Below are 142183 nucleotides of genomic sequence, written 5' to 3'. Positions count from 1 at the left end.
ACTGTTGAGACATCTTTGATTCTGGACAGGAAAAGAGCATTGAACTGTAGAATCTCATAAAACTAAAGCACACTGCACTTCACTGGTCACACATCCCAGACCGGCAAAATCTGACAAGCGTTTACTGAGCATTTCCTCTTTGCCTGACTCTATGGATGTGGCAGAATTGTCATGGAAGTACTCCGGGGTTGTTCATTTAAATTCATCCCTGAACAGCTTTGATAATACGAAAAGTCACGCTATTTTAGGCAGCCTGTATGAGATGCGGCAAACGTTTTATACTTCACACATTGTCAGGTTGCAGTCATGTCCTCGGTGAAAAACACTGACTGTGAAGAAGCACAAAAGACACTGTGAGGTCTGTGTTGGCCGTGTTGAGCATGACTGTGTTCCCTGCCTGCTCTGAGTCTCTAAGCTGCTGAAAGGATAAACACAATGAGAAAAAGGCCTGATTCATGATGTATGCCACTTTCCGGATCCCTTTTGCTACCGTGAACAAAGCCTCTTCTAACAGTGGAATTCATACTGATTGACATCTGACTGAAAAAGTGGAGAGAAGGAAGGAAACCCACCCCTGATGATGAGACTTTTATTTTTAATCTCTGAATTGTCAGCCATATTGTCCCAAGTGTGTTAGCTCACACCATTTGCTCTATTAAGATTGATATGCATTACCACCACGCTTATGCTCATTAAAATGTCACAAGTGTATGTGGTGCCAATCACCGCAAGCGGACCATATGGCCACCTCCATCCTCAAAGTATACTGGCTGACCGCTTTACCTCACGCTGATGTCTCTGACCCCGACACTGGTCACAGATGGAAACTGTCTTCATCAGCAGAGCTCCTGCTGACTGTTGGCCGTCCTGCCATCACACATCTCCCAGTGTTGACCTCAGTATTACCTTTAAGTTTTTGATTCACTCTGAAGCACATGCCAGCAGCCTTCTTCTATGAGTCAGTGGCTTCCAACCTTTCTTTAAGATGTGCCCCCGCGCCCCTATCAGATCAACACATTCTCACTCCAACCTTGTCACATAAAGACATTTGGTCGTGGACTTTCCACGTCCAGATACACAAAAGGTACCCAGGGTGTGCTGGTTGTTGACGTTCTGGGACAAAGTGTCAAATTATGCCTGTTAAATGAATTGTCTTCTTTCAAAACACACTTCTGTTTTCACAAGGAAATTTACAGTTTACATACAGTCTCTTTCAAAATAAATGCACTATGTCAGTACAACACCACAAATTGGCATTTCCCTTCATCAACACCACTGTTCATTTGAATTTTATGAATTTGCTGTAAACTTGATATTATTTAACACTTAGTCTCGCCACCAGACAATCAGAGATCTCTGCCTTCTGATAGTCTGGGGACACTCCTTTGTAAAGTGTGTTTAACACACCCGAGAAAACGGCCGGCAACAAAGCAACGCCTCTTGCATTTTTGAAAAGGACACGCCCTCCCGGAAATGTGCACTCCCCCTTTTCTCGTCTGCAAGGACACAAACACACAGAGAGCTTGAAAATGGATGCCGAGAGATTTAGCTCCGTTTTATCAAACATGTGCTCAGTCCACAAGATTGTGGAAATGAAGGACTAACAGTGACTTGAGCCATTTTGTACCGCTACACGTGTTTCTAGTCGGACTATGTTTATGAGCACAAGAGTTCAGCGAGCCACCGAAGGACCGCCCTGCGGATTTACTATTGGTTCTGCAACGTAGGGAGTTTTTTTTAAACTCTGAAATTGTATCCGCCCATCTAAACACAAAATCAGGGAGAAAGTCATCAGTCTTTAGTTAAGCAAAGCATCTAAAGACTGACTTGTGAGTCTGTTTAACACTATTCCCAGTGCTTTTGCCTAAAAAAATTCCATAATATTTTACTATATTTTTAAAACATTTTTGCATACAATTAAATTCTAAATGCTTAGGTTAGTTTGATCACGTTTGCATTTACTACTAGTGAGAGAAGTTGTATGTTAAGCTATTTCAATCATTTAGCCACTACTGTTAGCTAACTATTAAGAATTATTTCCTCGCTTGCAAAAAACTTCTCACCCACATTCGTGTTCAAATTACAGCTGACTTAATGTATGTATATACATATATACATATATATGTATATATATATATGTATACACACACACACACACACACACACACACACATATATATATATATATATATATATATATGTAGGTCTTGTTTACGAGTGAGGGTAGAATGGAGCGTGAGATGGATCTGCGGTTTGGTGCGGCTTCTGCAGTGATGCGTGCACTGCACCGGTTCGTCGTGGTGAAGAGGGAGCTGAGCTGGAATGTGAAGCTTTCAATTTACTGGTCCATCTACATCCCAACCCTCACCTGTGGTCATGAGCTCTGGGTTGTAACCGAAAGAATGAGATCACAGATGCAAGCGTCGGAAATGAGTTTCCTCCGTAGGGTGGCTAGGCTCAGCCTTAGAGATAAGGTAAGGAGCTCAGACATCCAGAGGGAGCTCGGAGTAGAGCCGCTGCTCCTTCGCATCGAAAGGGGTCAGTTGAGATGGTTCAGGCATCTGATCAGGATGCCTCCTGGGCGCCTCCTGCTGGAGGTGTTCCGGGCACATCCCACTGGTAGGAGGCCTCAGGGCAGAACCAGAACACCTTGGAGGGATTACATATCTCATCTGGCCTGGGCACACCTTGGGGTCCCCCAGGAAGAGCTGTAAAGGGTTGCTGGGGTGCTCTGCTCAGAACCGCTGCCCCAGCGACCCTGCCCCGGATAAGCGGATGAAAGTGGATTAATATATATAAATGTCTACTATGCATGAATTGTCAGTTATTGTTGGTGAACAAAAAAACACACACATTCAAACTTGGCCCCTCCTTCCTACACTGCTTGCACGTACACTGCAAGCTACTGTTGAGGGAATGTTACATTTGTTGTAATGGAAAAGCTGATACTTCAGCAAGCTAACTAGGTTCATCCTGTTTTTCAGTGCTCATCAGCAAAAGTGAAAGTGAAAGCCAACCACAGATTCACGACGCTGTGTCCACAGTTCCCATAGCTTCCTCTTTTTATTTTATTTTACCTTTATTTTACTAGGTTAGTCCCATTGAGATCAATGATCTCATTTTCAAGGGAGACCTGATTGGATGTGTGATGCTGTTTCGGGTTGAAGGCTACATGCTCTTAAATGACCCGAACACAGTGGAATGAGATTAAAAAAAAAGAGCAAAGAGCAGAGTCTGCAGATAAATACACTGCAACTCACCTCTAGCGGGATTAAATTGATTATTGAGAGGGTTTACTGATGCATTAGTCAATACATTGTTTTTTTTAAATCTTGCATAGTATAGGTCTACCTTTAATTATTTTTATTTAAATTTTTATCATTTATTTTCAAATTACAGGAGCTACACATCCATGTAACATTACCCTCTGGTAACTGGAGAAGTATCCTCAAGGGTAGCCCTACAAGTACGCTGTTTGGGAATCATTGATATAAGTTACAGTGAGTGAGCACAGTACACCATCTGGGATGCCTTCACATCCAGTCTCCACAGTCATTCCTGCACGGATGTGAAAACAGAGACCTTGCCAGGTCAGAGAGCTCATGCAGCTGCCTGCTGTTAACCTTTACACCCCAGGGAGAGAGCACAAGATGCCACTGCTGTACTGTATGTTCGCAATGCTTGGCTGCTTGAGTGTCATTGTGTCTTTCTCAGAAAGCGACAGGGTGGATTATTGTGTCACTGGGATTGTGCCCCTGAATGATGAAAGTCAGAAGCAGGAAATATTCTTCTGAGAAATGCTGATCAATAGATCTAAGCCAGTCATAAGGTTTCCAGTGTTGTTGTTATAGATTTCTCATTAGTTTGGAGGATAGGGCTGGCCTCAGGCTCAGAGTGGAGGTCTTTGAAGTCTGAGGCACATGAATATATTTAGAATGACCTGGATATCTATTTGTAGTTCAAATTTATGCTTCTCTTAGGTGTTTTGAATGAAATGAAGCGCAAATGAGGAAAACAGTGGGATTCATACTATGTGCCTCCACTGTTTACTCCGTCCCTTTTCACTCAGGGGATTGTATGTATGATCTTTGCCACTCTCAATAGCTTTATCTGTGTTATTTTTTCTGTCAGCTGTGGCAGTTCACTGCCTCACCTCTTATCAGAACAATGGGCCACCGAGCAAGGTCCATTAGCATTTGAAAGGGCGTGGGAGAAAGGCGTGTGTGCCATAATATAGAAAATGAGAATGAGTCCACATCACCTCTGCACTACCTGACTTCCTTGGGACGGTCCCACAGAAGGCTACAGCAGTGTTTGTTTATTACTGCGTGGAAAATGAAGCAGCTGCACCCACTGAAGGAATTAAACTGAGTATGTAGCATATATTTTACAGAAACAAAAACGACACATCTGAACGGAACAAAAAGAAAAAGGTGAGAAAACCGCACAGCTATATTCAGCAACTGCATTGTTGCTCAATACTGACAGCACAGTGAGGGGAGAGAACGAGGGAGCACCCGCCTGCGCAGGAGCTGCAACTGTGCGCGCTTTCATCCAGTAAAATAGCTGCTTGCTTTGTTAAAACCTGCATTTTTAAAATTAAAACGGGCACTGATGAAGCTGAAGCGCCGTCTTGGATGAACTGGAGCGCATGTGGAGGATGCTGCTCTCACCAGGAGCAGGTGCATTCAGCCAAGTGGAGGCGCAGGGCACAGAGCAGGAGCGACGCACAACGGGCACCGGACCACAACACCTGCTCCGGAGGAAAACCCTTCATGCTTAGATATGCTGTTGGTTCACGCGCTTCTCATCTCCAAAATAACTGGATTTTTGCTTGCAACTTATGTGTGGTAACCAGGAGAAGGTGGGCAGCAGGGCACTGATGGACGCACAGCCCATTTGGAAAATACTGTAGTGGGAAAAAAAAAAAACAAGGACTGCTCTGTTGGCTTCTCATAAGACTGCTTCACAGAAATCAATCTTGCTCTTATCAAGGACGGAATCATCTGCAAGGATGCCCGGAGCACTTTTATCAGCGCAGTCGCTCTACATAGGAATGGAGGTGGTGATTGCAGTCGCGTCTGTGATCGGGAATGTGATGGTGGTTTGGGCGGTGAAAATTAATAAATCGTTGCGAGATACCACGTTTTGTTTCATTGTCTCCCTGGCTCTGGCGGATATTGCAGTGGGAGCCCTCGTCATCCCTCTTGCCATTACTATAAGCATCGGACTCCAAACTCACTTTTACAGCTGCCTGCTCGTGGCGTGCACAGTGCTGGTGCTGACGCAAAGTTCAATCCTGGCCCTGCTGGCTATTGCAATTGACCGCTATCTCAGGGTCAAGATCCCGACCAGGTAATGAGGTTTTCACAACCCACACATGACAATGAAGAGGGGCACATTATTCTGTGCCACATGGAGAGGTTTATGGTGATGGCATTGTTTTGGCAGAAGTCAATACAGCTCCAGTGCTGTGCTCCTGGGCATTGATTGGGTCTTGTTTCACTTCACAGGATGGCTCCATTCTGCCAGTCCCTTTATGTGCATATAGATCTGACTCACCAGTATACTGACATGACAGCTAACTAGGGCATGGCTGATCAGCCAACAGCTTTAATTACTCCCTCTGTCCTCAAGATGCTTATATGTGTGGAAGAGTACAGTGGCAGAATTATTACATTTAGGGGTGGTGTGTACAGGAGACACGTGTTTTGTATGTTTCTGGAGGGCACAAGAAAGGTCAAGTTTGCTGTCGAAGATGTTCCCTCTTTGTATTTTACACCACCAGTGGTTTATCATGCCAGGCTGGAACAAAAGATTGAGCAATGGTGCTGAAAGACTGAAAAGATAAGGCTAGTAAAAGAAGGGAACGTATTGTCTGAGAATATTGTCTGTGATAGCCTCGAACTTTAATCTCCTGTCTAAGACTCCACTAAGTCTTCCAGGCACAGGCATAGATTGCAGGGGACACGCAGGGGACACGCCTCCCCTCAGTACAACATGTGCATTCGCCCCAGTAAAATATGACAGTAGCAGAGGACTTTTATTTTGGACGAAATTTTAAGACATTTTCACCATAATAAATGCACAACAATTCCCGGAATGCAAGTCACAATGTCCTTTGGGTGGGACCTTGATCCCCTGATTTCATGTTTAATGTTCAGTGTTGCTTCCAGGGTTACAATTGCAGTTTTCCAGAAAATTTAGATTTGACTAATTATTCTTGTAAAACCATCCAAGCTTAATGATGAATGCCACAACAGCTGTCACATCAGTGAGTCCTTGTCCCAATTAGAGCTGTTCCAACACTGATACCAGTTTTGGAAAAGCCTCTGATACTGCCTAAAATGCTGAATCGTGTATTGGCGAGTGTTTGCACCCATCCAATACCATGCAATTTGAATTTAAATTTAAATTTAAAATCACAGTTTTCAGTTCTTCATCATTGTGGCTCTGAAACAGTGGCCTACACAGCAAGTTGTGCTGTATAGGCCACTGGCAACTGCTGTTTTAGAGCCGCAAAGAAGAAGTGGTTTCTAGTTAATGGCATAAAATTTCAGCAATTTGGCAATATTATACACTGGAAAGTCCTACCAGTAAAAAGGCAATGAGTATGCGAGGCTTTAGTTTTGAGGAGTGGCACCAGGGTTGCTTCCTACTAAATTTTGGCTGCACTTCTTTTTAAGGAATTGTTATTCATTCCTATGACTGACAGCTGAGTTTAAAAGAAAGTTCTCTGCTTTTATTCTCTGTATGTGTTCGTTCATGTTTTATAAAGGGTTTAACCTGAGCCATTCCATACAACAATGATAACAACCATTTCACATCCATACAAGATTAGTGGTTCACAGCTGTTATTTATATTATTTATATATTTTTTTATGCAGTGGTATGGAATTGGTACTTGGTATCAGCTGACTCACAAGTCCAGGTATTAGAATCAGTATCAAGAGGGAAAATATGGAAGTGGGACATGTCTAGTGCCAGTGTTTTTTAAATTCAGAAACTCTCTCACTTGGGAGTTGCTCCTGCTGCTCCCTCCCACAACTTCTATTTGTTATCAAGAGGGAGAATCTTCTCTGTTTTTCCCCCACATTTCCTGCTGTTAGATTAGTCTCTGATCTCCTCTGAGCAGACCGGCTTCCAGGCTCTGTGTGTGAATAATGATCTGCATGCTGTACTTCACACGCAGACTCAACTTAACACATACATCCCTGATCGATACTAATCCGAAACATGGCAGTGGGCTAAATTGCAGGGTTTTGCTTCAAGCTCCACTTAAGCAAAGGTCATGTTATTGTAATGCTAATATCTCCCCTACAATTACCACAACCAACATTGTAAATGTCAACTATTACTAATCAGAAAGGGAGAAATCGTTGCTTAGCTGGATCAGATAAGTGATTTCCTGCCTCTAGGCTTGTATCAGGCTGAGATGTCATTTCTTGATCACAGGACAGCAGTGATAAGATTTTACAGTCTTTGCACCTTTTATGTTCCTCTGTCTTCTGCTTATCCATTAACACTATAAACAGTGAAAAAGCCAGACCTGTAAATCCTGTTGTAGCATGCCAAGTCCTGCAGCTTGTGTCCACTGCACTGCTGAAATAAATTAGCAGATAATATTGAGCCAATTGTAAGAACCATAATTCAGTTTTGCCCTAAACAAAAGAGGCATGGAAAGCAGCAGTGCTGCAAAGAGCAAGGTTTACTGATAAGGGTTCACAGACACTGTCTTGTTCACGTGGAAATATGTGCTGTGTAGAAATGTGTGTTGCGTGTCCTGGGGCTTGTGGGTCTCTTTCTTTTGAATCGCACGTTTTGTCAGCCCAAGGGCACTGACAAAATGAAAAATTAAGTAAATAGGAAAGCCTGCAGGTCCGGATGCTGTGAGAGAACGTGCTGACACAATGCTGTTTTGTTTGCAGGTACAAGCGGGTGGTGACCCCTCGGCGAGCGGGGCTGGCAGTGGTTATATGCTGGACAGTGGCCTTCATCGTGGGGCTCACCCCCATGTTAGGCTGGAACAACCTGAAGCGCCTCCAGCAGAACGGCTCCATCAGCTCTGACCTCATCATCACCTGCCAGTTTGAGAACGTCATCAGCATGGACTACATGGTCTATTTCAACTTTTTCGGCTGGGTGCTGCCGCCGCTGCTGCTCATGTTGGTCATTTATGCAGAGATCTTCTACATGATCCACAAGCAGCTTAGCAGTAAGAAGTTCACCACCAGTCACGCAGACCCCAACAAATACTACGACAAGGAGCTGAATCTTGCTAAATCGCTGGCTCTGGTTCTTTTTCTCTTCGCCATCAGCTGGCTCCCCCTCCACATCATTAACTGCATCACCCTCTTCTGCCCTGAGTGCAACAAGCCTATCGTCCTCCTCTACATCGCCATCCTGCTCACCCACGGTAACTCCGCTGTCAACCCGATTGTCTACGCTTTCCGTATTAAAAAGTTCCGATCGGCCTTCAGGAAAATCTGGCAGCAATACTTCTGCTGCAAGGACACACCAGCTCTGGAGATACAGCCCAGCGACAGGAAAGAGATGCCCAACCCAGAGCAACAACAGGCGACACCACCACAGCCTCATCAGAAGGACATCCAAAACTCTGATCCACCACCTGAGCAGCCGCCTCCACCACCTGAGCAGCAGCAGGACCAGAGGACCGAGCCACCCCAACAACCTAAAGAACATCCGCCTTTACTGGAGCAGAACGCAGTCTAAGCTGAGAAACAGAGCTTATTTGTTGGCTGGGAAAGTAGCGATCAGTGCACAAGCATTGGTTCTCCCCTCATTTGAATGTAGTCTCATGAGGAGCATGAAGTGCTACGGTGATGTAGTGGCTGAGGCGACTTGGATCAACAATCTAAAACACTGGAAGATCATTTAACTTTACTCAGGAGGAGTGGATTACTGATAGTGTGGTCAAAGCAAAAAAAAAGGCAAAAAGGGTATTATAAACTTGCAATAATTGAAATCTTTTTGATAGTGGCTGTCTATCTTAGTAACAGATGGAAGACATTAAGCTTTAACTGTTATGTCATTATGGTCAAACAGTCTGTGTGAACATTAGTTATTGTGGTCGGTCAGTATCAGATTATGTTTTAACTTGCTATACAATGAATGTTTATACATTCATAAGAGCAGGTTCATCTTACTACTGTAATACTGTGTGCATCATTAAACTGACAGTGGCTAAAGAACATGAATGTAATAATAATGTAAATAAGAGGCTACAGCAGCACAGCTTTGAACGCTCATCTCTTCTTCAGGGTCTTAATCGCACAACAGTGGTGGAGCAAGTGGCACTATGGGAGAGATTTTTTTGCAGCATGGAGGTGTGTGTGTGTGCTGATAGAAGGGGTTTTGTAATCCCTTACAATCCCTTAACTCTTCTCCATTGGAGTCCCTCAGCGGATCCAGCAGCCCTGTTCCATTACTGAGGAGATGGACAGGGATAAGGAACAAGCAGCTGGAGGGAATGGGAGGTTTTAACCTTTTAGAAGCTGCGTGCAGGAGACTCACGGCTGCAGGACGACAGCTACTCATGGGGGAGAGAGACAAGATGCACTTAAAGCTCATGCTTATCCAGCCTCCATGCCAGCTGGTGGTAGGAGCTGGGTTTTCCTTTTTTTCCCCCCGCTATGAGGGGCGATGATAACTGTTTCACAACCTACCACTAGGAACAGTGGCTTATGGCCTTATTCAGTATTTTAATTAGTACAGGCTGGACTGGAAAAGACAACCTGACGATTGTGAGTATCTTAATACACTGTAAGCTCAACATTTTGCATAATGCCAAACTGGGTCATCTGTAGACTAGTAATTCAGAAATGTTCAATGCCACTGACATAAAAACACTGTATGAGAATGTAAAGTTATTCTGTTTTGTCTCTTGTAAAGACTCAGAACTCCGGCCAAGACAGCTCATTGATGTTCTCCTAAGTGGGTGACAATCTCTTATGTAAGGTTAAAGGTCCATTGTGTAGGATTTAGAAGGATATATTGGCAGAAATGGAATATAGTGTATTGGCTTTAGCTTATGATCACCTAAAAATAGGAATCATTGTGTGTCTGTTACCTTAGAACGAGCCGTTTATATCAACACAGGGAGTGGGTCCTGGCCCACGGAATCCGCCATGTTCCTACAGTAGCCCAGAACTGACAAACCAAACACTGGCTGTAGGTGGGTCCACTCCTGTTTTCCAGATTTTGCATTGACCACTGTAGTTAGCAGCCCCTCCAAAACAAGCTGAACAGCACTAGAAAACACTGATTTTTCTTTTTTACATGAAGCTGCTTTATTCAGTGCTTTTACCAGTTGTAATCATTGGGTCCATTTGTTTTGGTGGAAAAGACCTCTGTGGATATTTCAGCATCCGCTCAAAACCTCTTGAACAATAAACACTGAAGGAATCCTAACCGGGAGTTCACGCTCGGCACATGGGAGAAGTTTCATCTGGTTGCAATCTGCAATCCACACCACTAAATGCCACTAAATCCTACACACTGTACCTTTAAGACATTTTCTATCACGGTCTTGACAAGCACGTCTTGGGAACAAGCAGGCAGTGAACATTATGATGCTTCGATGGCCGTGAAGACGGTGTCAAAAGAAACCTTAATGCAATCCACAGCACCTGTATCTTGATATGTCTACAAAGTGTATAGGCCAGGTGGACTGTACATAACACACACTTGAGGAAAAAAAAAGATGAATAAATGTATAACATAATGTTCGTCTTACAGGTAATGCTATTTACAACCGAAGTTTACAGTTATGATTCCAATAGAATAGTGAAATACACATATTTGTGATATTATTATTTTATGTTATCTCATGGCTTGAATGAATGACTTCTGATGCAAATGTGACTACTGAGCACTGAGCAAATGTTGCAGCATGCAACAGTAAATACATTTTGAAGGAGACATAATGCCACCCGGATTATGTTTTTCTATTAACATAATGAGAAAATGTAAATTTGCAAAAAATGTTTATATCAGAACAATGTTCACTGGCAACATATTTCATTTGTTTCTGCAAAAATATCCAGTGTGGCAGTGCAATATCTGTGACTGCTGCATTATTTAAGTTTTTATGGTAATGTTTAGGCAACACTTGGGTTAATGTCAGGGAGAGACCGTAATCTTTGTTTAACACAGGAAAATTCAGCAGTCATTTAAGGCACCAGACACAAATGATTATCAGCATTTAACTGAAACCACAGTCTTCCTCTTACTTTAACCAAAGTGCCTTTTTTGCCTAAACCACAGACAGGAGTCTGGATGACAACCCCAGACTATGGTGTCAAAGTTGTTAGGTTTATATGCCCAACACCAGAGGCGGAGATGTGGGGGGGTGGCATCTGGGGTCCAGCCCTGAATGTTTTTTAAAAGGCTAGAATCTATGCCTAAAAAATCTAATCTCATTGAGTAAATGTTCTTCTGTTGGCCTAATATTCAAGTCAGAGTATTGAAGACCACATTTACTTGGCTTGGATTCAAATGAAGCAGATTTATCAGATAAACCATCATTTGGTAAACTCCACTCAAGCATAGTATGACAAAAATAGCTTTCAAGATTAGTAATGTTGTTTACACCAAATTTCTACCCTTAGGGTGACCAGATGTACCAAAAAAATTTGGGACAGTCCTGAATTATGTGCAGCTGTCCCAAATCCCGAATCCTGTCTTGTTTGTCGTGAAAATTAACTGTAGTAGTAATAGATAATCTGAACAAGCTAAAATAAGAGCTGTCTGTGTGCTGTGGGACTCGATTTGACTTGAGCCTTGAAGGCACAGATCCTGAGGAGACCTGACTTAGTGACACAGTTATATTTAAAAATGCTGCACTAACTGTATTGTGTATTTTTGAGCGCTGCCAAATTGTCAGAATTAATTAATAACATAACAGAGATACGCACAACAAGCTGCTGTCACCAGAATAAAGAAGAGAGAGAGAAAGAACCCTTTCATTAAATTATCAATTAGTGAACATAAATTAGTGGATAGCCATTTTTTCCGTGAAAATGTAATCAAATTACTTATGTAGGCTATAATTTGCTTTGAGTTATTTAAAAATGTCCCGTTCATTGACGTCTTTCACTTGTGTATTGCACTGATTAGGCAGTCATAAATAATGGATTGTGGATGTCATTTGACCTCTTTTAAACCAGATGTCAGAGTCAGAGATTGCAGAGAGTTGTAATTTGTGCTAAAAATATCTGGAAGAAAAGATGACCGTGACATACTAGCCGTCAACTGTGCAGAACGGCTCATGCACCCTGTGATCAAACCCCTCCACCCCCCATCCCAAATTTCACCTGTTCTCATCTGGTCGCCCTACCTACCCTACCTATGTTATGTCACTTAAAATTCTGGGCTCTTTTTAGGTGGCCTGAGTGAGCATTAGTCATTGTCAACGTGCTTTGCTGTAGTTTCACAATGATGAAGACAGTTAGTTGGAACACAATTACAGTAAATACAAAATAGGGTGAAGGCTCTACAGGATGTTTTTTCCCCTGCATCCATTAATGTTTTTCCAAAATTATGTGCAGATTTTTAAGCATTATATCATTTCAAATGGCTTAAGAAATAGCGCATATAGCTGCGGTAAATAGAAAAATAAATCCCTGGAGGAACATGTCCCCAGACCCCACATAGGTTGGACTGTGCTCTCAACATCTGCCTCTGCCCACCATCCACCCCAAACATATCCTTGCAACTTTGGTGCGGTGGTTAAATGTAGAAACTTAATCAAAAAGTCATTGCCTCCAAACTTAATCCAGGTAGTGATTACATTTGTTACAACAAGTTCAGTGGGAAACCAATTTAGTGATCTATAGATGTAATTTCTAGGAGACAGGATTGCAAAGTCAAGAGCAAAAAGCAGTACTGCACTCATCCGGTCATTTAAAAATGGCTACAATCATCACTTTTAAACTAACGATGAATCGCATGACAACTTGTATGTGGAAGGGGTTGTGAGAAGTAACAAACCCACCTGAATCTATAGTTCCCCTCAGCTCTATGGACATTAATGGTGTCTTTCAGCTCCTTGATTTGATGTTCCAGCCTGCAACTTCAGGGCTTTTCAGTGGCAGTTCTCTAAACTTTGTTTCCAGCAGAAGCAGGCCACTATTTCAGACAAAGTTTAAGCATTTAGTAGCAAAGGAGCCATACTTTTTAGGAGTTAGCCAGACCAAAGCTAAAAGAAGAGGGAATATTGGATTTACACCTTATCGGGTGGACATAAACAAAACTCCAAGTGAATGCTAATGTTGCTATGTATGCTGGTTGTGTAAATAAGCTGCTGTTTGCTAACAGTTTTGCCATATTAACTTGTGCAGTGTTTACAGCTTCATTCCACTCCCCTGAAGTGACCCCGAAAGAAAAAAAGTCAGTTAATGCAGGCACTAACAGCCATTATCAATCTGATTCTTACTCACATAAAGTCAACACTTCCTGTTTGCTAAATGGAGCGACGCCTGTGAGGTAGTTCAGGCAGTCAGCTCGAGCTGCACTGATTAAAACACACGTCATATGTCACTCTCCATATGTCATCTATAAAACACACCCTCCCAATTTAGTGGTCTATTTAAGCTGCAAAATCTTCCCAGTTCTCGCCTTGCCTTGTCAATGCCGCTGCTGCCCTGCATCAGTACTGCTGCTGGCTCTTTCAGCCCCACCTCCAACCCAGCTCCCACCTGCAGGCTCTGGCCAAGGGAGGGAAATATTTAATCATCACTCCTCAGTATCTCACGTAAATATTTCTGCAGGGAACGATGAGGCTGGACTCGAGACACCAAACTCTCATCATGCTCGGCTCTGCTGTGAAATTAACATTTAAAACATGATTTGTCTGACTGAACTGAGGATAAACTCAAGTACAGCCACCCACAGTGAATCTATTCATAATTTTCTTTTTAAAAAGATGATGATATATGTTATTTTTTTGTGTATTCAGTCCTCATGTTGAGTCACCACTTCCTCAGTTGTGATTATTCCCCAGCAATCAACACTTTAAGCCCTGAATATCTCAACTTTCTATTGGTACCTTGCTTCTGCTTGGCAGCGCTGTCAGAATTTTCATTACTGCTGCAATAATGCAGCGAGTGGCTCTTAGATAACAGTTGAGAGTTGTCACAGCTCTGACAACCCCATTTCTCCTCTCAGTGTATGAGTTCCTATGGTATTTGGCGACGTGTAAAGTTCCTGAAAGACCACGTAATCCTAGTGAGGACTGCTCACTCTTGCTGTGCCCGCGAGGTCTCAATCTCTCAAGCTGCCAACAGATTCACTTCAGTCTCCTCTTTCAGATTTGTCCAGAGCCCATGCAGCAGAGAATACACTGGACATGCACACTTTTATGTGATATAGGGCTTAGCCGAAAGCACGTATAAATCGATAGTCTGATTCAATAGCAGGAATGTTTTACATAGAGCCTAACGCTTCAGTCTTGGAGGCTATTCTTATCACGTTGGCTTGGTTTCCTGGGCAAAGATGCTGAGTTTCAGGAAAGGATTGAATATCAAGTGGAATGAGACTTCAGATAAGAACTACAAATAAGAGGAAAGGAAATACTGGAGCTTTGTGCAGCAGAGGTGACCTTTGCCTGCAGCAACCTACTGTCCTTGGGGCTAATGGGCGCTAACCGCAGATACTGAGTAAAGGAGAGGGGCCTCTCCTTCCACCACCTCATGTTCACATTCGGCAGTAAAACCAGGTTCAAAGTGTAGCAAAGTTGTGTTTGACGTTGTGAGACATTTGCTATTACATTTACATTAGATTCAGCACATGGCGTGGTGCACATGGAAATGATCAAGAAATGATGATAGATTTGGGAATAAATGCAAACTAATATCAAGGTACTGTTCTAACAAGAGAGCAAGTGACCTCCACACCTCTGCACCTGCTCTTGTCCCCTCTGGTAAAATGCACCTTTTTTGAATCAATATTTATTCAAGATGGTTTCTTTCAACCATGTTTCAGGTCAATATTGAGCTGCGTGCATTAGCTGAAGATCTAACACTGACCTTCCAATCCCCTGAAGACTCCCTGTACTTCCACCAGGGCAGGCTGTGGGGGAAATGCATGGCATGATATTTATGTCCCAGTAAAGAGCTTTTTTCATTAAAAATGGAGGAGCGGTTTGATCTACCTGGGCTCTGATCAGGCGTCATGAATAAGCAAGTGTGTTGAGCCCCCGGAGCTGCTGCACAACAGGAAACAAGGCTCCTTGTCAGAACACTTTAAATACCATCACAACATCTGTCTTAGGGAACAGCTGTAACACAGGTCTAACGCTTCCTTTGAAGGAAGAAGGAAGGTTAACATGCACATGAAAGAAGGACAGTGTGATAGTGTTATACAGTAAAAGTCAGAGCAACATCCATCATCACATACAGTTGATTGTTGGCATTGTTCTGCACGTGTGATTTCACAGGAAAGCAGTGAGTCATAAAAACAAGGCCAACAATTCTGCCTTTGCTGAAAGAGCATCTGTGTCAGACTTATCTGTGTCATGGTGCATAAGTGTGGGAACATCAATTCCTAGTTGGCATTGCAGCTAATGAGAGGCTGCATCCACACTGATGAGCATAAAAATGAGAGGATCCAAAAAAAAGGAGTGGATGCAAATTTGCAGCAGATGGAATAATTTGCATGCAACAGCAACTGAACACAGCCTGTCGAGATGTAATGATATGCATTATTTTAGATAATCAGTTGTGATATAGCAAAGTGTTCACACCGAGCAGATATACTGCGATCATCTTTAGCTGTGAATTTTACCTAAAGGTGCTATAGCGCAGAAAACAGTGTGATCGATTGTGTTTTACACTCCTTCAGAAACGGTTTCATCCCACTCACTGGACCTCTGAGAAAAAAGCAATAAGGGCTCACAGAAAGTGTGAGAACACTTCAATAAAACAACATTAGGGTTCTGCAAATACAACAATCTCCTCTAATAATCAATTATTCACCAAACAGCCTTACAGAATTAGAACCACATCAATATTTTATCTCCCTTTTTATCAAATCTCTGCCTCAGGAGGTATTGTGAAAAACATTGTTGAAGCAAGGTTGTAGCATGAAAGGCTCCTGTGTGAACTCAAAGATGCAATAAATGGTTCAGAGTGCGTCATTTGAAAAATAATTTGTTTTCACCTTGTTTTCAAGGGGCAGATGGAGCAGAGATGTTTTTATCCGTTGCTTAGTAGCATACTTTACTTCCCTTGGTAAAGAGAGGTTCCCCTCATACAGTACTGGCTGGTAAAGCTTGATGCAGCATTTTCTTCCTGACACTAATTCCCTGTACCAGAGCTCTATTTCTAACTCTCTTGGCATCATTGACTGTCCTTGTGACGGACTGCCACCTGCTGGTAGAGAATATGTTGTGTGTGTGTGTGATTAAAACTGAGCAGCAGGAACGCTCACTGTTGAGCTGGCTCTGTGGTGGAGGGTACCAAGGTCACATCTGGTTCCTTCATTAAGCTTCTCCCACAGGTCCTGGTAGCTCCTTCAGCATCCATAGTCTTTTATTTAAAATCCTCTGATGGCAGTTCTAAAGACCACTTGGCTGATTAATATCCTCAAGACACCACAATTAGCTCAGGGAGCCAAAACAAAAACCCTACTGCCTGCATTTGCACATTGGATTGAGTTTGGCCACATGGTGTTCAGAAACAACATGAAGCAACAAGATCATGAATTTCAATTATTTTCCCCCAAATCAAATATATGCAGTTTTAAGCACCACATTATAATCATTGTTGTTTGGAATTAAAGGGACAGTTCACTCCAAAAAAACAAATATACACATTTTTCCTCTTACCTGTGGTGCTATTTATCAGTCTAGATTGTTTTGGTGTGAGTTGCAGAGTGTTGGAGATATCAGCTGTAGAGATGTCTGCCTTCTTTCTGATATAATGGAACTAAATGTCACTCAGCTTGTGGTGCTTAAAGTGGCAAAAAAATACAGATGAAAAAGTCAATGGCAATGCCTCTTTTCAGAAATAATGACCCAGTTACTCAAGATAATCCACAGACCTTGTTGTGAGCAGTTTTATGTAGGAACTATTTTCTTTCTATCAAACTACACCCAACAACTGTAGCACTGCGTCTACTCATGGACAAGAGGCTCGTGCTCATGACAGTCTGAGATGTAAACATTAATGGCATCCTCCTTGGCTGAGCTGTAATGTTAGCTAACTCAGTGATGCTAGGTTAGCTAGCAGTAGATGCATGCTTTCTTTTCTCCTGATACGGTTGGCAGGTGTAGTTTGGCAGAAAGAAAATAGTTCCTACATGAAACTGCTCACAGCAAAGTCTGTGGATTATCTAACAGTGAACAATGATTTCTGGAAAGAGACTTTGCTGGGGGGGTTTGGCGCTTTGAGTATCATCTAGTTCCATTATATTCAAGAGAAGGACATCTCTACAGCCAATACCTCCAACATTCGGCAACTCACACCAAAACAATCTAAACTGATAAATAGCATTATAGTAAAAAGAGAAAAATATGTGACATATATCTAAAACATTTTTGATTTTTGGGTGACCTGTTCCTTTAAGGGAAAATGTGCTTGATTAAACTGGGCTTAAACTGTTTTATACATCTCTGTAAAGTAAAAACTTTACACGCACAGTTGAATTTCCAAGATAGCTTATCATCTATTTTTATCATAAGCAACATTTTTCTTTTTATTTCTAGATTTCTGAGCATGAAACTGTTGTTTGAAGTTGTCAATTATCTCAAAGAGATTCTAAAGGTATGATCCAGAAATTGTTCCCACATCCACATAAGATCACCCACATACTGTCACTGTGCCAAAATCATGCTCTGCTCTGGCTGTACTTCCAGGATACACAGACTGTGAATGCAGTTTTTCAGTTGTCCATTCTTCAAGCATTTTAAACAGATTTCTTAAAGGAATCTTTTACACACAAAATGATCATTTGTATATGAATTACTCAACCCATGTTACATCTAATTTGTGAAGAAAACTTAACGGGGAGAGGATATGACAACACTCTGTGGACACATCAACAGTTAGAAATCTAACGTACATGTCAAAATGTGTGGAGCACCAAAGCCACCATGAGGAAGGACACCTTCCTCACCAAACCACAGGTCTGAAACTTCACACCACCTCTTCATTAGACACTGATAGGTACAAAATGACCATAAAAGGTAGTCATTAGAGAATATGTGTGGATGTGCAGTTAAAGAAGAATCTCACCCCCTGATGATCTTTTCACGTACTTACCCTGTGTTATGTTGAATTTGTGAGGAGAACTTTTTTTTGCATGCCTCCAGTGAACAAAAAAAATCCTTAAACAGAGAAAATTCTTGATGAATTGGAGTAAAAGGGGGTCTGCGTTAAACAACAGCAAAACTCAAAAACTCACATAACTCATGCAGTATAATCCAAATCCCGTTTATGTGGTTGTATGCTCAGTACATTTAAAACATGCATTTTAGCAAAACCCTTACTATTTTAAAACTTTTCTGCATCAACAGTCTCACGCACAAATGAACAGCCATATGGGAAACTCTATATAATGCACAAGCAGAGTTCAAATGCATGCATTGCCTGGATACTACTCGTATCCGGAAGTGTTTAAATAGTAAGGTATAGTTAAAATGCAAGTGTTTGGGATGTACTGAGCATACAACTGGATAAATTAGAATTATATTATACAGCACGAGTTGTGTTAACATTTGTAAATGGATGTTATGATATAGTTTTGCTATGATGAAATGTGACACCTATTTACTGCAATACATCAAGAATTTTTAGCGTTTTTTTGGATTCTTCATTCACTGTGGATGCATGCAAGAAAAACTGTTTTCTTCATAAAGTGAGTGTAACACGGGGTGAGTAACTGATATACAAGTCATTATTTTGTGGTTGAAGTATTCCTTTAAGGGAAAAAGTCTGTGCTCGACATAATTTTATGCTAGATCTATATCTGTCCACTTAAGTGACACAGGCAGAGTCATCAGCAAATGTAAAACCACCGACAGTAATGTCAGGGTTCAAGTTGTTTTGCTGCATTACAGGAATATGACACAGTGTGTGCACAACAATCTGGGTTTTTGTCCTGGAGGGAAATGTTGCATTTATCTTGGGCCACGCGAGTTCAAACTCTGGCAACCCCGCATACAGTAACAGAGAGCTCTAACCCCAGCAAACACACATCAAAAGGAGGGATAACTGCCTGCCTCAACAAGTCTGAGCCAAAGTGTGCAGAGCCAGCTGAAGTGCTGAGCCTGACTCACTTCCCGGCTGGTATCAGCTGCTTGTCCTTTATCAGGAAGGGGAAATTCCCATCCCTTTTCCCATTTTCTGAAACAGTGGTTTTAAAAACCTGTTGAATGGACTTCACCGTACATGGCTCTTTCTTATCATAACACAAAATCCCTAACTGTAACGAAGCACTTTTTTTTTTGTTTTGGTTTACAGGCCGTTGGTTCGTTGTGGCAGATTTTGAAAACAACTCTTTAAAAAAGTTATGGAGGCGTTGCTCCATACGCAGTTAAACAAGCAATAATAATATTTGGTGCAATCAGAGCTCCCATCGTGGCCCATGCTGTCACTCCCTGCGGCTGTGCTGTGGATGGCGGAGGATGGAACGCCCATAAATGCAGCTGCTTATGACTGGCAGTAATTAGCTTTTAACAGTGGTGGTGAAACATGGCTGTCCATAAAGTCAACACAACTCCGCCTGCCTGGACTTGCTCTACAGTGGCAGCCCACGCCTCAGCATACGCAGTCTACCCTCATGCATGGCCCTCGGCCAAACCCGCCTGCTGCTTCTTTGTGATATTATATAATTACAAATTGTCTACACTATCACTTGAAATTATATCTCCCTAGGGTGGCCTGGTGGCCTTTAGGGGGTTACGGCGCCGACCATGAACCACGACGTCCTTGGATTGTTTCCGGCTGGGAACCTCTGTGGGATAACATTAACCATATCACACTTGTCTCACTTCCTGTCATCTATCTACTGTCACTATCTGATGAAGGCAGAGAATGTAAAATGTATCTGCGTATGTGTTTACATCCCTAAATAACATCTATCATGATACTTTCTCACACAGGTGGGCCGCGTACCACCGGTGGGACCAGGCCATTGTTTTGCAAGTCAAAAGTAGGTCTCAAGTCTTTGCACTCAAGTCCCAAGTCCTAGAATTTGAGTTTTGACTCTAAACAAGTTATAATGTGCTTTTCACCAAATGTAATGCCATTTTTATGAAGGGTGCAACGTTAGCCAAACATTAGCTCATTATCTACATTAACATTAGCCTTGACTTACTGTTCTCTGTACAACTTCAAATGTCAAACGAAGTTGGAAGTTGTTCTGTCTGCAGCTGTTACTTTTGACCCCACGTTTTGCATACTGCTAATCATTTTTTGTTAAGCACCACTTTTGTACACGGATGAAATCATCTTTAATATATTTTTTTCCAACTGAAGCTCAGTAATGTGAAGTTAGTTCTTAATGTTTCTCTCCTGCAACTTGACTGGACGCTCTCGGATTGGTTCAAAGTGGATCTGAAAAATGAACTGTTGACGGAATGAAAAGTGTAAACATAAGCTGATTCGAAAAATGAAGGGAAATGAATTGATCTGGCTCAAGCTCAAGTCAAAAGGCTCAAGTCCAAGTGAAATCAGGAGTCACTGGGGTAAAGTCCAAACTGAGTTGCAAGTCTTTTTTATTTTGTCATGTGGAGTCTGAAGTCATTATGTGACTACACCTCTGCCATGTGCACACAGAGGATTGCATGTTTGGTTCTCATAAGGCGACAAGTTACTCAACAAAGCACAGACAATGTTATAACTGTATGTATCCATACAAAGTCATTGCCAAACATCAGTACCAATGCTTCCAGGACTTTCTGTCATATCCTGTTTGACACATTGCTTTACCAAAGTGTCCCAATCCTGTAGAGTACCTGCGTGGAAGCAGAGGAAATGTGCATTTTTGGTCTGCAGTTGCCACCAAAGACTTGGTTCCAGAGCAATGGGAAAGAAAACAGTGATAAGCAGAAATGGTTTATATGACATGCATGTTTTTTACAGCTTTGATCAGCTTGACATGGCAGTGTGCTTTGATCCCTAGCAGCGTGGTGGAACCTCATTTCCCCCATATCAAGATGGAGAAAAGTTGTTGTCTGCTAATGTGAGCCAGATGAAGTCTGATACAAGGTTTCAGGAGAATAAGATTAACACAACTATTATCTATATTTAGTTTTGTTCGTTTATTTGGTTTTGTGACAGTATCGGCAAGTCATCTTGGAGTGACCTACTTTAACGTAACCCAGTGTTTTGTATTGTTCATCGTGGGCTGCATGTGCCAACAATGACGCATCACTATGAGGATCTTTATTATCAGTATTAATTTCAGCATCTGAAAGTACTTTAATGCATCAAAAATGTTGAAATATATGTTATTTGTATAACTCTGAATAGGAAACCATTGTTTTTATTTCACAACCTCCCATGTCATCAGTCAGCTGATTATTTGATTGTTACACTGAAATATTGTATGGACAAGTATTGGCACACTAAGCAGTAATATTCCCAGAGGTGAGTAATAGTCTCCATCTTGATAAAGTGTTTGGTGAAGCAGAAGTAATGCTCCAGGGAGACATGAGTCAAAGCTGTGGCCTTTTGTGCTCCTACGATCCCGCTCCTGTACACAACTTTATGTCAGCCGTTTAAAGTTTGTTCATGGAATTATTTCTGTCTAACTTATCACGTTGACTTATGACTCATTACAGACAAGATGTTATATAAGTGACACTTGAGGGCTCGGAGGGCACAACTTGGTTTCCGCCCCTGGGCAATTGCTTGTTTTGATCAGGTTTTGTTTTTGTTGTGTCATAAGTTTTGTTTGTTGCGCTCTGAGGATCTTTGTTTGCCAGTTTCACCCACAAGCATGCATAGTGTCTTGACAAAAGGGTTACAAATATTCAGAGACGATACATTAGACAAGCTGTTCATTACTGTTTCAGTTTCATTGTCAGTGTAATAATGAAGTGAGCAACACAGAATGACTGAAAATAAAACAGAGGAAACACAGAGGCAAACTTCTTGGAAAGCCAAAATAAACCTAAAGTTTAGTGGGGTATAAAAACAAAACTATTCCCAGAATAACTGCAAGGCACAGCAAACTCAGCAGGGCTGGGTAAAGTACCTGGACGTGGTGATGGGGTAACGCTCCCTCCACATCAAACACACTGTTGCACAGTCTCTGTGTCCCACCACAAAGTCAACAAACCAGTCGTCATAAAACACAACGCAGCTGAGCGAGGAAGCTGGCCAAAGAACCACATCAACTGTGGCAGACAGGAAGTGATTTTTGCGTTTATAACTGCCTGCTAGAAACATACCATAAGACATAAACAGTTTGCTTTAACAAGGCAGGGTAGAAACTAAACAGGGCATGTCACAATTAAGGACAGGGTTGCAAAACTTGCAATACACTGCTGAACTGTAAACACTGAAGAATCTAGACCAACTAAATAAAATCAGCACATAAAACATGAGTTTTGGTTTTCACCTTGAGTTCTTCCTGACCTTAATTTGCCAACATTTACACCACGTCTACAACATGCAGTAGGAAGGATTTTGTTGTACTCTGCCTCTTTGTGTTTTCGCAGCTCAAGAAAAAATAGAGAGAGGTCACAAATGTTGACTTTTTGATATTCCATGACTCTGTTATTGCGTGGTTAACTTAAACATAAAGATCCCGCCCACGTGAGCTGTGAGGGTTTTGCCGCTCTGCTATGATATTATCCAGTTCTCTGATGACGCAGTTGGCCAGCTCATCCAGTCGTGGTGGTATGTGCCAACAGGCTGAGCTGTGATTGAGGGCAATTTTGGGAATTATGCCACACAAAAAAATGTGTATTTTTCGAGGTTCTGTGCCAGACGTCTTTTTGGAAGCAAAGTGGTGAAACCAAATGAAATGTGGCATTTGTTAAGATGCATGGAGCCGTTTTCATTAAGCCTTTGACGCCATGTAAAATCAGTGGCAGATGTTTTCAAAGGAGGCCTGGGGATCTACTGAGGAGCCACATATAAACAGAAATAACCTTATGATTGTGTCTGAATGACCGTAAAAAACTGCATCAAATGAAAGACGGTCTGCGCATTTGAAGCAGGATAGAGATGCTTCTGTCTGAATGAAATGTAATCCACGTCCTCAAAATATTCATGTAGCCCTACAATATAAATGTGAGTCATGTAACACGTCTGTTATAAATGTCAATACCCAGGACATTTTCCAGTTCATGCAGACTTACATTTACTGTTTTCCATGAACAGTGTGTTTGGTTTGGTATAAAGAATATCATGTTAAAAATGTGGATATAAAATAAGAGTCAGCAAAGGGCAGCAGGCATAATAAAGTTAACTGACATTCTTGAATACCTCTTTAAACAAATGTGTGCTGAACCATCAGTATCACTGTAAAATCTGGAGCATTGTGTGTACTATCAAGAGTGGCGTTAGACATTATGACTTAACTATACAAAAGAGATTGCTGTTCATGAGAAAATAAAACAGTAGACACAACATTGAAACAAAGAGGAAGTACTTAATGGGGAGAGGATATGACAACATCTTGTGGATATGTCAACAGTTGTGGGATGGATGATGTATGTGTCAAAATGCGTGAAGCACCAACTCCTTCATGAAGCCATTGCTTCAGATTTGAGGAAGAACACCTTCCTCACCAAACCACAGGTCTGAATCTTCAGACCACCTCTTCATGAGGACACTGATAGATACAAATTGACGATATAAGGCACGTCATTAGAGAATCTAATTACTCACCCTGTTATGTTGATTTTGTGAAGAAAAGATTTTTCTCGCATGCCTCCGTTGAACAAAGAATCCAAAAACTGAGAAAATTCTTGATGAATTGAAGACATGGGGGCTGCATTTAGCAACAGCAAAGCATCAGTTTACAAACTCCCACACAACTCGTGCAGTATAGTCTTGTTTATCCAGCCCTTTCCAGTGAAACGTATGTATGCTCTCATCAAAGCCAGATTCCATTGACAAAAACAGTAATTTTACCACACTGAACATCTAAGTCGCTGGTCTACCACTGCTTTGATCACTTAGTTTTGTTTGTGTTTAAGTGTGATTTTGCTGAATCTGAATCAATCCATTAAAAACACCAAAGTCATACAATAACATAAACAAACTTACTGATCAAGGAAACGGTAATCCAGCAGCTCCCGTGTTCTGCGAGGTAAAATTGCTGTTTTTGTTAATGGAGTCTGGCTTTGAAGAGAGCAAAAAGTTTCACTTCCGTTCAATTCCCCATCACAAAGGGCTGTCTGCTTGGGAAGTGCTGAGCATACAACTGGATTATAGACTTGGATTATAGTTGGGTAAAAGTTTGTTCACTGATGTTTTGACATAGTTTGGCTGTTGTTAAACACGGGCCCCTATGACTTCAATTCATCAAGAATTTTCTCCATTTTTGGATTCTTTGTTTACCAGAGATGTAAGAACAGTTTTCTTCATGAATTCAGTGTAAAACGTGGCAACTAACTGATTTACAAATTGTCACCTGGGGAGTTAACTATTCCTTTAATTCTTTCTAACTCTCCAAATTAATAAAGTCTGCATTAGTTGCAGCTTTTGTAGCCATCTTTTTTCAACATGGCTTGGATGGTGACCAAAAGTATTTTGACTTGGCTCATCAGAAGAGTTGTTTGTTTTTGAGCAACCGAGGAAACATGTTCGCACAGAAAGAAAGGATGTCAGCAGCGTACTCCCTAAAAAAAAAAAAAAAAAGTCCCTCATCTGCAGCTTTGACCATTCATGTGGGAACAGAAGTGAGTCATGATATGCTGGCTGAGACACACTGTTGCCCACAACACCTTGATACTCGCATACCCCAGAATATCAACATGTACCAGCATATACACACCACTGTAGGTCTATACTCAAGCTTACAGATTAGCCAAGTTAAAAGTAATATTATGTAATGAGATGTGCATGAGAAATAGAGCAGATCCAATTTGTTGGAACATGAGGGGAACTAGTCATTGCCAAATGAGACATAAAAGTCATTGCTAATAAACTGGGTCATCTCCGAGATGAAGCCAATGACGATGTTGCATCAACAACAGCGTACAGTGATGATGAAGCAAGTAGTTCCCCAGAATCACAATGACAGAGGGATTTATTAATTACCTCAGTCATTTGTCATGAAATTTTTAATTGAATTAAATCCCAGAAAAAGAATAACAAGTGGGAATTTTCCATAAGAATCTACTTCAGGCTTGGCCTAGTTTGACATTTATTCAGCACCCAACTATAGATAAAGAGGAAATAAATCTCTATTTATAATAAAAAGTGGAACAAACTTTTTTTTTATCATTACTTTGAGCCTTTAAATAACAGAAGTGTCTGGCTGGGTCCCATGATTAGTGTGTTGCATTCAGGTAAAAATACATTAACATGTCAAGAATAGCTTTTTGCATCAATTAAAAGGAAGATAACGACAATGTGCACTGCGCATCTAAATACTGAGTGTATGCTCTCTTTAGGTTATTTCCTTAAAGCTTTTTTGTAACCATTTTTTTAAAGACGTAACAGCACCTTAAAGTAAATAATTGGTTACTTGGTTGATCATTTGTGTGGGTTTTCAGGCAGCATGCTTTACTTTATAACATATTATGAATGCAACCATAATAATTTGCCATAATTGGTCTTATCCACCACTGCCATTGTTCACCTCCTCCAACTCAACATATGTCCAAAAAAGAGCAATTAGCTAACCACTCACAAGTTGTTAGGTAAATCTAAATGTGGATATTTTGGAAATTCCCCTTGCCCATTCAGTGCAGTCCGTCAAGATGTAAGTGGGAGGGTTGAGGTTAGTAGTAGGCGGGGGCGAGGTTAGGTGACTAAGACGTCACATTGCATAAAAACAAGGTCCACAACCAAGGGCACACAGCAGAGGCAACAAGAGCCACCAGTCATAACAAAGAAGGAAGCAGCAGTGAAGGAGAAACACTGCTGATCGTCAGCGGAGAAGCTTTTTAATCCTTTTTGTCTCACTGAGCACTCATTCACTGCGAGGCTCGTATTGTCTATAATTCTATTTTTGTTACATTTTGCAGAAATCTACAGCAGATCTCATCATGAGGTGCTGTGCGTTAGCTGTGTGTTTAATTTTGGGGATAAGTGTTCAGAACGGATGGAGTGTTCCTCTCAAGACCCGCTTTGTCACCTTCCCAGGAGACATCCTCAAAAACATATCTGATAATGAACTGTCAGAGGTGAGTCATTTTGTCCTGATAGATTGAATTTCCCAAAACAGTGTGCAATCAGCCTGTCCGGGGAAGTAATTATCTGAACAGAGATGTCAATCATAATGTTAATGAAAAGAAAAATATTTAACAGTTTAATAGTGAGAGGATAGAATTTAATGTGTTTTTCAAACTAAGATTTTTTTTTACAAGGACCCACTCTACTCTGCTCATCACATGATACAATCATCCACTTGGACTCATTAATGTGGTTTCTCATGTTCTCCTGCCAGAATTATCTCACGAAGTTCGGCTACATGCAAAAGCTGCACCGCAGTGGCTTCCAGTCTATGGTGTCCACTGAAAAGGCTTTGAAGAGGATGCAGAGGCAGATGGGGCTGGAGGAGACTGGAAAGCTGGATAAGTCCACCCTGGAAGTAATGAAGCAGCCTCGCTGTGGAGTTCCTGATGTGGCCAACTACCAAACATTTGCTGGAGACCTCAAATGGGACCATAACGATGTCACTTATAGGTGAGTAGAGACTTGATGACATTATAACACTTGTGCTTTGCAGTGCAAGGCACCATATACAGAGAACATCTCACATGCAGACATATCACCAAGTATCTTTACATTGTCAGTTACAAGTCTGATAACAGAGTGTCACTGTGCTCTCCTCCACAGGATCATTAACTACACTCCAGACCTGGAGAGCTCCCTGGTTGATGACGCCTTTGCCAGAGCCTTCAAGGTGTGGAGTGATGTGACCCCTCTGACTTTTACCCGCCTTTTTGATGGAACGGCTGACATCATGATTTCATTTGGAAAAGCTGGTATGTGTTTGTGCAGTGGTCATCTGTCTTCTCCATATTGCTGTCACATTGTTGAGTTATAATTTTGTATTAAACACAAGTCTAAAATCAAAAACTGATGTGCACTTTAATTTTCTATTCAGACCACGGAGACCCATACCCATTTGATGGTAGGGACGGTCTTCTGGCCCACGCTTATCCCCCTGGTGAGGGTATGCAGGGTGACGCCCACTTTGATGATGATGAATTTTGGACTCTGGGAAAAGGAGCAGGTAATCACACATACCAAAACAAAAAAATTCAACCACCAATCCAACTGTTATGAGGCTGTCTCCCCCCAGTGTTCACTGTATACATTGCATTGAATGTGGTTTTTTTTCTGTCATCCAAGTTGTGAAGACTCGCTATGGGAATGCTGATGGTGCTCTGTGCCACTTCCCCTTCACCTTCGAGGGCAAATCCTACACCACCTGTACCACTGATGGGCGTTCAGACAACCTGCCATGGTGCGCCACCACAGCTGACTACGGCCGAGACAAGAAATTCGGCTTCTGTCCAAGTGAACGTAAGCTTGACAATTTATTCTGCAAGGGGAATCACAGGCCAGAGGGCGGCTAGATGAGGTTTGCTTTAGCGGTATGCTGATTCACTTCACCTGCTCATCCTTGCCCCTTCATTCTCATCCTGACAGTTCTGTTCACCTTTGGAGGAAACGCAGACGGAGCAGAGTGTGTCTTCCCCTTCGTCTTTCAGGGGGAGGAATATGACAGCTGTACCACAGAAGGCCGCAGTGATGGCTACCGCTGGTGTGCCACCACAAGCAACTTTGACAAGGACAAGAAATATGGATTCTGTCCCACTCGTGGTGAGTGACAGGAACCACAATGCATAAATGCAACAGAGTGCCACCACAATGGGTTGTTTTCTTACTGTTGTTTTTGTTATGTCTTTGTTTGGCCAGACACCACTACAAGCGGTGGAAATTCTGATGGAGCACCGTGCCACTTCCCCTTTGTGTTCCTGGGTAAAGAGTATGACTCATGCACAAGCGAGGGACGAAGGGATGGCAAGTTGTGGTGCGCTACCACTGACAACTATGATGAGGACAACAAATGGGGTTTCTGTCCTGACCAGGGTAAGTTATATGAATATAACCTGGAGGAAGCAGAGTAGACAAAATGCTTTATGTCTTTACCTTTGCCATTTAACAATATTCCTTACTCTATGTGTTCCAGGTTACAGTCTGTTCCTGGTGGCAGCCCATGAGTTTGGACATGCCCTTGGCCTGGACCACTCCAACATAAGAGAGGCTCTCATGTACCCCATGTACAGCTACGTGGAAGACTTCTCCCTGCATGAAGACGACATTGAAGGCATTCAGTATCTCTATGGTGAGGTCACGACAAACTGTGTCATCATGCAAGATCACATCAAAATGTTTAAATTTCCAACTTCTCAACACTTTCTCTCAACTGACACTATCTTTTTTTTTCAGGACGCAAAACAGGCCCTGACCCCACGCCCCCTCAGCCCGACTTCACCACCACTACCCCCGTCCCAGACCCTGATGAGACTGACCCCACAGATGAGCCAGACACCACCACTACCACCACTCGACCTGTGGACCCGTCCATAGATGCCTGCAAAGTGACCAAATTCGACACCATCACTGTGATTGAGGGAGAACTACATTTCTTCAAGGACGGGTAAGCAAATCAGTCTCTTCTTTGTAAAAAAACCCCAGAAACATAAAGCAGCAGCACTGATGTGTTAATAGCATGATTCGATCAACAGACATTACTGGAAGATGTCAAGCCGGAGCAATGGAGGGCTCAAGGGACCATTTTCTATTTCTCAGAGGTGGCCCGCTCTGCCAGCAGTCATTGACTCTGCCTTTGAGAACATGCTGACCAGGAAATTGTACTTCTTCTCAGGTAATAAAGCTTCCTGCAGTGCATAAAGGGCCATTGGCACTTACGCCAAAAGTGCAAGACCATTTTTTCTAATGACTGTTTTCCTTCTACAGGGACCCGATTCTGGGTGTACACAGGAAAGAGTGTCCTGGGTCCCCGCAGCATAGAGAAGCTCGGCCTCCCCAACACTGTTCAGAAGGTGGAGGGAGCACTGCTGAGGGGGAAGGGCAAAGTGCTGCTCTTCAGTGGGGAGAACTACTGGAGGTGAGTTAAATTTATGCTTGAAATCAGGATGGGATGCTGGAAGCTTTTCAGCTCAAATTCAACCCTGTCTGCTCTTTGAGCCAGCCTGTTAAACCCCACCTCCACTGTGGTTTTCCATTCAACTGTAAAGCTTTTTTACAACATAACCAAAGTCTACAGTTTAAGACAGCTGATGGTTTTTGACATTTTTAATGACATTTGCTACTATAATTAACACAGGCTTGATGAGAAGGCCCAGAAAATCGACAAAGGCTACCCCAGATACACAGATGCTGTCTTTGGCGGCGTCCCCAATGATGCTCATGATGTGTTCCAGTACAAAGGTAATTTCAAATATTTATCTACTGAGCTAAATAAACAACATATAACAGTAGATTGTTACATGTGAGAATTCTCATGTTGCATTCTAGTGATTAATGTCAATATTTCTGCTTTAGGTCACATCTACTTCTGCCGGGACCGCTTCTACTGGCGTATGAACTCCCGCAGGCAGGTGGATCGTGTCGGCTATGTGAAGTATGACCTCCTCAAGTGCTCAGATGGTTCAGCCACTCGGTATTGAGGACATGAACACAAAGGGATGAGCTGGAAATCGTCTGTAATGTGGTAGCACCTATTTCTCTCTCCTGTGCAGGTGTCAGGGAACATGTGATGCATTTTTTGTGTATAGCGCCTGTTATATGATGTGTGTGCTTTCTGGGATGTGAATATTTGGCCACCATAGATGTTGGCTAATTGTATAGCATACAGTAATGGCCTGAAAATAACTTAAAAGCCCAAAGGAAAGCAAAACCAACTGTTATCTCTGGTGCTGCCCTGCCCTCAGTCTGATCATCTGTGAACTGGTTGGTTAAAGTGGTCGAAAATTTGACACTCGTAACCACAATTAAAATATTCTTAAAAAGGTATCTGGATTCTGGATTTTCTAAATAATTTCTTTATGTCTGACAGGTTCAGACTCCTAACAGTATTAGATTATTTTGGTATTTATGGCATTATCTAATATTATTTTTGTGTCCTAGAGCTTGTTTGTTTTGTATAATTGTATGTGTGTATCTCTGAAAATGGCTTCAAAGCCAATTATTGCACTGGAAGACAATGCATGTCTCCTTCACTGAAATTATTTATAAGACTGATATGTTTTGTATTAAAGTTCTAACTTTCAATGCAATAAACATTCTGTGAGAAATACATACCACTGTCTGCTGTCTCATTAGTCCACTAACATTAACTGACGCGCACAACACTGCCATGCCAACACATTAATATTATTCGACAGTTTTAATCTACGTCCACGCAACAGCAAAACATACAAGTTTAACCCATGACTTTGGCTATATAAATGTAATTTTATTATTCCTGCTATATCGATTATTAACTTCTCCCTGAAACAACAGCCCAAAGCGTATGCATATTACTCCGCATCCAATTGCGTAATACGCCTTCCTCTCAAAACAATAGTCCACTTAGTGTTTATAAACAACACATATACCGTATATCTGAAACAACATACAACGACCAATCGATCAGTAGGCACAAACTGGTAAAACTGGCAAACATTTCACTGTTTGGTTGAACACCGAAGCGTTTTCAACAAAGATAATAAATAAGATCCGGTTGCGCGGACAGGAAGCAAGGAGAGTCTCATGGCGCCCGACTAGAATGGAGCAACAATTATCGGTTACTAATTTCTGTTCTATTTAGCGCATCTACACTAAAGGATACCTCTCTGCTCGAAAATACACGGTAAGAAAAAAGCGTGGAGATTCTAATGCCGGAGAGGGAAAATATTTTCATTTTCTTCAGGGAGAGAATTTGGGCGGTCTGCCGCAGCTCAGGCCCTCGAGGTCCCCAGTAGAGCTTTCAGAATGCCTGAGTGTAAAACGGGGCTGCCCTGTGTAAAATGGCGACGCGGAGCAGGCAGGACGAAGGGCAGCTGGGCCCGTATAAAACGGCTAACACACGTTATGTTGGACGCTGTTACACCCGATATGTTGTCATGGCTAGATCGGTGACACGTTCTTCATTCAGCCGCGTTACCCACTCAACCACTGAAACTGTCATTAGGAACAATTATATTTATTTTGCAGCTTTACAGAAGACACGGAGCTGACGATAATGCTCGTGAGCTAGCTTAAAGCTAACGGTAGCTACTCTGGCTCACCGTAAGCTAACGTCAGCTCCCGTAGCATCAAGTTTTTTAAATAACTTTCCTGCTTTGCATTACCGATGTCATTTTACAAGTATAGCCACACTTGACCAGCCACAATGTGAACTGCTCATCCCCAGTAGAGAGATCTTTAATTCACACAAACATTTACGTCCTTGAGTGAAAACACTTTATGCAGCTAACTGATGCAGACAGATGCTAACGTAGGCAAATGCCAACATGACTTGTGCAGAGAAACAGCCGGAGAGAACCAGCTCTGTGTTTAGTACACTTATCTCTAATCAAGAGTTAATAAATAACGAACTCACGAACACTCACTGAAATTAAAGTTGGAAAAAGACCATACATAAAATGCTCAGGGGCGAAGCACTAACATTGAAGTACAGATATACTGTTTTACTAAACTGTGCATTGTATCCCAAACTCCCACTCAGCCATTATCAGTGTAGTGAAGTTGAAGTATAAAGTTTCAGAAAATAACATGTCTGAGTACGTCAAAACTCTGTGTCAGAGTACATCTCAGTAAATGTACTTTTGTTATTTCCACCCCTGAGTATAAATATTGCCCAGCTTGCTATTTTAAACTTTGTTTCCATGTGTGCTCCATTAGGTACGTTCCGACAAATCCATCTTTGGTATCATATTTTATATATAACCTTATAGGGACACACAAAACATTTTAGCTGTATACACATACAATAAGCTTAAGAAAGAGAATATTATGTTTTCTGGAAAATTGATCACTTGACCCTTTCCCACAGTATACGTCCTTACTTCATCACAGTTCAGATAGTTTGACAAACTTTATTTTCTTTGCTTTCCTATCCAGGATGTCTGCAGGTCTCGAAGCCCATACTATTGTTTAAAAGTCATTCCACACTTTGCTGTTGATCTTGTGACAAGTAGCTGAGACTACAAAATATTTTAAGCTGTACAAATACTCCCAACACTCAAACAGAGCTGTCCTGTGGCAAGGAACTAAAGAACTAGCCATGAGTTGTGTGCATCTTAACACAATGAACTTGCTGCACTTCAAATCTGATATTAAGTTTGTTTCATTTTTGTGGATAGCCATGGATTCAGAGGAGAATGAGGTGGAGAGCAGCAGTGATGCAGGGCCCTCCGGGATGGAGGAGCCGTCTGAAAGTGGCATGGGTATGGAGTCATCGGAGGCCATGTCTGCAGACAGCAGTGATGCTGCTGCCTCTCATGCTCAGGCCCCAGAGTCTGACTGCCATGTGGGACAGAGCTCAGAGGGACTTGTGGTAAGCTTTTTTTTTATGAATAGAAAAATAAATCAAATTTTTTTTTTTGCGTGTTTTGGAGAAAACAGTCATACACTAAATTCAACAAAACCAGATTCAGAAGTTTGGCTTTTGTCATAAAAGTTTGTTTATCACCATCATGTTCTGGCCCCTCCCTGTCAAGGTGTTCATCCCAGAAACCAGCTCCAGTACAGACGTCAGAGTTTCGTCAGTCCACCTCCCAGACTCCTCCTCAGTGGCCCAGTCCACCAGTGTGTCCAGCGTCTCCACGGTGACTCAGTCAGTGCTGGTGTCTGAGTCAGCCCAAGTGCTGGTCCACTCCAGTGCTACGTCTGAAGGAGCCATGATGGTTTCTGACTCAACTGCTTCTACCTCGTCAGACCTCGGGTCTGCCATTGACAAGATCATAGAGTCCACCATCGGCCCTGACATCATGAATGGTATTTCTACTGACACTTCACTTTCCGTCATATCATTGCCTGGGCAGCTCTAAGGTTGTGTCATTTTGATTAGTTTAACATAAAGTAGCAGCTTTATGATCCTGTGTGCTGTTCTTTCGTTAGGTTGCATAGCTGTGACCAGTGCAGAAGATGGAGGTGCAGAAACCACCCAATATTTGATATTACAGGGACCAGATGATGGTAAGTGCATTTTTAAAGTTAATGAGAAAATCATGACCATGTTTATATATAATTAAAACAATATGCTTTGGTAGGTGGGATGTGACTCATTGAGCATTGATTCATAGAGTGGATAAATTATTAAACCTTTCCATGTCAACTTGTTATGACACAACTTTAGTTTAGCCTTCTAGCAAGTTTTGAAGTAATTTAAAATCCACTGAAGTTGATAACATGGGAATCATTTTTAATAAATTATACATGATCCATCTATATGTATGTGTCCACTGTAGGAGCTCCTATGGTAGCCCACATGTCATCTTCAGCCCTCTCTGATCGTATAGCCATAGAAGCTCTTGTTGAAGGCCCCACGTCCACCTGTCGGGACCAGGGAGACCTGCAGGGCAACCTCGAGCCTGACCAGCCCGATGATCAGCCAGGTCACTCAGGTTACCCAGAGGACAGCAGCAGTCACCCTGACCAGCCCCAGCACTCCCACCCCTCCCAGTACATGGACTGCAGTGCAGATGGTCCAGACCAGACAGGGGAGTCTTCATCTTCATACGCAGAGTGTTCAGGCGAGGAACCTGACCAGACACGCTCCCAGTCAGGGTTCGCTGACTACAGTGGGGATAACAGTGACCAGGACCTGCCTGGATATGTGGAATGCAGTGGGGCCGACTCAAACCCCACCAGCCGAGGCCACTATGTGGTAGAATGCAGTGCTGGATACCTGGAGTGTGCGGTAGATGATGGAGAGCAACCACATCATTCACGGAGTTACATTGACAGTAGTGCAGACCACAGGACACAGACAAGTCGTCAGTATGGGGCAGCGTATGGAGGGGAGTGTGTTGCAGCTGCAGACTCTGAACAACCAGGTTGTTCTCGGTATCAAGTGAGGGACGATGATGACGATGACGAGCAGAACCAGGATCCAGACCAGCCGCAGCACTCCCAACAGCAGCCCCAGCACTCCTGTTACATGGAAAGCAGCAATGGCCCAGAGGCCTCTCTGTATGCCGATGACAGCTCCTCATCAGACCACCCTCTGGCTGACACTGCAGGTTCAGGTGGGCTTCCTGAGGCATTGGAGTGCAGCGAGAGCCAGCCTGGGCCCTACATCAGCAGCAGTGGGACATACACTTCTAATCCAGAGCCTGAGCTGGCTCAACAGTGCTCACCCAGCCAGGAGGAGCCTCAAGGCTCCCAGGGGCCACAGGATGAAGCTGGGCTGGTCAGGGAGATGGAGACATCGACGGTGGCAGAAGGCTCCGGAGACAGACCACCAAACCTGGCTGAGTTGGAGGAGATGATGGAAGTGGTGATTGTACAGCAGTTCAAGTGTAAGATGTGTCCATACAAAAGTGCCTCCAAAGACACACTTATTAACCACATGAGAGACAAACACTTCAAACCTGCAGGTAAGGCGGCGTGATTATAGGTCACTGAGCTTTTTTGTTCTTAGATTCTTAAAAAATTTTAAATAATTTTTTTTGTGGTGTGACGTCTGGTTTTTAGGGGAGATGTCAAAGAAGCGTAAACGTGGTCGGCCTCCTAAAAGTGAAACATTTGCCCGTCGCCAGGCAGAGAGGGAGGAAGCTGAAGAGAGGAAGGCAGCAAAGGCGAAGGCTGCTCAAGCTGCCCGACAAGCAGAAGAAGAGGAGGATGATATTGTGGATGCTGGTGCTATTGATGACCCTGGAGGTCAGTTAGGAAGATTTTTATTTAGCCCTCAAGCAGATTAACATTCATACTTTTCTCAATTAGTGAGTCATTCAGAGAATAAGGATTATAGTCAAATACCCCTCCCTATGCTCCTTTCTTTATTCTCAGAGGATAGTGACTACAACCCTGCAGAGGAGGACTGCAAAGGTAGACCACCTGCCATTATGAAGAAGCCCACTCCTCCTATATCCTCCTCCTCTCACGGGCGTCCTCGTCGTAAGGTTGGCCGTCCGAGGAAGTACAGCCTCATAGAAGAAAGCTACAACAGTAAAGGTCAGTTTTCAGCTTTGACAGAACAAAAACAGCCAATTGCTGCACAGAGAGGCGAGAGACACCATAAATTGTACAACTTTAGGTTGCTTTATTTTCATTCTCCTTTCTCATTGATTTGTTATAGAAGCAGAGAGTGTTGCCAAGAAGCCCAGGGTTAGTGTGGATGCCAGTGCACCTGAAGAGGCAAGCTCTTCTGGACTAAACAATGGTCCTGCTGTAGTGACCAATGGAGACACAGCTGAGGCTGCAATAAGCCAATCAGACTCTGAGAACAAGGACCCTTCATCCAACACACAGCCAGAGGAGGAGTTCTTCCAGAGGAAACGTGGCCGACCCTCGAAGCGTTTCCTTCGCAAGAAGTATAAGAAGTATATAAACAGAAAGTAAGTATCAAATTATTTAAGGGTAACTATGCTTATTTTCTAAATTCATACATGTTATTTCTGGGGTCTAAGACAGCCCAAATTTGTCATGAGCAGCTCCAGAACTTAAATCCTATGACATGACACATTTGAGACTTACTTCTCTGGTTTCTGGCTTTGAGAGAGAGAAACTCATGTTGACAAATATTCTTTAACTTTTCTAGGCCATGGAAATAACATATTGGAATTATTAATTTAGGTTGTGTACCCCTTTAAATAAAGCTGTGTTACAAATAGTATCATATATTATTACAACAAGCAAATCACTTATTTCGCTTCCTTATCTTTCAGTCGGTACTATAAATCCCTCAAACCGCTCTTGAGACCTCACAACTGCTGGATCTGTGGCTCACGCTTCCTCACTCAAGAAGATTTGCGCTTCCACGTGGACTCTCATGAAGGCAATGATCCAGAGCTCTTCAAGTGCCTCCAGTGCAACTATCGCTGCAAGCGCTGGTCCTCACTCAAGGTCGGTTGCAGTAAAACAGGTCACAACATTCAGGTTACATGCACAGTTTCCTAAAAGTCTTGTGGGCTGTTTTTCAGGAACACATGTTTAATCATGAGGGTACTAAGCCTTTCAAGTGTGAGGAGTGTGATTACACAAGTGTGTACAGGAAAGATGTCATCCGCCACTCAGCAGTCCACAACAAAGATAAGTGAGTAACTCAGACAAGATAAAACACATCATACACAATACATGATTCCTGATACAGGACACATACAGGATACAGGTTTGTGAATATTGTTACTGATTTTTATTTTTTTTTCCCTCCTGCAGGAAAAGAAAGACAGAGTTGGTAAGACATTTCAGATATTATGTATTCTTAATGTTTTAGCAGAATTGCTGCAGCCTGTTTCTTTTTATGTGTGGTTGTAGATGGCGTTTGTGTCACTTAACTTTTAAACTGTGTTTTTTGTGCTCATTCTTGCAGGTACCAAAGGTCTCAGAGTTCCTCTGCCCTGTTTGTCACAGAGTTTATCCCATGCAGAAGAGACTGACTCAGCACATGAAGACCCACAGTTCAGAGAAACCACACATGTGTGATAAGGTCAGATATCAATGAATTAATATTTGGACATCAGTAACCCACTGAGGATTTCTAATAAAGATATTCTTGAAAAGGTCAATAGTTAAAATGAGTTTAGGGCGATAATGTTACTTGTGTAAGATGCTTGTTTTATCACCCTTCTTTCTTTGAATGCACAATTTACTTACCCAGTAGTACAGTTTTATTGTGCAACAATGCTTTACGTATATGTAACTGTGTCCTTATAGGAAAGTGAGGGCACACAATTTTTATGGACTTTTTTTTGTACCTACTCTGAAGTTACTCAAAACTCTTGCTGAAGATGCCTCTCTGTCTTTGCAGTGTGGCAAATCCTTCAAGAAACGGTACACATTCAAAATGCACCTGCTGACTCACATCCAGAGTCTTGGAGACAGCAAGTCAGTACTGGAAACTTTTATTCCACCTCTTAATATTGTCATGTGTCAGTCTGTATTTCAAAAACATGCGTGTAACAGAATTGTCTGATCAGCACTTTGGATTAGAATATGCCTTAATGAATCAACATTAGTCATTTGTTGTTTGATGTTAGTAATGATGAGATCGTCATCATAGTGAGTAACTCTTGGATGTGTCTGTGCCAGGTTCAAGTGTGAGTTCTGTGATTACACTTGTGACAACAAGAAACTGCTCCTCAACCATCAGCTGTCCCACACCAACGACCGGCCCTTCAAGTGTGACTACTGCAAGTACTCCACTTCTAAAGAGGAGTTCCTGGTCTCCCATTTGGCCATCAAGCACACAGGTCAGTGTGGCAGAAAGGCTTCATTAGGTTTATTTAAACTAAGCATGATTTTTTTGTTCACCAGATGAAGGTAATACTGTACAACACCTTTACAATTCACGTCCTCTACAGGGGAGAAGCCTTTCTCCTGTGATATGTGTCACTTCACGACCAAGCATAGGAAGAACTTGCGTCTACATGTGCAATGTCGCCACCCTGAGACGTTTGAAGAGTGGTCTGTGGCCCACCCTGAGGAGCCAGTCAGGAGGAGACGCAGACCCTTCTTCACCCTGCAGCAGATAGAGGAGCTCAAACAACAACATGACGAGACACAGGATTTGCAGAACACAATTGTGAGTCTGTTAGAGGTTTTTTGTTGTTTAACTCAGGCCTGTTTTGGATTTAATTTTAGCATGTGTTAAATTTTGTGACACTGGGAGATGATAACTGTTTTTTACCATCCTGCATTAGGTTGCAGTGGATTCTGCGACACTACAAGCCATGCAGGGTATGGAAAATGCCTCCGTGTCCCAGGATGCCTTGGGAAACACCACCATCATCTATGAACAAGGTCAGTCCTCTTGTCATCAAGAGACATTTTTAGTATTTCTGGCGATTAATGCCACCTTAAGGACAAAAGTTGACTTTTTTTTACTGTGTGCTCCTCAGCTGAATCCAGTGATCAGTCCGCCCAGAATGCACTTGACCTGCTGCTGAATATGAGCAATGCCCGGGAATTGGTTGGAAACGCCTTACAGGTTGGTGCTACGGCTCATCAAAATAATTCACTTTACATAAGCAGGCAACAATTATGTAAAGAGTACTCTTGCATTTGGAAATGAGTGTGAAACAGTGTAGAATTTGACTGATTGTGCAACTCAGGTGGCGGTGCTGAAGTCAGATGTCAAAGCTTTGGAAAAGGGCACGTGGAGTACGGTGACCACAGCACCAGGCCAGGCACAAAAGGTCGTGACTTTCCATGTGTCTGAGAACGGTGAGACGGTGCTACAAGAGGCCTACGAGGCAGCCACCTCTGAAACAGGAGAGCTCACTCAGATTGCCATCGAAGCCTACGAGGGCGGAGGAGACTTCAGTGTGGTGGAACAGGCGGCTGAAGAGATCCACAGCCCTGGATACAGGTAAGTGTTATTTTCTGTGATTAAGTGGAACATAGGGATGCACCAAAATGAAAATTTGTGGCCGAAGCCAAAGCCGAATAATGTTAAACCCTTGGCCGAATACCGAGTACCGAATACTGAATATCGTTGTTTAGTTTTTCATTAGTATTTGCAGATGAACCCCCTCCAGATTAGTGTTGTCACGGTACCAAAATTGGATCCCACTGTACGATACCAATGAAAATATCGTGGTTATTTATTTATTTATTTTATTCATATGCACAATGGTAAAACAAGGATTATATTTAATAATACAAGGGCAAATAACTGTGCAGGAGAGCAAAAGAAGCCCAAAGGGCTTATATAAAATCCTCCCCTCCAATACAAAATCACTAAAACAGATCAACCAATAAAAAAGGAAAAGCAGCAGAAAAGGGAAAGTTACAAGGATAAAAACACAACAAAGAAACAAAGAAGAAGAAGAAAGGAAAAAATAAGACAACAAAGACAAAGATAGATAAAATTACAAATTCATTTCAATTATACTAGACATGAGTATTCTTTTGCGTGGACAGAAGATACCTCACCAAACTAGTCCTAAACATTTTGTAGGAGGATAAAAACTTAAGAGATCTGTCTAAGGAGTTTCAGAGTTGGGGACCATGGAATTTGATGAAAAATTTATGACTGGAGGTACGATAAAGAGGTAAATGAAAGTTCTTCTGACCTCTTACTGAATAGGAGTGAATATCTGATGATAACAGAAAGAATTTTTGAAAAGTGCCTGAAATGTCTTGTTTATAATGAATGAATTTAAACATAAATGGACATGTTTGAAGCATATTAATAGAAAAAATTGACAAAAGTTTAAATTTGCTAAATAAAGGTGCAGATGGTGCTTGATTGGTAGAGTTTGAAATCATTCTCAAGAATCTTTTCTGAATTAAGAGTATCTGATTAAGGTATGAGGAATATGAAGCACCCCAAACAATGTTGCAGTATGTCAAATATGGATAAATTAAACTGTAATATAATGTCATGAGACAGGACTGATTAACTAAGGAAGAGACTCTTCTGATAATACCATAAGACTTCATAATTTTTTTGCAAACATACTCAATATGGTTTCCCCAGGACAATCTTTCATCAACTAATATAACAAGAAATTTTGTACAAGATACTTGTTTGATTTCAGTGTTATTAATTAGCAGCTTTGAGTCCTGCTTAGGAAAAGCTTTATTTTTGTTTCTAAAAAGTATAAAATTTGACTTGTTTACATTCAAAGAAAGCTTGTTCATCTGAAACCATCTTGAGGCGTATTCTAGAGTGGTATTGGCATTTCTGATTAGACATCCAAAGTCAGAGTGAGACATGGCAATATTTGTATCATCCGCAAATAAAATGGGCAGAGAAGACTCAGACACGACAGCAAAATCATTAATAAAAATTAGAAACAAAAGGGGCCCAAGAATCAACCCTTGAGGCACACCATAGTATAGTTTTGCTTTCTTAGATACATGACCATTAATACAAACATATTGTTCTCTGTTACTAAGGTAATCACTAAACCATCTGATCACAACATCTTGAAGACCTTATCGGTGGAGTTTTGACAGAAGAATATCATGGTCAACTGTGTGAAACGCTTTTGAGAGATCCAAGAAAATACCAATAGCAAACATATTTTTATCCAGGGCAGTAGAAATTTTATCTATAAGTTGCAAAAGAGCCATATACAGTGCCCTCCAAAAGTATTGGAACAGTGAGTCCAATTCGTTTACTTTTGTTGTAGACTGAAAACATTTGGGTTTGACATCAAAAGATGAATATGAGACAAGAGATCAACATTTCAGCTTTTATTTCCAGGTATTTACATCTGGATCTGATACACAACTTAGAAGATAGCATTATTTGTAATGGAACACAAAATTTTTAGGTGAGCAAAAGTATTGGAGCATATAAACTTAAAATAGATTAAAGTGAATAAGACTTACTATTTAGTTGCAAATCCTTTGCTTTCAATAACTGCATCAAGCCTGTGACCCACTGACATCACCAAACTTTTGCATTCTTCTTTTGTGATGCTTTTCCAGGCTTTCACCGCAGCCTCTTTCAGTTGTTGTTTGTTTTGGGGGGTTACTCCCTTCAGTCTCCTCTTCAGCAGGTAAAATGCATGCTCTATTGGGTTTAAGTCTGGAGACTGACTTGGCCAGTCTAAAACCTTCCACTTCTTGCCCCTGATGAACTCCTTTGTTGTTTTGGCAGTGTGTTTTGGGTCGTTATCTTGCTGCATGATGAAGGATCTCCCAATCAGTTTGGTTGCATCTTTCTTTAAATTAGCAGACAAAATGTTTCTGTAGACTTCTGAGTTCATTTTGCTGCTGCCATCATGTGTTACATCATCAATGAAGATGAAAGAGCCCATCCCAGAAGAAGCCATGCAAGCCCAAGCCATGACATTACCTCCACCGTGTTTCACAGATGAGCTTGTATGTTTGGGATCATGAGCAGATCCTTTCTTTCTCCAAACTTTCGCCTTTCCGTCACTTTGGAAAAAGTTAATCTTTGTCTCATCAGTCCATAAAACTTTTTCCCAGAATTTTTGAGGCTCATCTCTGTACCTTTTGGCAAATTCCAGCCTGGCCTTCCTATTCTTCTTGCTAATGAGTGGTTTGCATCTTCTGGTGTAGCCTCTGTACTTTTGTTCATGAAGTCTGCGAACAGTAGATTGTGATACCTTCACTCCTGCCCTCTGGAGGTTGTTGCTGATGTCACTAACAGTTGTTTTAGGGTCTTTCTTTACAGCTCTCACAATGTTTCTGTCATCAACTGCTGATGTTTTCCTTGGTCTACCTGTTCGACGTCTGTTGCTTAGTACACCAGTGGTTTCTTTCTTCTTCAGGACATTCCAAATGGTTGTACTGGCTATGGCCAATGTTTGTGCAATGGCTCTGATTGATTGTCCATCTTCTCTCAGATTCACAATTGCTTCTTTTTCACCCATAGACAGCTCTCTGGTTTTCATGTTGGTTCCACCTCTAAATGCAGTCTGCACAGGCAAAATCTATCGTACCCAATCTGAAACTGAGCTCAGACATTCAGTGCTATTTATTGTTTGAATAATCAATGTAATTGGGAGACACCTGGGCAACAAAACACACCTGTCAGTGACATGTTCCAATACTTTTGCTCTCATGAAAAATGGGTGGGTTCAAACAAAAGGTGCTATCTTCTAAGTTGTGTATCAGATCCAGATGTAAATACCTGGAAATAAAAGCTGAAATGTTGATCTCTTGTCCCATATTCATCTCTTGATGTCAAACCCAAATATTTTCAGTCTACAACAAAAATAAAGGAATTGGCCTCACTGTTCCATTACTTTTGGAGGGCACTATATGTTAAGTGCTTTTTGCAAAAACCATATTGGTGTTTGTACAGAATGTTATTATCATTAAGGTGTTTAATAACTCTTGTATATACTAACTTTTCCAGAACTTTGGAGAAACATGGTAAGATAGAAATTGGTCTATAATTGTTAAAAACACTGGGTCCGCGTTCTTTAAAGAGAGGTAAGACCTTTGCCACTTTAAGATCACTAGGGTCAGTCTTTAGTGACACAGCAAAGACATGTGTTAAAGGTTTGCTAATGAAGGGAACTACTTCCTTTAGCAGCTTAGCCTTGATTTCATCGTGACCCGCTGCTGAATTATTAAGATTTACAATAATGTCAATCACTTCGTTAACTGTGGGAGGTTCGAAGTTTTGTAGGGCAGGGAAGAGACCAATAATATCTGTAGGGCAGTTATTAGATGGAGAGATTTTCTTGGCAAAAGTGCTACCAACATTTACAAAGAAATTATTAAATTCATTTCCTATGTCAGAGAGATTGGAGAATGTGGACTTGCCATCAGTAAATTGGGATTTGAATTTTGCAGGCGCCTTTTTCTTGTTTAATAGTTCACTAATAATATTCCATGTATTTTTTTATGTTGTTAGTAGATTCTTTGAATTTATCAGAATAGTATTTCTTCTTTGCCATACGAAGTAAATAAATAAACTTGTTTCTATATTTTTTATATGTCTTAGAGTTCTGTGGAGTTGGATTGGAAATAAACTTTTTATATAATCTGTTTTTCTTAATTGAGGATTTTAAGAATCCAGTAGTGAACCAGGGTTTATTAAAACCATGTCATTTATTGATTTTGAGGCTCACAAGTGGAAAGCACTCATTAAATACTGTCTTGAACAGATGAATAAAGGATTGATAGGTTTTGCTGGCATCCTGTTGATCATAAACATCATCCCAATTTACTTTTTCAACCATTCCTCGAAAGCGTTTGATATTATCTTCATTAAACTTGCGGAAACTTGTTCTGACATTTGTAACCTTATGTTTGAAACTATTACTTGAAGTGATATGGAATACAGGAAAGTGGTCAGAAATGTCAGAGTATAATATTCCTGAGTTTACTGGATAATAAAATGTGTTAGTTATAATGTTATTAGTTAAATTTCTGATTGCATGTCTTTACAGTGATCAGTCTGTTTAGTGTTACCCATTTTGATGTCATCAACCTCTTTCTGTGTAAAATGAATGCTGGCTTTAATTTCTTGAACTTCCTTTGAAATATCATCCAGTCGTGTGTTCGTTGAGTCCAAAATTATTTTAACAAAGCCTTTAAAATTCTCTTGCTATTGTTGCAAGAGTGCTAAAAACATCTCTCTCTGTTGTTGCATTAGTTCATTCACCTGTGCGAGCGTAATACACTCCTCCTCAGACTTCGCTTCTGGCTTCTGCTTAGGTGGCATGTTGTTACTGAGAGAGGCCTGGGTCTGGTCTGGTGGATGGATGGATGGATGGATGGATGGATAGACAGATGGGCTGCTGAGGCCTGGTGGATGGGCTGTTCCTTGGGCCAGGTAGCTTCTGCAGGCCTGGTGGTAGCTGCTGCTGCTTGATGGTGCCTGTGCAGCTGAGGCCAGGTAGCTTCCACTGCTGGGACCTGGTGGTGGCTGCTGCTAGAACCAGGTGGAAGCTGTTGTTGCTTGATGGTATCTGATCAGCTGAGGCCAGGTAGCTAGGCTGCTGCTTTTTTTTTTTAAGATATTTTTTGGGCATTTTTAGCCTTTATTTGATAGGACAGACAAGCATGAAAGGGGGAGAGAGAGAGAGTGACATGCAGCAAAGGGCCACAGGCTGGATTCGAACCTGGGCCGCTGCGGCAACAGCCTTGTACATGGGGCGCCTGCTCTACCACTAAGCCACCGATGCCCCGCTAGGCTGCTGCTTGATGCAGCCAGACAGGCCCAAATCTGGATCCACCAGATATCTCCCTTTAAAACTGTCAATCCATTTCTATAAGTTGATCACAAGCATTCCACAGTCACCGTCGATAGAATCAAATGAGAATTTGGTAGAAATTTGATCCAAAAATGCTGCAAAATGTTTAAAACCTGCTCTCAGTGCTGCTGCTGCTCTCAGTGCATCATCTCTCTGTTGTATACCTTTTTGCTATAGATGGTTCTGAGTAGTATCACGATACCACAGCGAAAATGAGGCAGATGTGCCTTTTGTCATTTATAAAAAGATAAATCACTTTTTTATAATACATCAGTGATATTTCAACGGAATAAATTACTTATTGACTTATTCATACTTCAAAAACAACATCAATGATGAACATAGGGGGATCAAAATAAAATAAATAAATAAAATAAGAATCAACCAGCCACCCTCCTCCCCTTCATAAGTAAAGAACAGTCCCTAAAGTGTGGTGAGGTTTGTGGGTCGTGAACGGCTCGTTTCTCCTCTGACACGTCACATACCTGTGTTCGACTGGCTCGGCTGTTCAGGTACTTCTGGGCAGTCCACACGCCAAGAAGAGGATATTATTGGAGCCGACTTCTCCGTCGCCGGTAAGCCGATGGCCGCTGTATTTGACAGGAATACATTACTGTCTGTGACCCCAGTTCAACCCACAATCTTTGGGATTCGCCTTTCGTTTCTGCTGCTGGTTGAAATCTGTAGGCTGCTCGCACAGCGTGCTGAATGATTTAAGCCTGTTTTGCTCGCTCAAAACTATTTTTAGTCGCAAATGCCAGTGCGGTGACGGACGGATCGCCACACTGCCGACATTTTACTCCGCCTGTCAAGGCACGCTGTTTGATTGCGTTATCAAAACACACTGCTATTATTCGGCCTTGCTTTTAACTTATTCCACCGAATACCAAATGTGTGGGTTTTTTGCAATATTCGGCCGAATATATTCGGTTACCGAATATTCGGTGCATCCCTAGTGGAACAGATGATATTAGCCTGGAAAATACAGTCACATGATAGGACTTATTAATGACCTTCCTAATGTCTCAACATTCTGTAATGTCATGAAACTGTTGTCTTTGCAGTAATGATGAGAGCAGTCCTTCTCAAGCTGCAGAAGTCTCCGGGTCAGAGAGCCTGAAAGGTGACAAGTACTACCTTACATCAGCACTACCTGATGGGGTTCTGCAACAGGTGGAGGTAACTGTGAAAGATCAGTTGTGTTGATGTGTAAAAATCTGTGTACACTGAGTATCCTTCCTTTCTGACTGTGTCGTTTGTTTTCTGCCAGCTGAGCAGTGAAGCTCCAGCCTCTCCCTCTGCTGTGAGCTCTCCTGGCATGGGCACAAAGAGGTTTTCCTGCAGAATATGCATGGAGTCTTTCCATGGACGCTCCGACATGGAAAACCACAAGAGGGCACACTTGGATCCCAACACCTTCAAGTGTCCTGATTGTGATTTCACCTCCACTTCCTGGCCTGAGGTCAAGGTGAGTACTCAACTCTGTAATTTTTTTGAAATCTTAACAAAAAGATATTTGTTTTAATTGAGAAGGCACAGACAATAATCACAAATTAAAGTAATGAGCTGCCATAAACTGATCCAAGATTCTCCACAGGGTGCAGTAATGACACTCTTATGAATATTCAACATGTCATCAAATTAAGTTTTAACAGGGTGACAGAAAATGTAGCAGCATTTCTGCCCTCATGTGTAAAATTTGTATGTGTTTTAAGGCGTTTCTGTCATTTCATCCTATTTATTTTAGGCTCACATGGGGCTGCACTCCTACCTACGCCCTCACAAGTGTCCAAACTGTAGCTTTGCCTCCAAGAACAAGAAGGACCTGCGCCGACACATGATGACACACACCAATGAGAAACCATTTTCTTGCAAACTTTGTGGACAAAGGTGAGAGTGTAACTAATTTAACTCTTCACAAAAAAAGGAACTCGTATGCAACATAGCTGCACACATTAGTTAACAAAATGGTAATGAACAGCTACCAATACTGATGTGTTTTTCGCACAATATCTCAGGTTTAACCGTAATGGCCATCTGAAGTTTCACATGGAGCGTCTCCACAATCAGGATCATCCCGCTCGCAAGAGTCGCACCGCCACATCTCAGCAGACCATCATAGTGAACAGTGATGAGGAGGCGCTGGCCACACTACAGTGTATGGAACACAAATGAAATGAAAATTATTGAATGATTTCAAGTGTTAGAGTTATGGGTTTATAGGTAATAAACAAAGGCCACATTTAGTGTAAAACAAAATGTGTATTTGTTTGTGTTTCTCAGCCCTGCAGGCACATCAGACAGTGATCACTCCAGAGCGGTTGCAGGCTCTGGGACAGGAGCACATCATTGTAGCACAAGAACAGGCTCTGTCAGACCAGGTACCTCAACAGTCCACACTATACTGGACATACGTGTAACTTAAAGGAGCTGTATGCAACATTCAGTGCTTATCTTTGATCCAGAGTCTGAGCTGGTATTGTCTAAACACAGCTCTAAATATGGAGGTGCCTGAGCCAGTGGCTAGCAGCTAACAGTGCTTAACAATGCTGACAGAACTAACAGTATTGACGTGGTCAGGACTGGAAGACAAAGCTGTCCCACCACTGTGGGTTGGGATGGCATTACCAGCAGTAACTGTCGTATGAGCGTGGCACAGAGCATCAGGATCTCATATGCAATAGCATGCATGTTCAGCTGGAGTGTTTGCTTCTGTATAAATGCTGTGAATGTTGGATACAGCTCCTTTTAACAATATTTTTTGAAATAGGTCATTCTTGCATACAGTATGTACCCACTCTGTTTTAAACTAAATGCACTGATGTGTACATTAATCAGGAGGAGGGCACATACATCCAGCAGATAACCACCATAGATGGACAGACAGTTCAGCATCTGATGTCAGGAGAGAACCAGGTGACTGAGGTAAGAGACAGTTTGTAGATTATACTATGACAATACTGGAGTATCAGAAGTATATTTATAACAGAGCCCATATTATAATCTTAAGCTTTCATGTCACCTCATTTGTCCTGTTCCAGGTTCAGTACATCATCTCACAGGATGGAGTGCAGCACTTGATCCCTCAGGAGTATGTAGTAGTAGCTGATGGCAACCACATACAGGTAATATCTCATAAGAAGTCACCATGACTGAGGGATACATGCAGTGTTTCAGGGTGATAATGTCTTGTTCTAACTGCTCTTCTGTTCCTCAGATGCCAGATGGACAGATCATCCAGTATGAGCACGACGGGGCCTTTCTGCAGGAGCAACAGGTGAGGCAGATATCGATCACTTGACAGTACAGAGATTGAAAATGACAAAGTGAGGCAGATAACCTAAAATGCTGAAAAGTGAGAGTTTTTTGTTATGACAGAAGTTCATTGCGTCACGTCCTTTATGTGTTCAGATTGCTGTAAGTCATGACGGTCAGATCCAGTATCTACCCGTGAGCTCGGAGCAACAGATGGTGAATCCTGAGGATCTGGAGGCTGCTGCCCACTCTGCTGTCACAGGTTGGCTCTCTTAGGGAACAGATTGCATTTCACATGTTTTATATTCAGTCCAACACTACACTGTTCATTTGTTTTTATGTACCAAAGTCATTAAAGATCATGCCCAAGATTCTGCATGGAGCATTTTCCAAAGTCTCTAGGTTCAGGCATTTTTCAGGTGTTGACTTATTCTGAGATAAAAATAAGCTTGTGGGGATTTTATTTTTATGTAGGTAATCTATTCAGTTGATTTAGTTTTTTTATCAAATGTGCATTATTATAGCCTGCTAATGTAGTTGAGAGTATTTTGGAAATGCTCGAGGATACTCTCATGCATACTTGAGTCAGACGTAAGTGTTGTGATTAGGGTTGGGTACCGTTCATAATTGAAACGATACAGTACCGGTACCAGTATCTGGAATTCGGTACCGGTACCAAACGGTACCTTATTTCTGTATTTTTTAAAGCCTAAACTTCTCAGTTTCAACATTTTATTGAGAACATTTAGGAACAGTGCTGCACGTTAACTTTTGTCTGTACATTTTTTTTTGTCGCCATTGTTGCTGAGTCTGAGGTGCGTGTCATGCGCTCTCGCTCCACCTCCACCTCAGGTACTGAAATTTGGCACCGTTTCATTTAAAGTAAATCGGTACTCCGAGGTACCGACGTGAATCGGTACCAAGTACAAAAAGTACCAAGTTTCGGTACCCAACCCTAGTTGTGATCATACATCATTCGTAAATGATGAAATAAAACCACTTTCTCATCATCTTACCCATTGAGAATAATTATAAGTTTGAAAATGACACGAGTCATTATGATGAAGAGCAATAGTAACTATTTCATATCAAACTAAAAGGACCATCTTTGTTCTTATAGCTGTAGCGGACGCAGCCATGGCGCAGACACAGACAGTCTACACCGAAGCTACACCTGAACAGCTGGAGCAGCTGCAGCAGCAAGGCATCCACTATGATGTCATTACCTTCACAGATGAATAGATGGCTGTTTAAACCTACCGGGATACAACCCACTACAAACCACTATGAGCTGACAAGTACAGTGACCTCAACTTATTTATGCATTCAGCTGGCTGTGAACTAAAGCGTTATCTCCTCTACAGTATCATCTGCTCGGGGGCGGTTGCACTGTTTAATAAGATCAACAACTTTTTTATAAATTCAAATTATTGCACCCATTGCTTCTAACTTAATCAAAGGGGCTGTGCATTTAAGAGTCAGTTAAGCAAGATTGGTCTGTTCTGTAATTATTAAAGATGATTTGTGTTTACGTGCCTCAACTGCTTCCATTTGCAAGACAATGTTATCAAAGAAAAAGAAATGGCTTCTATCATGTTTTAGGAATAATATACCGAGCGTCCAAATGAACATTTTAGTTTTTGAAAGGAGTGAAATGAAAAGGGAGTGTTTATTTTTGATCTTTAATGATAATGTAAGAGTACATGGATAATTGTTAGAATGACACAACATTATGTTAACTAAATATTGTTATGTACATACCTTTTGCATTTGATGGGGGTAAAGTTTTGATTTGGTGGATATGAAGTGTTTAATAAGCTGAAAGCTGACACCAAATAAATCACTTTGTGTATACTTGTGTATTCTCTCTGTGTCCATGAATATCTAGATTTTACTCCGATAACTTTTGTTCTTTAAGGTACACTATGCAGGATTTTCTTTAAAGAACAGTGTATATGCTGCCTTCAAATGGAACTGGTAAAGGTGTGCATAAGACTTGGGAAGCTGTGTACATGATATGCTTGGCGTTACAGTGGTTAACTTGTGAGAGCACCACTGCTAGGCAATGGCAACATGGACGTTACTGTCGGCATCTAGAAATCACTGAGGCTAAGAGGAAGAAGATGAGGTTCAATATCTTCCTCAGATGAGTAAAATTACAAAGAAAAACTCCATTAATGACTACAATTACAATGTATTATCTTGCTATCCACCTCAAAATGAACTTCCATGAGGCCACCATTTTCTGAAAATGTCTGCAAACACACCACAGCTTATGAAGTAGCAGCTTTCAGAAAATGCCACTTCTAAGGTTGTGACCACCACAAGAGAGGGTCATTCATATAGATTCTTATCATGAGCACAGTACACTCGACTTCATTTGAAGGCAGTAATAGACTCATACAATAGTAATCCCTCTTAGTCATCACTTCTGATTTACTAAAAGTGCGTGGTGGTGTATTTATCTGCAGAGACTCTGCCCTCTGCCTGTATTTTATTTTCTTCTTACCTTGCTGTGTTCGGGACATTACTGGGTTTAGCAGGAAGGTGAGGTCAGGACTTTATAATAATTGGAAGTGACCAGGTGGCAGACCATAAGCAGCAAACATTTGAGGGGAAGCTATGAAAATTGCAGACACAGCGCAGAAAAAATATAGTGAGGTGAAAAGCCAAAGCTTTTTGACTTCCACTTTGGCTAGCAAGACTTTACAAAGCTGACAGTTCCTGCAGAGTATACCTTTAAAACATGTTCCTCAGGAACCCATGGGATAAAGTGTGTGGTCCCCCAGGGGTCAGTTTTAGGTCCAACTCTTTTTAATCTCTACATGCTTCCCGTGGGGGACGTCATCAGGAGGCACAGCATCAGCTTTCATAGTTATGCTGATGATATGCAAGTGTACATCGCTGTGTCTCCTGATGACGCAGGGCCAATTGATGCCCTTTTTAACTGCATTTTAGACATAAAGTCATGGATGGCAGCCTGCCGGAGAACATCAGAGCTGCAGAGACTGTTGATGTTTTTAAAAAGAGGCTCAAGACTAATCTTTTTAATCAGGCTTTTAACTGATCTCTTTATTTATCTATTTTAAATTCCTTTTATCAGGCTTTTAACCGATTCATCTATTTCTTTTTTGTTTTTGTTGACTTACCCTTCCTCTTTTTACGTTCTTATCTCATTTAACCTTTATCTTTTGTTATTTTAGTTATAGGTTTTAGTTTTGATGCATTTTATGTCTCTGTTTTAGATCATTCTTACCTAGTTATTAACGTAATTTTATGAGCTAAATAGCTTTTTGTTTATTTGGTTCATTTTATACCTTTAATCCTATCCTACTGTTTTAGTCTGTTTTTAGCTCCAGTGTTTCCTCATGGGGGCCTACCACACTGAGAGTTGTTCCTGGTCTACCGATGGGGGTGCCGTCCTGTGGACAGCTCTGACCCGGGTGGCTGAAGGGCACTGCATTTCGGTGTGGAGCCTCCTGCCTGCCCGGGTCGGGGTGTCTCTATGGCGGCGCTCCCTGTGGCCGTGGTCCGTGGGCCCTCTCAGTGTGGATGGCCCCCCAGAGGTGGCTTTTTCCTTGCCTCGGGTCTTGGTGCTCGGCCACGTCTCTTTAGTGATAGCTAGTGTGTGTGTGTGTGTGTGTATACTTATGTATTTCTATGTGGGGTGGGAGGGTTGGGTTTTCTCTTTTCTTTTTTGTTTTCTATTTTGGTTCTTTGTTGTTTTTATCCTCTGTGAGGCACTTTGTGTTACTGTCGTATGAAAAGTGCCTTATGAATAAAGTTGATTTGATTTGATTTGATTTGAAAATTACCAATCTGCTTCAAAATATAACACAGTGGACACAATAAAAGCAAAGCCATTATACAAGAATCACACTGCAAGCCTCAGCCACAATGAGTTGATGCAACTTTAGAGACATTGTGAGACTGTCTCATTGCATTATAATGTGCTAATGGCAATTCCAGCAACAACATTTTAGCAACAGGGAACAAGGAAGCAGTGACAGGAAAACATGAACAATGTAATGTAATCCAATACCAGCACACCACAAACTACGACTTCTGATGGTGTGGACATCAGCAGGGTTGTTGTTATTAGGATGTAACACACTATTCTGTACAGTGCCTGTGTCAACACTCTGTACCTCAGCATTATGGAAACAGCTATAAAGAAGCTAAATATAAAATATATCAGAAGCGTGCCACAACATTCCTCATAGAGGACGTCTGTCTGTGTCCTCCAGCTGATGAACTGACAACTTCCTCCTTTCCTCAGCGAGGAGGGGCCTCAAATCCTCTAAAAAGAGTGGAAAACTGTCAAAAAGTGCTGAGGCTCACTGAGCATTACACTGAAGATGAAGTTTTCCTTTGTCTTGGTTCTTTTATTAGGTATGGTTTAAAAAAATAACACTTTTCAGCTCTCCAGTGCCTGTAATGACACATTACTAAGGTATGTTTGTTTTTCAGATATCCCTCATCTAAACGGGCAGCAGAAGATCAAGGAGTTTGAACATGTTCTGCTGAGACTGGCCTTCCCTTCATTTTACAATAGTTACAACAAGTCCTGCTGTAAACTCTATCCAGGAGGATGCTACAAGCTGCTGGACAGTGCAGGGTTCACCTGTGATTTACTGAGAGGACGAGTTACGAAAACTGAAAAAGATGGCTGGATTGAATTTAAGATATCGAACGTGCGGTTCGTGGACGGAGGCTATTACAGATGTATTGTTCTGGGAACTGAAAACCGCATCTACAGTGATTACTTCGTCGAGGTGTATGGTAAGCAGTCTAAAAATCTTCATTGATGTGATGTTATAAATGTGAATCATGCAATAGCCTCTAGTGTGCACAATAACGTTTGGCCAGAAACTGCTTTATCACATCTTAATATTTACTGGCAAAATGATATTTTAGCGTAAAGTAGGGAAACAATTGCAAAGGTTTATTCTTGCCATAAACTCTGGAGGCTTATTTGCCATTCTTGCATTTTGCAGAGGTTTCAGGTCACCACACTCAGTCTCACCCATCACTGACAACAACCATCAATGCCCCCAACACCTCCACAACACTCCCAGAATCCACCGAGCCTGCTCTGGCACAGGACCGCAGTGACAGTCTCAGGTATTCACTCTGCAGATCACTCATTTTCAGTGTACAGTGTAGTCTGACTGAAGATAAGAGATGTATTTTTCTTCCTCTTCAGAGTCCCCTGGAGTTTTGGCCTGCCTCTAGCTGTCATTGTGTCTATTACAGTGATGATTCTGATCACTTCAGTTATCGGTGTTGTTTGCTGCAGAGTCAAGACGAAGCGTAAACAGCTGGGTAAGCAGTTTTCTTAAATTTATGATCGCAAAGATCTGAGAGTCTGAAAAAAACACTGTGCTTCTTTTTCTGGGAACGGGTAAACGTGATCATGTTTTTCTTTGTAGGCAAATATGGAGAAACTCAGTGTGAGTCACAGAAACAAGAGGCCCCGGTGAGTGCTAAACAGGGAACATGTCGCCTCTGTGATTCATTGTCACTTGTTTTTGGAAAGCACATTGCATGTTTATGTTTCAGACTTCCTCCACAACACTGTCTCCTGACAAAATGTGTCTCCCACAGGAAATGAGCAGCATAGTCTACACAACAGTGGACTTCAGCGTTCACCAGAAATCAACAGAGTTGTACGCAAACCTGAGGATGTACAATACACAAGTGGGAGCACCTGATTCAACCTGGAGCACGGAGCATGATGGGATGGTGGAGTACTCCACACTCGCAATCCACCTGTGAAAGTTTCGATAGTTTGTGTTTAATGGGACTGATTTTATTTGTTCCACCACAGAAATCCATTCATTTAAATCATAAATGTCAGTTTACCTGTCATGGTTAGTGCTGCTCAGCCTGTGCAGTGTTTGAAAGACATTCACCAGACAGGGAGAATACAACAAAGACAAGCATTTGGCTGCATTAAAGGAAAAGTTCACCCCAAAATAAAAAATAGAGATTTTCACTCTTGCCTGTAATGTTATTTATCAGTCTTGATTGTTTTGGTGTGAGTTGTCGAGTATTTGAGATATTGGCCGTAGAGATGTCTGCCTTCTCTCTAATATAATGGAACTAGGTGGCACTCGGCTTCTGGTGCTCAAAGTGCCAAAAAATTACATTTGAAAAACTCAGCAGTATAGTTTCTTTCCAGAAATGATGACCTTGTTACTCAAGATAATCCACAGACCTTGTTGTGAGAAGTTTCATGTAGGAACTATTTTCTTTATCCCTGTGTCAGTGTGTGTTTTCTCCAGATACTCCAGCTTCCTCCCACAGTCCAAAAAAACACGCAGGTTAAGTTCACTGGAAACTCTGAATGGTTGTCTGTCTCTATGTGTTTGCCTTGCAATATTCTGGCGACCTGTCCAGGGTGTACCCCGCCTGTCACCTAATGTCAGCTGCGATAGGCTCCAGCCTTCCATGACCCATAACAGAATAAGCAGTTACACCTGCAAACCATATCCCTATGCAGAAAGAAGCACGTGTCTACCCATGGATGAGAGGCTCATGCTCATTGGGGGGCATGATAATATAATATGTAAATATTAATGGCATCCTCCTCAGCTGAGCTGTAATGTTAGCTAGCTCAGAGGTGCTAGGTGAGTTAGCACTAGATGCACGCATCCTTCTGATACAGTTGGCAGGTGTAGTTCGGTAGAAGGAAAATAGTTCCTACATGAAGCAGCTCACAACAAGATCTGTGGATTATTTTGAGTTACCAGGTCATGATTTCTGGAAGGAGTCGCTGCCTTTGAGTTTTTTTAGTGTATTTTTTGATCCTCTGAACACCTCAAGCTGAAGTGCCATCTAGTTCCATTATATCAGAGAGAAGGCAGACATCTCTATGGCCGATATCTCCAACCCTTGGCAACTCACGCCAAAACAATCTAGCTTAATAAAAAGCACTACAGGTAAAAGGAACAATGTGTATTTTTGATTTTGGGTTAAACTGTCCCTTTGAGAGAAATGACGGGTCCAGCATTTTTGGATCTTGACCCATACTAGGGACTAAAAATCACTATTCTTTTGTCTGCTGTTAGTTCCCCAATTTGTATAAAAGTGCAATAGTTAATCACTGAACAACTCTTTAATTGTATATAGTTTTGTGTCGTTTGTGAAAATGATAAATGACATCAAAATGAAACCATAGTGGATTAAAGAAATGAACATAGTCTGGTAAAATTATGACAAAACATTTGTTTTTGATTTTATGTCATTTTCTCTTCTGACACTGTGTTCACACCTTGTGGAACTAGCAGCAGAGTTGTCAGATTATGTCATCAGGTTATCTTTTGTTATATCAGTGTTTGTACTTATCAGTTTCCTCTCGATTACAACCTGGCCCCGTGGCTATTCAGAGAGCCGCTCGATATTCTATTTTTGGCGTCTTCTCCCCTTACACAAAAAAGCTGGTGGCAATCCTTTTTGTTACATCTGTAAAAGGTCAAGTTTCTGTTCAGAGCGAATGAATGAGCAGACGGAAGAGCTTCTTATTCCTGTGACATTTCAGCGCAGTGCTGTATCACAAAACTACAGATGTTTCTGTCTGATGTTTTTGCTGTACTGATGTGTAATCTTCGCAGTGGCACCCTCATTTTTTTTTATATTTTATGGTGGCCAGATGGTGCCACTGAAAATCTTGGGATGGCACACCAAAACCAAAAGCCATAACTGAATTTGACAATAAAAGCCAGAACAAACAGATTAAAAAACAGCACGAATCCCAGGGCTGTTGTGATAATAAACAAACACTGAAGGGTATGCCCCATTTAAAATAACCTGTGCAATATTTCACTGTGTGCAATAAACATTTTTTAGCTGGGGACAACTGTAATTTTAAACCGTGCAATATGTAACTGTAACTGGCTGCTAAATGCACATTTCTTATACATAACAGAGATTTCTCTGTTTCTTTTTTTTTTTTTAATTTTATACAAGCACTCCCGTTTCTGCACACATGTATATATTCATTTATCATTGGTCTGTTTTCACCATTCTATTCATTAGTAATTCCCTTTTAACCTTGTACAAAGGTTTTGCACCAAACAGGAATGCATACAATTTTGTTGTACTTGTACAATGACAATAAAGATTCTGATTCTGATTGAAATAACTAGCACACTGCACTTTGCTCTGTTTTATGTACTTACATTTTACACTTTATAGGCTACTTATCCACAGTTTTTTGTAATGTGTGTGTGTGTGTGTGTGTGTGTGTGTGTGTGTGTGTGTGTGTGTGTGTGTGTGTGTGTGTGCGTGCGTGTGTGCGTGCATGCGTAAAAGAATACAGTTCTCCTTAAGGAGAGACAACAGATTTCATTGTATGCGTCACGCAATGACAATAACAGCACTCTAATTCTAATTCTAATATGCAAAAGGCCCCATCACCTTTTCAGTATTATAGCAAGACAAACAGGCTTTGTGGTTTTGCCTCTTTTTGTTGTAGTTTTGCATTTTTTTGTGGTTTTGTGTCTCTTTATAGTTATTTTGTGTCTCTTTGCTGTTCCTTTGCATCTTTTCATGGTCATTTTGAGCTCCTTCCTGGTTGGTACAGAGTGACATTTTGCAAATGAAGGCCAGGGAGGCCCCCTGACAATCTGGGCCCCTAGGCCTGTGTCTAGTAGCCATGTTCAGTAATCCATCCTTGTAGGAATGGATGCTTTACATTGTCTAGTTTCACAAGATACCACTACCTTTGTCTGGCTTAAAAAATGAGCATGCCACAGCCTCTTTAAAACAGTAATGTCGGCCTCCAGTTATTTTCACTGAGGGGCTGGGGGGTGCTGCTGGATCATTGTCTCAGTCACGACAGTCAGACACAAAAAAGTACACAGAATTGCTTTGGTTGCTATAATCTATTTAATGCAAAGGCTGCTACAAAATGTTCACATGTATTTCAGTCTCCATTTGCACATTTGTTTTGCTTTTCATCAGACAAGCCCCCACATGGAAACACACCTGTATAGTTTATCCATCAGGAGTCTCATCTGACTACACAGATTGGGCCAGACCGACGTACATGGCCTGGGTGTCAAAGATGACATAGTACTCCCTGATGAAGACATCTCCCAGGATCCAGAGCTGGTCTGAGCCACCCTGGCCAAAGCCAGTGTTGCAACCATAGTAGTTCTGCGGAGAGACAAGAGAAAATACATTTACTCTCCCCAAATGTTCATTACAGTGTTGAAAAGTGTTCTGTTGTAGTGGGTGGCAGGGGTTTCACTGACCTGAGAGACGTAGGCAGATGCAGGGATGGTGAAGTCGTGTCCATTGAGAGTGAAAGTGACCTCAGGCATGCTCCCGACGTTCTGGCAGTTCACCGTAGACTGTGAGAAGAGTATTACACACAGAATTGAAGACCACGTAGCAGCAGAAGTTGTATTTATTAGTATTTTACAGGTTTCCAGCGAAATCAAGTCACTAAGTCCTGCTTAATTATTTTTATTTGAGAGGTTTGACGTCAGAGCACGAACTGTCTGTTTACTCTGGGTTCAGAAAGTGGTACAGTGTGATTGTATGACTCACCTCTCCGTACTGGTTGGTTGAGGCTCCAACCCAGGCATTTATGTTGTTGATGTCATTGGTCGGTCCAACGATCAGGGAGGTACCGGTGTCAATGATGGCCTGGCAGCCACCAGCACAAGCCACAGTCTGTCCATTGATTTTAACACTGTAAGAAAGATTACAGTAAAGCGAGGAAGCTTTGTGCAGTGTGTTTGTGGTTAGTATTTAGTTTGTGTTTTCCTTTTACCCGTCCATTTTGATCTGCCAGTAGGTGGCAGAGGTCAGAGGGACCCAGGTGACTTGTCCAGTGTAGTGGCTGTTGTCAATACCACCAAAGATGACCTCACTGCCCTGCTCGCCGTGGCTAAGAGACAGAAAAAAACAAATTCCCATGAATTAAATGGGAAATGACACACTCCCAACCCACATATTTCCATCCTGCTTCAGTACCTGCTCAGGTAGACGGAGAACGTGGGCTGAGACACCAGTCCTTGCTTGACCATGTTGTCAAAGACAGGCACAACATTGTCAGCAGCAATGGTCTGGAAAGCCAATCCCAGGATGCCATCAGCAACCATGTGAGCCATGAAGGGAGCCTCTGTGCGGCTAATGCCAAACACCTGGTTTTGCACGGTGATGCCGCCCACCTGGACACACACAAGACAGCTGTCAGTCACAGTTCAACAGACCACGGAGATATGCCTGTTTGAAGTGTAAATATGCATTTTGTTCCAGGGGCTTTGGTTACCTCAACATTGTCAATGGCCAGACGTCCAGTCATGCTGCCAGTGCCGTACTGGATGGACAGAGGCTGGTCGCCCCATTTGAAGGTGGAGGACTGCTGAGGGTTGAATGTCCTGTGGTTCTCTGCAGGGGTGCAAATGTGTATAATAGGAATAATAATCATATAAACAGCACAGAGTGCCGTACTTCTGCCTATACTTAGTATTAGATGTTCAACAATTAGATCTTCTGCTAGTAAAATATATTAAACTAAAAAAATATGCACTACAAGTTAAATTCCTGAAATCAAAGTTTTACCAAAGTAGAAGCACAGATATACATGAAATTAAAAGTACTTAAGTTCAAAGATAAAGTGTTTCAGAAGGGCTTCTGTCAGTGTAATGTAATTATACTGCTGGCATATTATTTCTGATGCATTACTGTGTATGCAGCAGCTGCTAAAAATGAAACTGCTACTACTTTCATTAACACATGGTTAGGTAATCTTTAACAATCTATGCATTAATTTTGAATTGTATTTCATAAAATAATTTCATGTTTAGGATTTAAAATAGTAAGAGTAGCTGTCAAATAAAAGTAGTGGAGTTAAATGATGAACAATGGTGATTAAAGTACTTGTGTAAATATAGTTAGTTACATTCCACCACTGTGTAAAACACTATCCAAATATTTGAAGCATATCAAGCAACTTTTAACAGCCTGAGCTGCAGTGGTAGTCACGGTCATAGCCATAGATTTCAGAGGGAATGCAGGACACACCTCCTCCCTTAATATTTGTTTTTATTAGGCCACCAAGTGTTTGACGATCAAAACTTTCCTGGGGGAGGACCCCAAACCCCTTGTTCCATATGTGTCCACCCCAATACTGAAACGAAACCTTCGCCCTTGATCTAAGCAACACTTACGGCAGGCCTGGCTATTGCAGTACACTGAAGGGACCCACAGGTTGGAGGAGCCTGTGTCAAAGATGACACTGAAGGACTGAGGTGGGGTGCCGATGGAGATCACACCATAGTAGGACAACTAGAGGGACAGAAGACGACAAGTTGACAGATGCAGATTAACATGGGCTTGACTCAAATGTAGCATAAAATATTTTTCTCTCAACTTAACATAAGATAGAGACACAGCTACTGGTCTGGGCTTACATCAGCATCGTTGGTCATGGACTCAGTGCCACTCTGCTGGAACTTGGCCATGGGGTTGTATGGGTACTTCTTTCTGTACTCCTCCCATAGTCCTTTCTCCTGCAGGTCCTGCCTGGCAGTCTTTCCCTTGATCAGGGGAATCCTGCACATAGAAAAGGTGGATAGAGAATCAGCAAAATGCTCACAATTTAATAAGCTGGAGAAATCAGAGAGCAAGTTCTACTTTGAGCTTTGTGCAAGTTTGAAAGGTGCGATAGCTCAAAACAAGATGGCCTTTAGATTTTCCCTCAGGAATAGTAGATGGAGAGATTGCCTTTCAGCCTACTGAAGCGGAAAATGTCAAAGAAATAAAGGAACAGGTTGCTTTTCAACCAGCCTGATCAAACTTACTTATGGAAGCATTCGGAGAAAGCCACGAGGGCTGAGAGAACCACAAGCCACTTCATCGCGTCCCTTTGCTGCTGGACTCAGACAAGTGAAGTTCTCGTGGCAGAGTCCAGCCCTTAAATACAACAAATCAAGGTTGTGCCTCCAAAATGCCCTTCCGCATGAGTTGATATCATGTATCAGCTGGAGATAAGAAATATGTGATACAGCGCCTGTTATCTGGGAGCAAATATCCCATTAAACGAATGGACACTGAAAACTTGTGCTGGAATTCATAGAATATTTTGAAGCAACTATTTACTGTAAATTCAAATATGTTTCATAAAGTGCAGCTGATATTTTGTATTTATGTTGTTTGTATATTGTCAAAATGATCACACTTAATAGAAATTATGTTAAATGTACAACAGCAACTTATTATTACCAACAGTGACAACATTAAGACCGCTGGTTTTGTTTTCTCCTTAAGTCTGTGTGTGTGTGTGTGTGTGTGTGCGCGCGCGCGCCTGTGTGTATGTGTCATCACGGCAAAATGTGGCCCTGGTGACATTTATTGTGACGGAAACTACTACTGAAGCCAATTTCAGTATTTTGTCACGTGTTTATATGTCCGTCTGTCTGTCTGTGGACAGATTTTGTCAACGTGATGACATCACACCCATGCAAGATGCAGTCACGAAACCTTACATTTTTTGGATCAAAATGAAGGCCAAGTTCGAAGATTGGTGTGATCTGAGCGAAGGTGCCAGAAGTAGGAGTGTAGGAAGTAGGAAGTCACAGATTGCTGTATTGAGGCTGGAGTGACCTCATCACAAGATGAGTCTCTGCTGAAAGCTTTGTGTTTTATTGTTTGTACTGTGAGGCGGCATGGTAGTGCAGTGGTTAGCATTGTTGCCACACAGCAAGAGGATTCCTCATTCAAACCCTGTGGTTCCCCAAGGTGGGCAGTTCAAATCCTGGGCTGGGGGAGCCCCTCTGTGCAGAGTTTGCATGTTCTCCCTGTGTCAGGGTTGGTTTTCTCCAGGTCCTCCCACAGTCCAAAGACATGCAGGTTAATTGGTACCTGTAAGTGTGAATGTGAGTGTGAATGATTGTCTGTCTCTATGTGTCAGTCCTGTGATAGTCTGGCGACCTGTCCAGAGTGTACCAATGTCAACTGGGATAGGCTCCAGCCCCCGCAACCCCTAACAGGATAAGTGATTATGGAAACTGAATGAATGAATGTTTCTGCTGTTGTAGAAAGAAATGTAACTGTTCTATTTTTTATCTCAGGTATTGTTTAACTCAAGAAGTCCTGAAAACAGTTCAGCAAGAATAATTATGTGAAGGAAACATGTCGGAGGGTTCATTGACTTTTATTATCCAACAGATCGAGGTAAGGTCCTTAACAAATAACTTAATGTGTTGACATGTAGATCAGGAGATTTGGTGTCTGGAGTTCCTGTTTAACGTTGATACGGAAATGTTCCATGGGTTTCCAAAGGTGTGAGCTGAGGTTACTTAATGGGCAGGGTTATCTGATAATGGTAGAACGCAAAACAAAGGCACGGTGACATGGTGTGATGTATGAGCAAAGAACAACAACAAAACACAGTTAACACAGCACATATATTGTACTTTGCCTCTGATTAGAAGGTTAATTGCACATTATATTGACATAGTTGATATTACATTTATTTCCATTTGTTATTGGTGCATTTCTTTTGGTTAATTGTTAACAAGGACCAAAATAACTGATTACTACTACTACTACTAAGTAATCTAATTTTTAAATCATGATTAAAAATCCATTGTGCATAACTGCTTCTATAACCTTGGGTTGCATCTGATTTCAGAAAATATGTTTTGCACTGAGTTTATTCCATGGCTTTAAGTAACCTTTAACAAAGCACAGTAGTATTAAGATTCTTTATTTAAGTAAAAGTAGCAGTACTACACTGTAAAAATAATCCATTATAGCCTAAGTAAACAATAACAATGTGACTTGAGTGATAGTAGATATGTATAAGCATTAAAATGTACTTATAATATAAATAAAAGCAAAAAAATACTTATGCAGAAAACCATCATTATTAGTTGAGCATTAATGTGTAAGCAGTTTTTTATGTTGCAGCTGATTTAGCCATCTTTGTAAGGAGGATTAATCTACAGCAAAGTGTTGTATTTTATCAGCTTGTCATAGGTTTTCTGTGTAATAACCTAATCAGCAAAGTAACTACAGCTGTTAATATACTGAGGTTAAAAACACAGTATTTTCCCTCTGTAATATAAGGAAATATGCAAGTAAAAGCACCTAATTGCATTAAGTAAATATACTCAGTTACATTACACCACTGTCGATAAAGTGTAATGAATCCCACAGCTCACAATATCTCTGGTGATTTATTGTTTTGTAATTAAATCCATTGAATTCATTTGACCCTTTTTGTTGTCTTTTATAAAATAGTTTGGCGTAATAATACCTCAACTATTAATATTAGTGATACTATTCTTATCATTATACATAATTTATATACATATATAAAACAGAGGGTGAAGAATTCAATGTCTTACACAAAGATACTAAAGCAGGACAAGAGGCAGTCTGTCTCTCATGACAGCTGCTTTGTTTCTACTTTATATAAAAAAGACCATATGTTAGAAATGACATCATCTGAAATGACAGAAAATGTATTTTAAGAGCATGTTAAGCTCCTAATGTGAATGAAAAACTGTCAAAAATGTCTATTTAGAAACAAACAAAGCCTAAATCTTCAGTTGGAAATGTTCGGGTTTTAATTCACATCTGCAGTAGTCAAATGTTTGGACATCAGTGTAGTTACATATGAAGGTCATCATGACTTTGCCCAGGACTTCATGAACATGACCTTCATCATAATCAGACCGTGATTAAAACCACTTGACATCCCATAACACACATTATGTTGAATCAAGCAACATAAACTGAACACAAGGGGAAAAACCCTCCATGGAGCATGTGCTCGACATCAATGTTGTTATTATACTTTTATTGACAATAATATTAATACATTTCTATTGATAAATTAACATAAAGTGAGCATGAAAACAAAACAGCAAATGTTTAAACTGTTCACAAATATCTTCTTTGTTTTTATTGAGTAAAAAGTGTCTGATATCTGCTGTGGCTCTTTAAAGGTTACACTCTCTTGACATTTCTGTCCTTGACGTGTGATTGATTGAATCCAGACTACGAATTATAGTGCATAGAGTACACAAATAAAGAATACAGCCAGTGAAGATTAAATATGTTTCTGATCCACGGCCTGGTCAAGTCTTCACTCTGAGTGCTGTTTCTGATCTTCTTCGTCTGAATGTTTGGGCATCATTTAAAAGTCCAGGTCTTTGAAGTTTTCAGTACATCTATACTTGCTTTCACCGTACCTGGTGCACACCAAGTCGGGGAGACAGGGGCAGGTGTGATGTTGCCTTTTCCCTTGATATGGCACCTGTAAGTGGGAGAGAGGAGTGGAGAGGGATAATCTGACAGTTTAAATCCTTCATCAGCTGACAAGTGCAGGTCTTAAAAAAAGTCTGAATTCACTGACAGATGTGATGTTAGCAGAACTAATTGTTGCCATCTCCAGATGATCACTGTGATGTATGGCTCTGATTGGCCGGTTCGCTCTGGAGAAGATCGATAGCGTCTGCAGTTATCAGCAGCTTTTCTAAAGCTTCAGCCAAACCTGCCAACAGCTTGATATAATCTGAATTTCCACTTGCGCAGAAAACAAGTGTGGGCAAGAGAATCTATGTGTATATGTGTGTGTGTGTGTGTGTGTGTGTGTGTGTGAGTGATGCAGGAAGATTAGTGACCTCACATTTCTCCCTACCTTATGGCTAAAGGGGTGGCATTCATCCCCTTCCACACCTCTTGGGACGCACATCCTCAGGCCCCGCAGCCATAGACTGACAGCACAGCAAAGACCAAACCCACACTGCATGTCTCTCTCACAGGCCTGCAGGACAGACAGGGACAGAGAGAGAGAGAGACAGAGAAGAGGCGGTGGAAGACAGACAGAAAAGAATAAAAGAGGCAGACGAGGAGAGTCCTTTTGATGCCAGTTTGGTCATGCTAATAGAGATACCCTTTAATGTTTGAATCTATTTCTATTTTTACTAATTGTAACAGAGATGCCCTCTCATGCTCGTACAGTGAAAGCCATTTTATCCATTGCCTGTCATCTCCCTAATCCATTTACAAATGAATATCAATTGGAGGACTGAGATAATTTCCTCTTGTTATTCCAGTGGACTTGAAGCGGAGGAGGATGTGGTCTCCTGTCAGTCATGTGTAATCAAATTTTACAAAATTATCCAGAAAAGTGAACTGTGCTGTTTACAGTTATATAGTTTTTTGCATATTTATAGGTTAAATGTGACAAAACCAAACCAGAACTCTATGTGTTGGAGTGCAATTACAGCACGCCTGCCAATGCAGAATTAATGCTGAAACAATTTGATTTGTTGATTATGCCATCAAAAGAAAATAAATTGCCAATTTTGGTTTTAAGTTAATTGTTTAGGTAGTTAACTAACCAGAAATGCCAAACATTTGCTGGCTCCTGCCTCTCAGATGTGAGGATTTGCTTCTTTTCTCTTTTTTGCATTGTTGCAAATGTAATATTTTTGGGTTGTTGACTGTTGATCAGCCAAAAACAAGCAACTTGAAGAAGTTACCTCAGGCTCAGGAAATTGTGATGGCCATTTGTCACTACTGTACAAGTTACGCACCAAATGATTGATTGAGTAATGAAGAAAATAACTGACAGATTGAGCAGTAGTGAAAATAATTGTTAGTTGCAGCCCTAGTAAGTAAGTAAAACCACAGTTTCTCAAATCACTTTTAAAAAGAATGAAGGCAATAACAAAAAGAGATAATAAAAATGTAAAATGCTGTCTGTAATTAGACATTACTTGGAAGAGTAAATTGGGTAATTAAGAGTAATTAGACGCTCCTCTAAAAACAACATGAATCTACTAAACTGATGTAACACCAGAACAGTGTGCAGCAGAAACCTCTCACTCACCCCTGTGATGACGGCTCCTCTGGTCCAGCTCAGAGACACCAGCAGGAAGGACAGCAGCACCGCCCTGAAGCCCATGACAGCAACAGGAGAACTGGACTCTCTGAACACCCTCAACACTGGACGACAGCTGTTAACGGTCTGTCCTGCACCTCGCACTGGATCCCCGGCTCGCCAGTCAGTCATGAAGATTCCCAGAACTCCTCAGAGGGGGGAGCCACAGTCTCTCCCTCTCTTTATCCCCCTCAGACCCCCCCACCCAACCTGCCCTCCCTCTCTCCCGCCGCATGTCTCCCCACGCCCTCTCTGCATGTCTCCTCAGAAGCTTCGTCATCTTACTCATCTGGGTGACGGCTGATGGAGGCTCACAGTGGTCCCCTCTACTTGTCCATCTTTGACCGTCACACAGGGTCTGACCATACATCTGCTCAAGGCAGAGGCTGACAGAGTTTCCATGACTCAAACGCTTCAAGCCAACACAAAAAAATATTGGAAACTATTCAACAAGTGATGACATGCGTATGAACTGAAGTGAGTCTGACATCTCTTTGTGAGAGAAAGGGCACAGGTGCCATGAGATCCTGATTTATTTATCAGCCAGGACAAGACAAATCAACATCAAAGCCATATAACGAGTTTACTGAAATTACCACCGGCTGACTCATGAACTGGGCTTCATGTGAGGATGGAAAGTGATATTCCTTATTTTATTATGGGATATATGTGCCAGGATGCCATGTGCTGTGACTGCTGTAATTAGGGCGGCAAAATATGCAACAAAAAAATCATAATGCAGTTATTTTGACGACTGTGATGTGAGTCACGATTTTGGTGGGAATGGTGATTTTTGCATTTTATTTTCACTGAAAAAAAATTATGCTGATGTGATATTTGCTAGGGTTTTTATTACATCAGCGCTTCAGTGTATTCAGTGTGATGTATACGATCTTATTTGTTTGGTGTATATTTCAAAATATAAATTTTGACAGTAAAATATGTTATTTCTGTTCAGAGTTTCAAGAGAAGGAATAACACCTTTCAGTTTGTTTCCAGGTCTAAAATGACGCCTCTTTTATTATGTTTTTATTTGCACTTACTTCATTTGAAAACAAAACAAATGCTAAAAGTGCTTGTGGCAGTGCTTATGAACTATAGTGTCACTTGATGGATATTACATATAATAAAAAAGTCTTTTGTGCTTAATTACATAAATAATAGTAACAATTCTGAATTATATTAGCCGTTATACAGTACAGGGTGGTGATACACTGACTCACAGTCAGATCTCTATTCTTGGATCATTTGGAGATTTACTGAACTTGTAAAACGGCCATATGTCACAAATAATGGGATCTAGTGTTGATGCCAACTTCCCTTCATACAAGATTAAAGATTCCTTGTGCGTGTGTGATGCACAATTGTGTGTGTGTGTGTGACAAGGGAAGATATCGTGTGTGTGTGTGTGTGTGTGTGGACCTTGTGAATTATTCTGCATGCATAAACTTGGACGTGTGTTTGCCTACGTGCATGCTCAGACAGTGATGAGCAGCAGGTTGTCAGAGGAAGCGTCCCGGCTCTGATTTAAGCTGTGAGAGGAGAAATGTGAGAGATGGAAGAGCAGAGAAGATAGAAGAATTAGTGGAGAGGAGGGAGAGCATACCCCATGGGTAGTCAGCAGCACATTACCCTGCTGCTGCGCAGGTGATGGATTCCTCCAATGTAGCGGCCACATAATTACATTCACCCATTTCTGCCCTGTCAGCAGGAGCACTGAAGCCTTGCCGTCTTGGGACAGGCTGCAGAAATCATGCAGGGAGGTGAGCCCAGGCGGTGGCCTCCAGCTAACTTTGGAAGAAAACACAAAATCCATCAACAAAAGACTGCAAGAAACAAGGTCCCTGCCTTAGACTCATAATATTAATACTATATTTTATGTTCAATAGGTATTGGTAAAGTTCACATTATGTTGCTTTAAAGTTTATCATGCTGAGTAATGTTTGCACCAGCCCATGAAGGTGAAGCTGGTGCTAACTGGGAAGGTACAGATGATTTAGTTTCTAAAGATGATTTCAGTTCTCACAGATTTAATCTGAGTGTCGAGCAAGAACTTCATGTTTCCCTCAAAATAACTTTCATGACTGCAGAACATGTGACACTGGAGCCGGTCTGGGCGCCCTCAGCTTATTGTGAGAGTCATCTGATTGTGACTGCCTGTGCACTGCATGAGAGCAAAGTGGGAACTGGATTATAAATAAAGATTATATATTCAGGAGGGAAAAAAACCCTCAGCTAATCTAATTTTAAATTTATGCAACTATGAATATCCAAATCAATTTCTCAGTGTGGCTGGTAGATGGTATAATGACACATGAGTGATGAAATATCAAGAGGAAGGGTTTCATTTCACAACTAATCCAGTTTAGAAAATGACTTAAGTGAATGAGGAGAAATAATATTTACATAAACAATAGTCTATATTAAGCTTATATATCAGGTGCTGATAGTAGATTATGGAATATCCCAAGGACATATAAATAGATAGGACATAAATCTTCAAATGTAGTAGATTTCAGGGGGTTGGGTGGGGGTTCAGGGGAATGCTGCACCTCAATATTTGGAACATGTGCATTTATCTCTAAAAAAAAAAAACCCAAAACAAAACATGAAAAAGGCAGAGGACAAAATTAAACATGAAGTTGATGCAGAAAAATCCCAAATTTGTCACATGAAATTGCCCATATTGCCTAAATGCTTAGATTTTTCATCAGAGGGCCCCCAAACCCCCCATTTCCTGTGTGTCCCCCAGTGTTGAAACAAAATCTACATCCTTGCCTGCCAGCCAAATGTAGGTCTATCTATCTATCTATCTATCTATCTATCTATCTATCTATCTATCTATCTATCTATCTATTTTGTACATATATATTACATACATGCACATCATGTACATTATAATACACCACATGTTCACGTCTATAAGTATTATACACTATTTTTACCGTCACGTTCCCAGATTCACCGCGCTTCGTGTAGTTTGCCCCTCACAGTGTTCCTTAGTGCACGTGACGGTCAGCTGACTCCAGCCGGAAGCTTGGAGGAAGTAGACAGCCAAAACAACATATCTTCATATACAAAACTCGATTTTTGCGGTTATTTAGGGTTAGTAAAAATGGAGTCGACCCTTGAACAGCATCTCGACGATACGTAAGTTAATACCAGACAATTTTTTAAGCTCTATTTCACCTGTTTGGATGTTAAAGACAACTGAAAGCTGTTTGTCTCTGTTGGCAGCATGAAGAATCCAGCAGTTGTCGGTGTGCTCTGCACGGACCAGCAAGGACACAACCTCGGCTGTAAGAAAACACTGAGATACTTGCTCTGTCTGAGGTTCATGTGAAAATGTTGCTCACATATAATCACACCAAACTGGGCTTTAATGGAGGAAAGAGTGAAAGTATCAGTCAGTAAGTAGCTCAAACGGAGCTGCAGATGAACTCCCAAATAATCACTCCCAACCCAAATATGAATGCTTAAGAGAGAAAAAAATGCTTGTTTCTACATGAGAATAACACAAACAACTGACTGATTATACTGTCATTGTTGTTTTAACATCCGTGACTTATCGTTAGTCCAGTTTTAAATAACCTTTCTGAGAGAGCTAGTACAATTCTCAAAACATTAAAGGACAACTACGCCCATTTTCAAAATTCATACATGTTATCCGTATCATCTAAGATAGTCCAAAAATATAACTTAAACTACTTTCTCCCAAATCCAAAACTGAGAGTGCTTAAACTCAAATTTGTAATGTCATCATGTATAAAGTCTGGAACTGCTCCGTAGACAGTGAATTAGGAAAGATGTTCTAGATGACACTGAGAGCACCCAGGGGAATGTTCTGATTATATCAGTACATTTTCTGTTTTAAAACTGAGAACGCTACAATAGGATAAAGCTCATTTTTCGTAACAACGAAAAAATGTGTGGATCCACAAAATCCGTCTTCGATTTATTGTCTGTGGAGCAGCTCCAGACTTTATACTTGATGACATCACAATTTGAGTCTTACTTCTCTGGTTTCTAGCTTTGAGAGAGTAGCTCATGTCCATAAATATTGACTGAACTTTCCTGTGGGAATAACATGTTGGAATTCTTATTTTAGGTGGTGTTCCTATTGAAGTTCAGTCACCACATCATTTTATACTGAGTAGCAAAACACCCCATTTGTCCAGCAAACTACAGCTGACGTCGATTAATCAACAAGGAGATAAGCCAGAAAATTGTTTGGCAGCTGTTTTGATAATCAAATTAATTGTTAAAGTGATTTTTTTTCAAGCGTAAGTGGCAAGAAACCTCACCGAATCCGGCTTGTTAAATATGAATATTGTTAGTTATTCTTGGCTCTCTGTGATATTAAACTGAATATCTTTGGGTGTTGGGCTGTTAATAAACAAAAAAAAAGACATTTTAAGGCGTCACCATGGGCTCTGGAAACTTCTGATGAGATTTTTTTGCAATTTGTCAACAGTCTATTGCCCAAACAGTTAATTTAGAAAATAATAGGAAGATTATTCAATCTTAAAAATGATCATTTTTTAGTCCACCTCACAACATTTAACTTCTGAATCAAGGATTTCACAAAAAATCATCAACCAGTTCATCACAGCTGCCAAAATGAAATGTCCCTATATCCTTGATTAAGCCAAGACAGATGTTTAAATAATAGTATCAGTATATGACTACATAAAGATGAAGTTTGAGAAACTTCTTCTGTAGGCTGCTCAGGGAATCACAAGTACTTGTGAATGTGGATTGTTAAATGGAGTCATCGTAGTTCTACAACTGGCTATTTTTTATCACTATTGAACTTTACTACCATCTACTGGATTTTAACACGTATGGCATTTATTCTGCCAAGGCCGAATGTCTGATCTCACAATGTTAGCAAAGGTAAAAAATAGTTAGTGTATCTGCCCCATGATTCAATATTGCTCCAAAACTTGGTTTCTTCCTTGGCCCATGTCACACCCTTCCACCAAGTTTCATGATAATCTGGCCAGTTGTTTTCCAGTAATCCTGCTGCCAAACAAACCAAACTGAAAAAATACTGTATCCTCCATGGTGGAGGTAATGATTGCTTCTTACTGGGAATTATTCATAGAGAAATACGTACTAAATGACAGTATAGCAAAATGCTCAGTAACCTTGCTGCTAAAAAATAACAAAGTGAAGTTATTTGTGAGCATCAGCGACAAAAAGTTACAAAGTCAGGTATAGCATATGACATTTTCTGTGCAGCACCAAATACCGCAAAATTAGATGATTTCACCTACTCTGTATCATTTTAGTACTCTTTCCACTTGTGATTTTCTGTCTTGACTTATGTGATCACATTTAAGATGAAAAGAACACATAACACTAAAACTGTAAATGCACCCATTATGCAGCAAAGATCGATCCACTCAATCTGCCTCCTGTTGTCAGAGAGGCATTTTCTCACATAAATATCGAAGTATGTTTGATTGATAGATTTTCTTTTTGTTCGTGTCATGCACACAGAGTACTCACTCCTCAGAGGTTAACAAGGCATCAAAAGTACAGTTACAGTGGTCGAACATTTGTTTACGTTTTATTTCATTACAAAATTACTCATTATTTTACAGCTCAGTCTTCAACAGAATATTTTGCCTTCTCTCTAAAGCTTTGCAAAAAAAATTCTACAAAAACGATTCTCTTCCTGAAGCACAGCTTAAGTTTTTTATAGTCATCCAGTCAAAATAAATCAACATAAATGGATGTCATTTTACTAAAAGCACATCCCTTATGTCCCTATAAAAAGGACAGTAACATAAAAAATTAATCTCATCCACAAGTCTGCCCTCCTCTTGAGTGGCATTAAACCTAAATCAGTAATATTCTGTCCAACTGCAGCAGCTACATACATGGAGATACAACTTTGAACATTCGTCCTCTTAAACAAGAATCAGCAGGCAGCTGTAACAAGAATATAAAGATACAGCTAACAGCAGGTTAGCTTAGCTGGAAACAGGGAGACACAGCCAGCCTTGGACTGGTACAAAAACCAAAGTGTGAAAACAAGTTGTGGTTTTCCGAGGATTTATATTCCAGACTGTTTCTTGGCCGGACGTGGTGTCCTCTTGGAGTCTCGTCCAGGAAATTAAGGCACCCAGCCCAATATGTTGAACTATTACTTTAAGGGGAGCTGTTAGGGTTACTGGACAGTCTCCTTTATCAAAGCAATCATTCAAGATCCTCCTTGATGCGAATCCTGAAGGCTTTGAGGGGAGGGCCAAAACTATTTGTTACAAACACTCCTGGGGGCTTCAGTTAAATGTGTCATAATTAGATGGTTGAAACAATGCAATTTAACTTAAGAGAGACACCTAGAAGTTGCAAGGATGCACTGAAGTTACATCAGGAGAAAGTTTCTACAGCTCTGTGAAGTAACATTCTCTTATATCTCACAATCACCAGGCCGCGGCTCCCTGTCTGATGAACATGGCGGTGTTGTGTCAGTTCTGTCCAAACAAGCTGCAGCTCTCACCAAAGACCCAACAGACAGCCCGACTGTGTGCCTGGAGTCTGAGTCAGGGTGAGCGCTGACACAACCTTCTGTCTTTTGTGCCTGACTGACTTACATCTCCTCCTTTTTCTTCTCCTCCTCAGTGAATTTAGAGGGGTCTGTCTGCAGTGGTTTTGATTAACACTTTGAGAGATCAATAAATCTCTGAAAAACTGTTGAAAGGATCCACAATCAAAGATTGAGCTTCTGTTTGTCCCGCAGATGGTGCTCCAAGTCTTGGCAAAGGAGTTTAATTTTCATTTGCGTGGTTATGCTGCCACCTTCTGGACTTAACAGAACATCCTCTAACTGACACAAATACTATTATGATTAGACATTATCTGCTGACAAGGTGTAAATCAGTGATACTTAACTTGCTTTGCCGGGGGTCACTTTTGCAAAATGACAAGAGGCGAGGGGCCAGTTAAAAAATAAACAATAATAATATTTTTCAGATAAAATAAATAAACATTATATATAAAAGCTAAATTAAAGTCAAATTAATTGTACATTTTTCATGAAATTGCCTGTTTTCACCCTTTGAATGTTTGTTATCCTCACTCATCTTTGCCAAGAGGCAAATCCAGACAAGCAGCCCTGCTCAGGTCAGGGGCATTTCTAGGATCTGAGGAAATTCGGGGCTTAGCCTGGACTTCTGCCGGGGGTTCAGAAGATTTTTTTTTTTCTTTCATAAACAAGCCCTATTTAGATGCTATTTTATGCACTCTGGCACCTTATTTGCATTCAAAGTGCAGGAAGAAAAAAATCCAGTGTGAATCACTTTATTTCCACTGGGAATTAGAAAACTGTATGTCGGTTGGCCACCTGACACCCTATCGTGGGCCAGATTTGGCCAATGAGCCGTACATTGAATATCACTGGTGTAAATCTATGACTTGATGACTGGGACAGATAAATGTCAGGCAAACACAAACAAAATTTGACAGGCTGTTAATCCTCATGTTATATCACTGTGGGTTGAAAGTGGAGTTTAAAGGCAGACATTCAATATTTTCAGATATATATGTTATTTCTAAATAAGACATTTATGCCAGGGCTGCACTGAGTCTCAGTTTTAGTGGGTTACGGTGATTTTTGCATTTCATTTTCACCGACAAAAAAATGAAAATGATGATAATGATGTGTTTTTTGCAGGGGCTAGTGTTACCTTCTGTCTGGAAATAGATTTGTAGGCTGGGATATCTCTGTGGCACCACAATGCTTCATTTATAATGATATGTTGTAACACATTTTACCTTCATCGAAAAATTGCAGCACCTGCGATCTGGATATTGCACTTAACCATTTTGGGATTTTGATAATAATATGATAAATTGTACAGCCCTAATTTATGCAACAAAAACAACTTTATTATTAATAGGTTGGGACTATTACTGATGTCCAAGATGATGAAGTAATTGTTATAACATCACCAATAATAATAATGGATGCTGAGGGAATTTAGGTTAAAGACTGTAGTAATGATTAGTATGCATAATATTGGAGGTTAACGGCAGACAGGTTGATAGGATTTATCAAAGGTCAGTATGTGCCATTCACAGATATCTTTAAAATAATCTGTTTGTCAGTCGTTGCCAGTTTGACTGATCGGACTGATGTTTGTCAGTTGAATACTTGTCTCAGTGAATTGTTTCTGTCGGACTATTTTGCAGAAACATTCTGGTGAGGAGTCACGGGACCATCACAGTAGCCGTTCACAAGATCGCATCATGAAGACGACACGGAGGAGTCTTACTGTAAAGAAATGTACATGTAACCAGACACAGAGTGTAATCACACACTGTAAATGAACTTTGAGAAACATCTTCAGTTTGCGAGAGCAATCTGGAGTTTGTGTGTTTGCTGTATGAATCAGTTATTTAAACCAGAGCCGGCTTTCTCATTTTCTAAAACCTGGGGCGAGATTGTTTTCTTTTAAATAGACATAAATATACACCAATCTGTCAGGAATGCTATTTTATTGATGTCATGGACGAATTAGGCACTGTATCATGTTAGTGTCAATCATGTCAAAGCTTTGTGTGTCTTTTTGTTAACAGTCTTTAATCCAAGGCAGTCATGCACAGAAAAACAACCCTTAATAAACTTTAACTTGACTTTGTGTCACCCGCGTCTGTGTTAAGTATTCATTGTTTTCTCCTTTGCTCAGTGTGTCATCAACCAGTTACTTTTCTTTGGCACCTGTGTGATATTTATGCAAGAAAAAATTTACAAAAGAGGTTTCAGAGTTGGCAATCATTATTTAAATCTGTTATGAAGCCACCCAAGTTGCATGTGGTGGCAAGGGTGTAGGTTTCATTACAAACACTTAATTAGGATCCGGGCAGCTAAGCTGCCAGGACACTATTGTAATCCTAGGTATTCTTCTTCTTCTTTCTTCTTTCTTCTTCTGAGGAAATCATACTTCCCATGGGTGAAAACTCACCAAACTTTGCACAAAGGTCCAGTCTCATGCCAGATATCCTCAGCTGTAAACTCAAGCCAATAGTCCTGATGGTGGCGCTACAGCAAGCGTCTAAAGTTCAAAACTTTGAAAATTCATAACAAATCAACCATATGTGCTACAACTTCACAACTTTCATCAAACTGTAGCCCCAATGCTGAAGAAACTTTTGTACATTTAAACCTTCTTAAAAGTTCTTAAACCTATCTTCTCCCACAATTTTTGCTCAATTGACACCAAACTTGCTACAGAGCATCTTCAGACTGTCCTACAAAAACTACGTTTCTCAGATTTTTTATTTATCAAAAATTGAGCCTACAGTGCATCAGAATGTTTGACTGTAAACTAAATAAATCTTCAATGTTCATGAAAAAAATGACAAAATTCTAGAGTCATGGTAGATGATTTGTGGCAAATTTCAGAATTTTATCTCAAAAACTGAATACTAGACTATAATTTTATTTTTTAATTCTGTTGAATTTTTGTGCCTTTTCTGATGGATGAATTACTGAGTGGGCCAACCAAGCACAATCCCAGGGGCCCAAAGTGTTGGTCTTCACCTGCAAAATGTCACTCAATTTAACACGATGTTACCGCCCATGAAGAGACTCAACATGACGACAAAAAGACACAAAGTAATTACTGAAACGGTGGAAAAAGAGACACAAAACAACAACAAAAGAAGCAAAACCAGCACAAAGTCTGTGTGTCCTTCTCCTGTGGAGTAGAGGCGGGGGCCTTTTGTTTATCTGTGCCCAGGGGCCCATTGTCTCACGATCCGCCTGTGCTTTTCTGCAAGGTATGGTGTAGATATCTTTAATTCTGTCAAGATAAAGCTCCTCTGCTCCTTTCATATTTGTAGTGGAGGGTGGGGAAAGACAAATGCACATATTGTAAATGCTTTAAACCTATGCCTGGCGGAAGAATCTCGCGCAAATATGGATGACAGGAGCATGTAGTAACAGGTAACTGTGGAGCGTCAGGTGTTTGCAGGTTTTCATACACACTTGACTCATATCTGGGTGAATGCATGTCAGTGGGAGAAATTCCTGCAGGAATCTTTAGTCGAAAGAAAAAAAACAGTCCCTCGCACATGGTCTCGTATCTGCGGTGCAGACTGACAGTGCAGTGCGTCTTGGTGGCGCACTGCCTGTAAGCAGGACCTGAGTAAAGTGCGGTGGCTGTGATGTTTTGACCGCAGAGCCTTTTCCCCCCTCTCCCTCTCAGATGAGGTTCACTGCTACGTCTCAGTCACGTGGCTCTCCTCAGTGAAGGCTTTGCTTTCTGCGGCTCCTCACCAGAGCCAGCGATGTTGAGGCTGAGACGTGAGATGCAACTCAGAGGGACTCGCTCCTAGAGGCAAAGTTATGGCCCGGCCATCCCCGGAGAAAAAGGTCCCGCAGCAATTTCTCTTTGCCAAAAAGTCCCTCACCGGTGACGCGCACGCCTTTCTGGGACTCACGACCCCGGAGCGAGAAAACCCCAAATTACGCGTCAAATTAAACTAATTAAAAATTGGGGTAGAAGCGGTCGAGGATTGCAGGAGATTACAGGTATGGACTTATTCTTTTTTTATATTTAATTCAACACATTAATCATTTTAAAATACAACTTTACTGAACAAAAAACATTTTTATTGGATTGTAGCTAATTAAATGTATAAATTTGGAAACTTCTCCCCAGTGGGAAATCAAACACAAGGCACCCTGCACACTGTTATCCTCTGTCACCCACGAAACTTGGTCATGTTTTGAAAACTTTTCGCCCACAATGCTTATCATATGACACCCAGATGACGTCCTCTTGAAAGTCACCCTAAAGTGTCAGTGTGCCTGAATTCTCTTTCTTGCCTCCCCAGCAGCGTTGAGTCGAGTGAGGGTCACAATGCAACAGGCCTGTGAAGTGAAGATAACAACTAACCCACAGCCACACATGGTAAGACCTCCCTGTTTTCCCCACACAATAATACGGTTTTGTGTGTGCCTCCGTGGACTAAGCCAAAGGCTCTCAGCTAAACACCCTGCATTTACTACATAATCTCACAATTCCTCAGGACTGATGTCTGCCTTTCCTCACAACTCAGAGCAGGAGCGAGGTTGTGGTCATAGCTGGAGGGCTCCAGGTTGTGAGGTTGGGTGATGAAACAGTCAAGCAAACAGGAAGTTACTTGTAAAAATTTCAGTGATTCCAGTAGCTTCACTCTTAGAGTTTCTCCTTATTTTATCTGCATTGTGGAGCCATGAAGAAATGCAAATTCCTGCAAAAGAGAAGTTGAGCTGAGGAAGCAATTTATAGGGAAAAATAGCTCAGCTGTCAATGCAGAATCTGCACAAAAGCAGGTCATTGGCAGGGTTGGAGCGTGCCCCAAATCCTGATACTATTACCTTGTAATACTGTTGTCAAAATGCTGGATTTTCCAACCTCAACATAATACCTTGAAATATATCAATACCACAGGGAATTACTGACATTAAGGGCATGACATTTAAGTTTTTATTTAAAGATAAAGGCGCAGAGGACAGCAGAATGACTGTAATGAACATTAGCAATAAGAGAGGGCAAGAAAGCCCAGCTGGTACGGGTGGATTGATACTGCAGAAAATCAGGATTGAAACCATTTTGAATATTCAGAATCAATACGTATCGATAAACAGATATTTTTGACAGCACTACTTTGTAAGTAAATGAACATGCTTTTGGCTTCTTCACTTCTGATCACCCGCAGAGTCTGAACAGGATTTTTCACCTACAGTCACAACTTTATGAGCAAACTTAACTTCCTGCAGGGCTACATTTTAGGACAACAATGCTGCAGGAGGAGATGTATCATTTTACCAAGTATTGCTCTGTGGTCTTGGTGTGTGTACTGTGTATATAATGGATCTACTATTACAGTGACATCAGCAGATGTGATGTATTCTCAAACTACTCCTTTTTTCTCTTTTACACAATGCAGAGCTGAGTGTTTTCTGCATTGTTAGAGAGAAATGTGTAGCTGTTATGAAAGGAGGATCTTTGTTTGACCCACCGTTTGAACAATTTCCCTGCTCTACCAAGACCTGAGGACATGACTGGGCAGATATTTAAAGTGTCAGCACTTGTCTTAAAACTGATGAAAAGATTATTAGATGAAAAGAAAAATATTTAGCGAGTTGTCCATCAGTGTCTGTGCTCATACAGCGACCCTAGGCTCCCCTTGCAGCAGTCTGAATAGGTGTTTACCATGCTGTCCAATAAACTAAAACAGAGTACGCCCTAGCTGGACAAATCTTTGACCTGTTAAACCTGTAAAAGCCGTCAAGTATGTTTCCTAGAGCACAGCTGTGGAAAAGGTGGTGGTGGGGGGGGGGGTTCTCCAGCTTTCTGCAGGTGTGGACACTTTTGTCTTCAGCAAAGGTGTAGCAAGAGCTCAGGGGTCAGCAGCAGAGGGACATCTGGCTAACTTGATTGGCACTTTTAATTTTTTACTTTCATGCTAGTGAGTACACATCTACACAGCTGAGACTTGGTGGGTGATGTGGGTGGGGGGAGGGGGGCATGTATTCTTGTGTGAAAGTAGAATAAGTAAAGGTTTGAGTGGTTCATTTTGCCTAACAATAATGAAGTTTGAGATTCTTCTGTTAATGAAGCTTTGGGGCATGTGTGTGTGTGTGTGTGTGTGTGTGTGTGTGTGTGTGTGTGTGTGTGTGTGTGAGGGGGCACCCTGAGCCTGGAGAGAAATATTTGGAGTAGCTGTTACAATTTGGATCTTAATTGTGCAAAACCTTCTTTCCTGCATTGATCCAGCTTAAAACACAGCAGAGAGCCAAAAGAGCCTGATTACTGTGTTAACAAAATTTTTACCACCTTTTGCGACGCCAATATGCAGTAATGCACACTACAGTCTTCTTCTGCTTCTTCTTATTATTATTAGTTTGCATGTTCTCCCAGCGTCAGCGTGGGTTTCCTTGGGGGACATGGACATGTTAATTGGTGAATTTGAATTGCCCATTGGTGTGAATATGAGCGTGAATGGTTGTCTGTCTCCATGTGTCAGCCCTGTGATAGCGGAGACCTGTCCGTGGTCACCCAGTGTCAGCTTGGATAGGCTCCAGCTCCCCCGTGACTCTGAATAGGATAAGCAGGTTACAGATATTGAATGAATGAATGAATTATAAACATGAATGTATAATGAGCTTTAACTTGAAAAGGTGCAGCCTGTCACGATAACTACTTTTGTTGGACGACACAGTGTCCCAGAAAGATTTACAATAAACAATATTATGGTCATATCAAGTGTAAGTGTGTGTGTGTGTGGAGGAGCTGCTTGATCCCCTGCCCATAGTTAAACTCCGACACAGGAAGCAGATGAGAGGACAGAAGCAGCGTGGCGAGAAATGGCAGCAAAGCATGTCTCAGCATAATTTTTCCCCCCCTGTGCTTTGGCCTCATGTGTTGTGTCCAAGTCTCATAATGGCTGGGCAGACCCTGCTGTTTGTTGGCTAAAATGTTGATGACATTCTTATGTCAACACAGGGGCAGTATCGTAAGATAACCTCAGATGACCTCCGTTGTTTTTGCTGACCTCAATAAATCAATAATGTAATTATCATGACAGGCCTAAAAAGGTGTCACTTCAGATACTTCACCTATCTGTGTCATGCTGTATCTCGTTGCATACAGTGCCAAACAGCATGCTAAAATAACTAATTACCTACCTGATGCTCAATTCAGCTTTGTGACCGACTTTTCTTTATCACCATACATCTTATTAGATTGCTTGCCATTAGTTTTTATTGAAAAGGGAAACAGAAAAAGGGAGGAGGCAGAGTGCAAGATTCTTCTTACTGCTGAACATCTGTACTGCAGACTAAAGCACTATTGCTGCATCCCAGTTCATGGACCACATTCCTACAAGTCTGCATTTGTGGACCCAGTGTGTTAACAGCTCGTGCAGTCAGTCACTTTTAAATACTTTACATAATAGGAGGAAAAGCACAGGGGGGAAAAATCGGAAGTCACATAAAATTTGAATATGTTGATAATTGCAGATGTTACATATGATGTGTCTCTGCTCTGCCTGACCTGCTTGTGTTTTCCCCTCCTCTCGCAGGTAGTCGGCTGGCAGTGCAGGTTTTTAGTGAGCTGGCTCACCTGGGATGATGAGCTCAAAAGCCTGCAGTGCTGGCTGGTTCAGTGTGTCTCAGTCTGTCGCAGCTCTCTCAGCTCCCACAGTCCCCTTTTCTCATTTAGCAGTTTGTGCATCCTCAGTTACTTTCCTCGCCTCCTCTTCTCACATCTTAGCCCCGCCCACCTGAGATGGGAGCAGAGGAAGCGAGGAAGAGACACGGGGATAGAGGAGGAAGCCTTTAGAAAATGAGCTGCTTTGGAGCTGTCATTTTTAAGTGACGTCAGTTAAATATGAAGAGTGGCACAGACGGTGAAGGGCAGAAAGTTTCATCATGCCCCTACAATGGTTTGTATATTCCAGCTGTGTGTCATGCCTCTGTTATCAACACGGTGCCGAAAACACTTTTGCAAAGGATACACCTGTGCATCTCCATTCATAGGGTGCTTTTCATTATGTGTCTCCGTACATGTGAGAGAAACTGGTGAGGAAGAGACGCAAGGACGGAGGAGCTGAGGCTGCGGAACGAGAGATCCTTAGTTCCATAGCACAGAAGCCTCTTCTCTCCCCGCTCCCCAGGGTGCATTTAAGGTATTGGAAGATCCTTTATATAGTGGCGGAGGAGGAACAACTTTTGGGTCATGGGAGGAGAGAGGACTTGAGGAAACATATGTCAGCATAATGAAAACACCCATGCCCCTTTTACAAGGCTCCTCTCTCCTCGAGGAACTGAGACATCTTTCAAGATGGCGAGCTGAGACTGATTTCCAGGTCACAGGCAGGAGGACAGAGCATGCGACATCTTCATACCCTATTTTCCACTCATCCTAGCACTCGCATTCACCTCTGATGTTAGTGATTGTTCACATCTCATTCATTTGTTTGAAGGAATAACACATTTGTGTAAACTTGTGTTGATTGAACTTCTTCTTCTGGTAACTGAATTTGGATGCCAAAGCCTGGTGCAGCTCATGCTCTTGTGTGTGTATGTGGGGATGAACTTTGGTAATGTAGTTCTGTCCTCTAAGTGTCAGTCAGCAAGTTTGTCCTGACATTTCAGTGGTAAGCTTTGGTACGTTTGGGGAGAGGAACCTTGTGTTGCTACTTTGGTGAAGTGTCTTCAATTCCACTTAGGTTAGCATTTTGATAGCTGGAATTTGGAGGCATCAGTCAATCCATTTTCAACCGCCTATCTGAGCGGGGCAGCAGGGGCAGCAGGGGCAGCAGGCCCAGCGAAGCATTTCAGATGTCCCTCTTCTCAGCAACGCTTTCTAGGATCTGCGGCAGGACCCTGAGGTGTTCCCAGGACAGATGAGCTATGTAATCCATCCAGCGTGTTCTTGGTCTGTCTCGGGGCCTCCTACCAGTTGGACGTGCCCGGAACACCTCCAACAAGTGGCGTCCAGGAGGCATCTTGATCAGATGCCCATACCACTTCAACTGACCCCTTTTGACATGCAGGAGCAGCAGCTCTACTCTGAGCTCCCTCCGGATGTCAGGGCTTCTTACCCTGTCTGTAAGGCTGAGCCCAGCCAGCCCTCTGAGGAAGCTCATTTCGGCTGCTTGTATCCACGACCTCATTCTTTCGGTCATTTTATAAGGCAAAGCATTTTTAGTGTGGATGCTTTGTCTCGCCGCAGACAGTTTATCAATTAATCATACAAGGTACAACTTCAGTGAAATGCAATCCTGTCAGCTCCTTTAACCTGTACAAGTTTAATTAAGTCTTTAAGGTCACAGAGTGAGTGTTTGGTGCACATTCTGACCCAAAACATCTCACTGTCCCCATGTTACCTGCAGAATCCTCAAATATTTAAGATGGGTGTTATCTTACCAATCAGCCCTCAAACTGTTAGCGGCAAAGAAACGTTTGCTGATGCTCTCACAGGCTTTTTTGGGTTTTTTTGCTTTTCCTTCTGTTAAACCTGCTTTTCTTGTTTCAATCTGCCTTAAAATGCTCCTATGCTCCTATGGTCCTATGGTGCAAACTTGGAAATGTTTTTAGTGTAGCGACATGACTCTAGGAATGGCAGCATTCTTGAGCTGGTGGGCTGGTCCAGTTTTTTGTTCTGAAATATCCCAATAACGATATATTGAATTTTTACATTCATTTGTGGTTTAGAGTGAGTTTTGAAATCTACAGGATGGACTGGCACCGAATTTGAGCAACAGTGGTTGTTGTTCAGCTGTTGCTGCCTGTGTCTCTACTTTCAGGTTTCAGAGATCTGAGTGTACTCCTGCATCAATTTTCATCCTTTCATCTCATGCTCTTGTTCTTGCACTTCACTTACCATTGTCCACTTCTTGTTGCAGGTGTAAAGCTGATCTACATGCAGCCATAGTTACAAGTGCCCTTCAACCAACCTGAGAATGACACTCAGAGAATAGGACTCCTGAGTTTATTCTGCGCCTCCAGAGCCTTCAGGCAAACTACCAAATCAGCATTAACAGGTAACTCAACATGCTAGGCAGTTTAACCAAAACAGCTCTTCTAGTTACTGCTGACAGCACACACAACAAAGGGTGCCTGTCATTCCTTTCCTGTATATTTATTGTGGTGTATAACTACACATTTTTATTTGCCATCAACATTTTTTTTTTACTTAATATCCTGCTGAAGAAAATTGCACTGTGCTAAATCTAAGACTTACTCACTAAAGAAGCTTTAGTATTTTGGTAATCCTTTGTAAATTTGTGCAACTTTAAAGAATTGTGTGCCTAAAAATATCTTTGTGTGAGATGCTTGAGATCATTCAGACAGGCCTCACGCTGATAGTGAATTGTGTTGCATAATGGGTTCGGAGAGATTTTTATTGCAACCTGGTTTTTATCTGCAACAACACAAACCAAGGCCCTCTTTTCCCCAACTCATCAAATACGTACCGATCAAGCATCAAATACAAGGACGCTTGGTCAGTGGCCTTTAGCACCGAGGCATGCGTTACTGTCTGTATAAGATTAACCGGGCTGCATCATTATTAGACGCTCAAGCAACTGACTAAAGAGAGCAAAAGTCTGCGTAGGTTAGAAGGGAAGGGGCTTGGATGGGTCAAACAAACACAGGACTCTCACCCAGGAGACCGCTGTTTGTGTCTCATGTGAAACCAAAAGTCATAGTTGTGTTATTTTAACTACTGACGTCATATGTCACACCTGACATACATCACTTCACATTATGTCACGTTAATAGCAAACAAAATTATTTTAACCAAAACCATGATTTTTTTTCTTAACTTAGCCAAGTACTGTTGTTGCTAAAACCTAAAACCGAAGTAAACCTAAGTTGGCTTGAGTTTATTTTTTATTTTATTTTACCTACTACAGTGTCATAGTTTGGGGTGTAGGGCCATTCAACAGGTGTCAGTATTTGATGAGTTGAAAGGAAGAATGTGTTGCATATTGCTTTTATTTAAATTATGTTTTGCTTTTGTTGATAAAAATGGCCATTACTTTTAAGATGTCCTGTTTTAACATTATCATCCGGCATTCAAGCTACAGAGGCAACAAATGCAAATGCTGCTTTTGTTAAAATATTCTTTAAATTTCACATAGGAGTAAAAACTGATAATAAGAGAAGAGCCCATAACACACTGATCCTGATCTCTAAAGTTTGGTGCTGTTGGGAGTCGCAGGAAATGGCAACCACAGAGACCAAACGAGACGCATTGAGCTTTGATTATAGTCGTTACAGTCTGACACGGATTCTGGAGAATAGCACACAAAGAGATCAGTTTGATTCCAGTGTGAAAGATGGGGGACGTAATCCAAAATGCAACCCAAAGCTCAGCTGAAGCATGAGTTAGTCATATTGAGTGGTTATCTTCCAGAGTTACTGTCTTGTTAGTGTGAAATTTCATCTCTGTTTTCCTGCGACATTGTTTCTTTGTTGAGTTGCAGTGGAGAGATAGTAGGCTGAAACTTTAGGAAGATCACCACTTGAGTTTTCTGACTGCGGAAGCCTCATACTAAATTCAACTGAACTTTATTGCACTTTGTCCGAAGTCTCTTACGTCGTCAGGGAGTTTTTTCCAGCCAGTATGGACAGGAGGAACAATTACAGCGTCTGTAAACTATCCATGTACATATGGGCGTGTGAGACTTCAAACAAAATGTGATCCTGCAGTCTCCTATAAGGCCTGTCAGCCCATCTGCCTTAAAGCCTAACTTGCGTCTTTGTATGAGACAGTATGCATAGTTTATGGAGGTTCAAGTTGGTTAATATTAAAATGACAGTAATTTATCATGTTGAAAATTTCATAGACAAATAGATAAGCATACTCCTACGTAACTGCGCCATAATTTTAACACAATTTATCATACATGACATTGCAAACTGGTCTTTTAAATTTGAATTTGATTTAAAATGAAAATGACATTGAAATTACATTTTGCATTTGTTATTTTCACAAGGACAGGGTGCAAACTTGTCTGCTCCCTGACTTACTTGCTTTCCTGTGTCCCTCTTTCTTTCCTCTCCACCTCTCTGTTTTTGGTGCAGCTCTGATACAGTCCTGTTCAGGATCCTGCTTCTTTAAAAGTGATCTTGCTCAATCCTGGCCTGAATCTGCCTGAGCAGGTGTGCAAAGCTGGTATTTCTTTATTTGCCAAAGTTTTTTTTAAATTTTAACCTCGAAGGCACAATCTGTGATCGTAGTGTAACTGAAAGCACGGCTCCATCACTGACATTCAAAGCAACCACTGTCAGACTAACTCAACAACTACATTTAAACTGTTTTCTGGCGCTGTTAAAGGTTTGTTAACATCAGTAGTGTTTGTGATCAAACACATAAATCAGGCCTGTAATTTTAATGTTAATTCATAATCTAACTCCCCTTTTTACATGTGCACAAATTACAAAGGGTCCACAGCACTTTTTAAAGGGTGTGCAGGAGCGAAACACACACCCCGCTGCAGTTTCAAGCAGTGATCCAACAAACACAACTGGTGGTTTTTGCAGGTGAGAAGCCTGTGAGGGATCATGTCCTTGTCATTGCACAGGCAACTCCTGCTGGTGGTCGAGGCAGGGAGGGAGGGGGTCATTCTCCCTATATAACAGTCAGAATTCTTCTGTAGTGAGATTTAAATTGAGATTTGTGACACTTGAATGATTCCATCACTTACAGGTGTCGTGTCACACAACTGTAACTTTTTACATCCATAAAATGCAGCATAATGTACCGTGGGATTATTACCGGAAAGTTGTGTACGTGCCATGGATACCTCCTTTATGTTTCATTGTTTTACACTCAGAATTCAAATACTCAGAATGGAGCAAAGTAAATGTAGCGCACCATACAGTAAATGTGGACTGATTTCTATGGGGCCATTATGGTAGCTGAAATAGTTGCAAATGCGTATCTCAGTCTGTGTGTGCGTAATCAGATTTGTACATGTGTAAAATAATTTGTAAAAGCGTAATAAAGTTTGTGAATGCGTACAAAAACCTGCAAATGTGTATTTAAAATCTGTGTGCGTAATCAGATATGTAAATGTGTAAAAAAAAATTTAAAAAAAATCTACAAATCTATATTCAGATGTGCAAGTGTATTGCGATCTGTAAATTTGTACACAGATCTGTAAATGTGTACAGAGATCTGTAAATATGTAGACAGATTTGTCAATACCTTTGTCTTCAGCTTTAACTCAGTCGGGCCTCTCAATTGGCTCTCTTTGTACACATGATTTTTTGCTACTCTTCTGGCGGCCTGAGAGAGGAGCCTGCACCAGAAGCGGCCTCACGCTGGAGGTCTGCAGCCAGACTCTCTTGGAAGGTCGCGGCAGCTTGAGCCTGTCAGCCTGTGCTGACTCACTTTGAGTTACAGACACAAATCTTCTCACACATTTGCAGATCTCACACGGCAGAAGAGTAGCAAAAATCACGTGTACAAAGAGAGCCAATTGAGAGGCCCGACTGAGTTAAAGCTGAAGACATAGGTATTTACAAATCTGTCTACATATTTACGGATCTCTGTTCGCATTTGCAGATCTATGTACAGATTTACAGATCTCTGTACGAATTTGCAGATCTGTCTACAGATTTACAGATTGTAATACACTTGCAAATCTGAATACAGATTTGTAGATTTTTTTTTACACATTTACATATCTGATTACGCTCACACAGATTCTAAATACACATTTGCAGATTTTTGTACGCATTCACAAACTTTATTACACTTTTACAAATTATTTTACACATGTACAAATCTAATTACAGACACACAGATTGAGATACGAATTTGCAACTATTTCAGCTACCATAATGGCCCCATAGATTTCTGACGGTCTGGTCAGAGGCATTATATTTTGGAGTTGTCCATCCGTCAGCCTGTCAGACCATCCATACAGCCCGTCCTCATGAACACAATATTGCAAGAAAGCCTTGAGGGAATTTCTTCAAATTTGGCACAAACGTCCACTTGGATTCAACAATTATCTAATTGGATTTTGGTGGTCAAAGGTCACTGTAACCTCACAAAACATGTTTCTGGACATTACTTAAGAATTCACACCCTGACTATGACAAAATTTCTCACAAATGATGAAATGATGACATTTTATATCCAAAAGGTCAAAGGTCAGCTTCACTGTGACATCATAATGTTCTGCAAAAACACTTTTTTAGCCATTTCTCAACGTCATATCTCAGGAACAGAAGGGGAGACATTTGGTTAGATACTGTATTGGTGACTCTAATCTTGAAACTGTACAGATTGTATAGATCTTCTGTGCTGCCGGGAGGAAGATGTATGTGAAGCATCCATGTTTTCATGGACCTGGATGTAAACTATAACTGCAACTTGGCTGCTTTGTGGAGACACACAAACACATGGTGGCAATTCTAGTATTTTTCTGTTAGACTGCAGCAAAACTTCTGGCTCTGACTTATTCAAATCAGGTGCATCCATTCTCCAAATAGATAGGACAGTATCTATTCAATATTGATGAGAAACACCCAAAATCACCACAGGAACACCATATCTGTCTTACCCTTACCTGCACATATATCCTGTAACAAATGGTCATGGGTTGTTTTTCGCATGTTCACCTTTACTTTAAGGGGAGAGGGTGATGGTGTAACATACAACACCTGCATAACATGCAGGCCCCTGACCCAAAACAAACTGAGGATGTTACTGCCATTTGTAAAATACCACAACCACTCAGCCATCAGGACATTCAAAATCTGCTGTGCGAGAACAGATATGCGAGTGGTATTGATCTTCTTATCTGACTCGCTGCCAGAAAGTGAATAGGCGTATTTCCCAAAACTGTTAATTTTTTTGTTAAAGGTTCCTCGTTTAGTTTTTGACCTCTAGTAGAGAGACAAAGCTGTGTGATGCATATGCACCTGGGTAATGAAGTCCATATTCCTGCCAGTAATTTCCCATTAGTCTACTGATCAGCAGTTGGTGGTAACACACCAAAATATGTAGCTGTGCGCCAACATGGATGTAAACAATCCAGGATTTAAAGTTTTTTAAAAAATCAGCATTGCAAGTGTTTTATGAGGAAAGAAATGCTGGAGAACTGGAGGATACATGTGTTTTGGTGAGTAACACTGAATGTAAACATCACTTTTGTTTATGAGAAAACTCCACAGGCCCCTTTAGGACTTCTGTTTCCAGTTTGCTCGGTCTGGACTTGATGTGCAGTGTTATTTGTCGTAAATCAGTCTTTCAGATTGTGGAGATACAAACATCTGTTAATAGTGTCTCATTGGGGTTTGGGAAATCCTTTTTTGATTTACAGATTTATAAATGGTGTCATACAAGGACAGATCCTGGAGAACATTATTCAGCAAATAAATATCAGATTAGAAGCACAGTGTTAAAACTGGAGAGAGAACCTCGTGGTGGAAGTGTGCAGTAACATGGTGTTAGCACCACACTACAAAGCTCTGATCTCCAATCCCCCATCGCTCAAACCCTCAGACCCCCGGCACATTCACAAACATGCACTCAAGCACACTCTGAGGACAACGTGTGTACAGCACATGGGGGGGAAATACTTTCCTCACAGTACACTGGCCCAATTCATTCCCCTTTTAATCCGCTCTGTGCTCTCTGCCTAATGTGGTCTCTGCTTCTTATACATGTCTCAGTTTGAATGAGTTACTGATGCAGACAACAAAAGGCGCAGGTTTACTAGACCCTCTCCTTCTACTTTGTTCATGGTCTCTTTGCTCTCCAGCAGCTGAGGCTGAGTGAGACATGTCACACCGTAATTTTGTCAGGTTTCATTAAAGCTACAGTTGGTGACTGTTAGGGAAATAACTTTGCTGAAACTTTCTGAAACTATAACTACTTTTTTAAAGACATACATGAGACAGATGGTCTTTGAAAAACATGTTGTCTCTCCTCCTCTTCTTAGAATCTACGACACATCAAAGTCAGCCAATCAGAGCCAAGGAGTCTCTAACCAAGCTGTCAGTCATGTCAGTCACTGCTCATGAACTGCAAACTCAACAGCACTGATCAAATATGAATCAAGATTTTGGTTCTGCAGTGCCAGTTTTCTCTAAAGTTTTAGTTGTGTTACTATTTAGCTGTAAAATGAGAAAGTTTGTGACCTGGCAGTCGTGTTGTAAATGATCAACCAAAGTACCAAGCACCACATGCACTGGTCCACCAGCCAATTTTCTCGTTTTACAGCCAAAAAGTTCTGTTTTTGAAAACATTTCAGGTGAAAAATAGACAATGCATCGACCAGAACTTGATTTTTTATTAATTTGCTTGTTTATTTAAAAAAAGACAAAAGCGTAAGACATTGCTTCACATGTAAAATACAAAGTAGATGCAGTGCATACAGGTTTCTAGCCATGGCTAGTTTGCAGCCACTGTACCTGGTAAGGCGTTAAGAATTAAAACAATAAGTGTAAGATTACTGAGCATGGAGTAATTTTATACAAAAATACGACATAACATATACAACAAAATACGGGCAAAGACTAAGTCAAAGAGGAGACGTCAGTTTTTTTTAGAGGAGGCAGAGGAATTTCATTTTTTAATATATTACCTGTCTCATTTTGTACTGTGTAACTATGCTATCTTTGCACACACTGTCTGTTCACTTGACTTGGCCTCTCTGTGCTGCATGTGTATCTTCAGCTCCAGGCTACACCAGACAGTCTGTGACAAAAGCCTGGCATCAGACCAAAAATTTTTACATTCTGTGGTTTAGTCTAAAGATCGTGAAGCCGAACAGACTTGACACATCTCTGTGTTGTCAGCCATGGTGCATCACCACTCACTTGCAGCGCTCATCCTTCAGTGACCTTGGGATTCAGTGCAGATGCCTCACTAGGACACACAGCATTATGTATTTATACAGTAAATAGCTGAGTTTGCTCATCGCCATCTTGCCTACACCACCCTTGCATCCAGCTGTGGGCTCTGCAGAGGTTTGATTGATTTAGAATTGATTTTGATTCTAGTTAAAATCTTAATATTGACTGGTAGTTGTCTGGAAATTGTGTTTTATCAGATACTATTCTTGAGTATTTGTTCTGTTTGCCCATGTTTGACTCTACTGTAGCTCATGCATTTATAAAGTCCTTTATGATTCTTTCTAACACAGCTCATTAAGAACCTGCAGACACAAGTCAAAGTCTCAGGATGAGGATTCTTTTGGAAACATGTTCCAAGAAAGTCTCAAAGTAACTCAAGGTCACACTGCAGTAAAGCTGGCTCTCAACACAGGCATGAACAGGTCGCTCCTCAATCATCTCACCGCAGGAGCTCAGGTTCATTTCGCAAAGCTGCAGTCTTTACGGCTTAACTTCACAAGTTACACATATACCACATAAACACACACGTGGACACACCAGAACATTATGCACGGCATACATGACATTTTGTTAACAAAACATTTAATTATCAATTCACTCAGTAATCCATTATCACCCTTTTTGACCCCCTCTGCCACGTGCCACTCTGAACTGCATTATCTTCATCATCAGTGTGTGTACTTGCTCTAAAATGATTCCGATCTCTGCTGTAACTTCATGAATGAGAGGGGAAGTGCTGCTGTGATAGCATGGGATGAGAGGGAAAGTCAGTGCTATAGTCTTAAAGGGTGATTTCATGCATTCTGCCAATTTTTATGCAAAAAAATGTGCATTTTCTGCATGAATATTTGGTTTAAATGTCTTTAATTATATCAAAATAAAATTCCTCTGGTACTTTTACGTATGGTATTATTGCACATTTTCTAAATATTGTGGAAGACATGTCCCCGAAATCGATGCCCATGAGTCCTTGTATCCAAATCCCAAATCTCACCTTAACAGCTAAGTGTGTGGTTGTTTAAAAGTCAATTTCAAGAGAAAGGTGAGAGGGTTTCTTGCTTTTACTTTGAACACTTACCCAGGTAACTCTGCATAACCGCCTCCTCCTGGAACAGTCCTAGATACACGATGGAATATTTACACTAAATGTAAACACTGCTGAGACATTGAGTCCAGTGCAGTCGCTGTAATAAGAGCAAAAGAGGTGGAAAAGTAACCGTGTTTAGCTGTACTGTAACCGACCTGTTTCACAGCTCAGTGACTTAACAAGTTAATACAACGTTACTGTCTACTGTCCTTTATGCTTTGTACATGCAGGTGTGTGAATGTCATCATGATTAGTCATTGGTTATGGTTGTTATTTTCAGAGGCTTCACAGTCTGTCACACTTGACGTAAAATATGTGAGGAAACTCTGGAGGTTGAGATAAGATGAACTCGTAGCTGCCCCCCATGATAGCCAGATTATGACGTGGGAAACACTGTCAAAGGCTGAATGAACGTAATGTTTTTAAAGGTTTTGGTTTATCTCTGTTCTTGTGCGTGCTATATAAGGAGCTTTTCTGGCCATTTTGTGTTGTTTTGAACTTAAATATTGGAGGACAACTGATGCTCGGCAGGTTTGTGCTTTTATTTCTCAAAATGAAGGGTGAAGTTTTTCCACATCAGGCTAACAGGATCATTCTGTTCCTGTAAAATAATGATAACAGATTTATGTTGAGCATCATTTGTCTTTTTGAATGGTTCAAAATTGATTTGACTGACTTTGAGGTTTACAATTTTTTGTAAATTAGTTTTTTTAATACATAATTTTTTTTTCCCCTCTCACAACTCTCATGCTGTTATGCTAGAATATGTATCCCCTGTGATCAATGTGATGTGTTCAGTGCTTCTGATCAGGCTTCCTATGAGACTTGGAAGTTATTGATGTTTTGTTTTTTTTCTCTTAGTGAAACCAAGGCAGCCATGAACCTGTTCAGGAAAGATGCCATGTCCTCAAAGAAGGAGAAGGAGAAAGAGATCCAGTATGAGGACCCTCCAGATGGAGGTTGGGGCTGGATGGTGGTACTGCACTGCTTCCTGGTATGTCCATCTTAGTTGTTTATGATCCCTCATCTCTCAGACTTGTGAACAATTAGCCCAGCCGTGTCGATCAGCCTTGTGTTTTCCCAAACGCTGTGATCAATTACAGATATTGAAATGATGTGGCTTTTGGTCTTTTCCAAGAAGCTCCCTAATAGGATGGTGGCAGCAAAATGACAACATTTTAATCTGCTGCTTCTCATGTTTCCTTTTTCCAAATCTCCATATGTGTGTTTCGCAGAGTGTAACAAGAACACGAATTAGATCTGGGCAAAAAATGATTGGTCTTGTCTCAGACAGGCTTCTCCTCCTAAGAGGAGTCAGGATTTTATTTCAACATTGGTTAAGTGCACAGCTGCAGGGATATCACTGAATAGCCTGTGCAAAAAATGAGTTTTGTTTGTTTGTTCATAGAAAACAAAGGAAAGGACCCCAAGCATAAAATTCACCTCTGTGTTGCCTTTTGATTATTTTATCAAGACATTTCTCATGGTACAATTATACATACACACATAAATACAGTACTGGATAAAAAAAAACATTGAATGAAGAGGAATCTTCAGTTGATTTTTGTGGGTGTTTTCATGGGAATGTGTATCTTTCAGATCAAATTTAGGTCCAGTAGTTTACATATTCCACATTATATCATAAGCGTATCATTAAGTATGGGACTCTTGCTGGTCTGGTCTTGAGCTTGATTGGTCTGTTAACCTCTTTAGCCCGGTGTACACTGTGTGGCTTTGGGCTGTCTCAGATTAAAGATGACCAGCCTGAAAGACACATAGTAATATCTTTGGTCACGACTCTAAAACGGTGGTCCTACATCACACTGTGAGAGAGGTTCAAGGCTGGCCAGAGACCATCGCACAGTGTGACTGCTGCTACCACTTACATCTACTAACCAACCAATAGAAGTGCAGCATGTAATGGCGCTAACACTAAATGGTAGTAATGCTAAATGCCAGTAGGTGCTAATAAATACTTACATTGAGCTCTTGTTGCAGAAATTGGCATGGCCTCCTCCTCCTCTTCTAAGGACTTTATTCAACACACATAAATGCCACTATAGCAAGGGCTCGATTTCATGTTTGTTTTTATTTTTCTCTCACCACTACAGTGGTGTAGATGGATGGTGCACGCTGATGTTTTGTTTTTGTGTATTGACATCGATGGATGTACGTCATAGCTTGCGATTCATCAGGGGTTGTCATTGTACAGTCTGCATACATCAGACTTGATGTCATACCCAAGTTTACTAGATCCATGTTGCACAGTGCATCTTGCATGAAACTTATAAGATTGCTAAAGTCTCACAGTCTTTGGTAGACAGGTTAGGTTGCCATGACAACAACATTGATATTTACCACACATGCATGCTCTCAATCTCTGCTAGCACTGATCTCTGTCCCTTTATTTTCATGTGTATATGCATGTGCAGGTGAATGTCCTAGTGATGGGAACACTGAAGAGTTTTGGGATCTTCTTTGTGGCGTTCCAAGATGAGTTTGGAGGCTCGTCAGAGAGCATCAGCTGGATCGGCTCCATCATGTCGAGTCTGCGTCTGTCAGGAGGTTTGTATCAGAAAAAAAGTAAACTCTGTCTGCAACCCCTACAAGGCTCTGCGTTAAGTTTGTCCACTTCTGTCCTCTCTCCTTCATATCATCAGTGATTTTGTAAAAAGAGAGCAGAGCTTTTACTGTTTGAAGCCACTTTTCCTGTGTGTGTTCACACTTAGATGTTGAAAAGTAGAAAATTAAGAAAAAAAAAACATTTTGTCGGCGCGTTTCATCCACCCCCTTTTATACACATTTTCAGTTTGCATATAAAAACAACCCTGACAATCTTGTAATGTCACAAAGATGTCTTAACGCTTTGGGGAGGTGGAAAAGCTGGTGTATCGATTAAAGGTACATGCAACTAAGTGCAATGGACAGACTCAGTGAGTGAATGATGACAGCATAGGCCACTGCAAACTCTCGTCGTCGTCTCTGGAGTGCTTTTAACACGCTTATGCACACAGGGCTGTTACCAGAACTCTTCCAAGAGCACATAGCTGTAATATTGGTTGTTCATAACTCACTGTTTCCATTTTCTGGTGTGCTCACTGTTATTATTCATACATTGTTTTCCTTCATTTGAGATTTCTTTGAATGACATCATCTTACTGTGCCCTCTTCTGCAGTGATACCAGAGAGTTAGCGTTACCTTCTGCTTATCTCATGTACAAATTATTAATATTTGCGTAACAGTTGCGGATTGAAAAGCAGCTACATTTGCATTTTATTTTACAGAATCTTTGGTCAGAATCTGTTTTACATTTGAAACTAGCTTTGTCTTTGTGCGTCCTCTCCTGTATCCTCTGTAGCACCCATTGCCTCAGTGGCCTGTGCCAAGGTAGGAACCAGGGTGACCTCCATCGCCGGGGCAGTGCTGGTTAGTGGAGGCTTCCTCATGAGTATTTTCGCCAGCAGTGTGGTGTTCCTCTACATCAGCATGGGAGTTATAGTAGGTGAGTAGAAATCTGTCGACCAATGAGATCCACATCTGCTGTTTCCCCGATGACTCTAAACCAAGGTCATCTCCTGCATGAGGACATCTCTTCCTGTCTATTTGATGAATTTTTTTCTCTTGTCTATCCACATTGCTGTGAAACACACATTGGCTGATAATGATAACCTTCTTTACTCCTCATAGGAATTGGTTTTGCACTACTATACCAATCCTTCTCAGTGGTCACAGCGCTGTACTTCCGAAAGAGGTTAGCGACAGCATATGCAATTGGACGTTCTGGGATGGGGTTGACCTTTGCCCTTGCTCCATTCACTCAGCTGCTCCTGGATAAGTATGCTTGGCAAGGTATGCAGGACAAATCTGTTACTGATTAGTGCACACTGTATAATGTATGTGGGTATCTCTATGGTGTATTCCCTTTTTGTGTGTGAGGAGAAATACAGCACATACAATGTGACATTTTGGGTCCTGAACTGTCTTTGTCCTTCACAGGTGCAATGCTGATTCTTGGTGGCCTCATGCTGAACCTGGTTGCCACTGGGATGCTTCTGCGACCCATCAAAGTGAAGCCCCCCGCGCCAAACCCTACCTCTTCCCCGATTCAAAAGAGCCCTGCTGTTTCCCTCAAGAGCTCCTCAGAGAAGGAATACACTAAGAGCTGCTTGAATGGCTCCTCTCACTTATCCAATGGCATCTCCAAATCAGACTCATTCCCATCCCCTCCTCCTCCCTTCCCTAATGGCGACACTGACAACCTGGGGGGCCAGTGTACTCAGGGACTCCAGGACCAGTCAGTGAACCCTGAACTGACCAGACTGGTCCTCAATGGTGTGAATGGCCATGAGCCCCACCGTGACTTGGGTCAGTGTAAACCCACAACTCCAGAGAGCTCAGCGGAGCTAAATGGCAGCATGAATGGGTCCACCATTGTCGGAGTTCCCTCACATGCCAGCACGCCAAGTGAGGCGACCGTCATAAAAGCCAAAGTACTGGATTTCTCCCTGCTGAAGGACCCATTCTTTTGTATCTACACTTGGTCCTTGGTCTTCAGCCAGCTGGCCTACTTCATCCCCTATTTCCACCTGTCTGCCCGTGCCAGAACCCTGGACATCGATGCCATGGATGCTTCATTCATCATCTCTGTGGCAGGTGAGGCACACATTGGTCAACTATGTTTTGTGATCCACCCAAACGCAATAGTTTGACATTTTGGAAAAAGTGTTTCAGGTTGTGGAAGCAAGCGTATTTCCCTAAATATATACGTATGAATTACAGGGTAATACACTGGCTGTTACAAACCGTACTGGTTAAGTTTTTTTTATACTTCTCCTATTTAAGTTCACTTAATTGCTTGACAGTTGAAACTGTTGGATTTTAACAGTGGAACTGTTAACAAAGTGTGCACAAATTTCCATCTTCTAGATTAGAGACCAGTCTGCATTTGACTGATGCTAGCCCTGATGCTAGTTATAAATCTGACAAACTCCTGATTAAATTTACTGTAATAAAGGGACAGTTCACCCCAAAATCAAAAATACATGTTTCCCTCTCACACCTGTAGTGCTGTTTATCAACTTAGATTGGTTTGGTGTGAGTTGATGAGTTTTGGAGATATCTGCTGAAGAGATGTCTGCCTTCTCCCAAATATAGCGGAACTAGATGTCACTCGGCTTGTCTTGCTCCACGTGCAAAAAAAATACATTCGAAAAGTTCAACAGCAGTGTTTCTCTCCAGAAATAATGACCCGGTTACTCAAGATAATCCACAGACCTTGTTGCGAGCAGTTTCATGTAGGAACTATTTTCTTTTTACTGAACCACACCCACCAACTGTATGACCTTGCAGAAAGAAGCATGTATGGTGCTCGTGACAGGTTTTAAACATTAATGGCGTCCTCCTCAGCTGAGCTGTAACTTAAGATAGCTCAGTATTGCTAGCTGAGCTTGTAGTGGATGCACACTTCTCTCTGTTTGGTGATAATGGGTCATGATTTCTGGAAAGAGACATTGCTGTTGAGTTTTTCAAATGTATTCTTTTAGCGCTATTAGCACCACGAGCCGAGTGCCATCTAGTTTCATTATATTCCCGAGAAGACAGACATCTCTACAGCTGATATCTCCAACACTCGGTAACCTACACTAAAATAATCTAGACTAATAAATAGCACTACAGGTTAGAGGAAAAATATGTATTTTTGATTTTGAGGGTGAACTGTCCCTTTAATGCCGTCTGTCTTTGAATGTGGCTTCCAGCAGGGAATTCACAGCAACTGTTCAGAGGGAGGTCCAGGTTCCTTTAAGACTGGGTTTAAGAAGCAATGCAAAAGAAAAAAGTCCTCAGTCAACTTCTAGGCATTAATAATTTGTGAGCTGCTCAGACTCTGCAGTCTTATGTAATGAATGTGCTTACATAAAAGCTGAACTTTGGTCCACTGGCCAAGGCGGGCGGGTTCAGCAGAATGCCACTGATGAGGCCACTCCATATGAACAGAAAACAGCATTAACATTTTGACCACTGACCACATGTGCATGTAATTCTTTAAGAGTGCTTGGTCAGGCTTTGTGAATAATTGAAATGCACCAGATGGGGACCTGCGTTTATCAGTTACATGCTTCTGTTTTGTAATGCATCCCTTGGTAATCAGTCCTCAGCAGACAGAGATAGTGTTACCTTTGATTACAGGTGACTTTAGGATAGGAGTAATTACAGTCACATCACTAGCTTTCGGATGCAATAAAGGGAGAAGGTGTAAGAGATGATATTGTCATATCAACACAAGAAGTGCTGACATTTTCATACATGTCTTAAATTTACATCACATCTAGTCATTGTGAAATTAAATTTAAATTCTTGAATTATGCAGCAATGCTTTGGCTCTGGAGGAAATTGTTTTAGATTGCCGAAAAGACTGTTTTGGTGTCCTGGAAAAAATCTATCATTTTAATGTACCCTGTGTAGACAGCCTGTGAATACACAGTGTTAACGCTGTCAGCGTTGGTGTGCATCAGCAGCTGGACAGAAAATGGGGTAAAAGTAAGGAAAAGGTCACAAGAAAACACTGCGGCCTGCACAGGAAACACAGCTGGGATGAAAACATTTATGGATTTAGACAAAACTAAGATTGGTGTCAAATAACACGACTGTGTTAAATTACCTCAGATACACAAAAACTAGCAGACAAATTGGCTTTATGTGCTCTTAGACAAATCTCTACACTGTTTCTGTAGAAGTGTAACAAAAACCAGAGGATATAGTTGTCTGAGTTTTCCCTAATGGTCTATGAAGTTACTTCTGAGCTTCATGCCAGCACTCAGCGCGAGCCAACAGCAAGACTGACAGATTCCTTTGACTCAGACACGTTTGTTCTGTCACATTCTCTTGTCACGTGCACTGTGATGAGAGAGAAAGAGAGACAGAGCTAGAGAGACGTGGTGCCACCCGCACCACAAAGCCACCATCCTAGTGTCCTGCTGTCCCTCTTTCCCTGACCCAGCGCTTGTCATAGAGGCCCATTGACTCGGCTGAGGGAGGGAGGCCACTACCGTCCGGGTCAGTCCGCTCCTCAACCCTCGGCCGCCAACACTGGAGCTAACTGGAGTTGCTAAGCAACAGCTAACTGAGTAAAGTTGTTGGCGTGATGACAAGAGGGGCTCCCGATTTTGTTGGAGTCCAGTTCTAAAGTGGCTGATACTTTGCAGAGGAGCACTGAGGCGGCAATGCGTACAAAAGAGGAGGCAGGACAAGCCAACTGCCACCTCAGAGAAGCTGGGAAAACCAACATGCCTTTTAGAACCCTTTGCTTTAATGTGGTGACAAAATGTCCCTCTTTGAAATAAAGGAAATGGCACTTCTCCGCACTTTGCAGCTCCCTAATGGTCTATTAATGCCCAGCGGCATGCACATACTGTACACCTTCTATACCTGTCAGCACTACGCTGAGAACTAATAATGCCTGATGCAGTTGGCTTAAGGTGCTACTCAGAAAGGCCAAATTTAAACTGCAGTGTACTGAGTTTGAACAGGAACAGCTGCAGGCCTGGACAAACCTGCTGAGGCTAAAACACACAAACAAATTCACAACTCGTCTGGATGCAAGCAGGGGACACCCTAGGACACTGTCTTGGGTCGCTAGAGGAGGACACATAAACACAGCACAGCTGCCTCATGTCATCTCCCTAACCTCTGAGGAGAGAAACGCTCTCGAGTTATGTAAGGAAAGCAGAGGTGTTCACTGGTGAGGCATTTCATGGTTTATTCATGGGAAGTTCATTCAGAGCCTTAAAGAGTGAAGATGTAGCTGATCGTCATGAATTACATCCACATGTTGATTTATGTAAAGGAGTGTAACCACACAATTAAGTTATATCTGCATGCTGTACCTGGTAACACACACTGTACGCAGGCTCATTCATATTCAGCAGAAATTTTATTTTGAGTTCAAACTGTGTGCCAGTGACTGCAGCCCGTGCAGCTGTGGTGCAGAGGCTGAGCAGAGGATGGGTAACTCTGATCTGCATAGAACCAGTTTGTTTCATTGATCAATGGCTCAGCGCTGCCTGCTTGTAGCTATTCCTGCGGCGGTCAATACACCACTGCAGTTTCCGTACCGCCTATCGCGTTCCAGTTGACCTCAGCAGAGAACAGCACATATCTGCCCAGTCATCATACCCGACCGGAGCAAACAATCAATCAGATGGGATGGAGTGCATAATGAGTAGTTTGCCTGTGTGGCACTCATGTAATACAGATGTTAACAGATGGATATGTTGCCACCCACTGTGTGTGGAAACATTCTCGAGGACGGGAATAAACTGGGACCTGAAATAGACTTGTCTAGACATCACGTTTGTTATTAATGCAGACCTAGTTTTGCTGCAGTGTCATTCTTCTTTCACATTCTGTCTTTGCCCCACCCTCACTCTCCCACACACACGTTTAGATGCACACTCACTCCCTTAATGCTTGATTTGCATTGCATGAAATAACTGTATGATTTTGAAGGAACTCTGACAAGTCCCTGTGGGTAACTTTAAGTGGGTGCCCTCATGGATTACCTTAGCTGCACTTGAACTGCACTTTGCTGTGCCATGGCTGACTTTGAGATGTAACTCTTTCTGTGGATCTGAGCATCACTTCAAAATGCAGACAAGACTGTCGGCCTCTCATCACTGTGGTCAGCTGTAGCAGCGTTCGTACTAAAGTCCCAGCAGGATTATCTAACACCAAAAGGACAAATGTTACTGTTTTATGACATGAATGTCATAGGTCAGGAAACATGTCTGCATGTGAGTGGAGTGGAGCCGGTGGCGTGACAGGTGAATGAAGATGATTGAAAGTTCATATGGAACTTTAAGGGCCGGTTCGCCCAAATTACAACAAGAGTACAGGTCTTCCACCACAGTAGTGGCTCTGTTACCTCTTTCCCATCAACATGGAATGGGTACAGTTTCAGGTCCCGCACCTAAATTTGAACCCCTCATACTCCTTTTACACCAAATTAGCTCTCTTTCTTAAGCCTGTCCTGTTCAGATTTCTTGGAACCTTGGTGCTATCTAGGGAGCCAACCCACATTTCCACAAGTTTTGAGTTGAACCATGGAAATCAAGGATGCGTCACCAATGGAGGGTGTTGCACAGTGGAAGTAAACAGCAGTAGCAGAATATGCCACACCCACTCATGTCGTCATGGTTCCCACTTTAGGTCAAGAAAAATCTGCTATGTTTTGAGTCCAGCTGGGAACCAACTTTTCAAGTTCTGAATCAGTTTCTTTTTGGTGAAAATGCCCTAAAGGGTTCAAAGTTCGATGCACGAACCATAATGGCACCTGTTAAATGTTGGTGAAAAAGGAGTGTCAGAGCATTCTAACCAAAAATAAAATAGTTCAGGACCTAAAAATTTAGTTCTCAACTGGAACCAAAATATTGCAGGATTTTCTTAACCTGAAGTGCGAACAATGACAATATCAGTGGGCGTGCCATGTTCTACAGATTAGAAAGAGAGCATGAAGAAGTCAAGTGGGAAATCATCAGGAGAAAAAAGTGCGTGCAGTGGTCTCATGAGTTCAGTTGGTCCATGCTTGTTTTTTGGACGAAAACAAATCTGTAACAACAAAAGTTTGCTCAAGGTGATGCAGCATTTTGCCACTACTGTTATGTCTGCTGTGCGTTGTAACACCCTCCGTTGATGACCCATCCATGATTACAATGGTTTCACTCAAAACTGGTGGAAAGGGAAACTGGTTTGCGCGATAGAGCGAAGGTTACCAGAATCCACAATGTAATTTCATGGAAAAGGGATATGTGAGGATGTACTTGGACACAGTGGTGCTTTGAGTGACATGCTAACATGCTCATAAGACGATGTTAAATTTCATCCATAGGGGAACTTGAATGTGTGTACAAAATTTCATGGTTAAGCCATCCAATAGTTGTCAAGATATAATGTGGGGAAAAAAATGAAATGTCAACCTCATGAAGGCAGCCTCAGCATTATTCATCTGGGAACAGTTAGTGTATTTACAAAATTCCATAGCAATGCATCTAATAGTTGAGATATTTCAGCCTGAGCTAAACTCTCTGCATGGATAGATAACATTATGGGTTGTGTTTGGGAGAACAGACTCTTAAATGCATCTGCAGCTTAAAACAGTCTCTGTACATTTGCATTGCAGTAGTTTAATATTTATACCTAGTGCTTAATAATGAGTCTGCTTTATTTTACTTAATTATATGGGTAAGTGGACATCTGTGGCTGGACTGGGTTTGTTCTCTAAATATGCAGCTGCCTGATTGTTGAAGACTGAAGGTAAAGAGAGTCAGCGATGCTCTTGTGTTTTGGAATTTCATCAAAAACTCCATTACCAAAGAGCAGCTTCCTGTTACTACCTGAATATTTTATTGTTTTCATCCCACAGTCTGCCTCTTGTCTCATACTCCTTCCTTAAAGAAACAGTCCACTTATTTTATTTCTTTCCAACCAGGACAATCCCCTCTGTACTAATGATGCTTCCTCAGGAGTTCCTGGAATGTACATTTAAAAACAAACAATTAAAGCCTAAAAAAGAAGTCTCCTTTTTACTTGCCTTATTTTTTTGCCCTTTTGCTCTCACCTCTAAGTCTCATTTTACAGTTTTACTTTGACATTCACAAGCCTCACTTGTCTCTGTTACAGGTATCACAGAGACCATCGCCCAGCTGGCCTCGGGCTGGGTGACAGACAGGAACCTGCTCCATAAATACCACTACCACAAGGCCTACCTGATCCTCTGTGGCCTGGTCAACCTGCTCTCCCCACTGGCAACCTCCTACATCCTGCTGATGGTTTACGCTGTCTTCTTTGCCATCTTCTGTGGTGGATACATGGCTCTGCTGCTGCCCGTTCTGGTAAGGAGAGCACCCTACTTAAACATGGCAACATGCATTTGTACCCTCTTAAAACAAATGAACCTGTATTAATCACAGGGTTGTAAATTTCAGTAATGCTTTACCTCACAGGTCCCATAGTTACATCTGCCAAGGAGGTCATGTTTTTGCTGCTGTACATGCATTTGTGAGGAGGATTATGGAAGAAATATTAGCAGCTTTCACAAAACTTGGTTGAAGGGTGTAGCATGGGCCAAGGAAGAATCCATTACATTTTGGAGCGGATCCGAATCATGGGTGGGATACACAAATCATTTTTCAGATTCATTAACATTTAGAGGTAGGGCATTTGGCTGCACTCGCTGTGTGAAAAGAACTGATATGTGACTTTAAATTCATAGGAGGGTTCCTAGAATGGAGTAAGTGGCCTAATTTGATATACCTCGGTACAAAGATGAACATGCAGACATTTGGCATCAGTCTATGGGCATATGAGTTTACATCATGAAGAATAAAGTCTCCAAGAATTAATAAAAAAAACTAATAGCCCAGTTTTAATTGCTCAGCAAGGAGTGCAAAGTCATGGGTCTTAGGTGCACAGACTCTGTGGGCGTCTCAGACTGCAGAGGGTTGTGTGAAGTGGAGTAGAGATCAGATTTATGTGTGGTGAAAAGAAATACACTCTCAGTGATCACCTCACTGGTCTCTTCGCTAAGAAACAGTGGTGCCAGTCACACTGATACGTGATGATAATGATTCAACAAATGCAAAGAAGCTTGAGAAGGCATTGAAATGGTTGGTTTTTGTTTTTTGCATTATTGATTCGCTCCAAGTGTTGTATTTGCTTTCGTTGATAAGATCAACAAACATCCTTGTACTGGCTCATTGGAATTAACCTCCCACCTGTACACGGCATACTCACTGGCACCAAAACACCAAACAGACAGGCAAAGCAAGGTTCCTCTGACGCAAGGTTCCTCTGTGAGGCTTGACTGCATACCCACCCTATACTCTGCCTAACTCTGCCTCTGATTGGCTCACCCTGATTTTATCACCCTAAATCTAACCAGTCTCATTCCTCCTGCCTAAAACTAATGAATCCAACCAACAAAGGCAGCAAGTACCAGCCAATCACAGGGATAGTAAGACAGGGCGTACCTTTGCTATTCTAGGGAAACAAATTTGTGTGGTGCATTGAGCTTTGCTAATACCAGCATGCCAACATGCTGATTATAAGGCGATATTTACCACCAGCATCTTAGCTCTGATTGGACGGCAGTTACTCAGTCTATAGGGACTTAGGTTGGGAACCGGAGGGTCGATGGGTCAAGTCCCTGTCTACTTGACAGTAAATTATTTGAAAACTACAGACATAAAATAAACAGTCACCTAAAATGAAAGGTCTAAGAAATGACTCAACTAAGCACTTGGTATCAGTAATTGTTTTCCAGAAGGAAATTCAGTCATGGTTTTTGTATATTATAGGTTACGGTAGGACAGAGAAACTGACTGAGTAAATTTCAAGTGAAAACTTGTATTAGAAAGTCAGTAAAGATTAGTGAAGGCATGTAAATGTAGACTCTGTGGTACCTGTAGATAGCGTGCTCTCCTCAATATCATTTGACTTTTCATACAATCCCACCAGCATCAGTCCCTTTAACACCCTTACAGTAATCAGACTCTCTAATCTGCTGAATTCACAGTAAGTGTATTTGTGTGTTGGGGAATTTTGTACCATGAGAACATGGCTTCATTAAGTCATTGTGTCACGCACTGAAAGTGAAAAGTATCCGTGAAGCAAACCGTTGGAGATATTTCCCAACTGCCTTTATGGGTGGAACAACGTATTAAGTCAGCGAGTATCCAGTGTCATCAGGTCATGCCACACCTGAGAACAAAAACGTGAGGACATATATGTGGTGTGATTTCACTTGCCAATGGTGTGATCTCAAAGGGCAGGACTTGCCTCTGGGACTAATGTTGACAAGTAGGATCTTTTTTTTTTTCTGAAAAGGAATGGAAGATGAGTTAAAACCAGTTTTCTTCTTAAACCAGATTAGTACTAAAGCTTGTCTCTGCCTGTTGACATAAATCACTTTTTTCCAGACAAGGAAAATAGACTTTGAAAAGTAGGTCAAGTGTCTGCATCTTCTTAAAATGCTATGATCTCTTGTTTGACTTGGCAAGGGAGGGCTGGTTTGGTTTTAGCTCAGACTTTACTGGTACTGTGTTGACAGGTAAGTATCACCTCACCATCGGCATTAAAAACATAGGCCTGGAAGCTGCTGTCACTCATAAAGTGTTCGAGGGGTCTTTCAGTGCAGGAGCCAGCGCTAGACAACTGTTCGGGCTATTTAACAAACAGACTTTACTTTCAAATTAAAAGTTGTTTATCCTTCAAACTAAATCGGATCATTATCTGCATCACAGAGCGGGTCTAACTGCGTACATCATACCTGGAACCAAGGCAAGTTAGGTCCATAGGATTGCCTAAACATTTGTCAACTAGAATTACCACCCTGCAGCTCTATGCCTCCACATACCAGTCAAGTTTCTCTTACAGCTTCCATCCATGTCTGTGAACTCACACACATCTTCCCCCTGCGGACACAAAAGATCTACACAATCAGCAGAGTTTCAAGTTTCATGTTTTGTGATGTCATACTGACCTTCAACCACAAAATTCTAATCAGTTCATTCTTCAGTCCAAGTGGACGTTTGTGTCAAATTCGAAGAATTTCTCCCAGATGTTCTTAAGACATTCTGTTCCCAAGAATGAGATAGACAAGGTCACAATAACTTCTAACCTCTGACCACCAAAATCTAAACAGTTAATTGTTTAATCCAAGTGAACGTTTGTGCAAAATTAAAAAAAAAATCCTCAAGGTTTTCTTGATATCATATTCAGAAAAATGAGACAGTTAAGGTCACAGTGACCTTGACCTTTGACCTATAATGACCAAAATCTAATCAGTGCATTGTTAAGTCCAAGTGTATTTTTTCACCAAATTTGAAGAAATGCTGTCAAGGCATTTGTGAGATGCTGCATTCAGGAGAATGAAATGGATGCAAGGTCACATTGACCTTAACCTGTGACCTGTGACTACCAAAATCTAATCAGTTCATCGTTGAGTCCAAGTGAATGTGCAAAGTTTTACAAAAAAAATCCCCAAGGCTGGGCGGCACGGTGGTGTGGTGGTTAGCACTCTCGCCTCACAGCAAGAGGGTTGCCGGTTCGATCCCGGGCGTGGGAGCCCTTCTGTGCGGAGTTTGCATGTTCTCCCCGTGTCAGCGTGGGTTCTTTCCGGGCACTCCGGCTTCCTCCCACAGTCCAAAGACATGCAGATTGGGGACTAGGTTAATTGGTAACTCTAAATTGTCCGTAGGTGTGAATGTGAGCGTGAATGGTTGTTTGTCTCTATGTGTCAGCCCTGCGATAGTCTGGCGACCTGTCCAGGGTGTACCCTGCCTCTCGCCCGATGTAGCTGGGATAGGCTCCAGCCTCCAGGATGAAGCGGTTAGAAGATGAATGAATGAATCCCCAAGGCCTTCTTTAGATATCAGATTCACACAAATGAGACAGACAAGGGCAGAGTGACCTTGACCTTTGACCTATAACCATCAAAATCTTATCAGTTCATCATTGAGTCCGAAGAGACGTTTGGGAAATTCCCTCAAGGCAATCTTGAGATATTGCGTTCATGAGAATGGGACGGACCTACACATGCAGACGGATGGATGGACACCCTAAAAACATATTGCCTTCAGCTACAGTTATCACGGGCACAGAAAAGAAAGGAGTAGAAACATCCAAACACTGTTTTCATCACATTTTCATTACAAACTGTTGTATGCTTTGGAAAACATCAGTTAAAATATGTTGGCAGTGTGAAGTATATGCGATTTGCACAGTGCTGAAATGCTGAAATCTGTTTCAATTTTAAAATGTCAGTAAGAAATAAGATGACTCAGTGTGTGCAGAGCTTCAGGTTCAATGTGTTTTTCTGCTTTGCAGGTAGATCTCGTGGGGTCGGAGAAACTCAACAACTCCATGGGCTTCTCCATGTTCTTTGTTGGCCTTGGTTGCCTCACAGGACCTCCTTTGGCAGGTAAATGGATCGCGTAATGGAAAACCTTCAGTCAGACATGTGTTAACCCACTTTTCCACATGCACACAATAACAAACGTGTACATATGCACTGCATATGTATGGGATTGTAGGCATGACATCACTGTTCTGAAGTGATTTGTTACACAGAGGCCAAGGTGAGGTTTGTGTGTGTGTGTTGGCCCATAAGAGCTTCATGCAGTGAGTGAGTGAGTGAGTGAGTGAGTGAGTGAGTGAGTGGGGGGATCGGTGAAGGGGTTGATAAGCCTTTCTTATGAACATATATATTTTTAGGGGGTGTTGTGGCACATATTTTCATGGGGCCCTGAATTCCTTGCGGTGTCTCCAAGCATGTGTATGCCTGTCTGTGTGCATGTAGTCACTGTGGAGTGTGAAAACTGAAACACACAGGAGAAAAACAACCTATAGTTAGTGCAGCCCTGCAGACTAGGACTTTGGGGTTGCTTGGACAAAAATGCATACAGGGGTTACTGGGTCAAATTTCATCTTGCCTTGAAGTAGAATAACAGTGTTGTGTGTATGTCCATGGTCGGCCAGGTTTGAGTGTTTAAGTGATGGCAGATTGCCTTTGTTAGTCTTAGAGAGCTGTTTCTAATCAGGAATCTTACTGTGTTTTTTGTTACATCAGGTTGTGGCAGATTCTTTCTAACGAATTACGCCTTTTCTAGGTCAGCTGTAAAAAAAAACATCAATCATCTGTGAAGCGCATGAACGGCTGTGTGAATCAAACCTGTTTTTATCTTCACTGAAGCGCTGAAACTTGCACTCCATGTCTCATCATGATAACACATATATTACGATTTTTTTCTGTGATTATGCGAGGTACTTTTAGGAGAAATAACTCTTTGGCCCCATGTTTGGCCCCAGTCAAAGCGGGGGGTTCCCTTGAACCTATTGACATGGTCCCTGCCCACTGTGTTGGGCAATCCCCTCAGAGCGGCTTATGGATTTGGGGTTGAAATGTGACTAATGACCCCTTTAGGGTGGTACGGAAATAGCATGTGGCTCTGTTTACCATCTCTGTGGTTCGAATAAGAAACGGACGTTAGGCAAACTATGTTCTCTCCTTTCAGGTCACAGGTTGTGATAACAGAGCTGTTTGCATACACAGCTCTTTGGGATGGTCAACCATCTCAGCAGCAGCTGTAATGTGGTCATACCTGCTTTTTTATCTGGTCCTCTTTTATGAAGTAAAATGTCAACATGGCTCATGTGAAACAAGAACACAAAAGCACAGACAGTTATGAGTCACTTGCAGTATAGTTTTCACTGAAGTCATGCATGCTAAAAATGTGAGCCCTCCCTGTTCTATACAAGAACATTTGGGTTGTTAGGGCATGAAAATCCATCTTGATCATGTTCATCCTTTTTTATTTGGTAATAATGCAGTTAATAAATGTTCATGTTGCATTAATAAATATGGATAAAGCCATCAGGTCTGCAGCTGTAAATGCCATAAAAAAAAGTTCTGCACTTTTTCACGAGATCAGTGTTTAAACTGTCCATGGGTGGGGTTTTCCTGATGACCATTAGAGCTAAAAAGACGAAGCAAATGTTTTGCTGGGAGAAAATAAACCACAACCATTGGTATTTTTTGGGAGCAGTATGGGAATACAGAAAATCTGCATGCAAATTTCCTGTTTGACAGCTATGCACACGCACTTTGGGTCTGGTGCGAATTATACTATTGCTGTGCTCCGTTTTAGTCAACAACAAAAAACCTATTCAGACAGAGAATGTCACAGGGGCTAATGTTAGCCACACAATATACAAACTAGTCCTGTTGTGTGACTAGCATATAGGCCTAACATTAGCAAGTGCTACATAATCGGCTACATTAGCCTATTCATTGTATCCCTGCTGGGCGATCACAAACCATATATTGTCCTTTGTCCTTGTCCTTGTTGAGGTAGTCGTTGTGGTGTTTGTCCTACAGTTGGTAGCTAGCTGTGACCTGGAGGCATGACATCAGATTGAACAAAGGATTTCATTGGTCAATTGAGGTTCATCTGAATATTTTTTCCACTGCACAAATGTTCTGCAGAGGTGTGCAAACATTTATAAGAACCTTCAAAATCAGTTTTTATACATTTCTGTGCAAACATGTGGATGAAAATCCATGCTCAGTGTGAAACAGCTCTTAATAATAATATTCTAATATTGGTCATTATAAAGCAATTAGCTACAACTCACAAAATCTCATTTCTAAGTTGTACCACTTTCTAATGAGTGCTTTATTAGTGTTCAAAGATGTTTTATGGATCCTCTTGAGTCCAGGTTAACTTTGTTGTTTGTTTTTTGATATTTTATGCATTTATTTTTGTCTTTGTTCACCTGCTTAACCGCCCTTATCCTACATGCATGATATACTTTTTAAGCACAAGCTCAGCTGCAAATCTGACTGATCATTTTGACAGTCTGACAGTATGAAGCTGCTGGGAAGCTGAAATACACAGAAAATGACACAGGCACCTGTAGAGATCTACAAATCTTTATTGACAATGGCTCAAAATGTTAGCATAAAAATACCGTTTCTCTGCTTATACACAAATACAGCACAAATATGTAAGAAAGAATACTATAATACAGGCTGTACCCCACTAGTTCTTGTGCCCTTTTTATTGGAAGTCCACAAACTACTGTGAATCACTGCCGATATTAATTCATTGGGTTTCTTTTGGCTGTTCTACGCACATAAAGTAAATAATGCATGAAAGCCCTACAACAGTACTTTCAATGGGCTTCCTCAGCTTGTCTCTTCCTGATACACTGTATATAAATATGCTACTAGAAATTGTTTGTTTGTGTTTTGCAGGTTTCCTGTACGACTACACCCAGACTTACGACTGTTCTTTCTACCTGGCTGGGCTCTGCTATCTGCTCTCTTCCGTCTCGCTGTTCATGGAGCCGCTTGCTCAGCGCTGGAAGGCCAGGAACAATCTGACCCGCACCAAGAGAGCGGAAAGCAGCTGTAAGACCAACGGCTGCTTCACCCCCGACCGCCTGCAGAACGGCGCTGTGTAGTAATGAAACCCAGGGAAGCCCTTCGATCTTGAACCAGCATGCTCATAATTTGCCATGGGCCCGCATACCTTGGACCTTGGACTCCAGCTTAAAGTCAGGACCCAAGTGACCCTTAATTTCAGCAGGAGCCTAACACAGGCCGAGGAGACCGCAGTAACACGTCTAAGAACATGCAGCAGTTGGGACGTTGGTGAATGATTGAACTTTTAAAGAGCCAAAATTATGTTCTGCAAAATATTTACCCCCTTACTCTTGTTCTTATCAAACAGTACATGCATCCAAACTGACACAGCACATTTTAATATTAGCTGCTTTCCAATTATAACTTATTAAAACACATTCTGTTTCCCAACGCAACAACAAAATCTGCAATCACTTTGCAGTATCTTCACATTGCACATTAATATTGCTGGAAACTAAGCTATGCAGTTGAGCTTGAAATCCTGTTATCCGAAATCCTTCTATCATTCTGCGATGCCATTAATGGAAGCACATATCCATGAAGAAATAATTCTCACTTACTTTCTCTGGAAGCATTTACCTGTATCTGTAAACCTGTACTCACTGGTATGCACTTTGGGCCAAGTTGTGATTATGCTGCATGACATTTCTTATGACCTTTTTAACTGCCAGCAACCACTTAAAGCTGGGGTAGGCAGTTTTTTGGCAACGGCAAAAAGAAAAAAGCCAAAATTTGAAAACACAGCCCTCCTCCTGCACCTCTGCCCTCTCTGGCCTAAGCCCCTCCCACCTACAGAAACATGAACATTTGCCACAGCCATGAGCCTATGACTACAGTTAGCGCTTCAGTTTCTGAAACACTTCACCGATATTTAAACGTTTTTATTGTGTTTGTTGCCAGACTCTCTTTTAGCCTGTCTTCCTTTTTTGGGTTGTTTTGTAGTGTAGTTAGTTGTTGCCAGTGCTCGAATAGCAACTTTTCTGCAAGATTTTCCACCACTGAATCAGGCTTTCACCATCTGAAGGGACATGCACGTACATCTGCATTTGCAGAGGAGCCAATAGGAGTGACCTGTGACTGGCCACAGTCTCCCTAGCAACCCAAAAACAGAGCCAAGAGGAGGTGCAGGAGTCATGTTTTCTCTCAAGCTAGTTGAATTACAGTATGCTCAAAAGTTATTATGGGATTTTTCCCCCAAAGATGCCAAAAATAAATCAATAAATCAATAAATAAAAACTGCCTACCCGAGCTGTAACTGCAGCCTGCTTCTGTGACACAAAGTGTAACCTGCTCTTCAAAGCCAAAAAGCAGCAACTGCTTCAGTAGTTTAATCTCTTGCCCCAGCAGGATTATCGTAGGCACAGGGGTAGATTGTACGGCATGTTCTGGCATTTAGAGGTATAATCATATTCTCGTATTTATATCCTTATTATTAATATTCTGGATGCTTTTATTTGTCTGTCAGCTACTGCAGCATACTTTGACAGACACACTATTCACACTGCAAAATGTTCAGCTCATTTGGACATCTGTGCTGCTGTCCAGACTTTTGGATATCTTTCTTTCAACTTTTTGCCCCAGAAATTACTGGACAGAATGTTAAAAGTTTTCATTTCCTCTTGAACCCTTTCATTCATTGGTTCATCTACTACCTTTTGTACTTCATGACACTACTTCTGTTTTTCATACCTCTCATAGTTTTTTAATAATGTGTGTGCGTGGTGTTGGTGATTCAGAGGCAGTGAAAAGTTAAACTGACCCTTCAACTGCGTTCATCTCTTACCTACATAAAAACTGACACTTTAACTGCGGACAGTGCACAGACAAACTGTCTCTACAACTGAGATTTCAACTACTTTCAGCAGTAAACACGTCTGTTGACATGCTTAATTTATTTTTATATAACTTTTATTTTGCTAGGATCTGTGCCATTAAAATTAAAAATCTCTTTTTCAAGGGAGTCCTGGCCAAGATAGGCAGCAGCACAAGTTTCTGCTCTCATCTCGTACTCTTTATCTGACAACTGAACATCTGTTAGTCAACTGATCTATCTTAGTCGAGTTTATCACAGGAAACGCAGTTCAACTTTTATTTGTAATGCTGCAAATGACAGTTCAGCTGCTTTCATGTTTTACATTTTAGCAATTCAGCTGTTTTCAGTGCTTGTGAGTCAACTGATACTTCAGTTGCTTTCATTCTAACACTTCAGTTTCTTTCAGCTTTTATTCTTTAGCTGACAGTCCAATAACGTTCTCGTCTGGGAACCAGACAAATCCGCGAGCTTATGTTTTACTTCCTTTGGCAGATGCATCTGGTCCTCCTCCGCTTTGGACAGATTTCAAGCCACCTGAGACGTGCCAGGCCAATCACAACCATTTATTTGATGATAGGCTTGTTTGCAACAAAGACCATAAAGAGGAGCTCCGTTGAGTCATTTTCGAAAACAAGATGGCTGCAGCTGATGTGGACCTTTCTGTCAAAGTTTTGGATTGCCTGGGTCCAGACCCTTAAAATCCGTCTATGACATGGACTGATTTGTCGGGCATCATGACATGATGGTTAAAAGCAATCAATTCAAAGAATGCTGTGGGTGGACTAACAATTAGTCAGTCAGTGTCATGGCAGGACCAAGTTGTGCGCTCTCCGTGGTCCACACCTTCCACTCACTCCGCCATATTGACTGATTACATAGAGGCAAGTCTTATCCACAACGCTTAACATCATAGTTTGGTTTTACTTAGCTGTGCTCCACCCTGAAAAGTCCGGCAAAACCAGTATGTTGGCATGGTTACAATGAAAACAATGTAATGAGCCAAAAATTCTGTCTGACATCAGGCAAAGTAAAACGAACTGGCCGGTATGATTTAACTTAACGAAGAACAATGACCTGCACTTAAAGCTTTACTTGAGAAGGAAGACGTTTGCTTTACTTCAACAGGGTTTGGCAACAGTCATATACCAACTCATAATATACCAGCTCATCTTTGCACGCTGTCAGGCAGTAATTTCCACCCACTTTTCACCAAGTCCTTCAAGTGATTGGCTGGTACTGCTGTACTGTCATTGGCCATCTACACCATACCTGGTCACACACTGATAAGCCTTTGATAACTCAATCAAAAAAATCAAAAATTAAATGAGAGGATCCAACTAACTTGCATGTGGAGTTTGGTGTGGCCATGTCAGGCTAACTGCATTTAAACACATACAAATATTTGCTAACAGGCAACAAACCTAAAACTGAAGCTTTCAGCCATGACACTTTAACTGCTTTCATCTGCCTTCTGCTGTGTCACCTCAGCTCGTTTCAATGCTCACACTTCAAATGACAGTTGAAACATTTTTAGTGCTTCAGCATCAACTAGTATTCACCTCCTTTCATCACATTTTAACCTGTTTACAGTGTTTGCACCTGCAGTTTTGAGTGCAAGCAAGCACACTTCATTTCCTTCAGAAAACTTAATTATTCTTTTGTTGTATCAAAACCTCAGTAGTGACCTTTTTAAACACTACAACAAACTATAAACTGCCTCTTTCCTTTTGTGGGTCAGCAGTGAATCATTTTAATAACTGCACATTCACGTTATGTTTTACTCTGCAGCGCCTGCAGGTAACGGTCACGCCTAGCTCACCGTCTGCGAGCTGTTCTATGCAAGTGCTAACACACAGAGAGATATCTTTCATTGACAGCTCATTTGTACATCATTTTAACTGTAGCAGTGATACCAGCTCCTTAAAGAAGAAGCCAGTTTGGTCGAGATTTAAGTATGCTTCCTAAATATATTGATCATAGTTGGACTGCTGATGAGCTCCGCTGAAAAGCAGGGTTTTCTGTGTCATTCTGTCAACCTTGTGTGTCTGTAAATCTCTGACCAACTGCGTTACAAAGATGTTTTGCTGATGTTGCCCATATAAACTGGACTGATAGGAAACCGTTGCCTCGCCTTTACAGTGCCTACAGGCAGCCAATTAATGGCAATGCAACTTCTTATTATATTGTGTTTATATATGGGAGTCTGTTGGTTGTTTTTTATGTCGTAGAGGTTTTTGTGTTTTCAGTGAATTCCTTGTTTTTCACCACTGTTTGCCTTACAAGGTACTGTATTGTATCTTTACTAACTCTCCTGTGATGTCAGCCAAAGACACATTAGAAACCTACCTGCAACTTGAAGCTTATTATTAGTTAAAAAAAAAAAAGTTTTAGCTGTTTAAATATATTTTAAACGTGATGACTCTCCATTATTCAGTCATTAAGTCTTACGCGAGGGCAGCCCAGGATCCAGTGCTGGATGTGTTTTGTTACGCTGCCCTCTTGTGGCGGAGGGAAGCCCCTACTCAAAGAATGCTGTCTCAATTAGTACCAAATTATTCCCCCTCATCTCACTTTCACAATACTGAGCAAGGCTCTTTGTATTGTTTCAATAACGACAGTCATGCACAAAAGCTCTTTTGGCTCACGAGTTGCATTCACCACCAGTATGCTTTTGTGATTGAGGGCCACAGAATATTTTGTACCATAATAAATCTTTTATGAAATGTACTTGATGCTTTAAAAGTAGATTTTGGTTTGGGATTATTTTACTTTATAGTTATCTGGATATGTTAAGGATCTGTATGTTTGAGCATTATCTTGAAATCATTTTTATGCCCCTCTGGTAATGTCTTAAACGCCACTGATAATGACCTGAGTTTGGTTTGATGATGTTGAATCTTATGTTTTTTGTTGCAGCAAATGCATTTATGGGTAAAGCACTGTTTTGTCACTACTCTGGCTCCTGGATTTGTGAACTGATAGTTTAGAGAATATGCTTAACCAATCATAGATATCTTGTTCCAAGTCCTTAGAGTTCATTTTTAAGCCTTGTAACAGTGCGCAGTCAGCTGTAATAAACTGACATGTGACTCAAGTCTGTGCTGGTTTGATTCAGACAACTCGGAGCAATAAATGCACTGATACCACGTTGACGTCTATCTCTCTCTGCAAGGAAGACACTCACAAGTTGCATCATCTTTAACATGTTTTATTGACACATTTTTTAAACACAGACATGAAAACACAAAATGATTCAACTATATTTTTACATTCATTTTCATCTTGGGTTTAAAAGTGGACACATCAAATACTTATTATTCCACTTTGGTAAAAAAACAAAAAACAATTTAATGTCATTACAGATTGTTAATGTTACAGTAAACAGGTTACTTACAGTAGATGACACCTGACGGGTGGCGTGGAAACACACTGATGCACCAGCAGCAGTCCAGTGGAGCTCTGAATGAGAAACATACAAACATATTTTAATCTCGTCAGTAGTTTACATGTGAAATGATTTGAAAATGATTGTTTGTGCAAATTAACACTTGTTTTTATAAATTTATATGATGATTAGGGCCGCAACTATTCATCATTTTCATTGATGAATAATCTCTTTTATTTTCTCAATTAATCGATTAGTTTTTTGATCTATTAAATGTCCGAAAATTGTGAAAAAATATTGATCAGTGTTTCCCAAAGTCCAAGATGACCTCCTTTAAATGTCCCAACCCAAATATATTCAGTTTACTGTTATAGAGGAGAAATGAATCAAGAAAATATTCACATTTAAGAAGCTGGAATCAGAAAACTTTTTTCTCTTAGAAATTACTAACACTGATTAATCAGTTATAAAATTATTTGGCAATTAATGTAATAGATGACAGCTAATCGATTAATTAATTAGTCATTCTGGAACTAATGCTGATCAATGCAATATCTAAGTGAGTGCTTTACGCTATGATAAACTGCTCTGCACTCAGCATGGAGAACATAATTAAGGTGTGAAATTGTAGTTGACACGTTTTGTGGCTTTAATAGATCACTGTGTTGTCTAACACTAAGTCAGGTGATCTATCTGACAGTAATGCATGAGCAAGTATAATGACACGAAATGTGCTAAACTGAGGTGATAATACAGTGCCATATTTTTTACAGAATGTTGAGATCTCAAACTAACACTGGCACAAAATTGGCACCTTAAGAACGGAAATGTGGTGACACTTTGACCAAACTCTGTATAATTAAATTTCCTACTTTATCCAGATGGAGGTCAATTAATTTCACTAATAGCCTTCAAAATTTGTGTAAATTTTAAAATTCCTTTTTTTGAGAAGGTGAAGTGGACCTATTTTCTTTAATGATTATGTCATGTACAAAATTGCCACTTGTAAATCAATCAGTCATGCAGTGTTACCTTGAATTTGTGGACAAAATCTTGTTTTTCTTGCATGCCTTCACAGAAAATGACAAACATGGTAACTCATCGATTGATTGAAGGCCACTGCACAACAGCAAAACTATATCAAAGCATACATTTAAAAACTCTCACACAACTCGTGCAGTATAATCCAAGTCTCATTTATCCAGTCCTATACTCACTACTTCCCAAACACATGCATTTTTGCTGAAACTTTTACTTCAGTTTTAAATCGTAATGTTTTAGTGAAAATGTGTGTTTGGGAAGTAGTGTGTGTACCATTGGATAAATGAGACTTGGAATACAATGGGTTGTGTGTGAGTTTGTAAACGGATGTCTTGATATAGTTTGGCTGTTGTTAAATGTGACCCTGAATCAATCAATAAATCAATATGTTCGGCATTTTCCATGGAGGCATGCGAGATAATCAAAGCTTCCCTCACAAATTCAATGTAATAGGGCATGACTAACTGATATACAAATGTTCATTTTGTGGGTGCAGTATTCCTTTAACACTTTGTTTCAAGACAAACGCTAATATCTCATTTTAAAATGAAACACTAGAGAACACCTGACCAAGTATTGTACTGCTGCTTGATATATTGATTAGTAAAATTTTAATTGCATGCCTCTCTAGGTTTGGTTTGACACTGTGGCAATGTGATAAATAGCACATGTAGCTGCGTAAACATATTGGAATTAATGTAAAAGGCATTCTGCTATCAGCAAAGTATTAATGAATTGATTTTATTTTCACAAGCTACATTTTAATTACAAAATGGTGGCCTATTGGTGGATTTATAAGCTCAAGGACTGGGCTTCCTTTCACTCTCACATTAATATTCTCCACTCCATTAACTGGAGGTTATCATTTGTGGCCTGCAGACATTAACATCTCCTAATGCAAAATATAGTTATGTGCCAGTAGCCATTTTTTCTATCTCATTATTGAACCTTTAAATTACATTTTGCCTGACTGATATTGCTAATGTGGGCTTGAGCAAGAACTAATCTAATAAAGAGGTCTTTTAGCAAGATGTGTAACATTATATATGATCAGGAGTTGCTTACTGACAATGCTCAGCATGAATAAATGTGTCTTAATAAAAGACAATACATGAGCTTAAAGCTGTTTTTGCCTGCCGTGAAAAAAAAATTGGGCCTTTATAACTGAGCCTACACCAGTTTTCCGACAGACTACATTACATTAACCTTTTTAACCTGTTCTGTAGCTTCTGGAGATTTGTCTTTAAGTGAAAGGTAATTCTCATTTGGTTTAACATCTCAACTGAGGCTGCAAAACACAACTAAATGTGTAGGATTGTTTTTATCTCACCTACTCAGAGGGTCCAACAACTGCAGCAGGTTAAATGTAAAAATTCTACTTTTTACATCAATTTAGTAATGAATGTAAACAAACACCTCTGCATGAGTATATTTTTCAAAGAGTATACATTCTGGTAGTAAAATGTGCACTATTTAATACAATTAATATCATTTTTGTTTTGCTGATTCTCAAGCTTGTGATGGGAGCAGTGCTACGTGCAGTGGGTTGTTGTGGGCAGTAAATGCTCCTGTTATCTTTCACAATAAGCATTTTTCACTGAAGACATTTTGACTTGTCACAGCAGGAAAAGCCCAGGTGAAAATAATGAAATTCACAATGGCTGAATTACATTTGGCTGCATTGATTTCATGTTCCTGCTATTGTGCATGCTGGCTCACAGTCACTCTCTCTGGAGCGCCTGAATACAACCGTGCTTTTCCTACTGTGACAAGTCAAAATGTCTGCTGTGAGAAAGGGCTATTGGATTAATGCCAGTTGCCATCAGCAGAAATAACCTCAGTAATGACTTTGGCTGAAAACCAGTGTGCCATTATGCATTTGTTATTGTAAACATGGTGGTGTGGACACTTTATACTTACCACTGCTGCCTAAGCCACCGATACAGACCTGGCAGGCAGGACTTCTTCTCTGTACTCACCCTCATGTTGTGTCTATACAGCAGTTGTACAGTGATACCAGCTCTGTCCTGGGTGTCTGATGTGCATGAGTGTGACTTGTCAGGTAGACTGTGAGAGGAAGGCAGGAGCTCCATGTTCCTCAAGATGGCAATGTTTCTCTAGTGAAGTAAGGGGTCCTTCTCAGCACAGAACACAGCATTTGCTTTCAAACTACTATGACTAAACTGGATGGTAGGAGGAAATGGAAAACTTCTTTTCCTGTTTAAAGTGGCCTTAAACTTATAAAAGGGCACTGGCAAAATAAACAGGTCTCCTAGAAGAATCTGAGGGAGGGCTTGTGTCCGCGGCGTGGACTCCTTCCAGCAGTGTCAAAAAGGGTAAACAATCTGGCCTGTCGGTGTGTCATTTCCATGCTGCAGCAGAACTCAGACGACGATGGAACACAGCTTCAGCACAGCAGACATGCGTCTTCACTCGTCTCCTCGGAGAGGGTTCAATCAGAGGAGAACACAAAGACGGGGGCAAACAATATTCCTAGCTGAGGTTTGGGCCAATCCTCTTCCCTGAGCCAAACATTAAGTCAAATCAAATCATAACTGGGCAAAGTATAATAAAGACAAATCAGCCCAGTGGTTCAGCTTGGCCTCTGCAGTGAGACAGCTTGAACTGTTATGGAAATTTCAGAGCAGTGTCACCCACAATCTCCCGAGTGGAGTGTGTGACGGTCGGTGATGGGATTTCCTCAGCTCCTATTCAGAACCAGGAACAATGCACATGAAAACCTTTAGAGTAATGAGCAGGGAAGACAACAGGAAACCGGCACGTGCTGCTGTTTGCTCCTGCTCTCGGCTCCCGAACTGCGCCGCTGTCTGCACCTGCCACCGTTTCACACTGCAAACTGGCTGTAAACAAGAGGCAGCGGAGGCTCCTCCATCCTGATCAGGTGTTCACATGCCAACGGGAAACGTTGAGGGTGTAACAGGGGATCATGGGGGAGTAACTTATGATGGGTCAACTCAGAAGCTCAGAGCAGGCCTGCAAGCAAACAGCGATCCTCACACGACACGTGGGTCTCTCTTCACTGGTGCTAAACAAACTGCATATTGTCTCCCTTCTCGTGTGCAGAAACACAATTTCAAGTGACAACTCCTTTCGAAACACAATAAGGCATGGCAGCGTGTTTCTTCAATTCACTTCCATCGAAGAAACATGTTTCCCTTCAAATGAACAATTTATTGATAATCGGTCACATTAAGTGCCCAAACGCACTTGCAGGTATGTGAACAGCTTCGCATGGGCTCTACGGATTTTCCTTTCCCATGACATCAAAGCGTACATTGCTCAATTTTCCACTTAAAACAGAAGTCAGCACAGGTGCAGATGGGATACACAACTTAAAAGTTGCCTCATTAGCGAGGACTCACAAACACCTTCTCTGCAGAGGTTTTTCAGCCCTGCGCTCGTCTCCTCGAGAGTCCAGCATTGAAGTGGGTGTGATGTTCACATATATAACAGTTTTCTGACATATTAATGATTTCAATACAGAATAAACCAAACTCAGCAAATTATAATTCGGGGTGGGTTACTATTGCATGACAAACATACAATGGCGAAACAAAATATGGTAAGTAGGCCTTGGTAACATGTCAGCAGGCGTGAGAAAATACTGTCCAATTTAGACCTCTAAAATTCTGATTCAAACATAAACTGTTATAAACTGTTAAAGTATTTCTAAAACTTTAAAATGACACAGACCTACTTACTGAACAAATAGCAGGTTTTACTTACTTTGTACCAACATTTTACTGAACTGAATATTATCAATCTTGGAGGGCCTACTGGTTTCAGAGCAATAAATGAAACAACACAAAACTCTCTAAGCGTTTTTATCCATTACTACTGTAGTTTTTCATAGATCACGTTACACAACCATTTCTAAGGCAGGGATGCACAAAATAAAATATGAAGTAAAAAATATGAAAAACATGTTAGTATTTGCTTACTATGCTATGCGTATTGTGTTACGGGCTGTTCCCTGGGCAAAAATCTCACATCTGTTAGTATTCGGCATTCCACATTAAGTTGACATTTAGTTTTACCAGTGGACACAGTTCATTGTCTATCTTGCATTTTGGTGTTCCAATATTGAGGGACACATGATTAGAGATACGTCAAAATCCAAACCATGAGCCTGAACATGTCTTTTTTTCAAACAAAAGTCACAACATAGGTGACTAAAATGTGTGAGCTGTGTCTGGAGACATTTTATATAGTGACCTTTTAAACACTGTCCAACTTTGAGAACACACACACAGGTAGGCCAGTGTGAGCCCATCAAAATTAAAACATGTCGCATACCTCTTCTTCAGTACAACACACTCCATTCACCAAAAATTTTAAGCCTCTTTTAAGCTATCTTGTTGTGATCAGGGTGGTTAACTGATTAAAGCAAGACAGATGAAAACATCAAGTGATTGGCGTATGATGCGCTGGAGAAAAGCTATACGACATGTTTTGACCTTCAAAATGTTACCAGGAGTCTTTTTCCTGATTAGCTTTGTACCAAACCATACACTACACCTTAACCCTCAATGCAAAAATGTCATTCTCATCTTCGTCTCCATCTCCATCAAAAGTGATTATAGTAGAAATATTATTGCACCGTAATTCAAAGCTTTGAAAAAGGATGTTTTCAGATCCCCCTCATGTTAATGCTTCTTCAGGAGGTAGACACAATAACACCTATACAATCTAAGGCAGCGCAGTATAACAGCCCAGACAGAAAAATTACCTTTGTAAAGCTTGTGATTTTTCAGCTTTTGTTAACACTGCGTCAGGGAGGTGTGGCTTGTGAGGCCATTGTTTGTGTTTTTATTGTAGTGCAGGTGTTATTGTGTCTACTCAATGCATTTCTAAATGATCTGGCTCTTTTCTTGCAGTAGAGTTGGGTAGTTAAGATTTAAACCTGTAAATGAAACAAACATTTGTTTTCTATGTGACTTAGCTCTTCTTAAATGAAATTTATTCATCAAATGCTCCTCATATTTAACTGTTTTACTGTATTCTGTCTGAATTACTGCAGATTTATGACTCTGTGAGCAATTCACACACCCTTTAAAAATGATTTCAAAAACACACAGCCTTTTAGATTTGAACGAGGGCACTGTTTGTCCTTTTAGTGGATTACATGGCAACATACAAACACTCAAGAACCATACTAGTGTACCCCATAATGCAGAACACACAGCATGCAATAGTTACTGACATACAGCAGATTCTTTTTTTTTTTTTTTTAAACACCATTTGAACTTAGTGTGTTCTGATTTTTTTTTTTTTTTAAGATGCTCCACGGACCACAATCATGACCAGATAGTCCTCTTCACTTTTAGCCAGAGCTTTGGCAGAAGAATCCAGGAACTGCTGGGAGAAATCACAGGGAGGGAAAGCATGAAGCACCCCTGTGTTGTCTTTATCTCTGCTCCCTCCCACAGGTAGGCTGATGACTCCAGCTGCTTGTTTTTGGTTGAGGTAGGACACCAGGTTGCGAAGCGGCCGCTGAGTTGAAGCTGCAGGGTCAGACGCAGATGAATCCTCTGTGGTCCCAGGTACTGCCAGCAGGATGGCGTAGCCACCAGGACCCGCCACCTTGATGCGCCGGGACACCTCGTCAAGCTTGGGCTGGTCCAGACGAAGACGCTGGGTGATCTTTAGTTCGCTCACCTGCCTCCCTGTTGTGCCCTCGACAAGCAGGTCGCTGGCTACGTTGTGGTCGCCCTCCAGCAGGTGCATGTTGGCTGGGAAGTTGCTGTTCTTGAGCAGCAGCATACCTTGCCAGGCCAGACTTAGTTTGGTGCCGTCTTGTTTGGACGGCTGGCCTCCCTTGGAACTGCCCTCAGAACGTTCTCTCTTGGCCGGCCCCTTACCACCATCGCCTGCTTTGCGCTTTCGCTCTCCAACTGCTGAAATGCCACTGCTTGAAGGTCCCTTGTCAGAGAGACTCTGGCTTTTAAGTCTCCGTTCAGCCCCACCTCTTTCGAGGCTGCTGTGGCGTTCTCGTACAGGAGAGGGTCTCTCGCCCCGAAGAGGGCGCTCTGAGTCACTGAAGCGCCCTCCATCTCTGCTGCTACCTCCAGGACTGCCATCTGGAGAAGCACGTCTACGCCGTACTGTCCTCTCAGTGCTGTCAGGAGAGTGGTCTATGTGGCGTCCGTCCTCCATTAAACGGCGTTTGCGAGCAGGTTCTCGTCCCTGAAGCTCTCGTTCCAAAGACCAGGGCTCTCTGACTCGCCGCTCACGCTCCAAGTGCTCAAGGGGTTCAAAGGGTGAGGCGCGTACCCGCTCACGAATAGCTGGGTTGGGCCACTCAGTTCCAGGAAACAGCTCTCTCTCCCTAAAGTGAAGCGGCGGTGGAGTCCGTTCCCTGACCCTCAGAGGTTCAGGTGTGGCACGGTGGACAAATGACTCCGCCACCATGTCAAACGGTGGTATTGGGAGAGGCTGCAGGAACTGCTGCTGGTAGCGATGCTCTGTGTCAGCAAAGTCCACCCTGAGTCTCCTCTCAGGACCTCCCAGCGGGAAGCCCCTCATGTGTGTGCATGCTGCTTGTGCAGCGTCCAAACTTTCATACTGAATGTAGGCCCAAGTGTCCCCCTTTCTATAGTCAATGGTCCTTATTGTGCCAAAGCGATCAAACTCTCTTGCCAGGGCAGCCACAGGAACCCAGGGTCCAAGTCCACCCACCCACAGGCGTGTAGTGGGAGTTGCTTTCCCATAGCCTATCTTTATAGGGTTGTGGCCTACTATTTTGCCAGACATACTAAGCTTAGCACGGTGGGCCATGTCAAGATTCTCAAATTTCAGAAATCCGTATGTGCTGGTTTGTCCCCGTGTGGGTCTCTTAATGTCCACTTCCGTTATGACCCCAAACCTGTCAAAGGCTCTCCTCAGGTCTGCTTCTGTAACAGTTATGTCCAGATTGCCTAAAAACAACGTCCTATTAGCTCTTTGGTCATCTTCTGGAGATATAAAATCCTCCTCACGAAAAGCTGCTCGCTCTGCAATGAAAGCAGGACGTGCCCTGGCTTCAAACAGTGCAAACTCTCTGTCCCGCTCCAGTTCCCTGGGCAGAGGGGGCGGCGGGGGCGGGGGGAGCCGTCCCAGGGCCAGCTGCTGCAGCCGGTAGTCTCTGTATCCAAGCCCGGTGGGCGAGAGGGGTCTCTGTAAATGTCTATGGCTTTGAGCTGCACCGTACAAGTCTCTCTCCACAGGGGAGCGGCTTCTCCTCCTGTTGATGTACACTGCCTCGATTTTTAGCGGCCGGTCGTACAGCACCAGCCGTCCCCTCGCGTGTTTAGCAGCTCTGGCGTCCTCCGGCTTCCTGAAATTCACAAACGCTATCCGCTCGTCGTTGCTACGGCTTATCTTTACGCTCACATCCCCGAATTTTTTAAATTCATGAAAGAGTCCATCCTCAATGTCTTCGTCGCTCAGCTGGGTGCCGAGGTCGCTTATTTTGAGGGTTTTGTACTCACTCTCGGTGCTGGGCGGCTGCACCCGCGGCTCCCCCCGTGAAGTGGTCCTTGGTGAGGCTAAATCCAGCGTCAGGCTCAGGTTGTGGTTTTTGCCGACGGAGCTCGCGGCAGCAGACTGACAACTGTGATTATTTCCTGTCCGGCCGTGCCCGTCGAAATCTCTGTCTCTTTTATCACCGAGCAGACTCCTTCTCGTCGAGCCACCGTCGCTTTTGGTCGAGCTATTTCCATTATTACTCCCACTGGAAACAGAGAGAGCCCCCATTTTCTTGCTGGTCGGGTGGCATCCTCCCCTGTCTCGAATATCGTCCAAGGCCCGGGAGCGTTTTTTAATCGGCGACCGCTCTTTACCTTTCATCTCAGTCCACACGGAGCCGACCCTTGGGACGCCTGGGGTTTTTAGTGCTGTTTCTGCGAGGGGGTGCAGAAAATTACTGAAATGAAAAACGGATTTATTCACTGACCCTGCGGCAAAACAACAACAGTCGCCATTTTGTAAAGATTACTGTGCAAGCCCGCCCCTTCGCCCTGATTGGTTGAAAGAGTGGGTGGAAAACTTTAAAGCGCACGTCAATCATCCGCTGAGGCATTTACATGCAAATGTTTATTTCAATTTCTGTATCAAAGTGAATGCGTTGAACAAAATAACTATAAATAAAAATAACACATGTACTGTGGTTCAACACACAAAACACTTTCTGTTGCCTGTTATCAGTCAATACCTCTCTGACACGGTCTCACAACACTAAACAACAATACTAAATATTATAAGCACAATAACATCGTATCATATGTTTTTACCCATCTCCAGTCAAATTACTTCACTGTCATGGACAGTAGATTGTTTCCATTTTATTACTATAAAAATGAATCTAAAATTTCACAGGAGGGGAAACGAAATGACCATGGCGCAGGGAGGGAGAGAGAGAAGCTTTTTACATTAATACCACAAGATGGCAGCATTTGAACAGTAGCTCGAAAAGCACAGTAGCACATAAACCCTTAACTAATCCTTAAAATGACCTTGGATAGGCTTAAGGCCCTTCTACTATGTGGACAAAGCAATAAGTCACAATGCATTTTCTCCTGAGTATAAAGTTGGACAGCTCCAGTCATAATTGTTGGACTTTTGTAAAGATTAAAAATGTAATTAACAGCATTTTAAGTCAATAAGTAGTTAATTAGCCTAGTTAGGTAGGGTACTGTAGGTTAATTGGATAGATTTAAGGCTGGAATGTCAAACATATGGCCCATGGACCAGAACCAGCTCTCCAAAGGGTCCAATCCGGCCCACTGGGTGACTTTGCACACCTAATATGGACTCACTTGAGAAGGTTAAGAGGTGTCAGGTGTCAGGAGCAGGTTAAATAGCAAGTAGCCTACTTACTGCTTCAGAGGCTTTTCAACTCTGACCAGGATACAGTTCTTTGTGTGGTCACATTTAAAGATACTGATCACTGTGCAAAATATTGTCGATCAGCAGCTTCAGTTCAAAGGAAGCTGGATCAGACTTCTGTCTTCAAACAATACTGGTGAAACCCTCGTGCTAGGACACAGCCAAAACTTTTGATTTGTAAAATGGTTTGTCAGGCGTAGAATAACTTGGGGGAAGAAAAAATTAACTTCAGGCACTCATGTGTGGAGCAGAAACAAATGCATAAGAATGAAGTTAAAAAGCCTTTATTCAAAAAACATGGCTGCTTGCATTAAAATCTTCACCAGGGTGCAATGTCAGTAATGTTTGTATCAGAATTTTCTTTTTTCCTTAACAGTTGTGGAGACGTGTCATTTTCAGTATGGCCTCTCATCGTAATCCATTGCTGTCACCTACCTGTGCTCACTTATTAATCAAGATTGAGTGACACCCCCTTCCAAGCTTATAGAAATGTTTTGCTTGACTCCTGTCCACCCTTTTGCACCCTGACAAAGACCTTAGGGTGGACCCGTTTTCTTGAGTATTGTATAATAAAGACAGTCCTCAAGCACACTGATACCTCGTTCTCCATAGAATAACTTAACCTGCTTCATCAGTAGCTTCAACTTTAGTTTGGTTTGGTGTGGAAATGTATGGAAAAATGTACACTTAGTGCCAGTGAGAAATAGACTGATGGAATCTGGAAAAATGATCCATAATGCTGAAGTTGCACAATTTTCATTGAGACATCTCAGGCTGTTCACCATCTGTTTTGTAAATGGATTATTTCTTTTCAGAGTGCACTTGTACATAGAAAGTGGTAGAAAGGGAAACGTTTGGAGGTGTGGTTATATAGGTTATTATGCAATGGTTTTACTGGTCCTTGAACCATGAACTAAAATGAGCTTGGCACCCCTGATTAAAGGGGGGCAACTTAGTTACCGTTAGATACAAGTGTTTCCTTTCGGGAAGTATTAGTTGAAAGTAAAAACAGAAAACAGACTACTGTTCTTTGCTTTCCTTGTGTGTTGTTGGACCTACTTACATCCATTTCTGTGTCCAATATTTGTTTGAATCACGCTGAAATAAAATAACACGTCACTGTTCTATGAACCACTTTTTGCCTCTCTGGATATGCGCACACTCTACAATTAAATTCAAACAGTCAGCTCAGTGTGACACTGTTTTTTGTTTGTGTGGACTATGAACTGTTAAGGAAGTTCTGCTGATAAATATCTGGAAGCAGCCAAATGCTTCATGACAAACAGTTATGATCTTGCTTCACTCCACTGTTTGACTGTGTTACTGAGTTGGCTGCACTCTGCTACCACATTGTTTAGCTTAGCGGGACATGTTAATGCTGTCCGACTACTTCAAATCAAAGGATCTGTTGTGTCACAATAGCTGCACTTCAAGGCCAAGATAAATCTTGTTGAGATCAAAGCTCAGAACAGTGGCCAGCGGGCAGCTGTACAGATTTTAATGAGCATTAAATCATATTTTTTGTCCATTAATGAGGCTGGGGGTATAGTAATTTCCAGGCTCTAGTGACAGTCTTCACCCGATGACCCTTACACACAGAGTGATGTAAAGTTAATAACCTCCCCCAGCATTGTGCGCTCAACATTTCTCATTTCATTTTCTGACAAATCACGAAAGGCCTCTGCAGCCTGATATATTGAGCTGATACAGATCAAAGCTTATGCCACACCACTGTAACTTTAATGACAACTTAATCCAAACTTATGACCACCTATTGTGAGATGAGGTAATTAGTTTTGGTCCTGTTTGTAAGTGGAATAAACCAAACTGCAATTATGATATTGTTAGTTATTCTATTACAGCTGTCCTGACAGTGTTCAAGAGTTAACATATCATATTCACTAAGCTGCTGGGTTTCCTCCTTTGTTTATGGACAGATAGATTTGATTAACCTGCTCCCTATCTAAAAATAAATATTAAAATTGAATGCTGATCCACCATCTGCCATTTCTTCAGCTTTCCTAAAGATGGCCATCTCCTCAGTCCCTTATCCCTTCTGACAGGTCTCCTTATCTTCTCCACTTAATCTGGGATTTAATCAGGGGGACTATGTAACTGCAGTAAGGGCTGCCGTCTCCCAGGGCCTGGCTGGAATTTGAAGCTGTGGGTGTGGAAAGTGTTTCTGATGGGTTTGTGCATTCTTCTATTGGAACCACATGTTAGTGGCTCGCACAAAACCCCGGCACAGACTAAGGGAATGGCAACTGATCCGCCCAGCATGGCTGTCATGGTGGAGCGAGCAAAAGGGAAAGCAGAGCCAGTTGATTTGCCCGTAAGCCATGTACATTTCTGTGGAGTAAGTAGAGCTTGGAAGGGCTTTGTCCACCAGTGGAACTTTCTTTTTTCTCAATTCAAGTTGCATTCTCAATCTCTCACAGATTTAAATGTTTGCACATCTGACATGAATATGTTGGTATTTAGTAATTTGCACCAGATGGGATGGTACCATGCAATTCAGTGTTTCCTTGACAATAAAGTAAATTGTTTGGGGTAAAGCACAACAAGGAGATTTCCTGAAAACAATTATTAGGAATGTGTTCAGAGTGTGAGACTAAGTATGCCATGGGAACATATTTATGGCATGTTCTTAAAAAACACAACACATGAATATGAATATGTAATCATTCATAAATAAAAGCAGAAAGCAGATGAACTGGCTTCAATGGATAATATTACCAAAACAAAACATGCTCTGGGCCATGGTAACAACCAATTTCTTCTACTAAACTGTAAGTCATTACTCAGTTGGTCGGGTTTACCGCTGATGCCAGATGTGAATGAGAAATGCCTCAATGTGAAGCCATCCTTCTGCGGGAGGCTCTTTACTTTATCATCAATAGTGGAGTGCGGTTGCTCAGTTAGCTTTCCATTAATGAACCTGCCACTCGCTCCTGATACATGAGGTGCCACCTGAAGCGAGGCCAAGTAGGCTGCACACATCTCTCTGAGCACGTCCCAGATACAATGAAGCTCACTTCCCGCACAGCAGAAGTCTTTGTGTTTATGGCAACCACAGCCTGTGAAGCATTTTTGCTTCACAACCACATTCCCAGTTAAATATGTGACACAGACGTTTAGTTGGCTCTCTTAGTTATCTTTTTTTTTTTTTAAACAGTCATGTCAAGCCTAAAATAATTCCGTCTAAGATCCTTTTGTTCCATTTCCTTAATCTGTTTTCCCAAAAAATACTTTCCTACTCAATAAAACAGAAGATTTACATGGAGGCCTTTATTACTGGTCACACTATAAAGCACAACAGACAAAAACAAAACAATGATGACTATGATAATTACAATTTTTACATGCTTAAATAATTTCTCCTCTTTGGTCTCAGCATTGTGATATCAAACTAAAACTGGAAACAATAATGTTCCTATTAATACACTGGGTTTTCGTGCTAGAGGCTCAAGTTTCCCACAATGTTCATGAAATTCATATTCCAACATCTCCTGAATTGTGAAAAGTCCCCATGTCGGCTTACATAAATGTTAAGAGGAATTATTTGAGTCATATGCTGAGGTGGGTGTGTACATCGGGGACTGTGTATGGGTCAGGAATGTAAAATGCTTTGGCTCAGTCAGTGCATAATGGGGAGCTGGCACTGTTGTGGTCATGTAGGCCAGGAGAGGATGCTGCCCGGCTCTTTGGCTTTCATCCGCAGCGCCACGAGGCCTGTTGGCTTGTAGTCGGTCTCAGGCCCCTCGATGGAAGGGGGCCCGAGGCCTCCTGGGAAGCTGTGGAGTGAATAGAGGCCGTTGATGCCCGGATGGTGTGATGGGTGGTGGTGGTGAGGATGGCTGGGGGACGCTGGCATGCCCATGAAGCCCTGCAGATTGCTGTGGGGGTGAGGGTACGGACTCATGCAGGACGAGGGGAGGGAGTCGGCTCCTAGGACGCAGCCAGCACCGGAGCCACCTCCTCCTCCCGAAGCCGCCCCGGGCCACAGGTTGCCCTGCATCTGGACATGGAGACATTTAGGATTTAGGATAGGACAAATTTGGAATCTGATGGAATGAACATGAAAACGCTTTGCTGTGAAAACCAAATCAAGACAGTAACAGGAGTTGACCTTGAAAATGAAATTAAATTCTCACAGCAGGATCAGTAATATACTAAGCATGTACTACTATAACGTGTCATGTGAGCTATGCAGTGGCCTACCTGGTATGTATCGTGGCGAGGGAGAAGAGAGATATCATATGTAGCAGCAAAGTGGTTGCGCACTTCCTGAATCTTCCCATAGCGTTCCCGTTTCCTCCACTTGGCTCTACGATTCTGGAACCAAACCTTTCAAATACAAAAATATAGCACAACAGGAAAGTTTCAGAATACGTCTTGCTCAGGCCATAAACTCACTTTTGCTTATAGTTATTATAAAATAAAGCAGTGTAAAATAAGAGGTAGTCGCCCTAAAACACACCTGAACCCGAGCCTCTGTGAGCTCGGTCCTCAGGGCCAGCTGCTCGCGGGCGTACACGTCAGGGTAGTGTGTCTTCTGGAACACTTTCTCCAGCTCCTCCAGCTGAAAGGTGCTGAAGGTGGTGCGATTACGCCGCTTCTTGTTCTTGCCCGATAAGTCGATGGAGTCGGCGATAGAGTCCCCCTGTAAACCGCTGCTGGGCTCTTTCAGCTTGCCACAACAGTCTGAGCCAATACCAGGGTAACCCATGGTCTTCGGAGTTCCTTTCTCTCTGACTGAGACATGGAGGGCACACGGAAGATGGTAGACAGTTTTATATATCTCAGAACTGACACACATTCATATGCAAATTCTTATATTGTGAGTTCATCAGAATGAATTTGCTGTCTGATGGTTTTAGACTGCTGTTGGGTTGTCTTTAATGATTTTGCAATGCATTTTTCAAGACTGATCTGTCAAATATTTTGTGTAATCTGTTAACTGTATTGGTCTGGAGCCCATTGTTGTTGCTACCTATCTTGGCCAAGACACTCTTAACACATTGATTTTTATGAAAAATTTATTCTTCAACTTAATCAAACTTTTGTGGTAAAACAAAGGTAAAACAAAATACATCTTTTTAAAATACATGGGGTTTTGTAGAGTCGCAGAAAAATTGTGTAGGACCCTGAGACACATCACAAACAAATCAGCATCATTTTCCTATACAGATAACTCACTAATATGAGGATGAGAAACATACAACTTTTGTTAAGAAAAAGCCGCAGCTGGAATTTTCTTTGCATGTGAGGCAACAGTGCAAACAATTGAATGATCAACCACTCCCATTTTCACTGGCAGAGAAAAAGCCTTTTTTTTTTTTAAACCAGCACACTTTCATCTGGATATGATTCTGGCACACAGTGGTCAGATTTTAAGACTAACACACTAAACAGAGTATCACATCAAATATTTTGTCTGAAAATCCCTTAATCTCTTGCTTGTTTTCTGTTTCTCAGTTTGATTCCCAAACTACCATAAGAGGCTGAACTGTGAGACGTCTGCGAAGAGCAACACACAACACTAATGCGGCTGAACAGCTGTTTTAATTTGATTAAGCTCGGAAAACCCATAGTGAACCCTCAGTGAGTTGGTTTGAATTAAACCCACAAGACAATAAGTATAAAACAAAATTTGATTAGTTACATTTGGAAATACAGAAAGGAAATGTTTGGGTTCACCTTCCAAACAGACACATCCATTTATTCTATGGGAAACTTATTGCGGAGTCGATGTCAAAATATTCCCATTAAGAGTAAGAAAACTCGGATACAGCGCTGGATTATATGACAGATTTATATCTGATAAAGCAGATGATTGTTTGAATAAATAATACACATTCTGCCCTCCACATTCAGCACTGAGGGGAAATGTGAAAGCATTATTTCCCTTCCTGTTAACAGACCATGGAAAGGGCTGTTCCCTCCTGCAGTGTTTGGATGTTGTTGTCCATGTTCATTATGCTGAACCCTGAGCTCCAAAACAAAATCACTCTGCGTCTATCTGCAGGCACTCACTCACTGGGGGCAGCTGAGACATTACTTTGCTATTCCCCTAATTCAATATGGGGCCCAACAGAGAGCACTTTTCATTGCAACATTAATTTCCTCGTGTCCATTAGATCCCACCTCACACCGCAGTTCATGCTGAAAATATTCTCTGTTAGGATTTCAAACTGGGGCCGCAGGACGCTGTGTAGCTTTTACGCTGTCAAACACCCACATCCGCTTTGCCCGCAGTGTGACGGGAGATATAGGTGAAATGCAGGAAAAAGCAAGTAGAGTAAAAATTCTAAATGTATGGGAATATCATGCTGAGAGCAAAGGGATAGATTCTAACGCACTGAATAGTCGTGGTGGAAATTTAAGCTTGCTCTCTACATTGAGGTTTTCAATGTGTGCAAAACAGTCTTTAAATCATATGTTTCATCCCGTTTTCTTAGGGAAATTACAGTGTTCACTGGGTTTAAATTCATCTGCTACAGTTAGTATGGCAGATGAAAAACAAGAATGACAAAAATTTAAAATGAAGCAATCTCAGCCTTTAACAAAGGATTAAATTGTGAACTTGAGTTTATGCTGCTGAGTTCACAAAATAATTCAAATAGTGTGGAAGTATTTTATTTTATTTTATTTTATTTTATTTTAAGGAGATAGGAGTTGTATGTTGTGTGTGAAGCATATTTATATATCATCAAGTATGAATAAGGTAAGAAATGAATTGTGACTGTGGGTATATTTTGTCAGAGATATACTGTGGCGCAAACATAAAGACACACACACAAAAAAAAACCCTATCTCCAACAGGAAGCATGTAAATCAGAATTTAGCAATTTAGCAAATATAGTAAGATTAGCGTGTGACATTCAAGCCTTAAATCTCCAAAATTAGTTTTTGTGACATTCTGACCCCGTTTTGTAAAATTAGTGAAAAACTTTTGGTCCCTTTTTGTTGGAAAAATGAAAGTTTATATTTTAAAAATCAAACAATTTATTTTGAAACTATTTTATAAAAGTCAGCTCACCCATTAATTAAATTTTGCAAATTTTGTATTACAAGTGGAAGACTTGAGTGCAAACACTGATACAAACTGAATTAAAAACCTCAAAGTGTGAAGATGGTCGCAGGGGTTTTAAATGCCTGTCCCAGCGTCAATAAACTTTCCTCCCACCGTAGACAAAACAGGAAGATGCGTGCGCCTTTGAAGGTTAACAAAGCCAAACTCAAAAACACACAAAGAGTAGTACGGGTAGATATACACACACACACACAAATGGTGTATATGCTGCACATGCATACATGCAAAGCCCTGCTCACTTAGAGTAACATACCCGGAAATTTACAAAAGAAATTAAACTAACACTGAACTGTCAGTGCACAAGTGAATGCATGAGTGTGTGTGTGTGTGTGTGTGTGTGTGTGTGTGTGTGTAGGAGTGTGTGTGTGAGGCATACAGGCCTTTTCTTATTTAAACCCAATTTAAAAGAAAAGTAATAAAAGTCCTCTCTCAAACAAGACAGCTGATACCGTTATCATAACCGTGGAAAAAAACCTCTATTGGCTGTCTTTGGCAGTGACATGAATCAAGCCGTTGTATATTATTCTGGACACAGATATCACAAAGACCTTATCAGCGCTCATATCCTCTGTTACTTTGCAGAATCATCAACACCAATAAATAAAGTGAAAGCCCACATCATTTCTTCAGGCTTCAGTTCAACATATACAGACGTTACTTTTTTCCCAAGATGGACATTTACAGGCTGTTATATGTGTCAGCCTCTGAGCGCACGCCTGCTGCAAAACTCAAAGTCGAATCTGGCGTATTTAACATTTCAAAAACCTTCATATGAAGAGAATAAAGGACAACTGAACGGGAGAGGCTTGTGGTTAAAACACAGAAATATTAATCTGAATGTTTAAAGGCTGATGGCTGACTAGCAAGCTAATGACACACCCAACTTGCTGCCATGCTGACCTTTAACCCCTCTCGCTTTACATCATGAACTGCCTAGTGAAAGAAAACTTGCTGACATTTTTATCACAGCTGTGCTTTCATTTGCATAGCCAGTAAAAATCAGTTGACACTCCTGTGTAATTAGCTGAAATGACACAATTACAAAACCTGAAAAAAATAAAATAAAATGAAAAATAAAATGGCTGACTGGAAAACTCAATCTGTGTCATTTGTTTTATAAAAAATAAAAAAAAAAGGCATTGCAAAGGATAAAGATTATTCCCATAATTTATTCCTGCATTTATGTCTTTTTTTATCCTGTGCGCGGCCGCTATTTAGTTGAAATACATGAAGAAGAAATGTGTAATATGTTAATACAGGGATTGTCGTCAGCAATCATCAAAATCTGCAGTGAATTATCAAACAGTCATGCTTTGTTTTTATAGTTCAGACTCATATGAAAACAAGTAATGATAATCTGTATTACTAGTGTAGTTGTTGTTGTCCCTGATTATTGGTCAGTTAGTTGCCTTTATTTGTTTCTTTTCTTGTTGTTGCACATGACATAAATTTCTCTGACTCACCCTCCGAGTTGCTCTCATAAAACGCCGGCTTTCCGCTGATCCCTGTCCCCTTCTGATCCTGGCTTATACTGTCCAAGAACTTGCTGTGTTTGGACGGTGAGGCAGGCGGGTTCGCCGAGGCAGCGCCGTGCGTAAAGTCCGCTGCAGCATCACCAAACCTCCCCATGGCGGCGGCGTACAGATCCCCGCGCAGGCTGAGGCGGTGAGGCAGAGGAGGAGGAAGGTGCGAGGGTTTCTGTAGCTCATCGCAGGACAGAAAGGAGCCGGAGCCGCCGTGCTCCAGTCTCGGGGAGTTTTCTGGCGTCCTCCTGCTGGTCTGCGGAGAGAAAGGCAAACAACTCTCCGTCTCCATCTTACGGATCCAGCAGGCAGCATAGACAACAGCGACTGGGCGCTGATAGTGTGGGCGCCCGAGACAGAGACAGTTTTTTTTTCTGTTCTGTGTTCATGTCAAGTGGGTGGGATTTAACAGATCAGAAACAAAGACCCGTGAAACCCGGGTTGGAGTGTGTGTGTGCGTGTGTGTGTATGTGTGTGCATGCGTGCGTGCGTAAGAGAGAGAGAGAGAAAGAGAGAGAGGCGTGTGTGTGTGTGTGTGTGTGTGTGTGTGTGTGTGGTGGGGTGTCTATTACAGCATCCAGCAGTCTGATATAATCCGCCAAAAATTCAATCACGTGTGGTTTCTGTCCCTCCAATTAACCATTTAATTCCTATTTCATATATTGTTATGGGCCTAATCACCAAATCAAGCAGGACAGGAGAGACACACACACTCACACAACACTTTACGCACGCAGACCTGACCGAATAAAATAAAAACAGACATTTTAACTGAAGGCCACGATGACATTGTCTGTTACTTATTCCTTTTTTTAATGTACTTTTTTATATAGCTAGCCTTCTTCATTTAATTTCTTGATCTCATTTCCTTTTATTTTACGCACTCGGGCCTAAATGTTTTCATTTAATATTCTTTGTCACACTGAGTTGTTCTTTATTTTCATTTAAGAAACAATTCTGCATGCATTCAACTAATTTAACAGCTCATGTATTATTTTTTTCCCCATTCGATCTCGATGCGTTATTATGGTGCCAACAAACATATGTGCCATTCTGCCTCTAAATAAGAAAAAGGAAGGCAGCGAAAGAATACATGTCACGAATTACCAAAATCACTGTTGTGTGACGCATTTCTGACTATTAAAAAAAGGCTAATGCAAAATATGAAAAAAAGTAATGCAATAACAAAGCATGTGGAAATCACTTCAAGAGACTGCAGGGGTAAAAAAAAATTTAAATAATAAATTGGACATAAATCCACACGCAAACGTAATCATTAAATATGATAATTAATATAAACAAAATGCACTTATTTAATTTATGTATTGGCAGCATGCACTCACTGTGATTTAGGCCTATTACTGTCGCTGTCTTTGTTTTGGACTCATGCAGATTAAAGACCGTCATTTTCGTTGAAAATGCGTCGGCATTCATTAAAAAACTGTAACGGCACACACGGCTTTTATCGTATATATCCTGCAGTTACAGGGCTAACTACAGCAGTTTTGGATTTTGGAGTCTGTTATTTAAATAATATTGATTTAAAACCAAAAAGTTTAACACTGTAATGACAATTTTTAATTTAAACAAAATAATTACTTCATCTTCAATCTTGAGAATAATGCAACACCCCAGAAAACCAGTTTTAGGCCGAGATATGGGTCATCATTAATATAGGGAACAAACTGATTAAATAGAAAAGACTAATTTTCTGACTGTGCCAATGTGCCTGTTGACATTTACAGTATAGCTCACTTCACCGTTCCCTTGTCGTTCAGCTCTAAAGTATGGTGCTGATTTCCTGTGGTTTTACTGAATAATCCTGGATGTCTTTTAGAAATGATGGAAACAGCAAAACAATAGTTATGAAGGTCATAACATTCCCCTGCTTGCGCTGAAATACAGTTTTAATTAATGCAATATAATTTAAATCTTTGTGGGGGTTTTACTTGAACTCACTTGACAAATGTTTTGATAAGAGTCAATATAAAAATAATAAGTACATCTAAAGTAAAAGCAGAAAAATATGCTTTGTCCGTGACACAGAGCACGAGATGTATTATTAAACCACGCAGCTCAAAACTGGATATCCTCAGAAAGAGAGCGGGAAGATAAAAGGCTTTTGATACTGACATGTTATCTCCGATCTAGACAAACCTCGTCTAAACACAGTGCACTTACCAGGTTCAGACACGGTACCGTTGGTTTTGGGGACATCTCACCATCTCTCTGGATACCTGAGGCCGCACGCTGCTCAGCTGATGGACAAGTGTGTAAACACGAGGTCCATTTGGGCTGAGAGGCCTCATAAGCCCCATTTGATTCCATTTTGAGCTCTGAAATATCAAAGTGTCCACAGTGCACGTTACAGATCCAAGTGCAGGGGGGAAAAAAGGCAGTGCAACAAGAAATATGGAGTTAAGATGGCATGTGAATGATGGCTCCAAGTGAGCTCAAATCCTTGCTTCAATCACTATTTGTGCAAAGTCTCACTTCAGAATTTGACAAATAGAGAAAAGCCGGGTAACCTAGCAACAAAAACAGGCATTAATAAAGCAGCAGGAAACGTTTTAATTTTAATTCATACTCCAATGTGCAGATAATACTCACAAACTACATTCCTCTCCTTACCAAGAGACCCATAAAAGTGCAGTCAAGAACAAAATCAAAATTCCAGTCTTCATCTGGACACAAATTGCAAAGACATTGCTCCGTGCATGGAATAGGAAGAGCTCCTTCAAGTTTAAAATGATTAGTGACCTTAGATATAAGGCCTAATGACATTTATGTGTAACATGACTTAGATTAACATGTTTAAGTCAGTAGAGCGTAGAGGCTTAAAAAGACCGCGCTGTCATGTTAATCACAACCACAATGCCACCTTTCATACCCTCCCACACTCTGAGTGTATTCATCCCCGTAAACTTCAGCCTGCATGTCGTTGCCAGCATTTATCAAACTGTCTGGCTGACCACCATTAAAAACCTCATAATTCTGTTAGAGGGGAGTTTAGGTTTTTAAGATGTACACACAGGGGGGGGACACGGATATGTTTCTCAAATCTCGTGACAAGCATGTCCTCTGTAGCCCGAGGCAGCAGAGCACTCTTGGATTCGCGAACCCAGCTGAGTAAATGCATTCCAGAAATGTGGGCAAGAGGAAGAACGTCTGCGCTATGATCTCAGAGCCGCCGCAGGTAACAGTGTTTATATGAATACTGCATCAAGAGAGCATAAGATGTAGAGGATTATGGGTATGTTATTTGCTGAGGAATCAAAGTCTCCTATGGGTCTGTGTGGACGTCTGTGTGCTGTGGTTTGTTTAATTATACTTGGAGGGGGGGAGCCCATTCATCCATATACTGAAAAGTCCAACTTCCAGAGAGCATTGTCCTTTAGAAAAATAAGCACATGAACTTAAACTTAGAGATGTGTGCATTTGATCTGCACCCATGCACAAGAAAAGAAGCCATAATTAAAAGCAAGAAAATAGCAGAAAATAGCATCAACTCTCTGTCCATACTATGACCAGCTCCACTCTATGCTCCCCGTGGTCCTAAACCCTTGTCCTCCAAACCTGTCCTGGGCATGACCCTGCACAGGAAATCAGTTCAGCCTGTTGGGAGTCCCAGGTCTCCCCCAGCCGCCTCCCGACTCTGGGCACAGACAGCGTGGATAAAGGTGACCCTGCACTCTCACCGCGCACCCTGCAGCCCTCAGGCTAGAGAGTCATTTCCACCCCTCCCTCCTTCACTACATCCTCTCGACCTGGCTGTCAGTCTGCAGGGCTTTGTCACACCCTGTTACACCTTACATCCTCTCTCATACACACTGGCTTGCATGCGTACAAACAGATACAACTGTCATCAAACCTTCTTTATCGCATAAAATCCCGCTTTTTAAAGTTTATATATAATTTAGTGATGTTATAATAGTGAATAAAGTGTATCATGTGTGTAGAGAGTAAACAAAGATCTGACCTTTTCCAGTGACAATCTGTGTGATCCTGCAACAGCATGTAGATGGAGACGTTATTAAGATCGACCTGCCAGAGGAACACTAACACAGACAGCCAGCTAGAAAGAAGAACAACTCTGTACTTCATACAAGCTGGCGGTCTTTGTCTGGCGATCACCGCCTGGGGCCTTTCCTCTCACGTACAGGGTGGCGATTCAACCTGAGGTTTGCATTAGAATAGGAGAAGGATAGCTAATTTAATTACCCGCCATGAATGCACAGAGATGATCCCATATGCAGAGCCAGGGCTCCTCTCAGAGGCCTCCCTCACATCCTCCAGTCTATGTCCAGAAGCTGCAGAGCCAGCTGAGGATGTGATTGACAGCTGCCGACCCCGGGGTCAGCCGACAAGAGAGGTGCATTCTGGGAAGCTTTAAGCTGGTCTGCTGTAGCAATGGGGGTTGAGGTTTCTCGAAAGGGAAATGGGAAGTGGGGTTGCTGTCCTCTGTCTGACCTCACATGAGGCGTCATGGAGCACACTGGAGCCCAGTGAGTGTTAGAAGCCAGTCAGGATCCACAGCCACAACACACGAGATGAGCCGGGTACGTATCTGTCAGGAAGACGGAACAAAGTTTCTCACAATAGCTGGTTGTTTTACTTTGAATTTTACTGTATACATACTGTATATTATTTAATGAAGTAAAGATCAGGGCAGCACTCCAATTTCACTTTCTAATACTGCCACACGAAAGGATGCCAGATCTTTACTGTAATGTTGCATTAAGGTTCCAGCACCCAATCCTCAGAGAGTCAAGTTTTTCTTTAAATATAATTTTCCACACTGCTCTGACAGATCATACCACATTAAAAAGGGAAAGATTTTTCATATTCATTTCACCAATAAAAAGATCATGACGCATTACGCTACTCAATTAACCCCCTGAAGATCTTTAAATCAAAGGACCCTGATGTTTAACAGTGCGGACACACTCAAAATCACCAGTGCTGCAGCCTTAGTTTATTAAATGTTGGACATAGCTAGTCTATGGTTGATTTATCACAAACAATTTTCTGCTTTAACACATGCTGTGTGTTGCTTTTTCACTGTAGTTTTAGAAATTGGGAGCACTTATTTCAAATCCAAGACAGAACTGCCATAAAGGCTCACGAGGCCCAAAACAGATGAACTATGAAAACCGCCACTTCACTCTTTTTATTTCTTTAACTTTTTCAGCATAGATATAAATGCAGCTATTGTGAGACGCCAATGAAACAGGATTGCACTGCGGTATCGTATTCCCTTAACCCGGGTTGCCACGGCAACCAGCTCCACACAGGTGCTAGCTAGCTAATGCTAAGTCATGTTAGCAGTTTAGTAAGTGCACTTAACCTCTTTTATATTGGTCACAGGGAGCTGAATGAGGGCTTACTCGACACAGTAGCTAATGGAGAGAAACGCTGCGTGTGTGTGCGGGAACACCAGGTTATGAAAGCTCAGTCTGTCGTGATAAATGCCTCTCTGCTAGGACTGGCTCCTAATGAAGGACAGACTGCCTCGCTCCCTACTCACAATCTCCAGGAATCCGTAAACATGCACCTTAGCAAAACCATCTGGACGCATCAGCTCAAGCCCCGATACAGCAGACACACGCCAGAGCTAAAAATAAATAATCCCTAAATGTGTTTTAAAGCGGACCGGGAACCGCGGACGGAGAGCGGAGAGGCCCAGTTGGGCGGTGACGCATGCGTAACGGAGCAGACTGAAAAATAGCAATTTCCGTTAAAACAAATTTATAGTTAGGCCGTTGCTTTAGCTAACCGTCAGCATATGTGGCTAAATATTAAATTAAATATTTTATTGTTCAAATTAATAGCTATAAAGGCCTATCAAAATCCCACTTTATCTAATCCAGTCTATTTTAGGTAACCTGAGATATTGAAGTCAAACATTAGCTGGCTGGTAATCACCGTCTTTATTGACGCAGGTTAGAATAAGATAACATCAGATTAGAGATGGTCAATAAAGGCTATTTACTTGAGGTGGAAGAACAGCCTACATTTTCTGGAGGCGTATATTTGTTTGCATTGACCATTATTGGCCAAGGTTAAGGTTGAGGTAATAAATTAGCCTACTTCTGACATACAGATGGAAAAGCAGGACGCATCCGCAGGACGCATTGTTGGATCATTCAGCGGTGAGTAATTACTATAATCTTATTGAATGATGCTGTTTTTGTTGCTTCTATAACATACTCCAACACTGTCCATGACCCGAGGTCTCGGATTGAATTAGAGGTGGTCGCGCAGTGATAAACAGCACTGACTGCAGATCATGGGATTTTCATTATCCAGAGCCAGAGGACAGGAACCTCCTCAGGTCCTCCTGCCCCGCACACACTGCGGGTTTCCGGTGAGGAGATTCAAAGTGTCCATGGGATCAAGGCAAGTAGCACCTGTGTTCATCCAGCTGTCAGTCAGGAATAGTGGGCTATTAGAAAAAGTCAATTTAAACCTTGAATAGAAATAAATTAAAAATATAGAACAGGAAAATAAATTAATTGGGCTGTAGTATAATGATGTGATTTTTTTTTTAGTTGTTGTACCATATAGGCTATTTATTAAGCTTATTTATATTAATGTAGGCTATTTATGATACTTAGTAGCTTATATCCGTATTAAAACATATCATTTAACTAATTTAAAAAGCTAAAATCCACTGTGACATTACAGTGGAAATGTGGGTTAAATAGCGAATAAAGACCTTTAAATTTGGTTTGCAATTAAGCTGGAATACACACGCAGAAACTGACCAAATAACACACCTTTTAACTGTACATAAACTCAGCAAAGAGTTTATTTTTCCGGCCAATAACACTTTAATAATCATTATTGATCCATTTCTTTTTCATATTTTCGTTAGCGGTAATAGCCTAAATACAGAATATTGGGTGGAAATATTTTTTTCAGGTGTATGAACTCCCCTTTTTGTTAACATCTCCTGCACAGATTAACTTTGGCATTATTTTCCGGAGATAAGTTAACCTAGTTTTTTTTCCAACGATGATTTAAAGAAACGAGTTTTTTCTGATGTTTGACTGCAGGATTGGGAATTCACATCGTCTCACAGTTTTCTTTCTACTGTGTTAAAATGAATTTGAGCAACAAAACGAACAAAGGATAGGCCTAATCATTTGAATAGGCTAACTTAAAAAATTCAGTAAACCTATCTGAATTATGATTTTTACAGCGAGAAAAAATAAGTTTATGGCTGGCTAATTATATTAGGAGAACAATTTGAAAGGAGAAAAAAATAAATTAAAATCAAACAGGATAATAGCCTATAGAAAAAGCCTACAAAATAAGTAAAATGTTCCTTACTCTTTGTGTTCACAAAAAGCTTAAAGCCAATACAGACTATAGCCTAACATCGCAAAAATAATAACCCACTCTGTTTAAAAAAAAATGTCAGGGAGTAACCTAAACTATTTTTTCCCTCACTTTTTATTTTACGGAATATTACAGAGTAGGCATAGGCAACTTTTTATAGTAGCCTAACAACTGCAAACCTAAATATAAATCTACAGTTGGCCTTTAAGCTTTAAAACTACAAACCCGATTTTCTATGGAAATTTTTGAGATTGACTTTTGCTGCGATATTGGTAATCAATTATCATAAAGGTGTCCGCCTTTACTTGTGTGTATGTATGTGACAGTGTGTGATGGCTCTGGCATTGTGACAGACGTACAGACGACACTCACACTCGCAGGTCTGTAATCCTGAGGCTCCAGACAGGACCTGCGGCTTTGGCAGCGGCCTCCGTCTCCAACGCATCAAATGAGAAAACTTGTGACGCACACAGGAGGTCTCCGGTAGCTCACCAGCTTTCTCACATTTTTTGGATGAAACCTGTCAGCCATATTCTGGATAAATACTTATGAAAGTACGCGGAAGAACAACACGATTTTTTTTCTCTCTGTCGGAGCGCCTCATAATAAATCTGTCTGTTTTTGCGAGCTGAGCTGAGGGAAGAGATGACAGTTGCAAAATTATAACCAAATTAACGCGCTCATATTTCTCTGGTGCTATCGGCGGTGTCACGAGGATTTGTTGGATTGTGATACTTAATGAGTTTTACAAATGAGTCAAGGTGTGAAAGATGTAGCTGCTCTTCTGTGGTGGATTTTCCAGGCCTGCCTGCGAGCCTAATAAATGTAAAATAGCCTGAAGAATAACGCACAAATGTATAGATAGATAGATAGATAGATAGATAGATAGATAGATAGATAGATAGATAGTCTGTCATGCATATCTCAGAGAATATGTTTAAATTTTGGTTCATCACACAGCACCAAAACTTCATCTGAACAATAAAAGTTTGGTTCACAAATTGCATTTAAAAGCATTTCCTGCAGACCAGGAGAAATAGGAACAAATCACACTGAGCAAAACCGGTTATCTAACTGTGATTTTTAATTATTCATATATTCAATTATATGTAGTGAGCAATACAGGAACTCATATGAAGAGCATCCATTCTTCCTTTTCTTACAAGGCTACAATAGAAGCATTATTCAAAAAATGAGTCTTAAAATGTGCATTAATGTTAGTGCTGCTGGGAAGGGCGTAGGTTTTGTTTCATATTTGGGAGGACACATATGAAACGGGGGGATTAGGGGTCATCTGCCAGAAAATTTTGAGCATCAAACCCTTAATTTCCGGTATTTTGGTGATTTTTTATGCACCAGTTTGTGCCTTCTCTGCATAAATTTATGCTGTAAATGTCTTTAATTCTGTAAAAAATAAAAGTCCACCGCTGCTTTCATGTTTTTATTGGGGGAGACAAATGCACATGTTATAAATATTGAGGGGGACGTGTCCCCTGCATCCCCCCTGAAATCTGCACCTTTGACTGCTGGTAAAATGTCAAGATTGGTTATACTTTTAACAGCCATCATGTCTACCCTGCAGAAACACAAAATAACAATCATATTTAAACCCATGTTCTTTAAAATATTTTCCCCATCATTCTCAGAAATACAGACCAACACAATCAATGTTTTACTGGGAATACAGGAGTAGTGATTCGTGTCCAAGAGGATCACTTCTTATATCTGTTAAATACCAAACCCCCTGGTGCAGTGCAGCTCTTTGTTCCTGTCCAATCAGATACAGCTGTACAAGCCAAACTCCACAGGGATAGCTGGGGTCATCCTCTCAGCGGATGCTCGGGCCCATCCTGCTACTGGTGCCCCGAGGGCCTGGGCACAGAGCACGACCCCCCAAACAGCCACCCAGACACTTCAGACACTAATGCACCACTTCACCCACAGTTCACTGAAGCCAGCTTGGTGGCTATAGTGTTTTGTCTCTGCTGTGACTCATCCTTCGCTTTCACATTTCTTTTCATCGTGCAGGACATACAATTACAGTATTTATATGCATAGACATTTAAGCACAGCACACAGAAAGGTTTGTGGAATCTCTAAGCTATATATTATAAAGACATCATTTTCAATCAATATTCTGAGTGTTCAATAATCTGCATAAAAGGCTTCATGCAGCTGAGAGTGACCCTGTTGTTTTGTCATCAGATCTCAGGCAAAAGATGAGGTCTGTAAATTAAAGGAACTCTGACACATGAGGCTGTCACAAGTCTGCTGGGGAAGAACAGACCAGCATAGCGAATTAGACTGAGTGGAGTTCCACCAAGAAAGGACATGTGAGAATTCTGCCTGTTTAGAAAGAGAAAAAGCAAATGACCTTGGGGGCTGAAGTGGCTGGATAGAAAATAAACTGTTTGGAATTACTCTGCACATTGAGGAATAGAAAGCAGCTGCAAAAATCTGAACTTACTCAGTTGATTTCTCTGTGATTTGGAAAAGCTTTCAGCAGGCACATCACACTAACCTCTAGGCTCAGAGAGCAAAAGCACGAGTTGTAATGTTTTCAACATGTCTCTGCTTTTTTAAAATAGATAAATTGCACCGCTGCAGGTTCGAGTTAAAGTGAAACTAACTTGTTGCCTCAACTTGTAGGGAAGAAGCCCTGCAGCAGGAAAAAAAAGAGCTGATGCACAACTGAGATAACTTAAGGTATGTGACAATTGATCAGTGAAAGTTTAAGGGATTTAGGTAATGATAATGAAAGCTGCAGTTGGCGAGTGGAGTTTGAGCGCTCCAGTAAACGACACACTGGAGACTACGTCTGCACCAAGTTTCAGAAAATCTAATTTATGGCCACTTCGCAGCAGCTGGATTTGCACTTCCGACCAGGGGATACCATTACCAAACACCACAGAGAGGGCTGATGGTTATGCAGGAGTTGGGACGCTCTCGCTCTTGCTCTAGTTCTCTCGCCTCTCTCCAACACACAAGTACACTGTTTATTTATAGGCATGCACACAAACATGCACACACTCACACAGCAGAAAAATGGCATACTAGATGAAAATATATGGCACTACAACTGATTTTGTGCAACGTCACACAGAAATAATGTGATGAAGATTTGTGTTTCCAAACTATTTTGAGGTAGATGCTCTTGTTTTTACTTTCCTACTATATGTGAAACTAAACTCTTCTTTACACAGTCAGTGGACTGTGCATGGGTGGCATTGAAAGGGAAATAGCACTCATTTAAAGTATTTATATATGTCATGAGCTCTATGGGGCTTTTGGAACTAAATAACCAAGTAGCTCGCAAGGCCAGACAGCTAAAGCATTACTCTGTAATACCACTTAGATCCACAGTCTGGAGCTACTCCACTGACCATAAATTGGAGACTGACTCTGAGGTTGGTAATGAACCAGAAAATACATCTATTTGATCAAGAATCCACCAACCTCTCTGTCTTCTCCTGTTCATTCTTCAGGCAGCTGAGATGTGACATCACAGATTATGGGCAAGAAGAAAACTGCTCTTTTTGTTTCTGTCCATGGGAAGCGATAGTATATGCTCCCCCCCTTTGACACAGACTGAATTTGTCCCGGGACGCAGGAAAATCATTTTTGACATCTGAAATTCAGTGGTGTATCCCAGTAAAGAGTTTAAGCCCTGCCATGGAAAGTCTAGTCAGCTGCGACCACGATTCGCTCCCCAAGAGCCACAATTCACTGACTTGGCGAGGGAGCGTAATCTTGCAACAACCTAGATGGAAAAAAAAGCCAGAGCCTTGCACTTACACTGGATCTCTCTGTGCCTGGTAGTGTTCGCTATCATCCTCAATCATAAGCCTCAGCACTTTCACTTTCTAAACTTCTTATCCAGTTTGCTAAGATTACCAAAACGTTTGGTAATCAGATCACCCAGACTGGGACAACACAGTTGACGTTCCCAGCCTCGGATTTCAAATGTTTTTGCAACTACTTCATTTGAATCCCCGTCAACACAGAACCAACAAAGCAACAGTTGTTGTTGATCCAAATCATCTTCAGCAGATATACTGTCAATTTCACGGATGCTCGTTTCTTCAGAGGCGCTCTTTGTCAGATGGTTTGTTGGTGTTGTGTGGAAAACAAACCGGCTACACCGCAAGTCAGAGCTCATTTTGACTAATGCTAGGAGAGTGGAAGTGACCACTGTCCCCTTGGTTTGGAGACCTGACAGTGAACTCTGAAAGGCCAGCCACCCCCCAGACAGCTTCCCCTCCAGCCTCTAGTCTCCATTATCCAGCCATAGCCTGGGGACCAATCACCCTGGCTGCCCTCTCTGTCTCTCTCTTTCCCTTTCTCCTTCCCTTTCACTATCTGTCTCCTTGACTCTCCCTCCTTTCCTCTTTCTCTCATTTTCTCTCTCTCCAGGCTCTCCCTGCCCTGTGCTTTCAAGAGCTCCC

At 41.4% G+C, this 142183-nt stretch overlaps 9 protein-coding genes across 14 annotated transcripts; 5 read left to right on the top strand and 4 right to left on the bottom strand.

Annotated features, from left to right (window-relative positions):
* Positions 1–4283: 4283 nt before the first annotated feature.
* On the top strand, positions 4284–10934 carry adora1b (adenosine A1 receptor b). Its single transcript, XM_049582281.1, has 2 exons — positions 4284–5355; positions 7929–10934. The coding sequence occupies exons 1-2, from the start codon at positions 5015–5017 to the stop codon at positions 8731–8733; spliced, it is 1146 nt and encodes a 381-aa protein (XP_049438238.1). The 5' UTR covers positions 4284–5014; the 3' UTR covers positions 8734–10934.
* A 15066-nt stretch (positions 10935–26000) lies between these two features.
* Positions 26001–30485, top strand: mmp9 (matrix metallopeptidase 9). The gene is made up of 13 exons (XM_049580523.1): positions 26001–26332; positions 26596–26834; positions 26988–27136; positions 27259–27387; positions 27507–27680; positions 27807–27980; positions 28077–28250; positions 28351–28506; positions 28611–28821; positions 28910–29049; positions 29142–29292; positions 29512–29615; positions 29730–30485. The coding sequence occupies exons 1-13, from the start codon at positions 26195–26197 to the stop codon at positions 29852–29854; spliced, it is 2064 nt and encodes a 687-aa protein (XP_049436480.1). The 5' UTR covers positions 26001–26194; the 3' UTR covers positions 29855–30485.
* Positions 30486–30769: 284 nt separating this feature from the next.
* LOC125891328 (zinc finger protein 335-like) lies at positions 30770–49109 on the top strand. Of its 2 annotated transcripts, none has more exons than XM_049580522.1 (28): positions 30770–31038; positions 32534–32727; positions 32891–33167; positions 33291–33368; positions 33692–34771; positions 34869–35054; positions 35184–35348; positions 35473–35731; positions 36062–36239; positions 36317–36429; positions 36552–36570; positions 36706–36822; positions 37144–37220; positions 37425–37585; positions 37697–37917; positions 38036–38135; positions 38234–38322; positions 38447–38703; positions 45088–45202; positions 45294–45491; positions 45771–45913; positions 46042–46181; positions 46307–46404; positions 46862–46948; positions 47065–47148; positions 47241–47300; positions 47435–47540; positions 48399–49109. In XM_049580522.1, the coding sequence occupies exons 2-28, from the start codon at positions 32536–32538 to the stop codon at positions 48518–48520; spliced, it is 4722 nt and encodes a 1573-aa protein (XP_049436479.1). In that variant the 5' UTR covers positions 30770–31038; positions 32534–32535; the 3' UTR covers positions 48521–49109. The 2 variants fall into 2 exon arrangements, with proteins under 2 accessions (XP_049436479.1, XP_049436478.1); XM_049580521.1 differs by having other exon boundaries at positions 30771–31038; positions 33641–34771.
* A 7042-nt stretch (positions 49110–56151) lies between these two features.
* LOC125891398 (pepsin A-like) lies at positions 56152–59202 on the bottom strand. Its single transcript, XM_049580666.1, has 9 exons — positions 59098–59202; positions 58708–58849; positions 58465–58582; positions 57564–57682; positions 57266–57462; positions 57063–57179; positions 56837–56981; positions 56539–56637; positions 56152–56440 (listed from the first exon to the last, which is right to left on the bottom strand). Exons 1-9 carry the CDS (start codon positions 59151–59153, stop codon positions 56303–56305), a joined length of 1131 nt encoding a protein of 376 aa, XP_049436623.1. The 5' UTR covers positions 59154–59202; the 3' UTR covers positions 56152–56302.
* Positions 59203–62228: 3026 nt separating this feature from the next.
* On the bottom strand, positions 62229–64325 carry prok1 (prokineticin 1). The gene is made up of 3 exons (XM_049581013.1): positions 64143–64325; positions 62946–63071; positions 62229–62561 (listed from the first exon to the last, which is right to left on the bottom strand). Exons 1-3 carry the CDS (start codon positions 64323–64325, stop codon positions 62442–62444), a joined length of 429 nt encoding a protein of 142 aa, XP_049436970.1. The 3' UTR covers positions 62229–62441.
* Positions 64326–67211: 2886 nt separating this feature from the next.
* On the top strand, positions 67212–72844 carry lamtor5 (late endosomal/lysosomal adaptor, MAPK and MTOR activator 5). The gene is made up of 4 exons (XM_049582130.1): positions 67212–67343; positions 67431–67492; positions 70635–70752; positions 72396–72844. The coding sequence occupies exons 1-4, from the start codon at positions 67309–67311 to the stop codon at positions 72454–72456; spliced, it is 276 nt and encodes a 91-aa protein (XP_049438087.1). The 5' UTR covers positions 67212–67308; the 3' UTR covers positions 72457–72844.
* Positions 72845–74377: 1533 nt separating this feature from the next.
* Positions 74378–111604, top strand: slc16a4 (solute carrier family 16 member 4). Of its 4 annotated transcripts, XM_049580255.1 has the most exons (12): positions 74378–74739; positions 75045–75121; positions 80607–80744; positions 82792–82869; positions 89531–89663; positions 91102–91234; positions 92029–92172; positions 92358–92519; positions 92667–93323; positions 99345–99556; positions 103551–103644; positions 106480–111604. In XM_049580255.1, exons 5-12 carry the CDS (start codon positions 89547–89549, stop codon positions 106686–106688), a joined length of 1728 nt encoding a protein of 575 aa, XP_049436212.1. In that variant the 5' UTR covers positions 74378–74739; positions 75045–75121; positions 80607–80744; positions 82792–82869; positions 89531–89546; the 3' UTR covers positions 106689–111604. The 4 variants fall into 4 exon arrangements, with proteins under 4 accessions (XP_049436212.1, XP_049436213.1, XP_049436211.1 ...); XM_049580256.1 differs by lacking the exon at positions 82792–82869 and having other exon boundaries at positions 75048–75121; XM_049580254.1 differs by lacking the exon at positions 82792–82869.
* A 6400-nt stretch (positions 111605–118004) lies between these two features.
* On the bottom strand, positions 118005–120893 carry rbm15 (RNA binding motif protein 15). The gene has a single exon (XM_049580252.1). The coding sequence runs from the start codon at positions 120735–120737 to the stop codon at positions 118185–118187; it is 2553 nt and encodes an 850-aa protein (XP_049436209.1). The 5' UTR covers positions 120738–120893; the 3' UTR covers positions 118005–118184.
* A 4174-nt stretch (positions 120894–125067) lies between these two features.
* Positions 125068–138134, bottom strand: alx3 (ALX homeobox 3). Of its 2 annotated transcripts, XM_049580895.1 has the most exons (6): positions 138111–138134; positions 132576–132730; positions 130335–130650; positions 126256–126530; positions 125997–126122; positions 125068–125793 (listed from the first exon to the last, which is right to left on the bottom strand). In XM_049580895.1, the coding sequence occupies exons 2-6, from the start codon at positions 132720–132722 to the stop codon at positions 125446–125448; spliced, it is 1212 nt and encodes a 403-aa protein (XP_049436852.1). In that variant the 5' UTR covers positions 132723–132730; positions 138111–138134; the 3' UTR covers positions 125068–125445. The 2 variants fall into 2 exon arrangements, with proteins under 2 accessions (XP_049436852.1, XP_049436851.1); XM_049580894.1 differs by lacking the exon at positions 138111–138134 and having other exon boundaries at positions 132576–132886.
* Between the last annotated feature and the right edge of the window lie 4049 nt (positions 138135–142183).

This window comes from Epinephelus fuscoguttatus, linkage group LG7 (assembly GCF_011397635.1).
Source record: "Epinephelus fuscoguttatus linkage group LG7, E.fuscoguttatus.final_Chr_v1".
In the NCBI taxonomy this organism is placed as follows: domain Eukaryota; kingdom Metazoa; phylum Chordata; class Actinopteri; order Perciformes; family Serranidae; genus Epinephelus; species Epinephelus fuscoguttatus.
The sequence above is the reverse complement of the archived record's forward strand: the minus strand, read 5'-3'. Positions and strand labels throughout refer to the sequence as shown.

Excerpts from the sequence above, each read along its gene's own strand:
- rbm15 (XM_049580252.1), bottom strand. The coding sequence starts at position 120,737 with ATGAAAGGTAAAGAGCGGTCGCCGATTAAAAAACGCTCCCGGGCCTTG.
- adora1b (XM_049582281.1), top strand. The coding sequence starts at position 5,015 with ATGCCCGGAGCACTTTTATCAGCGCAGTCGCTCTACATAGGAATGGAG. Across the intron at positions 5,356-7,928 it reads AGGGTCAAGATCCCGACCAG|GTACAAGCGGGTGGTGACCC; the intron begins GTAATGAGGTTT and ends TTTTGTTTGCAG.
- slc16a4 (XM_049580253.1), top strand. Across the intron at positions 93,324-99,344 it reads ATTCATCATCTCTGTGGCAG|GTATCACAGAGACCATCGCC; the intron begins GTGAGGCACACA and ends TCTCTGTTACAG. Across the intron at positions 99,557-103,550 it reads CTCTGCTGCTGCCCGTTCTG|GTAGATCTCGTGGGGTCGGA; the intron begins GTAAGGAGAGCA and ends TCTGCTTTGCAG.
- lamtor5 (XM_049582130.1), top strand. The coding sequence starts at position 67,309 with ATGGAGTCGACCCTTGAACAGCATCTCGACGATAC. Across the intron at positions 67,344-67,430 it reads GAACAGCATCTCGACGATAC|CATGAAGAATCCAGCAGTTG; the intron begins GTAAGTTAATAC and ends CTCTGTTGGCAG. Across the intron at positions 70,753-72,395 it reads TGCCTGGAGTCTGAGTCAGG|AAACATTCTGGTGAGGAGTC; the intron begins GTGAGCGCTGAC and ends ACTATTTTGCAG.
- prok1 (XM_049581013.1), bottom strand. The coding sequence starts at position 64,325 with ATGACTGACTGGCGAGCCGGGGATCCAGTGCGAGGTGCAGGACAGACC. Across the intron at positions 63,072-64,142 it reads GAGGAGCCGTCATCACAGGG|GCCTGTGAGAGAGACATGCA; the intron begins GTGAGTGAGAGG and ends TCTGTCCTGCAG. Across the intron at positions 62,562-62,945 it reads GCCACCCCTTTAGCCATAAG|GTGCCATATCAAGGGAAAAG; the intron begins GTAGGGAGAAAT and ends TCCCACTTACAG.
- LOC125891328 (XM_049580521.1), top strand. The coding sequence starts at position 32,536 with ATGGATTCAGAGGAGAATGAGGTGGAGAGCAGCAGTGATGCAGGGCCC. Across the intron at positions 35,732-36,061 it reads AAGAAGTATATAAACAGAAA|TCGGTACTATAAATCCCTCA; the intron begins GTAAGTATCAAA and ends CTTATCTTTCAG. Across the intron at positions 38,136-38,233 it reads CACCATCATCTATGAACAAG|CTGAATCCAGTGATCAGTCC; the intron begins GTCAGTCCTCTT and ends TGTGCTCCTCAG.
- LOC125891398 (XM_049580666.1), bottom strand. The coding sequence starts at position 59,153 with ATGAAGTGGCTTGTGGTTCTCTCAGCCCTCGTGGCTTTCTCCGAATGC. Across the intron at positions 57,180-57,265 it reads TTCTCCGTCTACCTGAGCAG|CCACGGCGAGCAGGGCAGTG; the intron begins GTACTGAAGCAG and ends TCTGTCTCTTAG. Across the intron at positions 56,441-56,538 it reads CATCTGCCTACGTCTCTCAG|AACTACTATGGTTGCAACAC; the intron begins GTCAGTGAAACC and ends GTCTCTCCGCAG.
- mmp9 (XM_049580523.1), top strand. The coding sequence starts at position 26,195 with ATGAGGTGCTGTGCGTTAGCTGTGTGTTTAATTTTGGGGATAAGTGTT. Across the intron at positions 28,822-28,909 it reads CTACATTTCTTCAAGGACGG|ACATTACTGGAAGATGTCAA; the intron begins GTAAGCAAATCA and ends TTCGATCAACAG. Across the intron at positions 29,050-29,141 it reads GAAATTGTACTTCTTCTCAG|GGACCCGATTCTGGGTGTAC; the intron begins GTAATAAAGCTT and ends TTCCTTCTACAG.
- alx3 (XM_049580895.1), bottom strand. The coding sequence starts at position 132,722 with ATGGAATCAAATGGGGCTTATGAGGCCTCTCAGCCCAAATGGACCTCG. Across the intron at positions 130,651-132,575 it reads CGGTACCGTGTCTGAACCTG|ACCAGCAGGAGGACGCCAGA; the intron begins GTAAGTGCACTG and ends TTCTCTCCGCAG. Across the intron at positions 126,123-126,255 it reads TCACAGAGGCTCGGGTTCAG|GTTTGGTTCCAGAATCGTAG; the intron begins GTGTGTTTTAGG and ends TGTATTTGAAAG.